General features: G+C 41.7%; 1 protein-coding gene and 2 pseudogenes across 1 annotated transcript; 2 read left to right on the top strand and 1 right to left on the bottom strand.

Annotated features, from left to right (window-relative positions):
- Window positions 1–18,092: 18,092 nt before the first annotated feature.
- LOC122086906 (uncharacterized mitochondrial protein AtMg00810-like) lies at window positions 18,093–21,545 on the bottom strand. The gene is made up of 3 exons (XM_042655819.1): window positions 21,007–21,545; window positions 19,829–19,916; window positions 18,093–18,275 (listed from the first exon to the last, which is right to left on the bottom strand). The coding sequence occupies exons 1-3, from the start codon at window positions 21,543–21,545 to the stop codon at window positions 18,093–18,095; spliced, it is 810 nt and encodes a 269-aa protein (XP_042511753.1).
- Window positions 21,546–28,626: 7,081 nt separating this feature from the next.
- On the top strand, window positions 28,627–87,759 carry LOC122086905 (annotated as a pseudogene).
- Window positions 46,927–47,044, top strand: LOC122087785 (annotated as a pseudogene).
- Window positions 87,760–109,620: the final 21,861 nt, after the last annotated feature.

The raw sequence follows: 109,620 nt of genomic DNA, 5'->3' as shown, positions 1-109,620 counted from the left end.
TTCACGATTTTGCTTGCTTCTAATTTGATGTGGAAATCCCCTCCATGCCCTTAGTGCTTTAAGTGAGTGAAAAGCAGAAAATCTTCAACAAAATTCTCTAAAAAAAACAACCATGAGATTCGAACTTGAGACCTTTTGGTGAGCAAGGGAATTTTGTACACCATAGCTCACCAACTACGCTAGGTAGTTGTTGTTACCAAAAACGAATCTTCAATCACTTAAGGATGTGGTCCATCGATCCTTGTTGGCATTTGGAATATTCCTTGTACCTCTGGGACAAATGCAAATGGGCTGGTTCTACATCTCAGTTCAGTTCTAATCCATTATTCTTTTTCTTGCCCGAAAAGAATAATCATTTGTACGGGTGACCAAACGAATGTGTACTTTTAATTGAACACATCCATCTTGTTCAGAATTTCGTCCTCTTCACAACCAAGAAAAGAAATATGACCTCTTTAAATGTAAAATTGAAGATATAGCGTCCGATAGTCCTTAAGGCCTTGAAAATATAAAACCTGCAAAAAGAGAGTAAAACCCAAGGTAGCTCCATAAATATATAAAATGCATATTTTACTACCTAGATTTCACACATAAATGTGCTCATCACAAACACCAAACCCAAAACCAGACCAAACCTTAGACCAGACCAGACCAAACCCAACCCTAAACAGACCAAACCCTAAACCAAATCAAACCCTAAACCAAACCAAACCCTGAACCAGACCAAACCCTAAACCAAACCAACCTTAAATCAAACCCAGAACTAGACCAAACCCTAAACCAAACAAACCCTGAACCAAACCAATCGTTGAACCAAACCAACCTTAAACCAAACCCAAATCTAGACCAAACCTTGAACCAGACCAAACCCTAAACCAAACCAAACCCTGAACCAGACCAAACCCTGAACCAAACCAAACCCTGAACCAAACCAGACCAAACCAAACCCTAAACTAGACCAAACCCTAAACCATACCAAACCCTAAACTAGACCAAACCCTGAACCACACCAAACCCTGAATAAGACCAAACCCTAAACCAGACCAAACCAAACCCTAAACCAGACCAAACCCTAAGCCAAACCAGACCCTGAACCAAACCAAACCCTAAACCAAACCAAACCCTAAACCGGATCAAACTCTAAACTAGACCAAACCCTGAACCAAACCAAACCCTAAACCAGACCAAAACACTAAACCTAATCCAAACCAAAACTCTAAACCCTAATCCAAACCAAAAACCCTAATCTAAACCAAACCCTAAGCCCTAATCCAAACCAAAAACCCTAATCTAAACCAAACCCTAAACCCTAATCTAAACCAAAACCTAAATCCAAATCTAAACCAAACCCTGAACCCTCATCTAAACCAAACCCTAAACCCTAATCTAAACCAAACCCTAGACCCTAACTTAAACCAAACCCTAAACCCTAACTTAAACCAAACCTTAAAACAGACCTTAAACCCTAATTTAAACCAAACCGTAAACCCGACCAAAACCCTAACCTAACCCTAAACCCGAACCCAAAACTAAATCAAACCTTAAACATAAACCAAACACTAAACTTAAACCAAACCTTAAAATTAAACCAAACCCTAAACTTAAACCGGACCAGACCTGTAATACCCTACTTCCTAAACCCGATCTGATTACACGGTTGACCCGGTTTAATCATGCAGGACCCGAACCGGAGAGAGTTAGAGCGGGTTCCTTATGGACTATGATGGCAAGGGTGACCTTAAACACCGGCTGGCCCGACAAGTCCGAGCCAGTGCCAGAAGAGACGGGTGTACCCAAGCCATATACATGCACCTATCATAAGGCCATGTACGGATAAAACAAGTATGTAGCCGTATATTAAGGCGCATACGTATATTACATCGTATGCCAAGAGTGAGATTCGTGCCGAGGGTCGAATTCTGTTAAAATCCTAAGTTTTGGCCCTCAGGTGGGTAGACAGGTGGGCGCATCCACCCACCTGAGTGACCCACCCATGTGAATTACTAAGTTATTTAAGAAGTATATATAGCATTTATGATCTTCTTTTGTTTTCTCATTTATGACACTCGGACGTTGGTGAGAAGAGTAAAGAGGAGAGAGAAAAGAAAGGAAAGAAGAGGAGAAGAGAAGGAAGAGGAAGAAGAGATGGATGTCAACGGCGCCGAGGCTTGATCTTCCCATTCCGACGCCGGAAGAGTGATCTCCAACACTAGATCTACGTTTAGAGGTGAGCAAAGGTTGGGTTCCTTAAACTTTCACCATAGCCAAGTAAAACCCTTGATTTGGGTAGGGTTTCTTGAGATCTTGTAAATCCCCCTTGAAATTATGAATCTAAGGTTTAATAGATGATTTTGTGTTGATCTTGAAGGACTTGAAGAAGTATTTATAAGGTTGGAGAAGCATTGTGGATTTGAAGTGATTTTGGGGTTTTGAAGGTGTTCTTAAGCAAAGAAGGTAAGATGGCTTCCCATTCCTTAAATCTAACCTAAATCTAGGTTAGAACCATCTTATGAGACCTTGAATGAGTGAAGAATGGGTTTGGAAAAGCCCCATTTGAATCCCTAAACGTTGGGGAAAGTTTGGAAAGAAACAGCAGTTTCCCGCCAAGATCGGTGGGCCAGACCGGTGGGCCACTTGGCCCGCCTGTGGGCACCCGCCTGAGAGGGCAGGGCCCTCAGGCCCAATCTGTGGGCCAGACCAGTGGGACGACCGGGGGGCCACCCTGCCCGCCGGTCTTAGCAGGACCTTCGGGCCCTACCGATGGGTCAGACCGACAGGCCGATCAGTGGTTCTGACCGGTGGGTCAGACAAGTGGGCTGTCTGACCCACCCGAGAGGCTCCGAATGTGATTTTTACGTCCGATTGGACCCAAATCGGACGTGTGACCTTCTTTTAGGATTCTAAACATGATCTTGTCATTTGATCGTGTTAACCTGGATCCCAAAATGGTGAAATACTAACCCCGCTCACTCATGATAGGTTCACCAAATCCCACGCTTCTCGCACCGAATCGCACCCGTACCGAACGTGAGTCCTTGTACACTACAGGTAAGTGGGGAGAGGATGTTTGGCCTTGTTTCAAGGCATTGTTTGGCATTCATTTAATTGTATCTAGTCTAGTCATGCCATCATGAAAATGCTATGTAGACTAGTCATCCTCACATGGTTATGCATGGGTGCTGTGTTTATTTTCTAAATGCCAAGTGATAATACGCTTCTATGATGAATGTTGACATCATTGTGCATGATGCATTAATAGACTAGATGCCATAGTCGGCTTGGAAACGAGTGCATTGGTGGCCCGTGGTATGGGACACGGTGGCACTATGCAATCGTACTATTGTCATATAAGAGCATGCAGTTTAGGATTATCACCTTCCCGTGCTACGACCCTTCCCAATAGGGGTTAAGGTGTTGGGTTACCATTTGGGGGGAAACAGTGGTCGCGGTTGTCGGGTCATTGTGTCGGTTAGACATTACGCCCAGCTGGTCATTAGGATAGTCGGCAACCCCGGTGGTATATTCAAGAGGGCCAATCGTACTGCTTTTAAATTACTAGAGTCAGCACCTTTAATTTCTGTCATTTATTTTATGTTGAGAGACGGTGGTCGGTATGTTTTATTTTTTTGAGTACTCACGGTGGGCCTTCTCCGACAGCCCTATGGGCCTATCGCGGGATGGAGTTCGCGGCTCGTACCCGGAGTATAAGTGCATTGTGGCTGTAGTAGCACTAAACCAAAGACTTAGTAATGTTGCTTAGGTGGATGTGATTTAAAATGTATTACATAGCATGTAGTGCGTATAGTTGTGATTTGTTGTGTGGACTGCTGTGTGGTCCATCTTTCCACTTACTAAGCTAGTGAGCTCATCCTACGTGTGCACCTCTTTTAGATGATTTTACAAATCATCAACCAGATGAGCACGGGGCGGGTCCCACAGTTGAGTTCCCTGAAGAGGACTGGTGGGCCCCTGAGGAGTTGGAGAACGGCACTGATTGCTCGTGCGAGAGTTATGCTGCGGGACCGCAGTTCTGATGCCGAGTTGAGCTCCACTTTTGATACCGAGCCGAGCTCTACCTTGTGAAGCCGAGCTGGGCTCAACCTTTGATACCGAGCTGAGCTCTAGGCTTTGATACCGAGCCGAGCTGTATACTCTGATTTTTGATGATTTCTTTTATGTACTTGATACATGAATTGTACTCTCATTGTGTAAATATCATGCCTTCGGGCCCACATGTATTTAACTATTGTATCACAATTCGGGTATCAAGTATTATGGGAATATTCACAGGTAAACCAAGTCTTCCGCTGAACTGATAAGCTCTTTCTTAGTTGTGTGTATGCTGTGGTGGAATACTGTATCAGATGATCCTGGTAGATTTGGTTAACCGGTGTTAACCCAGTCACTGGCCCGATTCTGTGTGAACGGGGTGTGATAACGGTGGTATCAGAGCGTGATGCTCTGCTCCGCTCACAGCATACCATTAGAATCCTGTAGAATCTATAATAGGAAAATGGGATTAGGTTAATGTAAAAGCTTTAAAGAGTTAAAAGCCAAAGAAAGAAAGGAATAAAGATGGTTGCATTCATGGCATGCGTGAGAGTAGATAAAAGGTAAATTAATTGGTGTCATAACCTATCGAGTACAAGTTTGACGAAATTTCGGCAGCATAATGGCGTAAAATGAGATTTCCAAAAATTTTCACATAAACACCTGATAAACAACAGATATATATATAATATAACAATGATAAAAAAAAAAATTACAAAGACACCACAACTAAACTACACAAGTCATCACACATACGAATTCACCACAAACCACTATCAAAATACATTATCCCACAAATAAGTCCAGTTACAGAGCAAGTACAAAGAATGAGAAAAGAAAGGAAAAATACAATAGGATAGACAACATGGAACAGATGAGAAGCTGGTGTGGACGAGCTAAGTCCTCACTGATCATCGTCATCGTCTATGATTACTACGTTCGCCGGAGGTCTAGAGTAGACGTTGAGGCGATGGTCGTAGTAGTCAAACCTCGAGTTCACCAGCTGTACCTCCCTCTGAATTCGGCCAAAATCTACTGAGATGGCATTGGCCGTGGTGTCCAAGTCCTGGCCCAGTCTGAGGAAGGAATCCTCCAAGGTAGCCTGCCTCTCTAGGATGCGTTCCTCCCTGGAAGCACTCTCGTCTAGCCTTCTTAGCAGCTGATCTTGGCCATCCTTCAAAGCCCTCATGGTGGACATCATGCCCTCAAAATCATATGCACCACTCTCAGGTGGTGGGGCTCTATCTTGTGGGGCTGCAGCTCTGGTGAAGCTAGGATCAGTACCTCTCGACTCCTGAGGCACCTCCTCAGGGATGTCCTCATCCACCAAATCATCCTCCTCATCCTGAGGAACATAGTCCTCATCCTCCTCACTGGACTTCTCCTCCATGGGAACATCCTCCATAGGGGCAGCTCTCCTATCCCTACCTCTCTGAGTTCCTGCTCTCTGAGGTGTATCCATAAGGGTGTGGAGACCCATCCTCAAGAGGTTACCCCTATCGAACTTGTCCGCCAGAGTCTTCCCCTCCTCGCCACTCAGGTCCACTCCGAAGAACTCGAAGATCCTAGTGAGGATCCTGCCATATGGGAGTCCTCCATCCTCGGGGTGAGAAGTGTGGTGCTCCATGGTCTTGAGGATGACATAGGGTAAGCACAAGTGCTCGTCACCTCCCTCTAAAGCCTTATAGATGCAGAAGGCTAAAAAGGCTGCCATGAAGCCCACCTGGTTCCGGTGACCTCCTCTGGGGAGCAAGTTGAACTGGACCAGTCGGGCAAATACTCGAACCTCCGAGAAAAAGGATGTCTCAGACTCCGGATGGGCACTGCTGCCACAGATGGTCTCGTAGATGTAGTCTAGTGTCTCCAAACTCATGAATGGGCCCAGGGGCTTACTCCTGGGAGGATTGTAGTAACGGTGCCCGGCTACAGAGATGCCCAAAATGCTGGCCAAGGTGTCCACGGTCAGCTGGATGTCCACCCCCTTCACCATGCTGACTATAGCATACTCCCCGTACCGATAGGAAACCTCTAGGTTACAATAGAATCTATGAATCAGCTGCTCGTAGCACGGACGGTCTACCTGAAGGATGGACTGCCAGCCCAGTGCTGTAAACCTCTCCCGGAGCTGAACCTTGTGGAAGTCATCGACTACCACTGTCTTCTCCATCATTACCGACCTCTTCAGGAAGGCCGGCCAATTGGATGCTTCCTCTGAACTGTGGAAGAGCTCTCATCGTAGTCAGAATGATCAAACCGGGTAGGTCCGGGTCTCCCTATGCAGGGGGCTGGAGAACTAGTCCCCACACTCTTTCGCTTAGAAGCGGTGGTCTTATGTCGAGTGCCAGAGGATGCGGGCTCCTTGCCTATGCGAGATGACATCCTGGCAAGAAAAGAGGAAAGCAGGGTGAGTAAAGAAAAAAGAGAATAACAAAGCGAATAAAAAGAGGGGTGAGCAATAAGAGGAAGCCACAAAACTCAATTTTCATAAAACAGAAAAGTGACAAGATAGAGAGTAGGGCAAAACAGTAAGGTAACAAGAGGCATATAAGGCATGACAATTAAGGAAGGAGAAAACCTCAATTCTCAAGGTGAAAGTCCAAGCTAAGAGAAAGTGCAAAAGACTCACAACAGAGAAAGCATGAAGCTTCCATGTTCATGGATGAAATGTCGTCAATCTACCAATTAGAATATGCAAAAACATCTACTACTATGCTATTGAGGTCCACAAATACTAAAGAATGTAAAGAAAATCAAAGAAAACCTAACACAAAAGATGGATTTTCATAGGAAGAAATGGGTTTTCACACATAAGGTACTTTCTATGATCTCTATAGTATATTAAGTACAAATCAAGCATAATGCATCGCAATTGAGTCATTAATTGGGGAAAAAGAGCAAGAAATGAATAAATCCCCAAATTTGAGAAAAACTAGGGCACGATTGGGGTTTTTCTCAAAATGGAGAAGTAAATCCTAGAAACTAGAAATAAATCACATAGAGAACATCAAAATCACATGAAATCACTATTCTATGGAAAGAATCATGGAAAGGAAGTGAGAATTAAGACAACTCATGAGTTTCAACCCCAAAATGCAAGTTCTGAGAAGAAAAGAGGAAGAAACTTACTTGGAAGTGGAGGAGTTGAATCTTCTCAAAAAGCACTGGGTTGTTGAGTGGGATCGCGAGTGGAAGCATCAAGGAGACCTCCAAGTTCGCCCGAGGAAGAGAGAGGAAATGAAGGAAATAAGGGAAAACAGAGCTTAAAAGGCCCTGTTAGAGTTTTTCACTCGGTCAGGACCGGCGGGCCACCCTACCCACCGGTGTTAGCCCGTCGGTTGAAGTTTTGGATCGACAGGCGAATCGGCGGGCCAACCTGCCCGCCGGTGTCACCCGCCGATTAAGTAAAAACTTGGAAAAAAAATGGAATTTTTATTGTTATTATGGTTATTATTAATATACTTATTATGATTATTGTTATTATTCTTATAATGATATGTTATGGTCAAGTGGGACCATTGTTATACTTGTTGGAGCACTAACCCTGTATTTTTGGAATCAAGTTGCAGTTAGTTGCAAACTATCATACACTATGATACCCTACGTGTTGGCATATAATTATGTGCTGATGTCAATTCTATGGTGTTTAACCAATGTGATGTATGATATGTTCCAGGTGCAGGGATACGATGGTACGTACTAGATCCAGTAGCCATGCCCGAGGTACCCCGCGTGGTCCTCGTCCGGTCGATAGACCACCGAATCCCAGGAGGTCCCGCTCTGTGGGGCAAACCTCACTTCCACCACCTCCAGAGACCCTTGGTCAGGGTGGGGCATATGGGGACCCACCTATGACTACACTCCCGGACCCTCCACCGGTTATTACTCCGGGGGATGTTGCTACCATAATTTAGCAGTCACAACAAGTTTTCCAGCAACAAATGCTTCAGCAACAGCAAGCATTTATGACTGCTATTCAGCAACGATTGGACCTTTCTCAATCAGGTCAACCTCCCCGGATACTTACTCCACAGGACCCGCCTATAGGGTCTGGTACCGGGCCACAAGTGGGAGGTACACCTCCAATTCCACCATTCAGTATTCCTCAGTATGGGGTGCCCCCTCCATACTCTTACTATCTGGCTTATGCTCCTAACTTCCCACCGACGAATAATACGTCAAAGGTAGTGGAGTCATTCAAGAGGAACTTACCACCTGTATTCTCTAAGGTAGGGAGTGATCCTCTGGAGCTGGACCAGTGGATCCAGGAACTAGAGAAAATATTTGAGGTGATTGAGTGCACAGACGCACAGAAACTCATTTGTGCAGGGTTGCAACTCAAGAAGGAGGCCAACTCTTGGTGGCAAGCCTCTAAAGCCCATATTGTTGGCTGCCCATCCAGAACCCACATGAGAACAGTTCAAGGAGTTGTTCTTGAACAATCATTACCCACGTAGCTTCAGAGACCACAAGGAGACTGAGTTTATGGCTTTAACTCAAGGAGGTAAGACTATCCTTGAGTATCAATAGCAATTTGAGAGCTTGTTCCATTTTGCCCCTAAGCATATGAGGACAGCTGAAGAGTAGGCTGCGAGATTTCTAAAGGGCCTAAAGGCATCCATTGGGTCTGTACTGGAGGTCTTGGATTTAACCGACTATGGTCAAATTGTGCAGAAGGCCAAGACCATGGAGGATAAGCAGAAGGGAGAAAAATCCCTCACACCTGGACTATGGAAGAGAACGAACCCATTTCCGGATATGGGAAACTCCTCCAAGGCATACCGCGGATCGTATAGTTCTGGGCCTATGTATAGGTAGCCCTATAGGCCATTTGGCTACCCTCCTAGACCAGTTGGTGGTTTGGGCTCTACATCCTTCCGCCCAAACACTAGTACGGTACCTACAGTTCTAAGGCCACACCGACCTCCATCTTCAATTGGTCAAGTACAGAGGGGCCCCGCCCCAGTTCTGACATCTCAGATTCGTTGCTTTAACTGCCATTCATATGGGCACTATACGAAAGACTGTCGGGTCAGACTAGCCTTGCTCTCCAGTCAGCCCTCGGCGTACGAACCTCCCTTAACTCGGGGAAGCAATTGCAGGGGAGGATGTATGGTCTATCAGCCTGAGGAAGCTGAGGCCAGTACAGAAGTAGTAACAGGTGCATTTTAAATTTAGAATTTCCTTATGTTAAATATTGATGACCTGCTGAAATTATATGCATTGTTACACTAGGTGTCCTATCCATATCAGGCATACGAGCTTACGTTTTATTCGATTTAGGAGCTACTCATTCATTTGCATCTAAGAGATTTACAGAGAAACTTGGGATGCCACCCAGGATCCTAGATCATGGAATGATTGTTAGTATGCCTACTGGTAAAGTTACACAGTTGAAGGAGGTGTATGGGCCGTGCCCAGTGGAAATTAGTGGAAAGAACTTTGATGCACAACTCATTAAGTTCAATATGCAGAATTTTGATGTTATATTGGGTATGGATTGGTTATCGGCTCATCGAGCTAATGTGATGTGTGCTGATAAGCTGATTAGGGTGACAGATGACGAAGGGAGAGAATTGGTATACCGAGCGGATAAAACGAAACGGGTGAGGAAGGTCATTGTCTCCGCCCTTCAAGTGGTAAAATTGTTGGAGAGTGGATGTCAGGGCTACTTAGCATCGGTACTTGATGTTGATGCAAGGATTACACCTCTAGAAGAGGTAAAGGTGGTTAAAGAGTTTCCTGACGTCTTCCTAGATGATCTGATGCATTTACCACCTGATAGAGAGTTGGAGTTTACCATAGATTTGACTCCTGGAGCAGCTCCAGTATCTAAGGCTCCGTACAGGATGGCACCAGCTGAATTGAAGGAGTTGCAAATGCAGTTGCAGGAATTATTGGAAAAGGGGTTTATTCGCCCAAGTGTTTCACCTTGGGGTGCCCCAGTATTGTTTGTCAAGAAGAAGGATAGCAACTTGCGTATGTGCATCGATTACTGGGAATTAAATAAGCTAACCATTAAGAACCGGTATTCGTTGCCACACATTGATGATTTATTTGACCAGTTGCAGGATGCCAAAGTATTTTTAAAGATAGACCTTCGATCAGGCTATTATCAGCTCAAGATAAAGAGCAGCGACATACCCAAGACAGCATTTAGGACTCGGTATGGTCACTATGAGTTCCTAGTGTTATCTTTTGGGTTAACCAATGCACCGGTAGAATTCATGGATTTAATGAATCGAGTATTTCACGATGTCCTCGATAAATGGGTAATTATTTTTATTGATGACATCTTGATCTACTCCAGGATAGAAGAGGAGCACACTCAACACTTGAGAATGGTGTTACATAGGTTGAGAGAACAACGATTGTTTACCAAATACAACAAGTGTGAATTTTGGCTTGAGCAAGTTGGATTCCTGGTGCACGTAGTGTCTAAGGCCGGAATCGAGGTAGATCCTTATAAGGTGAAAGCAGTAGTAGAATGGGAAATCCCCAAGAATGTCACTGAAATTAAAAGCTTCTTGGGTTTGGCTGGATACTACCGATGCTTCATTGAGAATTTTGCCCGAATCTCAACACCAATGACTAAATTAACCCAAAAGAGTGTGAAATTCGACTAGGTAGAGGAATGTGAGAAGAGTTTCTAGGAATTGAAGAAGAGGTTGGTGTCGGCCCCTGTGTTGACCATCCCTGAAGGCACAGGTGGAATGACAGTCTACACTGATGCTTCCAAAGTTGGTTTGGGTTGCGTTCTCATGCAACGCGGTAAAGTCATAGCTTATGCATCCCGACAACTAAAGGAGTATGAGAAGAACTACCCCACTCATGACTTAGAACTAGCCGCAGTCATTTTTGCCCTTAAGATTTGGCGACATTATTTGTATGGGGAGAAGTGTGAGATATATAGTGATCACAAAAGCCTTAAGTACTTTTTCACCCAGAAGGATTTGAACATGAGGCAGAGGAGATGGCTTGAGCTCATGAAGGATTATAACTGCGACATTCAGTATCATCCCGGCAAAGCTAATGTAGTAGCAGATGCATTGAGTCAGAAGGCACAGACTGTGTCACTCTCATGCTTATCAATCAGCCCACCACTCATACAAGAGGCGACGCTAATGGATGAAGCTCTCTTATATGAAGGAGCAACCTCAGAATTAGAACGTCAACTAGAAAACCTTAAATGGTTGACTGTATCCTTGACGGCTCTACAGGTGCATCCGGCTATTAGGCAAGAGGTAATAATGAAACAACCTTTGGATCCTGAATTGCAGCAGATCAGAGTTAAGGTTCAAGATCAAACAATGAACGACTCAGATTTTGTTTTAGCCGGTGATGGGGCATTGATGTTTCGAGGCAGATTGTGTGTACCCGATGATTTGGATATACAAGACAAGATAGTGCGACAGGCACATAGCTCCGAGTACTCACTCCACCCAGGAAGTACAAAGATGTACAAAGACCTCAAACAAAATTACTGGTGGCCAAGCATGAAAGTCACAATAGCTCTGTATGTGGCGACTTGTCTCATATGCCAAAAAGTAAAAGCTGCAAGGCATCGACCTTATGGTACTCTTCAGCCACTCACAGTACCAGAATGGAAGTGGGAAAGGATTACAATGGACTTCGTCACAGGATTACCATGTACACCTAAGGGGATGGACGCAATATGGGTGATCGTTGATCGGCTTACTAAGACTGCTCATTTCATTCCCATCAAGACCAAGTTCTCTATGGCCAAACTAGCACAACTTTATATGGACAACATAGTGCGCTTACACGGAGTGCCAGTGAGCATTGTATCAGATAGGGACCCGAGGTTCACTTTCAGATTTTGGAAAAGCTTCCAGCATGCCTTGGGATCACAGTTGAATTTGAGTACTGCTTTCCACCCACAGACTGATGGTCAGTCAAAGCGAACCATACAGATATTAGAAGACATGCTCAGGGCATGTACAATGGAAATGTGTGGTAGTTGGGAAGAATATATACCCCTTATGGAGTTTGCCTATAACAACAGTTACCAAACTACAATTGGGATGGCTCCGTATGAGGCGTTATATGGCAGGAAGTGTAGAACTCCTTTGTATTGGGATGAGGTAGGTGAACGTCGAATGTTAGGACCTGAGATGATACAGATGACTTGTGACAAAGTCGACGTTATTCGAGAACGGATTAAAGCAGCTCAGTCTCGTCAAAAGAGCTATACAGACACCCGCAAAAAAGATATTGAACCATACAGATTAGAAGACATGCTCAGGGCATGTACAATGGAAATGTGTGGTAGTTGGGAAGAATATATACCCCTTATGGAGTTTGCCTATAACAACAGTTACCAAGCTACAATTGGGATGGCTCCGTATGAGGCGTTATATCGTAGGAAGTGCAGAACTCCTTTGTATTGGGATGAGGTAGGTGAACGTCGAATGTTAGGACCTGAGATGATACAGATGACTTGTGACAAAGTCGACGTTATTCGAGAACGGATTAAAGCAGCTCAGTCTCGTCAAAAGAGCTATGCAGACACCCGCAGAAAAGATATTGAATTTCAGCCAGGAGAAAAAGGTATTTCTCAAGATCTCTCCTACTAAAGGGTTGCAAAGGTTTCACAGAAAGGGGAAGTTGAGCCCAAGATACATTGGACCATTTGAGATCTTAGCCCGAGTTGGCTCAGTAGCCTACATGCTTGCTCTGCCACCTTCGCTCGAGGATGTTTATAATGTATTTTATGTATCCATGCTGAAGCGATACGTTCATGATCCCTCTCATGTATTACCCGTGGAACCAGAATACCTAGAAGCTGACATAACCTATACAGAGCAGCCGACTGAAATTTTGGACCGAAAGGTGAAGACCCTTCGCAACCGCTCCATTTCCTATGTAAAGGTGCGATGGGCTAATCATTCACTTGAAGAAGCATCTTGGGAGAAAGAGGATGAAATCCAAGCCAAGTACCCTCATCTCTTTGAACAACTAGGTACCCTAATTTCGAGGACTAAATTTTTAGAAAGGGGGGGTAAATGTAATACCTTACTTCCTAAACCCGGTCTGATTACACGGCTGACCCAGTTTAACCATGCAGGACCCGACCGGAGAGAGTTAGAGCGGGTTCCTTATGGACTATGATGGCAAGGGTGACCTTAAACATCGACTGGCCCGACAAGTCCGAGCCAGTGCCAGAAGAGACAGGTATACCCAAGCCGTGTACATGCACCTATCATAAGGCCATATATGGATAAAACAGGTATATAGCCGTATATTAAGGCTCATACGTATATTACATCGTATGCCAAGAGTGAGATTCGTGCCGAGGGCCGAATTCTGTTAAAATCCCAAGTTTTGGCCCTCAGGTGGGCTGACAGGTGGGCGCATCCACCCACCTGAGTGACCCACCCATGTGACTTACTTAGTTATTTAAGAAGTATATATAGCATTTATGATCTTCTTTTNGACCTTAAACACCGGCTGGCCTGACAAGTCCAAGCCAGTGCTAGAAGAGACGGGTGTACCCAAGCCGTGTACATGCACCTATCATAAGGCCATGTACGGATGAAGTAGGTATGTAGTCGTATATTAAGGCGCATACGTATATTACATCATATGCCAAGAGTGAGATTCGTGCCGAGGGCCGAATTCTGTCAAAATCCCAAGTTTTGGCCCTCAGGTGGGCGGACAGGTGGGCGCATCCACCCACCTGAGTGACCCACCCATGTGAATTACTTAGTTATTTAAGAAGTATATATAGCATTTATGATTTTCTTTTCTTTTCTCATTTATGACACTCAGACGTCGGTGAGAAGAGTAAAGAGGAGAGAGAAAAGAAAGGAAAGAAGAGGAGAAGAGAAGGAAGAGGAAGAAGAGATGGATTTCAATGGCGCCGAGGCTTGATCTTCCCATTCCGACGCCGGAAGAGTGATCTCCAACACTAGATCTACGTTTAGAGGTGAGCAAAGGCTAGGTTCTTAAACTTTCACCATACCCAAGTAAAACCCTTGATTTGGGTAGGGTTTCTTGAGATGATGAATCTAAGGTTTAATAGATGATTTATGTGTTGATCTTGAAGGATTTGAAGAAGTATTTATAAGGTTGGAGAAGCATTGTGGATTTGAAGTGATTTTGGGGTTTTGAAGGTGTTCTTGAGCAAAGAAGGTAAGATGGCTCCCCATTCCTTAAATCTAACCTAGATCTAGGTTAGAACCATCTTATGAGACCTTGAATGAGTGAAGAATGGGTTTGAAAAAGCCCCATTTGAATCCCCAAAGGTTGGGGGAAGTTTGGGAAGAAACAGTAGTTTCCTGCCAAGACCGGTGGGCCAGACCGGTGGGCCACCTGGCCCGCCTGTGGGCACCCGCCTGAGAGGGCAGGGCCTTCGGGCCCAACTGGTTGGCCAAACCGGTGGGCCGATCGGGGGGCACCCTGCCCGTCGGTCTTAGCAGGGCCCTCGGGCCCAACCGGCAGGCTGACCTACCTGTCGATCCAGACCGGTGGGTCTGACTGGTGGGTCAGACAGGTGGGCTGTCCGACGACCCGAGAGGCTCTGAATGTGATTTTTACGTCCGATTGGACCCAAATTGGACGTGTGACCTTCTTTTAGGATTTAAACATGATCTTGTCATTGGATCATGTTAATCTTGATCCCAAAGTGGCGAAATACTAACCCCGCTCACTTATATTAGGTTCACCAAAGCGTACGCTTCTCGCACCGGATCTCACCCGTACCGAGCGTGAGTCCTTGTACACTACAGGTAAGTGGAGAGAGGACGTTTGGCCTTGTTTCAAGGCATTGTTTGGCATTCATTTAATCGTATCTAGTCTAGCCATGTCATCATGAAAATGCTATGTAGATTAGTCATCCTCACATGGTTATGAATGGGTGTTGTGTTTATTTTCTAAATGCCAAATGATAATATGCTTCTGTGATGAATGTGGACATCATTATGCATGATGCATAAATAGACTAGATGCCGTAGTCGGCTTGGAAACGAGTGCATTGGTGGCCCGTGGTATGGGATGCGGTGGCACTTTGCAATCGTACTATTGTCATATAGGAGCATGCGGTTTAGGATTATCATCTACCCGTGCTACGACCCTTCCCAGTAGGGGTTAAGGTGTTGGGTTACCATTTGGGTGGAAGCAGTGGTCGCCGTTGTCGGGTCACTGTGGCGGTTAGACATTACGCCCTGTTGGTCAATAGGATAGTCGGCAACCCCAGTGGTATATTCAAGAGGGCCAATCGTACTGCTTTTAAATTGCTGGAGTCAGCACCTTTAATTTTTGTCATTTATTTTATGTTGAGAGCCGGTGGTCGGCATGTTTTATTTTTCCAAGTACTCACGGTGGGCCTTCTCTGACAGCCCTATGGGCGTATCGCGGGATGGAGGTCGCGGCTCGTACCCAGAGTATACGCGCACTGTGGTTGTAGTAGCACTAAACCAAAGACTTAGTAATGTTGCTTAGGTGGATGTGATTTAAAATGTATTGCATAGCATATAGTGCATATGGTTGTGATCGTTGTGTGGACTGCTGTGTGGTCTATCTTTCCACTTACTGAGCTAGTGAGCTCATCCCACGTGTGCACCTCTTTTAGATGATTTTGTAGGTCATCTATCTGAAGAGCACGGGGTGGGTCCCACAGTTGAGTTCCCTGAAGAGGACTGGTGGGCCCCTGAGGAGTTAGAGCACGGCACTGATTGCTCGTGCGAGAGTTGTGCTGTGGGACCGTAGTTCTGATACCGAGCCGAGCTCCACTTTTGATGCCGAGCTGAGCTCTACCTTATGATGCCGAGCTGGGCTCAACCTTTGATACCGAGCTGAGCTCTAAGCTTTGATACCAAGCCGAGTTGTATACTCTGATTTTTGATGATTTCTTTTATGTACTTGATATGTGAATTGTACTCTTATTGTGTAAATATCATGCCTTCGGGCCCACATGTATTTAACTATTGTATCACAATTCGGGTATCAAGTATTATGGGAATATTCACAGGTAAACCAAGTCTTCTGCTGAACTGATGAGCTCTTTCTTAGTTGTGTGTATGCCATGGTGGAGTACTGTATCAGATGATCCTGGCAGGTTTGGGTTAACCGGTGTTAACCCAGTCACTGGCCCGATTCTGTGTGAACCGGGTGTGACATATAACATACCCTAGTTTCCCCCTACTCTGCAAGGAAAGCTTCACAGAATGAGCCCAATCCAAATGGTTAGTGTTGTCCAACTTCACAATAGAGATCTGAGTATGTGGGTTATCAAAAACCATAGGAGTAGAAGGAGCACCATATACTGGCCGAAACATCGCTAAAGAGAGCTCCAAGTCCACTATCTTCAGACATGTTGTGGATGAGGAGTCACAAACACAATGGGGAGTACACACTCTACCCAATTTTCCTTTTCCTTAACCAAATTAAAACAATTCCAGCAGCCAAACCAAGAAAACGCTTTAAAAAAAGGATTCACACCATCTACCTTCTTCAAGGGGTAGGGTCATACATAACATCCACATAATAGCAGCCAAATAGCAGTCAGAAGCATCACAACCATATTTCAGACTAAAAAAGGGTAAAAAAATAGAGCTGGCAGTACCCTGTGAGCATAAAAAAATTGAGTTGTACAGCCTCAACTCAAGAAGGCTTGTAGCGAGACTTAGAGGGGCGAGAATAAACCCTAGGGCAATCCAAATGGGCCTGGTTTCAGCTCCAAAGCTGACCAGATGAGAGAGAAAAAGGAAAAAAGGTCCTGGGCTGGCGGTACCCTTACCTAGGCCTGGTTTTGTATTTTACAACCTTCAAATGTCTCTTTCTTCAAATGAAAAAAACCCTTTTGGTGTCCCGATGGTCTGCTTGCATGCCTCTCAAAAGGTTTCTACAAGCTTCTCACATAGAAGTCCCTTTCCTTGGAACCCCTTTGTAATCTAGGGTTCTAAAGAGAAGAGAAGAAGGGAGGAGACTAGTAGCTCGACTCGCAAACCAACCTTAGGTCCTCTGATTCCAAGTTAGAATATGTAGATGAGGAAGAATGAGATGAGAGTTGAAAATGAAGAAGAAGAAGAAGAAGAGAAAGAGGCGATGGTATGTTTGAATCATGTGTGTTGTGAGTAAAGTCTCACAAACACCCACATATTATTTCACTACTATATTGAGAAGTTATTACACATACCACCCTAAGGAGGGAAATTATATATACCTCCCTAAGGAGGAAAAGGAAAATAAAACATGATAAATAACATGACAAATTACTAAACTACCCTTACAGAAATATAACTAATATCTCTAACAATAAGTCCATCATGCTGGTTTAAGGAGCCCTAAACTTGATAGTCCGATACTGTGTCGAGTATTCCCCCGTCCCTCCAGGGTTTGGAAGGGCCTAGTTCTCTTGACTCTGATAGGGATCTGTGCACAACTTTAAGCAGTTGAGCAGAATGTTTCTGGAGAGTTTCATGGGGAGAAGGATGCGCCAGAAGACCTCAAAAAACTTGATAGCCATGAAGCAGTGTCCCGGCGAGACCTTGTAGCAGTTTGTACACCGTTTTAACCTAGGGAAACTGGAAATGAAGGACCTAGACCCAACCGTGGAGCTGATGGCGCTATAAAACGGCATCCAGGATGAAAAGTTGAAGTTCTCCTTCTCACAGGAGAATCCTAAGACACTCTCTGAACTACAAGAGAAGGTTCAGAAGTACATTAATGTTGAAGAAATAATGGATGACCACATAAATTCTACAAATGAGAAAAAGGAGGCTCATGGGGGAGATAAGGGACTGGATGACCGTGCAAAATGCCAAAGGGGGAAGACCAAAACGCTCTTAGAAGAGAGTATAGTGGATACACCCGCTCACCTAGCGCAGGTCACAGATCCTCATGCAAATCAATGCGGATGAGGGAGACTGCCTTAAAGGGCCCGAAGAGGTTAAGGACCCCTAGAGTTTCGTGACCACAATGAATACTGTGACTACCATCGGGATCATGGTCACACCACAGACAATTTTTAGGAACTACAACAGGCTATTGAGGATCTCATAAAAAAGGGCATCTCTAGAGATTTATAGATTGAAGAGGAGGATGCGCAGGCCATAATCAGCTAAGAGATCACAATCATTTTTGTTGAGCAGACGAACAAAGGAGGGACCTACCAAGGAGAGACCCCACACGATGGGGAGCAAGGGACAAGAGAACACCACCATCGAATCAAGGTGGACAACCAATAGGAGGTCAAGGAAACTCCCCTGTATTCAACTTTCACCGAAAACAGTGAAGAGCACTAAACACCCCATGTAAATGATCCCAAGGAGGTAAGAAGAGTCCAACTCAGAACCACACGCTTCTTGAGGCGAAGGTCCCTTTCCAACTCGGCTACCCCTTGGTGTTTCTTGAAAACATTTTAAATGATTATATATTCCTACCATGCCATGTTCATAGCCATCTTTTGATGTTTAATGAAAGAAGATCACGTTCGATGATGACAATCTGGTGGGGGTAGATTTTCCCTATGACGATGCGGTGGTGATCGCGTTGCAAGTAGGGGGTTTCTCTATAGAGAAGATCCTGGTGGACAACGGTAGTTCGACGGACATCTTATTCTGGTTGACCTTCAGGAAGATGGAGATAGAAGAAGAGAAGCTGAAGCCCGTCAACACCCCATTGTATGGGTTCTCCAACATACCTGTGGCCCCTAAGGGAATGATTGAGTTACAAATAAGAGTGGGGAAATGAGAAAAAAGAAGAGCAGACATGGTGAATTTCTTAGTAGTGGACACCCCATCTGCGTACAATGCGATCCTAGGAAGATCGGGGTTGAACAGCCTCCAAGTAGTCGTGTCCACCTACCACCTCAAAATGAAATTTCTAACTGACCATGGAATAGGTGAGTGCAGAGGGAACCAAGAGGAGTACCGACGATGTTACATTAACACCCTTAAGGGAAAGAGCAGGAAAAAAGAAATGCTATCGGTGGAGGTGGATGACCACAGGGAAGAAGTTGTTACAGGAAGAGGAGAAGCGGTTGAAAACTTAATCCAAGTAGACCTGGTGGAGTGAACAGAGAGTAAGGAAACAACAAGTATAAAATAGCAAAGGCAAAAACACGAGCGACACCAATAGAGCTCACCAGGACTCAAGCCATACTCCCTGAGAACCTTATCGTTAGAGGTTTCAAAGTTGACCACCACACAAATGGGAACTTTCAACAGCCTATGGGTCTCGACATCCTCAGCCCCCATCTACAGAGCCACGTTGCCTCAGCTTGTGTTCCCACTAACCACGAGGTCGGGAACTTGAACGACCTTAAGTCTTTAGCAAAAACAAACCCATTTTTCCACCTATGGATTGAACTAGGTATGCTATCTAGGACTAGGTCGTGTCTATCCCTACACTTGAAGTGAAACCAACCAGGACAGTTATGGTCAGTAATCAAGACGTAGACGTTCACGAACATGAGCAGGATGGGGCCCTAAGTATTCAGAAACACCTAATGATGAAGCCTTAGGAAAACCTTAAAGGCATTGGGCACAAGTTGCACCTGAACAACTCTGTAATGCCAAAGCACCGACTCTATAAAATTATAGATAAGAAAACGGAGCCCACTGATGAGCATATACTCATAAAAATAGGCCTCCCCCTCCCTACCGTTGTTGGCCCTTTCACCAGCCTTAGGAAACCTAAGAGACAGACTCAGGGATATGATAAATCTCCCTAAATCTCTTTAACTCTCGCACAGTCAAAAGTGAGGCAAGTTGATCGACGGGGAGCCTAGATTTGGGTGTATCTTAGACCACTTTACCTTCCGTCTCATGAGGGGAGACTTCTGAATTACCCTTTTACCATTTCCTGAAGTGGGACCACGCAGGGACGTAACTGGGTTGATGTTCCTACATTAACACCAGAATGGTCATCAGAGTCAGGGGAAGTGGATTTAGACACTATGACCTCAATGGGGAGGAACAAACAAAAAGGGGAGCGGGGGTTAATTTACTAACTCGAGAATTGAACGAAGATGAGAAGATGAGAAGATGAGAAGATGAGAAAGTATCAACAACCCACACTGGCAGGCACTCAAACTCTCATTGTAAAAATAGCAGACACTAGAAGGAAGCAGAAAAATGGGTAGGAAAGCAACAAACTTGAATACCTCCACTGTGCCCTCACGACGGTTTATATACAAGGAAGTAACCCAAGAACCGTAAAAAACAGAGTGAAATCGACACGTCAAACTAAGAGGAACTCAACAAGTAGATAATTGAGCAACCAAACCTTCGAGCTCCCAATATAAAAGCGAGTCAACCCAACCCTCGTCAAATGTAATCACGGCCCCCATGTCATGATAGGACAGTTCGAAACCCTAGGTACAACGCGATAGAGGGGAACATTAACTTCGCTATCCCAAAGGGCAAAAAAAGGGGGGAAGGTTGATTTAACATATTTTATATTCCCTTAACCTTTTTTCCAAAAAGCTCAAGGGAGTGGGGGGCACCTGATATACCGTAAATGGCTAGCCAATAGAAGGGGGCCAGTACGCCACATATACCAAAGGAACCTACCAGACGAACAGAGGAGTAGATAGACACGTGAATAGGCACGTGCCATGATCATAAGCCCAAAACCCCACACCAGTAGGGGAGGGAGACGACCAGACGAATAGATGAGTAGATGGACACGTAAGTAGGCACGTGCCATAACCATAAGTCCAAGGCCCCATATGAGTAGGGGATGAAGATGACCATATGATCAGAAGAATAGGTTTACATACAAACAGATGTACAGATTCATGTATCGCCAGTGTTGATAGAGATGAGTTAGAATATAAGGATAGAGAGAAAGTAAGGGAACAAGAGAGTGGAAGGTTGGAGAAAAAGATAAAGAAGAAGAAGAAGAGAAGATAATGGTGGAATGTTGTGTGTAGAGAAAACATTCTCTACCACATATATTACTTCACGGATTATAAGCAATGCTTATAACTACCTTGTTATCACAATAGAGTCACATAGGCCCTTCAATGTCAATGCCTCTAACTCTTGAACCACCCATCTCAACCATATAAGTTCACACACAACTTGAGCCATTGCCCTAAATTCTGCCTCTGCACTTGACCTAGCCACAACAGGTTGTTTTTTACTTCTCCATGTAACCAAATTGCTACCCACAAATGTGCAATAGCCTGATGTAGACCGTCTATCAAAGACGGAACCAGCCCAATCAGCATCAGTGTAGCCTTTTATCCTCAAATGATTGTTCCTAGAATACAATAGTCCTTTCCCTTGAGAGGACTTCAAGTATCTGAGGATACAGTACATGGCATCCAAATGCCCACTCTTAAGAGCATGCATAAACTGGCTCACTACTCCTACTGCATAGGTAATGTCTGGGCGAGTCAAAGACAGATAGATAAGCTTGCCCACTAGTCTCTGGTATTTTTCTTCATCAACAAGGGAAGGACCACAATCTTCTCCCAGTCTATGATTATGCTCAATAGGAGAATTTACAGGTTTGCAGCCTAACATCCTTGTTTCTTTCTATAGATCCAATATAAACTTTCTCTGACATATGTTTATCCCCTTCTTACTTGGCACTTCAATGCCCAATAAATACTTCAAGTGTCCAAGGTCTTTGATTTCAAACTATTTGGCGAAGTCTTTAGCCTAACTATCTCAACTATGTCATCTCCAGTCACTACAATATCATCAACATAGACAATTAGTGCAGTAATAGTTCCATTACCCTATTAGGTAAATAAGGTGTGGTCAGCTTGACTTTGAGAATATCCATTCTTCAAAATAGCTTGCCTGAACCTCTCAAACCAGGCCTTTGGACTGTTTGAGACCATACAAAGCCTTCTTAAGAAGACATACTTTCCCTTCATTTGATGTTACACTTCCTCCTCTAAGTTACCATAGAGAAAGGAATTCTTCACATCTAATTGATATATGGGCCACTCTTTATTTGCTACCAAAGACAAGAGAACCCTTATAGAATTTTTCTTAGCCATAGGAGCAAATCTCTCTTGACAGTCAATTCCATACACTTGATTGTACCCTTTGGTCACCAACCTTGCCTTGTACCTCTCAATAGTACCATTTGATTTGTACCAAATTGTGTAAATCCATCGGCATCAAACTGGAACTCTCCCCCTGGGGAGATCACCCAATTTCCAGGTATAGTTCTTCTCAAGGGCCATCATTTCTTCAGACGTGGCTTGCTTCCATTTTGGGTCAGACAAGGCCTGCTTCCATTTTGGGTCAGACAAGGCCTCAGTGATATTCTTAGGAATGGAGATAGAGGAAAGGGCAACAAAAAAAGCAACATTGTAGGAGACAGAGCATCATAGGAAACAAACTGGATAATATGATTAGTACAAACTCTCTTTCCCTTTCAAACAACAATAGGAAGGTCCAACTCAGAATATAGAGGATGAATGTTACCTGAATTGAGGAAGGTAATCTCATGATGTGGATCTAAAGCGGACTCTTGGCAGGTCTTCTTTTCCCTTCTTTTGTACACAATCAGTTCTTTCTCTTCACCAGACCTAACACTTGAATTATCACAAGTGTCAACAATGTCCACCTCTTTATGTTTCCCAATATCAAACTGAAATGGGGCAATAAGAATAGGCAAGGGTGTGAGAAAAGGAATGACATTAGTAGCCTCCTCAATCCTACTATCCTCCCCTTGAAGAGGATGCTGAGAATGAGCAAAAAAGGGAACAGACTAAAGAAAGGTGACATCCCTGGAAAGAAGCCAGCGGTGGGAAGAGGGATGGTAGCATTATAACCTTTGGTAGAGGGGGAATACCCAAGAAAGATGCATTTGAGGGCCTTGGGATCAAGTTTAGTCCGAACAAACTTGTGGACATGAACATAACAGACACACCCAAACACTTTGGGGGGAAGAGAAAAAGCAGGAGCTTGAGGAGACAAGGTTTCCAAAGTGGATTTGGAACCAAGGAGTTTAGAGGGCATGCGGGTAATGAGGAAAGAGGCGGTAAGAAGAGCTTTAGACCAAAAAGTCTTAGGAACATTCATGCCAAAGAGGAGACTTCGAGAGACTTCCAATAGGTGGCGATTTTTCCTCTCAGCCACTCCATTCTGTTGGGGTGTGTCAACATAAGCAATATGATGGATAATACTATGGTCGGCGAAAAGGTCTGGAGTCCACCATACATATACTCACCCCCTTTATCTGAACGAACAATTTGAATACGAGTTGAAAATTGAGTAAGAATTGGCTGATAGAAAATTTTTAAGATATCATAAACATCACTCTTATGTTTCATCAAAAAAGTTTAAGTAGACCTTGAATAATCATTAGCAAAGGACACAAAATAACGATAACCCAATAACGAAGTAGAAGGAGAGAATGACAGATTTATTACTATGGTAAGGATAAGAAGAATGACATATTTAGTAAACACACAAGGTTCACATTGAAACACATGGGAAGAAGGAATAGAAGAAAACAAGTGGCGGCAATTTTTGTCTCATAACACTAAAAGAGGGGTGACCCAAATGTTGATGCCATAACATCACAGAGTTTAAAGTACTGTTGTCATTATGCCCACACACGTAGGACTGAGCAATATGTAAAGGAGAAGTTCCTGGATCAAGAAGGTAGAGCCCATTTTCCATACGTCCACTGCCAATTGTCCTTTTTGTCACCAAATCCTAAAAAACACTGTGAGATGGAAAAAAAGTAACATAACAATTCAAGGATTTGGTTAGTTGGCTCACACATAAAAGATTAAGATTAAAATTTGGAACATGCAGAACGGAGTCCAAAGAAATAGAGGGGGTAACAGGTACGTGGCCCTTACCAGAAATAGAGGAAAGGGAGCCATCGGCAACCTTAACCTTATCCTTACCAGAATAAATATTGTAGGTGTCAAAACAATGAGATATACCAATCATATGGTCAGTGGCTTCAGAGTTAATGACCCAAGAAGAGGCACTGTAAGAGGCAGATGTAGAGACTTATAAGGTGGTGGCTGAAGGAGCTGGTACTGTATGTGTAGAAGAACAATTAGCCAAGTATGACATAACCCTACGAACAGCTGCAATGTCATCCTGAGTTAGACTGTAGTCCCATAGGTTCAGCCTCAGTCATTATAGTATTAGCTCTAACTCCCCCTCTTCTGCTACCATACATAATAGGGGGATAGCCATAAAGGTCCCAACACTTGTCTCCAGTGTGCCCAAATTTTCCATAGTAGACACACCTAAATCCATCCCTGTCATTCTCTAGAGGTGGCCCTTTGCTTCTTCCTCTAATCTCTGACATAATGTAAGAAAACAAGTGGGGAAACACACACAAGATGGGGAGTATGCACTTTACCCAAAAAAGAAAAAACTTCCCGGCACTCAAGAACAATTCCAGCAGGTAAAAGAGAGCATATACTTCAAATAGATCCAACAAAAACACAATCTTCAGGGAGTCATCTTCTCAATGCAACACATGAGACTCAAACAACATACCTCACCAACCTAAATCAGCCAGAAGCATCACATACACAATTTTGAGAGCAAAAACAAGGTGAAAACAGGGCTGGCTGTACCTTAAAAACAAGGGAGAAGAGAGTTGTGGCTCAACACCTCTTCTCTTCAAGAACCGAGACCGTAAGGGTTTGAAAGAGGGGCCTAGGGCAACACAAAAGAGGCTTATCCCATCCTTAGCGGCAATTGGATGAGAGAGAGAGCCATTCCAAAGCAGGGTTGGCGAAAATGGCTTGAACTTATCCGACTCCTTTTTTTAGCTTAAAACTCCAATATCTTCACATGGGGCCTCCTCTATTTGACTACGATCTTCATCCAAGGTCATCTAAAGAAAAAGGATGAGTTTTTTACATAGTATTCTCTTCCTTGGAACCCCTTTGTAACCTAAGGTTCTAAAGAGAAGAAATGGGGACTAGGAGTAGATAACATGACTCTCAAACCTAAACTTAGGCTTTGATACCAAGTTAGAATACGAGGATCGAGAGAAAGTAATGGGCACAGAAGAGTGGAAGGTTGGCGAAGAAGAGGAAGGAGAAGAAGATGAAGAAGAAGAGATAAAAGTGGAATTTTGTGTGTAGAGAAAATATTCTCTACCACATATATTACTTCATTAACAATATAAAAGGAATTACATACACCTCCTTAGGGAGGTAAAAGGGAAAAAAAAGAAAATACAATAAGAGACAACAATTTAACAAACTTGTTCCTAAAGTACCCCTTATTTCACAAACTCTAACATTTTATCTGTAATGTTCTGCTTCGTATGTTCTTTGCCTCTTTTGTCCACTAGGTCCCTCTTGTATCTCCTTCCCTTGCTTCTCTATCTTAGTAAATGACAGGCCTATCGGTTACTTCCCCTCGGGGCATAGTATCCGTCAAGGATGCCCCCTCTCTCCTCTTCTCTTCTCCTTTTCCCTGGAAGTCCTTTCTCGTTCCATCTAATTTGTCACTGGCCTACATCACAACTCCCCCATTCCCAAATGCAAATCCCTTCATCTTTCCTATTTGGCTTTTATCGATGACATCATGATCTTTTCCAAGGCTGATCCCCTCTCCATCACTATTATGACCATTCACCACTCCTTCGAAACTCTTTCAGGTCTCAGTATCAACCTTCTCAAATCTAATCTCTTCTTCCCCGGTGTCTCCCGTGATGCTCAAGGCATCCTTCTTAGAATCACTGGATTTTCTTTGGGATCCTTACCTATCAAATACCTTGGTTTCCCTCTCATTTCCTTTAAGCTTTCCATCCCATCATTGCTCACCTTTGCTTGATCTTCTCTGAAAAAAACTCCAACTTTGGAAAGGTAAACTCCTCTCTTTTGCTGGTCATCTTACCCTAATCAGGTTGGTCCTCTAGTCCATGTCCCTCTATTGGAGGGCTCTGATTCCTCCAAGTTCCTCCGTCCCCTTAGGTGGAAGAAGGTCTGCCTTCCCAAAGCAGAAGGAGGCTTAGGGATTAAAAGAATTAAAGAGGTCAATCTGTGGGAGTCCTCAAGCTCATCTGGAAAATTATGTCTAAGCAAAAAAGAATTTGGATTGACTGAATCCTCTCCGGTTTGCTCAAGCACAACTCTCTTTGGACTGCCCCTTCCATTATTGATGCCTCCTTGATCTAGAGAAAGGTCCTTTGTCATAGGCCCATTGCCCTCAATGTCATTTCCTTTTCCATCGGCAATGGCCAGACCACCTCTCTTTGGAAGGACCCCTGGCATCTTTTGGGTATCCTGTCACATCTGATCTCTCCTAGGAATATCAACTCTTCCGATCTCCCCGCTAATGTATTTGTCTCTCTTATCCTTTCTCCCAATGGCCTGTTCCCCCCTCTCCCCCCCTCTCCTTAACCTTTGGGCCTCCCTTCCTCCTCTCCCCCTGGCCATAGAGGAAGGGAGGATAAATGCATATAGCTTCCCTCTTCCAACGGGATCTTCTTCTCTGTCTTTACTTGGTCCTTTATTAGATCCCCCACCCCTATGGTCCCATGACATAATTCGGTCTAGTTTAAAGGCCATATTCCCCGCCATAGCTTTACTCTATGGCATTGTCTGCTCAACTGTCTCTCCACCCAAACCTTCCTCATTCACCGCCATATCCCCGCAACCCTTCTTGTTGTCTTTGCCCCCAAGGTATAGAGGACATCCCCTACCTTTTCTTCTGCTGCCCCATCTCCTCTTTTGTCTTGAAATCCGTTCTTTCTAGGTGCTGGCCAGCAAGAAGATTCATTCTCCCTTTTAATAGGGAATGGAACTAGATTGATATGACCTTTTCTGGTCCTTCCCTTGGCAAGTTGGCTTTTTGTGCAACCATTATTCATCTCTGGATTAAGCAAAACATCTGTAGATGGACTTCTAACTCTCGTTCTCCAGACAAGATTTGGAAAGCCATCTACTTTGATGTTACTTTCAAAATTCAATCCCTTCATACTCATTCTGTTCCCAATTCCCTTAGAAACACTCATATCATTGCTTCATATGGAACCTATGGGTCGATCTTATCCCATTCCTTAATGGCTATTATCCTCCCCTTACCTTGATGTTCCCCTTGGGACTTGATGTATTGTCTTTGTTCTTTATTTTGATGGTTCCCCCTAGGTTGACTTCTCCCTGTTGGCTTAAGCCTTCCCCCTCTCTCCCCCTTGTATATTTTTCTCCTCTTGGTAATGAATTATTTATTCATCTTAAAAAAAAAAAGGTGTCTGGGATAAATTTGTTAAGGAGAGGGGGGTTAGAGGGGAGGGAAGGGGGGACAGAAAATATTGGTGAAGTATGACACAACTTCAGCTTTGATGGCAATAGGGTCAAGGAGGAGATTCCCGTCAATTGCTATAAGCTGAGGAATGGTGTTAGCATCAGTCCTAGATTTCAATGATTGGTGAAAGTAAGAGCAATTATAATCTCCCTGGTCTAACCATTTGATGCGGGATTTCTGCTTAAGGAAGCTTTTCTCTTGGGTTAGAAGAGAAGGGAGCTCAAGGGAGGTTTCTTTCTCATCAAGGGCCAAGGAGTGGTTGAAGATGTCACCTTGTAGACGAGATTGAAGAGAATCAAGTTAGGATCTTCAAGTGGAGACTCTAGAGTTGATTCCAAAGGTGGAGACTTTGTAGTTTTTTAGGGCAATCTTCACATTCTTGAGCTTATATGCAAAGGTACTGAAAGGGGAAGTATATGATTGAGAAGGGAGCTCCCAACCATTTTTGACAACATGGCGGAAACCAATGTGGGGTGGCCACACGTCAAAAAACTTGAAAGGTTCGGGGCTGAAAGAGATAAAGGGATTGAAAAACAAAGAAATAGGGCAGTGATCAGAGATGCTAGGGAGGTCAAATATGGCATGGGAGGACAGGTAAGAGGAGAGCCAAACTTCATTAACTAAAACTCTATCTAACTTACAACCAATACGATTTGCATCTACCCTATTATTATTCCAGGAGAGTTTGGTGTCAGACCAATGAAAATATTGAAGGTAGAGTCCTCAATGCAAGAATTGAAGGCATCCACAGAAGAGTGGTCGATAGAGGAGCCTCCTTGCTTCTCACGGGCATATCTGACAGCATTGAAGTCTCCTCCCCAGCCCCAAGGGAGAGAATTGACTTAAGAGGAAAGGGCCCTGAGGTCCTCCAACTCATCCAATAGGGGTAATCTATCAAAGGCACGATTAAGCCCATAAATAGCAGAGAAGAAGAGGGGTCAATTACTAGAGGAAACAAAGATGGAAAGGTGGATGAATTGGGATGCAAAAGAGATTTCAGTAAATTGAATCTTAGAGCTATTCAAGAGGACCTAGATTCGTCTATTGGGATTGTGAGTAGTTAGAGAGGAACCAGGAAGGGGCAATGCAGTGAAAAATACAAGAGAAATTAGCTTCGGGAACCCTACTCTCAAGAAGACAGCAGTGAATGGATTTCAGATTCTTGGCAAGGAAGTCGAGACCCCGCACATTCCAAATGGACTAATAATTCATGAGGGAGGGGTATGGGGCCATCTCAACCTCAGAGGAACTAGGGTTGGCACGACAAAGACGGGAGGGTTGACTACGATGACATCTACAATATTCCTTAAGGAAGAGACCAAGGGTGAAAGGGGGGATTAATGTGGAAGAGATGGATTGGGTTACCATAGAGACAGACATGTCCAGAGCTAAAGAGGTCATTGTGGACAATATGGCAACGGAGCTGGTTGGGGCGCAAAGAGGTTCTAGCAGTCAACTAATCAAAACGGAGCAGTGGAAAAGCAGTGGATGGCGTTGGAGGGCCCTAATGATAACGAGTGGTCACAGCTAGAGGGGCAGGTATGGTGTTTGCAAAGGAAAGGAGGGGCTGCAATAAGACCTATAGGTTCTGGGAGAGTGCAGCATGGGAGATTCTCTCAGATATCCTAAAAGAGGAAACCAAAAGGGGTGCGAGAGGCGTGAGAGGCACTGACAAAGTCGAGACTTTTGGAGAAGACGTGATAGGTCCTGCCTATGCTAGGGGAGCATAGCGAGCGTTGAAGCAGTAAAGGCACTAAAAATGAATAAGGTGATGATGTGGCATTATCCTGACTAGGCCTGGCAGGCCTAGCAGGAGAGAGGACAGTGAGAGATACAGAGGGCACAGAGCAGCTAACATGCAGAGTCGTCGAAGCTTGGTCTCCAACATAGCTAAGGGTTTCAGAGAGCATTACAAGAGGCGGGCGCTTTTGAGAAGCCACAGAGGGAGGAGACAAGGTTTTCAAAGGAGTTACGGAACCGAGAAGTTTTGTGGGCATGTGGTTAATTAAAAGGCATAAGTAAGAAGAGCATTAGACCAAAAAGTTTTAGGAACATGCATGTTAAAGTGAAGACTCCTACTGACTTCCAACGAGTGTCGATTTTTCCTCTTAGCCACCCCATCCTATTGGGATGTGTCAACACAAGCCAACTGATGGATAATGCCATTGTCAGTAAAAAAAAATTCTTGAAGACCACCACACATGTACTCCCCTCTTTATCAGAATAGACAATTTTAATTCTAGTTTCAAATTAAGTATGGATTGTCTGATAAATTTTTTTGAAGGCATCATAAACATCACTCTTTGCTTTATCAAAATAGTCCAAGTGCTACGAGAAAAATCATTAACGAATGAAACAATGTAACGATAGCCAAATAGGAAGGTAGTAGGAAAGGGTCCCCAAACATCAGTATGCACAATATAAAATGGAACATCAGATCTATTACTAGGATAAGGATAAGAGGATCGACAATGTTTGGCAAATATATATGGTTCACAAGTAAAGACATGGGAAGAAGAAAACGAAGTAAATAAATGAGGTAGTTGTCTTCTTATAACAACAAAAGAGGGATGGCCCAAACGTTTATGCGAAAGCATCACGTAACCCATAGAACTATTGTCATTGCGTCCACACACATAACACTAAGTTGTGCGCAAAATAGGTGGTTGAGGTTCAAGTAGATAGAGCCCTTTCCTCACATCCACTGTCGATGATCCTCTTTGTCACCAAATCCTGAAATAGATAATGAGAGGGATAGAAAGTGATATAACAATTCAAGGATTCGGTTAAATGACTTATAGATAGAAGGTTAAATGTCAGAACTTGGAACATGGAGAATAGATTCAAGGGAAACAAAAAAGGTAACAGGAACCCTGCCCTTACCATAAATGGAGGAAAAGGAACTATAAATCGCCTTAACCTTATCTTTATCAGAACACATAGAATATGAATCAACACACTGAGACATGCCAATCATATGATGATCTATGGCGCCAGAGTCAATAACCCAAATAGGAGCAGTGGAAAGAGCCAAGGTGGAGACTTGTAAGGCAGAAGTCGAAGTGTCTGAAAATAAGGATGTAGATGAAGTACTTCCCAACTAGACATAACCTTGTGAAATGATGCAATTTCCTCCTTGGTAAGAGAGTTTTTCTCTGCCTGTATGCTAAGTGGAGGCCCCGTAGTATCAGTCTGCATAAAGTGTGCCCTAGCCCCCCCCCTTTATGGCCACCATATATACTATTAGATCCACCACGTGTACCAAGAGGATGGCCATGAAGTATCCAACCCCTCTTTTTATTGTGCCCAGATTTTCCACAATTATCACAATGGAATCTATCCATATTATCTCCACGAGGTTGCCCCTGGCCTTTGCCGCCACCATTCCAATCTCTATGAGAGCGAGAGGAAAGAATTGACTGCTCAAGAGAGGATGCAAGTTCCATGGCCACTCACTGAATATCCTCACTTTACACTGAGCTACACACCTCATCAAGGATGTAAGGGGAGACCGTCCCAAGATTTGTTTTCGAATTGGATTATACTCCAAATTCAAACCACCAAGTAAGATAAGAACACCCTCATCTTCAAATGTTGGTAAACCTTAGCTTCATCTTCTGGATTGGACAGTTGAAAATCCCTATAGTGATCATATTCTTCCCACAGACCACTAACAGTGTTGTAATACTCAAAAATAGTCTTATCTCCTTGCTTCATTGTAATGACCTTCTTGAGGAGTTGATAGGCCTTAGGCAAGTCACCCACTCCGTAAAAAGTTCGGAAAAACTATCTTAAATGTCCTTAGTAGTTTCTACCCTCATAAACCTCCTTCCAATCTTAAGTTTTATAGTGAATATCAGCCAAGTCATAAACAGTGGAGTTCTTAGTCTCCCATTTCGGATACAATGGAGCACTTGTGTTAGGAGCTCGAATGGTTCTTGTAACATACCTAGCTTCCCCCTACTCCACAAAGAAAGCTTCACAGAGTGAGCCCAGTCCAAATAGTTGGTGTTGTCTAGCTTCACAATAGAAATCTAAGTATTTAGATTCTCAAAAGCCATACGGTTAGGAGGAGCATTACTTGATTTCCCTTACTCCGCAAGGAAAACTTCACATAGTGAGCCTAGTCCAAATAGTTGGTGTTGTCCAACTTTACAATAGAAATTTGAGTATTTAGGTTCTCAAAAAACATATGAGAAGGAAAAGTACTACTTGATGCACTAGCTGAAACTTCTCCAAGTCCGTTGTCTACAAACATATTGTAGAGGAGGAACCACACATGAGATGGGGAGTACACACTCTACCCAAATCTTCCTTCCCAATACTCAGAGATAAACCCAACAAAGGGGTGAACAAACAACTCCAAAAAAATTCCAAATCAAATGCACTTTTGAGGAGAAAAGGTATACAGAAGAACTATCATATAAGACAATAAGTGGGGGAATCCGCTCTTCCACATCCCTAGGGAGGTAAAGATAAAAAAGAACAATTACAAAATAAGACAATAAGTGGGATAACTAGTTCTCAAAATACCTTTAATACACAAGCTCTAACAAACATAAGGTGAGAGCATGCCTAGCCTTCGAAAAATGCTTGACCACTGTGGTTGAATCAACTTGGAGTCGGGCTTTGTCAATCCCACATTTAAATCCTTGGTTATAAGAGAGTAAAGTGCATAGAAACTATCCATGATCAAATGCAGCCTGAGCTTCATAATCCCACTTATAGATACTTGTGAAAACACCCTTGCATACACTAAGTAAAGAACAACCATAAATTTCAAACCAATAGGATTCAACCCAAAACCTTCTAACCGTAGACTCATAAAAATTAATTTTGAGCATTAGGGCTTTAGAATCTCCATTAAAGTGTCACACTCTCCTCTCCTCAAACTGGCTTCTCTACCCTTTTTTTTGGATTGACATTCAATAATGTCATTTTTTCATGAAAATGGCAGCATATGGTTATAAAGCATAATATGCTAACTTGTCAAAATAAAACATTTAATTTTACAATGTTATACCATGATGATATGTCATATGGGACATTTCAACCCAAAATTGACCACAAAATGCTCCCATATAAAAACAGTGTTTTTTTACGTATTGTACACCCAATTCTTCCAAGGGTGATTGGTGGGACCAAAAAACTATATCATATGGTCTCATGTCTGGATTTTGGTTATGGAAAATTCCTTTCTGAAAATCACGAAAAATATAAGATAGTGATGCACATTACATGAATGCTAGTGCAGAGTAATGATGTTAGATATATTAGTTATGTTTCACTAACAAATGACTGAGAACAAGTTCTGGGTGGAAGCTTGGTTTTTTAAGGCATAGATACAGAGCTATGTTTTAGTGGTGGTCAAGGATTGCTATTTTCTACTTTACCTGTTTCCGTGGTCCATAACATGGAATTAGTAGATTGATGTGGTCTTTCAAATGTAGTTGTGTGATTCACTATCTTAAAGTGTATCTGGATGTAACTTTTAGAAGATGGAATTCTGTGTTTTTCCATGTTATCTGGTTATGGCAAGGGTAGTGTGGAATTTCCCACTTAAAATAGAAGCATGGCAGATGGGTGTGGCCTGATTTTCCATGTTACCTAAAGTGTCTTATGGATAGGTGATGGGTGAGAATGCATCAGTTGAACCTCCCTTTCTTTTCTTTTTTCTTCCTAATTCAGGTTTACATGAAAATAATTTTTTAAGTTGAAAAGTTCCTGCGTTACATTCTCAAAATGTTCAATGATTATTTTCTTTAAAATTAATTAGCTTTTCTGTTAATGGATAACCTAACTATTGATTAGTTTTCTTTTAAAAACTTCTGGCAAAGAAAACATGAAAATTTTCCTAATTTCCAAGCATAGAAGATATGATGAAATTGCTTTTGTTATGATTTATGAATGATATTTTTCAGGATTATGTTTGGTTCTTATTATCATGTTCTTCATCCTGTTTCAGGAACATCATGGGGCTACCTCATACTCCTCTATGTTTTTGTTCAAGTCTCACGGGCCATTGTTGTCGGAGTATTATATCCTTTTCTGCGATATTTTGGATATGGTTTGGATTGGAAGGATGCAACTATTCTTATATGGTCTGGTCTGCGAGGCGCAGTGGCGTTATCCCTATCGCTGTCAGTTACGGAAAGTTTTTTTTTATTTATTTTTTGGGTAAATTGCATGTCGGGTTCTGATGCTTCAGATATCTATGATGAGGTCCCTTACATTTGAAAAATTATAGTCAAGTAGTTAAGGTTCTATTGATTGAGTTAAACCAGAGCAAAAGGAGAGGAAGTGAGGAGAACATGAAGAAGAAGAAGAAGAGAGGAGAGAAGAGCTCAGGAGAAATGGGTTAGAGTCATTGACCTCTCCCAACTCTATGATATTGATTCTAAGTTCAGAAGTTACCAGTATACCCTTACTACAAACATGTACTCCCATATTACCCATAATAATCTTCCCATTATACCATTGCAACAGTATTCCAACACTCTCCCTCAAGTGGGGAGTAGATATCATGCATGCTCAGCTTTCTCAAATGGGTATGGAACAGCGGATTGTCTCTTTGGTTAGCACATCAGCCACTTGATCTCCCGTCTTCGTATAGTGAGTGGAGATACACTTGAAATCAATTTTCTCCATTATGAAGTCATGCTCAACTTTAATATGTTTTGTTTGATTATGCTGCATAGGATTGTAGGCAATGCTGATTGCAACCTTATTATGACAGTATAGTCTCATGGAGTCATTAACTTCAAATCCCAGTTCTTGAACTAACTTTTTGAACTGTAGGAGTTCACAAATTCCATGTGCCATGGTTCTAAAATATGTTTTAGCACTTGATCTAGCAATAGTTGGCTGCTTTTCACTTCTCCTAGTAACCAGGTTTCCACCTACGAAGGAGCAGTACCCTGACGTATCAATTGGGACCAACAGCCCCTTCTTTTACAAGCCCGATCTACATCAAGTTGTGTTTTTGTAACTTTCAACAGTACCCCTTAAATTTTGTAACTATCTCTAACTGAGTGGCCTGGAACATAGACGAACCCAAACATCAGGGATTCCTGTTTTTGAAACTTGAGGGATCCTGATCCTAGATACTCCAAATTGTCAGGAGGCCCAGCTATAATTTACCCTTTATTAACACCAGCTTTTATGCCTATGTAGTAGAACTAGCAAAAGTAATGTCTTAAAAGTTTGTAGATGAATGCCTACATGAACTGGTTTGACTAGTCAGTGCTTCTTGATTACTTAGAAATTTTTTTGTTCTTTTCTTCAGATGTGTATCTCATGGTGAATATAATTTTAACCTCTTCTGGACGTGAAAAATTGCTTGAAATATTTTATTGCTAATCAACCTATAACTTGTAAGTCCAGGCTAATGATTCTGTCTCGATGTCTCTTTCTGTCCCCCAATACTTCCAATTTTAGTAAAGGGACCTGCTATGGTCTTTCTAGTTTCTCTTGGTATATCCAACTATGGACATGCTCTGGATTCTTTTTCTTGTCCATGAAAAACTTGGTTTGGTGTCATGGTAGCATGATTTTCAGGATTGGTATCATTTGGATTTTCTGATCCATACCAATCTGGATTGGTGTCCCCCTTGACTGATTTAGGTCACTACTGATCATTAAATTGAGGCATAGTCGTGAATAAGGGTTCTGGGAGGATAATATGAATAGGATATCTTGAATGAGTCCTTTCTTCCATAAAAAAAAAAAATGCTATTTACTTTCTTACTGCACTTCTAGACAATGCTCATGCTGATACTGTCAATTGTGCTCCAGAACAATGACGTTTCAATGTCTGTTACACCTGTCAAACCTGAAGGTTTATTCATGAATTTGATTGTGTGCAGTTTTTCATGTTGCTAGGGTTAGAATTTGGAGACTATTTGTTTGTTGTCACTTTTATATATTATTTATAAGATTATGTAATTTTAAATATGTTTTGCGATCTAGTAAAAAAAAAAGGTATTTCAGTGTTTCTTTGATAAAAATCGCAAAATGAAAAGAGTAATATGGGTTTAATCCAGTCCTTTATGAGGGGATGCCAACTCTACCTTATGCTCTCAATTTTGCGTAGCAATACAAGTTTACAACTTTGACAGAAAAAGGTAATGCACGCTTGAAAATAGAGATTCTATATGTTGGGAATGAGTAACATTTTCAGTTTTTATCCCTAAAAATAGAGGGGACAGAACTTCCATTGTGCATAAGTATTTATGCTCATTACTTGTCTCCACAATCTCGAGGATCACTGGCATTTTTCCAAAGCCTTTTAGATAGCATTGCAGAATCCATGTCTTCACATCTTCCCACTCCTAACCTATTCAATCTCTTTCGTTTGCATATATGTTCCCACTCAAGTAAGTGTAACTAAGATGAGTCATCCATTTATTCCAAAGGAACTCCTTTAAAGTTTTGACTGGACAAATGAGAAGTATATCTGGGAATGGTGAATAAAGAAAAGGAATATAATTACACGAGAAAAGTGAAAGTGAAGGTTAGGGAGCTTCAACCCTGGAATGGATCTTTCGAGGTTTTATTACTAAGTATAGTTGTTACAAAGTGAGAACACAAGCACTGTTGCATATATAAGCACTAAGCAGCGATTGCTTGCTGTCTCCTTAGCGAGTGGTCCAAACAGTTGACGAAATGGGAATAAGTTCAGTCCTTTTCTCAATGGGATTGTTGTTATAGTGTCTAGGTATAATGCATCTAGTACATTCTCTGTGTAGATGTAGGACATGGATTGTGGTTCACACTCATCCTTATCTAACACCCATATATGTAACCCTCCTCATATTATAAATAAAGCTGGCCTCTGTCATATCTGATAAGCCAATCAATTCTCTCAATCCCTTCTTCTCAACTATTGTCCATCCCCTCCATAACTGGATCCAAACTCTATATTTGCAGGAGGCATCCAATATATATTGAGTGCAACGTGCCTCCCCCCTCTCATCCCCCCCGCCACCACCCCCCCCCCCACAAAAAAAAAAAAAAAACCACTAGTGAATTCAGGTCTACATATTTGGGACCTCCCCGTTCCAAATAGCTCCTTAGGCGAAGTTCAATCTGTCTCCACACAGCCTTGAAACATTTAATATATGGTGTGTTTTCAAAACTAAAGCAAATATATACTTTCCAATCAATGAGATTTATGCCCATCAGTGAAATTAGAAAACTCCTACTGCCTTACTCTCCCTCTAACTCTTGCACTTTTTTTATGAGATCCTTGCAGTTTTTATGGTAATCACAAACGAACCTAGTAGATTCACTCCGGCCTCACTTTGATCGGGTATTTCTGGACTTTCCCAGTTCTGGTATCATAAAATGGGCCATATAGCCCCCTGTTAGCAGCTATTCGCATCACTCGTTACATCTGCAAATTAAGGAAATTGAAAATTCTTTAACATGTACCTTTTGAACATTAACAGCCCAAGGATGCCAAAGCATTATGTTCCCCTTGATCCCCTATTAATGGGAGAAAATGCCTTTCAAGGCCACATTCCCCATCATAGCTTCATTGCATGGAGATCCCTTCTCATTGCCTCCCCACTCAGTCTTTCCTTAACCACAGGCATATCCAAGTCCCTCCCTACTGCTGCTTTTGCTGAAATGGTACTGAAGATGTTGATCATCTCTTCTTCTCCTGCCCCTTCTTTTCTATTGGAAAAAGGTCATTAGAAGCTATTGTCCTGCTAGATCTTCCCTTCTGTAGAGAGTGGATTTTGATGGACATGACCTTTGGAGGATCTTCTACTTGTGACATTGTTAGGAAACTTACCTTCTATGCTACTATCAGCCACATTTGGATGGAGTGGAATCTTTGTAGATGGACAGCCAAATCTAGATTCTTCAACATGATTTGGAAAGTGATATACTTTGATGTTAACTCCAAGCTTAACTCCCTTCCCACCATAGAGCTAAAGATTCCCCAAAAAACAGGCTTATTGTTGTCCCTTGGGGTCTTCCTTCTACCATCATCCTCTCGCCTTCCCCCCCCCCCCCTGAGAGCCTCTCCCCTCAGGCTTCTTTGTCCCTTGTGTTGGCTCTACCTTACCTTTTTTTTTTTTTTTTTTTAGTGTTTGTCTTGTTTCCCCTCCCCTTGGGCTTGTTCCCCTACTTTAGTTGGCCGATGGCCCCCTCTCTTTTCCCCTTTGCATTGCAATTTTTTTTTCTTAATGCATTATTTATTCATCTGGAAAAAAAATTATAAATATATATAGCTGAAAGTGAAAAGATAAATCATTCAAATAATCTTGACCATCTGATGTAACAAACACTCTATCCCAATTGATCAAATTTGGATCAGTTGATGCTCTGAAGTGGGTGACTTTATATGCGAAAGAACTATGAAAGATAAAGTAATGAATGAATGAATTAGAGTTGATTTGGGAGTTTCCCCAATCAATGAAAAGCTCCGAGAAAGCCATTTGAGGTGGTATGGTCATGTTCAACGGAGGACTGATGGAAGATCCAGATCATTGAGCCAAGTGTTCCATATAGCATGCCTCAGTTAAAGATGGGCATTTCTTATATGCCTACCTTTTTGGTACACAGTCCCATTCATCAGTTCCTAGATCCTATATGATAATTTCTTGTCTCATTTTCTGAAATGTGGGCAATCTAATTAATATAATTATTGTGTTGCTTTTCATGCAAAAACTTGTTTACATTCTAACTAGTCTATCACTTTCTCATGGTTCCAGTGTTCCAGTGACAACTCATCTTTTCTTGATCAAAGCACAGGATTTCAGTTTTTTTTTTCCATGGAAAATGTCATGTATAATTCCTCAGCAATAAATCGACCCAGATTTTCAATTTAGGAACGGAAATTTCCCTTTCGCCGCAATTTGTTTTCTTCACTGGTGGCTCTGTGTTCTTGACGCTTATTATAACTGGATCAACAGCACAACTTATTTTGCATCTTTCGGATTTGGATAAGCTATCAGCAGCAAAGGTGAGGTTTTATATATGTGGAGGAATTTTTTTTGTTTGATCGTATCACATGAGGTGTTATCTTTTTGTATTATACGACCACAGTAATTATCAGTAATGATGATTACATAAGTCTCTGGATATCACATTAAAAAAAAAAAAAAAAAAAAAAAAAAAAAAAAATCTCAGGATGATGCCCATAGGCTACTTGAGTAATAGAGAATATTGTATCAAGTGGATGAATTTGGATGCTGGACTTTTTAATTATGACTACCATTTTCAATTCTCTAGACTTGCAGCTTGCAACCCATATTCTTTCAAATATGATAAGACAGTGAATACTCAGAATCTGGCAGCAATCTAGAACAGAATAAAAAATCAAAAAGCCTGAACACTTACGTAACCATTCGCACAGCTGGAAAGGTCGCAATGATTGATTCAAAAGAGGAGAGGTGAAAGTAAGAGCTGAGAAGAGAAGAAGAGAAGAAGATAAGATGACAGGAAGACAAGAGAAGAGAGAACATTAGAGGAAGACAAGGGAAGAAGAGAAAAGAGACTGTAAAATCGTGTGTAGGAGAGTGTGGATCGTGTGGACTCTTCCCACCTATATTGCTTTACTAACATGATAAAAGGAATTACATACATCTCCCTAGCGATGTAAAAGGTAAAAAGGGAAAATAAAATATAAGACAACAAGATAATAAACTAGTTCTCAAAGTACCCCTATTACATAAACTCTAACACTCCCCCTTCAAGCTAGAGAATAAATATCATTCATTTCCAAGCACAAAAGGTTACTGAACTGGTGAGAGATGAGCCCTTTGGTGAAGATGTCTCTGCCAATTGATCACATGTGTTCACAAAAGAAGGACAAATGTAACCAAAGTCTATCTTCTCCTTGATGAAATGTTGGTCTACTTCAATATGCTTTGTTGATCATGTTATACGGGATTGTGAGCAATACTTATATGGCCTTATTATCACAATAGGGCTGCATAGGTCCCTTAGAATGAAATCCCAACTCCTGGACTAACAACCTCAACCATAGGAGTGAGGGTGTTTATCGGCTCAGTTCCGGTGTAGATAATTCGATTTGGTTCTTAGGTAAAACCAAAACCGAATCATTTAATAAATAGTTTCATATATTGAAACCGAAACCATTTATATGTTGGAGTTTATGTAATAGGGGAAGTTTAGGAACTGTACTTATGTTATGATTCCTAATGTAATTTCCCTAAAGTTCTAGTTGAACTTAATATATGCGGGAAAGAGCCAAAATGCTCCCCACGTTTTGCTCCCATTTCATTTCCTCTTCTCTCATCTTCTCTCCTTCTTCCTTTCTCTCTGTTATCTTCTTCCATCATCTTTAATCCTAGCAGTCCTTATTTCTAACTTGGTATCAAAGCTTGTACAAGGGTTTGAAAGTCAATTAAGCATCCTTGTTTCATTCTTTAAGTCTCTCTTGGAACCCTAAAGGTAGATGTAATACCCTCTAACTTGACTTGTATACCTTTACCTATGGACAGGTAAGAGTACAAGACAGGGAAGGCCAATGTTAGCCTGATTGGCAGCAGTGAAATGCTAGAAGAGGAGATGTGATCCCACTTGCTCCTATTCAGCTTGTCAATATTGCAAGAGGAACCACCAGGAAGTGTGGGCAGACAGGTAATTTTCAACCAATAAAGGGGTTGGGTACGAAAGGAGGAGTAACAGATCATAGGGGACTGAAAATGGCCAAACCAGCGGGTATCAACCGGCCAGCCGATTTTGCCTGGCAGAATGCATTTTTCTAATTTTACACTGTGAGCCCCACATCCATACTATACAAATTCCCATTTTGCCCCTATATAAGGAAGCCTAATGAGGTATGGAATTGCATAGTATAACATTAGTAACTTAATGGGAGAATTAATTTATTAATTTAATCAATTCTAATTAAATAAGTGATATATATATAACATCTATAAGGGCCAAGGGTCTGTTTGGGATCCCTTATATACATGTCTTGGGGAAAATTTCTCACCCTAACCATGAGCTGCTGTAGCAAGAAGAAAAGAAAAGAAAAGAGCAAAAGAAGGAAGAGGAAGAAGAGAAGGAGATAAGGAACTCACCTCCCTTAGGCAACTTCTGGACCAAGCCCATATCCAAGTGAGTACATCTACTACTGAATTATGATTAGAAAGATGGTTTTGTACAAGTGGGATAGTTGAGGTTAGGGTTTTGCCAACTGGGAACTGCCAGGGAAACCCTGTACAGAGAATTGTTGCCCAGTGAGAAAAAACCCCATCTCAAGGAAAGTTCCAGGATATAATTTATTGGAAATTAGTCCCTGCAAACCTTGGAATTTAGGGTTTCTATAAATTTGGTGGTAATAGAGAAAATCTAGAATGGAAGTAGGATCAATTAAATAAAATATGATACACATATTAGGTTAGAATTTGTATAATTGTTGAAATTGAGAAATTTAACAGATTTTAATTAAATTCATTGTAAAATTCTATTACAAACTAAATTGAGCTGAAAATTTTATGTAAGAGAATGAAAATGAATGTATTCAACTTAATTCACTGGCCGAATTGAGAATACATGGCCCAATTTAGCTTCGCAGCAGGCTAAGAAGCAGAGAGCAGTATGGCACAATCAAATTCTATAAAGTTAAGGGTAACCAGTGGGTCACGACCGGCCAGCCGGTTGTTACCCAGATAACCCACTGGTTAGGGTTCCAGAAGCCAAAAAGGTTGTGCATTAGGTCAGCAAACCTTTGGATATATTTGGGGACTATATATATAAAATATGTGGAAAGTATGACTCATGACCATAGGGTTCAATGCTTGGAATTGCATATGGCCATGAGGACTCCAGGTATGGGTGGAACCCCTCTACCCAGAGGAGAATCTGTCAGTAATTCCCTATACCCAATTCCATTACAGAGAAGGTTTGGAATAAGAATACATACATGGGAAGAATAGACAAAAGACCTCTATAGGTTGGGAAAGGGAAAACCATACTTAAAGAAAGTGGGTGGAATGTAAGGTTTTGTTATGTACCTAATGATTCAAATATCTTTTGAAATAGGGAATAAAAGTGACAATGTGGAAATTTTCCTGAACCCAAGAAGTGAACCTACCGGAATTGAATACCAAGGTGAGTGGGTGCCTTGATTTGTTTTATGGAGTGTTTATTAAACTATAGCCTTGCCTGTACCTCATGCATTTGACGTGTGCATCTAATCATTATTATTATTGTTGGTACTAATTTGTGGATAGGAAACTGGAGCAAGTAAGACAGGTAATATAGGACATTGATGAGTACCCGGTATTTATTGTGTTAATGTGAATGATAGATGATGACTGTGCATCATATAGAAATCATGGGTTAGGTTATTACCACCGAGTTCTACAACCCCTTGTCAGTAGGGGGATAGGTACTAATTAATCTCGAACCGTGACTACCTGATCAGCAGTACACTTCCGTGGTATGACATACTATACCCAGAGACGGATAGCAACAAGGTACGATGTACTGTATACTTGATTGCTCAGGATTACTAACCTAGGGATTAGCTGGGGGACCAAGGTTACTTTCTGGGTCTGGCTGACCACTGTCTGCAATGAGCTTGTATTCCTAAGGCCTAACGTACGGGGTAGGGAATACCACCTACGTTGCGTAACACTATATCACTTATTTCAAACTTAGTAAGGGAATAAGAAGTAGTGTAATGTTAAATGAATCCATGAGCATCATATAAGGTGTGGAGCATGCATTGCATCATTTGTATTATGTGTGCTTGCTTGCCCTCACCTTCTCACTGAGCATGATGTGTTCACCCCTCTTATTTACTTCTCTAGATGACGAGACCAATGTTTTACCGATTTCTGGCTCTGCTTATGAGACAGTAGCCAAGGATCACTTGGCCTATTTTTCAGAGGATGAGGCCGACAATGGACCCGACTATGGATGCGATGGCTATGCTTATGGAGGCCAGTACTTATGAAGAGTAGACAGTCTGTTCTGATATATCTTTTTATGTATATATCTGTTTTGATATATCTTTTTATGTATATACTTCTGTTGGAGAGCACTCTGATGTATATAGTTACTCTTGAGATGTTGTGATTTTGTGTAAATATTCTTTTGGAAATGTATATATAACTTTATCTGGATAACTGTAATATAATGTATCACTTAGTGACACTAAAAAATGATGTAATATATCTTTGATGGACAGTTTATATCATAATGAACCCTGATTTATAGTTGTGTTGTGGTGTTATGAGCTTCCCTAAGTCTAGATCCTTGGAAAATAGGCTAATTGGATATGGTGAGGTGTCTAGTGCCGCGTATCTTTGCCTAACCGGTGGCAGGGTGTGACAATAGAGGGGTCCATTAGAGGCTAGACTAGCTAAGATGAGTATACAAGAAGACCTAATTGAGTTCTATAATACACTTGAAGACACTTGAAGAGAGCTTGAAGGACACCAAGGACCATTCGAATTCCAAACCGAGAAGGAGAGCTCTTCTCTGGATTACCACCAGCTAGAGCTTCCATTTTCTCTTTATGTCTCCTCAGACATTGGTGTGTGATGTGACCTATTTGGAAAAAATCTCCCAAGGGTCTTATATGACCCCTCCAAACCTCAGTAGCTGAGTAATTGAGTTGTAGGAGCACAACTCCATCTCTCATTTGCTGTCAAGTATCGATTTTTCCCTGATTTGGCTTGTTCTTGGCCTAAAATAGCTAGTAGTGTAGTTATTGGCTCCATTTGTTGGATTTGTTCTACACTATGATGCTTGTATATGAGTTTTGGATGAAGCCCTATAGTTAGAGGTGGGCTCTATTGTAATACCCTAAATTTGGAACCCCTCAATTCCAGAGGTGGAATTCAGTTGATAAGGGTAAGATGTAAAGGTAGAATTAAAGGTTCTATGTAAACAGCCATACAGCTGTGTACATCTGTGTAGATCAGGAAACATTAAAGGGAGAATGTTAGGGAATAGGTGTGAATGGTCTACAGGTGTGGGGAACTATCCCACATAGGGTGGACTACCCTAGGTAGAAGGTAAGACAGATGGGAAGCCAACAGAGGACAACCAGTGGGTTGGTATCTAACTGGTTGGCATCTAACCAACCGGCCAGCCGATTGCAGTGGCAAATGCCCAGAAAACTGCATTTTTCCTTATGGGCCCCACTTCTTTGTAGGGTTATTCTACCCATTTCTACCATGAATAGGAGCATGTCTAAAGGTTCTAATGCACGTAGTTTCATATCAAACACTAAATCCTATAGGAAGTTATTTAAGTTTTTATACTTGTAAAAAATGGGTTTTTATAAAAATGCTTTTGCCAAACAGACACTAATTTCTGTTTAGTAATATAAAGAAGGAAGGTCAGCCTCCTCCTTTCTTTCTTTGTTGCTGAGTGCTGAGAACAAAAAAGAAACAGAGAGAGAAGAAGTAGAAAAAGAAGAAGGGAAGAAAAAGGGAGAGGAGAGCTGTAGCTGGGTTGTTGCCAGGAGGCTGTGGCCCTCCCCTAAAGTTGCTGGAGATGCTGGCGGTGTTGTTGTTTCTACTGCCAAGTATATCCAAGTGCTGCCAAGGTGCACCCACAGCTGGGAAATGCATCCGAAGTTGCACAGTTGCTGATGAACTTGCCTGGACACCCCAGGAACTCTGGGAAGGTAAAACCCTAACCCAACCTAGTAGATTGTGTCACACCCTGCCTCCAATAGGCTAAGGCATGCGGCACTGGACACCTCACCGTATCCAGTCAGCCTGTTTCTCTAGGATCTAGACTAGGGCAGATCATAACACCACAATTACACTACGAAAGATCAAAGTTTATATACATATGCACAGTCCAACAAAAAATATCTTGCATAAGCTCCAGTGCCAACTAAGTGATAAGATATATTTACAATTATCCAAATGAGAGTTACATACCTTACAAAAAGAGAATATTCACAGTTTACAGTATCTCAATAGTAGACTACATACATCAGAGTGTGCATCAACAGGAATATGTACACAAAAAGACATAGGAATAGTCCATCCTAATCCTCAGAAGAACTGGCCTCCATCGGCATAGTCATCGCATTCGCAGTCGATCCCATGGTCGATTCCATCTTCTTGAAGATTGGCCAACTTATCCATGGCCACTGCCTCATAATCAGTGCAGGAAGTTGGCAAAATACTGGGTTCAACCTTGACATCTAAAAGGAGTAAATAGAAGGGGTGACCACTGGTAATGCTCAGTGAGGGGTGAGGGAGAATAAGCACACATCCATATACAATGCATGCTCCACACATAGAGAATGATGCTTATGCATGCTTCATACATAAAGAATGATGTTAATGAGTCCATTTAATTAACTATACAAAATTCCTAATCCATTACTAGGTCTCATCACCTATGGGTATAAGTGCTACCAACGTAAGTGGCATACCCTACCATGTACGTTGGGCCTCAGGTATACAAGCTACGTCACAGGCAAGAGCCAGCCAGTGCCTGTACGGGTCCCGGGCCACACCAACTAACCCCTAAAAGGTAATCTCGTATTGTAAATATATTCATAGGCATACAGTACGTCGTATCTTATCTCACCTCCATAACTGATACCACACATCTCATCAGAAGTGCATTGCTGATCAGGCAACCACATAATTCGGGATTAGTCCGTACCTAACCCCCTACGGAAAAGGGGTGTAGCACTTGGAGTTGTGATACCTAACTAGCATTCTAAATGATGCTCATCCAAACATTGCAATCACACATTCAAACATGAGAACCTGCACATGACCCATCTCACCTGTCTTACTTTTCTCATTTCCATTCCATCCCATTCCATCGCAATAGTGCCATTTTTAAATATAAATAAATACAAATGCACATGCATAAGCAATTTAATGCATGAACAACATTAAACAAACACACCAAAAGAATGGGGGGTTGAGAAGGGCACCCATTCACCTTGGTATTCAATTTTTGCAAGTTCACTTCTTGGATTCAAGAAAATTGCCACACTGTCATTTATGTTTCCTATTCAACAGATATTTAAATCATTAGGTATATCATAAATTCCTACATTTTACCCACTTGCTTTAAGTATAGCATTCCCATACCCAACCTATAGAGGTCTTTGTCTGTTCTTTCCTATATACATATTGATTCCTTGATTTCTTAAACCTTTCCTATAGTAGAATTAGATATAGAGAAACACTAATATATCCTCATTGGATGAAGGGTTTTCATCCATACTTACAGTCTTTGAGGTCATATGAAATTCTAAACATTGGACCCTACAGTCATAGGCTATGTTTCTCATTAATTCTTATATATACAAATTCAAACTTAAAGCTAAAGGTCTAGTAACCTATTACATAGCCCATCTAGCTTTTGGAACCCTAATTTGTGGGTTACCTGGGTCAAAACCAGCTGGCTGGTCGGGACCTGTCGGTTCCTCCTTTTATTCTGTAGAATCTGATTCTGCATTTTCCATACTCTGTACCATGGTTGCTATAGTACCCGAATTGCATCAATTTTTCATTCTGAATTTTCAATACTTATCTTAGGTCAGTAAGGAAAATGTTAAATGCCAAGTTGACCCAATTTTAGGTTTCAATTTATTACACTCAAAACTGATATAGTCCAATTCTACAGGAATAGTTTAGGAATTTAAAGAGATCTACAGAATTAGGGTATTTCTCATGCCTTGGCCATCAATTTGAGATGAACATTTATAAGTACTAACCTAACCTAATTAATTCAGTCCCTATTTTATAATTCCAGCTTGAATAAAATTATGTTCTTAGGGTTTTGGCACAATTTTCACCAAATCAACCCTATTCCAGCTCTTATTACACAATCCCTACTAAAAAAGGAGGAGTCCTAGTTTCTAGGGTTTAGCAGGGATAGGGTTTTTACCAATTGGGTCCCCAATAGCCCACAAAAATCAGGGCTTTTTTTTTTTACTAGGCAGCTATTCTGCTCACAGGGATTCCCTGGCAGTAAACAATTAGGTAAAACCCTAATCCTAACTACCCAATCTACATGAAATTACCTAATTAATCCTGTTGCAATAGTAAGTTCATTTACCTGGGTGCAGAGTTGATCTAGGAGCAGCCTGAGGTGAGTGAGTTCCCTCCTCACTTCTCTTTCTTCCTCTTCTTCCTTCTTTTTCCTTCTTCTTCTCCTTTCTTTCTTTTTCTCCTTACTATTACAGTAGCCATGATTTTTATGAAATCTCAGCCCATTATAACCCTTATATAGGGTAGCCCAAACAGGCTGGGCCCTAAATGTACATTTATGTGTATATATATATATACCTAATAAATCTAGATTTTACTTAAACAATTAAATTATTTCCCCTATTAGTTATTGACACTAAAATATACATTTCATACCTTATTTGAGCTTATTCACATAGGGGCAAAATGGAGATTTGCAGACTAAGGGTGTGGGCCCCACAGCACAAAAACCAAAAAATTACATATAATAATTAATTTAATTAATATGTAATTAAATTTTTTAATTTAATTTCTCTTTTTTTTGTATAAAATATGTATTTTAACCCTCAATTAGGTCTCTTTCCATAGGGGCAAAATGGGAATTTGCACAGCAAAGGTGGGCCCCATAGTGCAAAAATCCAAAAATTACATTCTGCTAGGCAAAATTGGCTGGCCGGTTTTGGACCTACCAGTTTGGGTGCGATCATACTAGCATTAATGCACCAAATCCCATAAAACTCCATAGTTAAGCGTGCTTGGGTGAGAGTAGTATTAGGATGCGTGACCAACTAGGAAGTCCTCATGTCGCACCTTTTTTTTTTTTCTTACTGTATTTAGTCTTGTAATTAAACTTACCTCTTTGTCCACACCTCCTAATGAGTTCCTCAATGATGTTGGCAAGCTGAACAGGAGTAGGTGGGGTCACTTTTGCCTTCTTGGCACTCTAGAGCTGCCAACCATGCCAGCATTGGCTTTCTCTGCTCTTTCTTCTTTCCTGTCCGCAAGTAGGGGTATAAATATCAGATTAGGGTGTTACAGATTGAGCTAGGGTAGTAATCGGCCAAGAGTGGGGATGGTTTAAAATTAAAATTGGAAGTGGGGAATTGCCTGTGGGAACCCAATACAGTCTCCCACAGTAAAAACCCTAATTTATGGACCCCAATTGGAACCCAATTAACTGTAAGGTTGTTCCCGAAACCCTAAACCATGGGGCTTTTCCCAATTGGATTAAATTGTCTATAATTGGGTGTGGGATAAACTTCCACACAATCCCAATTTTGCCCAGGGATAGGAAGAAAATTTAGTTGGTACACCCAGGGAGTAAATTGGGTGAACTGAGACCTATCCAGGGAGTAAATTGGATAAACCGAGACCTAATTGACTCCATAAGATACCTTAGAGACCCAAATTGAATTAGGAAATTAGTTTCTAAGGTGTAGGAAATTTAAATGAAGTGGGTATAGTGTAATGTAAATGTTGGAACTACCTGGCACAACTCTGCCAAAGGAGGTAGGGCTGGTAAGTTGCAAAATGGCCTATTCTGCCAAGGGAATCGGCTAACAAGTTTGGCCCTACCAGAATAGGGTTGTTAATGTTATTTTGACACTGAATGGCCCGTGAACTGTGTGTACGTAATTAGACCTGCCCAGAAATAGTTAAGTAATATAAAGGCATGATTCATTACCCAAATAGAGGAGTTAGGTTGCAAAATTTCAATATTGCCCCTACCTATGCTTGGGACCCTATCCAAGTACATATATGAGCCAAGGGCAATACAGACATATCCAGTAGGGCAATCATGAGTTAGAAACCTGTAGGTTTATTCCAGTAGACTAAGGGATAAGCAATGGCTATATGGGTTGAATAAATGACCTACACAGACATTGGGAGCTGGACTGGAATACTAGTCTAATCAGCTGGGAGGAATACTGACCTGAAGTCAGTGTACTTCTTGTTAGCAGAGTAGGGGTTCTGGTATAGGAATCTAACTGAGATTTGAGAGCAAGATTAGTAAATGATTATAAAAATATAAAATTTAACTTAGTATGAATTGGTTACTTAGGAACCTGGAATGTACCTAGTGAGGATACGGGTGATCGGGAATTCAGCGAAAGAACACCAGATTTGGGAAATCAAGTGAGTGGGTGTTTGATTTATTTTACGGAGTGTTTTGATATATTCAGTTATACATATCATGTGTTATGGAATTATTTTATATAAAATTATATATTTCCATGTTGCATGATTTTACCAACTTTGATGTGATCGAGGTTTTATGGATGGATAGTATGTTAGCTATGAGGTGATGGATGTAAGGTTGACAGTCTGAGCCACGGTATGGCCAAGGTTCTTTTTGGTACCGTGGGCTTAAAGGTCAGTCTTACTGCTATAGCCACAGATGTATGATTAATGATATGGATGCTATGGATGCATATAGATGCACGTGGTTAGGATCACATCCTAGTACTATTACCCCTTTCCAATAGGGGTAAGGTATTAGCTAATCCCACTTGATGGTATGTCGCAGAGGGCTACCACGCCCATATACGATGTGCTGCATCTTTAAAGGGCACAGTGTGATACGACGTACTGTACGCATGACTGTCGGAACCTCTAAAAGCTACATCGGTGGGTCGAGTAGTACCAACCCTAGTTCGATTGTCTTTGATAATCCTAACACCCAGATTTCTCTTGTGAAGTTCGATAGTGCAAAGTAGAGGGTGGTTAGGGTATATTACTAGGCCTATCAAGGCTCCCGCTGTAGCAAACCCAGGGTACCAAAAATGAAAAATTACAAACTCCACTATCATGACTTGGCTACTTTTCTCTATGAAACCTGAGATAGGCACCCAGGGCACACAGTGCCGGAATTCCTCCTTCGGCCTCCCCGTGCCCCTCATAATCCACATCCATATTCTCACATTTCTACATCTCATCACATTCTCAATTTCCACATACTCACACACACATGCTCCATTTCAAATAACACATGTATAATCATGATCCCAATGCACAATATGTATGACAACTGTACAAGAATGAAATTAAAGACATAAACATTCCATAAATTAAGCCAAAACACCCACTCACCTAAGTTGATCTCGAACTTAGGAAATTAAACAATCTTGTATCACCTCGTATCCTCCCGCTTAGGTTAGGTTAACCTAATGAAAAACATGCATAAATATTATATCATATTCCGTTAAAACCCCTAAACAAAAATCTTATAAAGATCCCCAATTGGAGCCCAAGTCATAAGTCAAACTAACTATGACCGGATGATGGTTCTGATCGGCTGGTGTCAACCGGATGATGAATCCAAAAGTGCCGAGACCAGAGTAAAATTAACCGGATGATGCCGCCGACTAATGGGTTTAGATCAACTGGTTGGGTTAGCTGGTTGGCCCAAAACTGAGATTTTCTTCCCATTTGTTTTCCCAATCGTGGCCCCTCTTTCCTACGGTCATCCTACTTCTTTTAAGGTATAAAACCTTAGTTTCTATGCTGAGGGATTTCGACTCTCACCCCTTCTTGGTTCAACTTGATGTTTTCCACAACTTAGGTTACTCCTCTCTATGGCTCATATACCCACATTCTAGGATGAACCTAGTTGGGTCACGTGGGCATAAGTTCCATCCTTCCCAAGGTCCTCACTTAGTGTACAAGGTATAGAGGGTCCTTTCCTTATCTTAGGTTATGATTCTATAGAGGGAAAAAGGGGAGAAAACACTTGTACAAGGGAGGGAGAACCTACCTTGGCAACGGGGAAGAACGGTCTTCACAAGGAATGCTTGGAGGAGCTCCTTCCTCAACTCTATCTTCCTTCTTCTCCTTCTCCTTCTCCTTCCTCTTCTTCTTTTCTCTTCTCCTTTACTTGCGCAATGCACAAATGAGCAATGAAAGGGTTGTTGGGCTTTAAATAGGCTAATAAATGACTACAAAATATTTGACTAAAAATAGATTTTGGCCCAAAGGGGTTAATTGCTTATGGAATAGTGTGGATCCACCTCCACGGGGCATATGTCCATTAATACATCAATAGGTAGGTTGGGACACCCATTGGAGAGTTTCTGGGCATATTGGTAGATAGTCATGGGCCTCACCTCTAAATAACCTTATTTGGGCAGTATTTACTGTCTCCGAGGGTGCAACTGGTCAACCGGTTAGACCATCCAGTTTCCCTAAAAATGCCATTTTGGCTGGGCTATTCTTCCAACCTTAACCCCACTAGCCCGAGGACTTATGTGAGAGTTTTATAGCCTTAATATGGGCTTGCCAAACATGTTATAGAGAATGTCACAAATGTTGGAATTGTTACCCGGGTCTCATTGGAGGTTTGAATCCCTTCCAATGTTGCAAGCACAACCAACAATGACACGAGGGATCATTCTTTCCCTCCTAGCTATAGATTCTTGCTAGCCATAAGCTATTAGTGTTAATTAGATCTAGCTCATCATCTGTCATTATAAAACAGGGAGTTAGGTTCAGGCCCGACTGTAACACAAACAGCCAAAATGAGGACGGAACAGATGATACTCCAACAGGAAGAGAAGAAACCCATGCTAAACCCGTCAGGCCCAGGAGCTTTGTTGGCTTTGTTTGAGAGGGTGGCAACAATGATCTCATCATCAGAAAGGAGAATTGGAGAGGGGGCACTTGGGGGGATAGATTTATTGAGAAGATCATCTGAGAGGGGATTATATAATTCAAAATTTTTTTTGGGTGAATAAATAAATTCATTACCAAAGGAAGAAAGGGATCCTATGGCGCAATGGTTAAGTTGCACTACTGTAACATGTTGGTCATCGGTTCGTTCAAACCTTGGAAACAACCTATCCTGCAAAGCAAGGGGTAAGCCTGCGTACATTTGTCCCTCATAGACCATACAGTAGTTGGAGCCTTGTGCACTGGGTTGCTCTTTTACCAAACGAAGAAGGGGGGGAATATATAGCTTCAAGGGGAAAAGGAGAGAAGAATGAAAAGAACAAAGGCCTAGGGAGGCTGACAGTACCAACTAACCCAGGGGGGGGGAGAGATCCCAGAAAACAAAATGAGCCGTTTCCTTGGGGAGGATCATCTTAAGCTTAGAGTTAACATCAAAATAGATGACATTCTAAATCTTGTCAAAAGAGCAGGAGTTTGGAGTCCATTTATGAAGATTTTGCTACATCCAAATATGGTTGATAGTGGCCCAAAAGGCAAGCTTGCCAGTTCTGGATCTCACAAGTTTTACCATCAATTAGACTCTCTCCCATTTTATAACAATAGGTACATTAAATTCTAAATGTAAAATGTTTGTGTTATATCTTACAACTTTATCAGGGGTTCTCACTTTCATATTCTCGGCATATTTCACAAGATGATTTTTCTAAAAAAAATTAATTAGTTATCAATTTGTATTTATCTGCATATAATGGCAGAGGCACATATTGGACTATACAAGGTATGAGATGATGAACAAAGCACTAGAGGCTTTTGGCGGTCTTGGGGATGATGAAGAACTAGGACCAGCTGACTGGTCTACAGTGAAAAGATATATTGCATGCTTAAGAGACCTAGAAGGGGACAAGTGCACCCTCAAGATGCATCTGAAAGTGATCAAAATTTGGAACATATGAATCTAAAAGATATAAGAGTACACCTTTTAAATGGTCTAAATTCTTTTGCATTTTAATTTTGATACATGTTACAATGAGGCACATCACAAGCCAAACACAATGATAATGGTGTTTAACACAATTCTGTTGACTGTAGTATTTGTAGATCCTGTCTCTATTGACTTCTTTTCTTTATTCTAAGATAGAAGTTGACATGGTGAAAATAGTTGTCAAAGCAACCTAGCTGACAAGGCGGGCCTCAAGGCGTATGGTGACTGGGCACCTTATGTGTCAAGGCACCCAAACCTAAAGACCAACTTTTGGGCCCCCCAAATATTAAAAATGTAAAGCATTTCTCATTTCCAGGATTACGGTGGTTGGCTATCGACTTCGCTCAATGACACCCTTGATTATTAATCATTAATAATTTGCATTTGCATGTGAATGTTTAACTTCATTTCTCTACATAAGAGTCACACAATAGTTGTCAAGGCGTCGCCTAGGAATCTAGGAAGCTTTTGACCGGCGCCTTGGTCGCCTAGGTGCCTTGTCAATGTCGCCTTGAAATTCCCCTCCCCCTCAACCACCTCAGTTCGCCTCGGGCGCTATGACAACTATGGTATTATATGTTTCTCATTTGTTTTAGACATGATAAATAGAGGGTGGACCTCGGTGCAATGGTAAGGTTACTTCATTGCTAGTGGTCGCAGGTTCGGATTGGAAAGCAGCCTCTCTCTGCGTAGCGGGGATAAGACTGGGTACATTATGACCCACCCCAGACCCTACAGTGGCAGGAGCCTCGTTCACTGAGTATGCCCTGTATTTTTTTTATCTGAACATAAATATTTTTTTTTTTTAAGGACACTTTTGTTTCCATATTTCCTGTTCTATTCTGTAGATCCTAATTTCTCTCTCCGTAATCCACATTTACTTGTGGAAGTTAATGGTTAAGCCTTATACTTCTTGTGGACTGGACATGATTGTTTTCTGCTACTCGGTTGATGATCTTATACTCAACGTTGGGCACATCAACAATTTAACGTTAATTTGTTAACAATGAAGTTATTTTTCATTTCCTAATTTAAAACTCATAACAGGTGTTCAAGCTGCCTACTGGGGGATGCTTGATGAGGGAAGAATAACCCAAGCTACAGAAAATCTTTTGATGCAATCAGTTGATGAAGCAATTGATTTAGTATCCCATGAACCCTTATGTGATTGGAGGGGCTTTAAAGCTCACGTTCATTTCCCAAATTATTATAGGTTCCTCGAGATAAGCACTTGTCCTCAAAAGTTGGGTTACATATTTCGCAGTAGACCGGTTAGAATCTGCATGTTGCATTTGCGCTGCATTTATCCGTGCCCACATAATTGCAAGGAGGCAACTCCATGAGTTTATTGGTAGGAACCTTCGTTTCAAACTGGAAACTCTGTTTGTATATTTGCTTCAGATTGTGACATTATTTTAGTAAACTCCTTGCATTACATCCTAGACTCAATAAAAAATTGAAAAAGAAAAAGTTGAATTTATCTGTCCCAAATTTATGAAGTTACAAAGTTTCATTCTGTTGTATTGAATCAAGTGTGACTCTAGTTTTTGATTTTGTACTCACTAGCCAGGTCGTCCCTCTGCTATGTCTACCCCATCCTCTAGACACCTTTGGAAGACAGGGAGTGTGACAACATACATGCTTCCTCAGTCCTTTTCATCAATTGCAGGATTTGGTGTCCCGAAATTGACTTGGCTTTCCCAAAAGGCCGCATCTTGTCAAGCCCGGCTCTTCAGTTTTTTTGATTTTGTACTCACTAGTTTAAGGCTTGAAGGCACTTCCCTTGCTTGTTTTCTGGAATGAAATGTGGCCACCTCATATACCACATGGCAGGGGTTGTGTCAGGTGATAAAAATTCATATACCACTTGTTTGCATGTGGGAGTGCATGCATAACTATGTGCACGTGCAGCTACTGGCTAGAATACATTTTCCCATAGACAATTCAATACATTTTTCTATATATACTCTCTTTTTTTATTTTTTTTTTGCTGAGAAAAAATAGAATACAACATGTTTGCATGAGAATTTGTATCTGCAGTTGGTATTTGTATTTTTCCGACTGCAACTAATATTTTGAGTTTTCTTATGTTTAATCTACCTGCCTTAGTAGGTGAAAAGGAAGTTACGTCTATAGTCATTAAAGAAAGTGTGGATGAAGGACAGGAAGCAAGACAATTCTTACAAGATGTTCGTGTTGCATTTCCCCAGGTTTGCACGTATTAAGAACTTAATGAATTATTTTTTTGTACGAAAAAAGAATTTAATAGACTCAAATGAATGATATTTTTTTTTGGGGGAGTGGGGGGGAAGTAATTTAATTTTATCTAAAATATAGCTTACGTCAAGGGCATGGTTCAAGAACTCGGAAATCTCGGCCAAAATCTTGGACGTTTCGGTTGTTTCGGTTAACAGAGGAAGGAAGCCACATGATTGGTAATACAGCGGAGATCCGTCCACAGAGACCATCTCTTAGAAGGACAATTGGAGGCATAAAAAATGGTAAGAAGTAAACTTGCGTTTCCCCAGTGATCAGAGATATTGAGGTGGAGGGACTGAGTGTGGAGGAGAGCAAGGAAACAAAAAGTTTACTAGGATCCCATAAAAACCTGATATGACCATTAGAATAATAGGAATAGTTAGCCAAGAAGGACCAGCTTAGTGCAATAGTCACAGAAATATGAGCCGAGTTGGGCTCTTTGACTCAAGTTTCGATGAAGAATAGAAATTCAGATGAAGAAACTTGATCATGGGGCAAACAGTAGATTACTTAGAAGTTTATTCAGACCCTTAGTGTTCCATAGAACTCCTTGATTTAGGAGGAAAGGTTGGGATTGTGCAATAAGAGCTCTTTAGATGAGCTACAGTGACGTCTATTATAGGCCCTGGTTTGTGGGGTAGGAACTTGGGGATTGGTATTGAAGACGGGAGGACCATGGCCAAGAGCTAGGAGGGAGACCGAGGCAGACCAAGGGAGAAGGTGGTGGAGGATGAGTTATGGTACGATGGAGAGGTTCAATCTCAACCAGGGAGGCGGGTGATAGCAAAGACGTGATAAGTTGGGTCGGGCTACTAGGATCCACTTGACTAGGAGAAGATGGGCAACTGGAGATGGGCTTTGGTAAGTGGATGGAGTGGAAAGTAACAGTTGGTCTAGGTTGGGTTTCATTTGATGGGCCAAAGGGGGTAAAAGTGGAAGTGGCATTGGGCCTAGGAGAGGACGGGGAAAAGGGTAATAACGGTATAAGAACATCTGTAGAGATATGGATAATGGCCATAAGACCCTTCTGAAGACTGAGCCGGTAAAGTCGAATGGATAAATGTGTTTTTGCAATCAGTGGGATAATCTATATCATTTGAGGGATGCAGGCTAGGGTTGCAACTGGAGGACAGAAGTGACGAAGTAGATCGAAAAGCAGTAGCAACTCTAGAACAGTCAACAGAGGAGGGGCTCATGAGAGAGAGATCTCATGGAGCCTCCAACGGTACAGTGATCATGAGCGAAGACCTCAGGCTCTGGGATTTGGTCAACATCATTGTCAGATACCAGAGAGGCAAATCGGTTGTTACCCAGGTTTAGACCAATAGTAAGTTCCCAGGATTAGTAAGCACGGTCCCCCTATAGTCAAAAAGTTGCCCCCCCTCTTGGACGACGATTCTTGTGCCGGCGAGAGTGGTTCTTCCACTAATTAGGGAGCGAGGTACATGAAGGTCTGTCTGTAGTTCATAGGACGTAGGCGGAGGCGGCTATGGAGTGGCATGGAGGTCAGATATGGAAGGTGATTGTGATCAGTGGGTGGAAGAGGTTCATCAAAGGGGGTTTTGAGGGAGTAGTGGCCAGAATCATGGCAAAAGACGTGGCAGACCATATAGATGAGGGGAGAGGATTAGTAATAGGGACTTCGATGCGGATTCGTTCATAAGCTAGACAGTATTGCCTCTTCATACGAGCATCCGAGAAGAGAGGAGTTCACAACACAGAGCCTACTTGTTGTAATAATTAGTTTTAGGGAAGTTGTCAGATTCCAAACAGGTCTTTAGGTCTTTTTGGGGTTTAATGGTCCTTGTAATATTCTAGAACTTTCTCTCCGTTGTTATAAATAAAGTGGACTGGTGTTAAGTTAGACACAAGTCATTACCCTTTCCAACATGGTATCAAAGCCTTTAGATTCAAAACCTTAAGGGTTCCCTTTCCCCTCCATCTCTTTCTCTTTCTTAATTTTCTCTCTCCTTGCGCCTCCATCTCTCTCTCTCTCGGCTTTCCCTTCCAGTGCCTCCCTCCTTGCTCCATTCTCAGTAGTAGTTTCTTAAATCACCAAGAGAGCCACTAGCTTCTCTATCCTTTTCTCTAGGGTCTCAGATTCCCTTCTCCAAGGATTTGAGAGACTAGTTCCTCGCCCTTCATCAATTTTTCAGTTTTTTTCCCTTGATCAAATTTATTTTTTATGCCAGGGTACTTTTTCCCTGTTTGATGCATCAATCGTCTTGATGTTGGTTGCGGTTGGTGCTACTGATCCTTGTAGTGGTATGTACTGGCCACTTTACCATCTCAAGACTCCATTCCAAAGTTATCTCCAAAATTAATTTGCTAGGGTTTTCACCCTTAATCGATTTTTAGGCTTTTCAATGTTTTTTCCTATTTTTTAGTGCTTTTTCTATCTAAGGCTGGTGCCTCTGTCTTAGTACAACCCTCTTGATTTGCAACCATATCTATCAGCTTTTCGTCTTGATGGTACAAACTACCTTATGTGGTCATGCTCGATCTGTATCTCTATGAAGTCCCATGGCTATTATGAGTACCTCATTGGAACCTCTAAGCATCCGACCATAGGTGTTAAGATTCACAAGTGGAAGTATGCCAACTCTCTTATTATAGCTTTCCTTGTCAACTCTATACCAACACAACTTTACTTTCACATGGCTGTCTCATTTTTTTACTCTACTGCAAAGATATGAAAGTCTATTTATGAGATTTACTCCTAAGCAAGGAATGATGCTCCAGAAGGTTTGTGACCTGAGGCAAAGATGGCTCACACTATCACAATACTACTATAAGTTGCGCGCACTGTGGAATGAGCTAGTCTTCTATGAGGAGTGTACTCCCTCCACTCCTACTAATGTCACTAGATTTAAAAAACGAAAGGATAAGATCCAAGTCTATGACTTCTTGGTAGGGCTGAACGTAGAGTTTGATCAGCAATGGTCCCAGATTCTAAGTTATACTCCCTATCCTATTTTGGATCAGGCTTATGTTGTGTTCCAACTAAGGATAACCACTGTTCCACTATGCTCCCATAGCCTATTGCCTCTCCTAACGAGAGATTTGCACTTATTTTGGCACTCAGTCCCTCAGCGTAGCCCCACACTCTGGTAGCTCCTCTACTAAAGTTCCAATGAAGTGTGATCACTGTGGCAAGGATCATCACACAAAGGAGTACTCTTGGAAGCTTTATGGCCATCCTGCTGATACATTTGGCAAAGGGTGAGGAAAGGGTTGTGGCGGTAATCCTGTTTAGGCCAACGATGTGAGACCTAAGAATATGGTAAGTACCAAACCCTCCTGGGAGATCAGAGAGGTGTCCCCACCAAGAATACAGCTAGTTCTAGAGTGTTTGGGAGATTAGTGAGGGTGTGCAAACTTTAGTCTCACATCGCTTAGAGAGAGATTACTGATCTAGCTGATAACCTCTAGCCTCTTTAACATGGCACAACGCGTTTAAAGCTTTGAGGCCCATAGGCCAAAGAGGACAATATTATGCCAAGGTTAATGGGACTGAGGTATTATAGATGGTATCATAGCAGACCCCGATAATGTGTGGGGCACTGTGCTGAAAGGGGGAAACATTACGACACCTAAGAATACGGAAAGTACCAGACCCTCCTAAGAGATCGATGAGGTGTCCCCACCTAGAATACGGCTAATACCAAGGTGTTTGGGAGATCAGTGAGGGTGTGCAAACTTTAATCCCACATCACCTAAGGAGAGATTGTTGAGCTAGTTAATAACCTCTAGCCGCCTTAACATGACACAACACATTTTAAAGCCTTAAGCCTTGAGGCCCATGGGCCAAAGAGGACAATATTGTGCCAAGGTTAATAGGGTCGGGACATTATAAACTAAACTTTAGGGAAATTACATTAGACCTCTCTAGGGAGGTGAAAGGAAAAAAATAAAATACAGCTTAGGACAACATAATATAAGAACACCAACACTCCCCCATAAGCTGGAGAATAAATTTCATACATTCCCAGCTTGCATAAGAGGGTACTGAACTAGTGAGGAATAACTCCTTTGGTGAAGATGTCTGCTAATTGATCACCTGTCCTCACAAAAGGTGTGCAGATGTTGCCAGAATCAATCTTCACTTTGATGAAATACTGATTTACTTCAATGTGCTTTGTTTAATCACATTGCACTGAGTAATGGGCAATGTTTATAGCTACTTTGTTGTCACAGTAGAGTCGCATAGGTTCTTTAGTGTTATACCCCAACTCAAGAACCAATCGACGTAGCTAAGTGAGTTCACAAACTGCATGAGTCAGTGCCCTGTACTCAGCCTCTGCACTAGATCTAGCTACAACGAACTGTTTCTTGCTTCTCCATATGACCAAGTAATCACCCACAAATGTGCAACAACCAGATGTTGATATTCTATCAGAAATGGATCCAACCCAATCAACATCGAAATAACCTTCTATCCTTAAGTGATTATTCTTGGCATGCAAAAGTCTTTTTCTTGGAGAGGATTTCAAGTACCTGAGGATGCGGTACACAACATCCAAGTGCCCACTGGGTGCATACATAAACTGGCTCACTACTCCCACTGCATAAGAAATGTTTGGGCGACTTAGAGACAGATAAATCAGCTTCCCCACTAGCCTCTGGCATTTGACACTCTATCAACAGGGGAAGGGCCATTATCTTCTCTTAGCTTATGATTCTGCTTAATATGAGAACTTGCTGGTTTACAACCAGCATTCATGTTTCTTTCAACAGGTCTAGCATAAATTTTCTTTGGCATACGTTGATTCCCTTTTTAGACCTTGACACTTTAATACCCAAAAAATATTTCAAGTGTCCTAGATCCTTGATCTCAAATTGTTTAGCCAAGTAAGCTTTCAGTTTAATTATCTCCTCATTGTCATCTCCAATTACTATAATATCATCAACATACACAATCAATGCTGTGATGGTGCCATTACCTCTTCGAGTAAATAATGTGTGGTCTGATTGACTCTGGGAATATCCATTTTTTAGAATTGCCTGTCTGAACCTCTCAAACCAAGCCTTTAAAGACTGTTTTAGACTATAAAGTACACACCTTACCATCAACTGTCGGAAACTTAAAGCCAAGAGGGGGCTGCATATATACTTCCTCTTCTAAATCTCCATGGAGGAAGGCATTCTTCACATCTAACTGATATAAGGGCCAATTTCTATTTACTTCCATAGATAAAAGGACTCTTATTGAGTTATTTTTTGCCACAACAGCAAAGGTCTCCTAATAATCAATTCTGTACACCTAACTGGACCCTTTGACCACCTATCTTGCCTTATACCTCTCAATAACACCATCTAATCGGTACTTGATTGTATAAACCCATCTATATCCAACTGGAATTCTTCCCTTGGGAAGGTCAGTTCTTCTCAAGTGCCATCATTTCCTCTAACATGGCTTGTTTCCACTTAAGGTCTGACATAGCCTCAATAACAGTTTTAAGGGATGGAATCAGAAGAAAGAGCAGTCAGAAAATCTCAACACCTGTAGGAGAGAGAGCATCATAGGAACAAACTGGGCTTTGGGATTAATACAAGCTCTCTTACCCTTACGAATAACTTATAGTCGCAGACAGCAGAATTAGACCACTACACATCCAACACCTACCATACCTCGCCGGTTATCTCCTCTCGAGCTTATTTTGTCCCCCTAGACCCAGGTATTCTCTTTCCCCGATTGTTGGTGTCCCAATTGGTAGTGTTAATCCGTTTCTTGTGTTTCCTATTACTGTTTATAAAGGCATTAGATCTTGCACTTCACATCCTAATGCTTAAATTGTTTCGTATGACTCACTTGCTCAATCCTACTATAGTTTTGTGTCTTCTCTATCTGCTGTTTCTATTCTCCATATCTGGTAGGAAGCGAGTGCAGACTCATAATGGCATGTAGTTATGGTTGAGGAGATGTAGGCTCTAAAAAAGAATTACACATGGGATCTAATGTGTCTTCCCTCACAAAAGAAGATAATTAGTTGTGTGTCTTCATAGTGAAACAGAAGGCTGATAATATAGTGGATCGTACAAGGCCAGGCTTGTTGCTAAAGGCTTCACTTAGACTTATAGGATTGACTACTTGGAGACGTTTGCTCTAATTGTTAAGATGAACACAATCAGTACTATCTTATCTTATGTCGTCAACTTAGATTGGGATCTACAACAACTGAGTGTGAAGAATGCTTTCCTTCATGAGGAACTTGAGGAGGAAGTGTATGTGGACATTCTTCCTAGATTCACTTGCTCTAAAACCCAATGGAAGGTGTGTAAGTTTAAACATGCAACATATTGGCTGAAGCGATCCCCTTGTGCTTGGTTTGAGCATTTTCACAAGGCTATAATTCCTACAAGCTATTCTCAAAGCAATATCGACCACACTCTGTTTATCAAGAGATTTGGTGGGAAGAAAGCTATCTTTTTTTTTTTTGGGTGAATAAATAATTCATTACTAAAAAGAAGAAGTAAATTACATGCAACCCCTAAGTAGGGGGGAGAGAGAGAACGGAAAAAACCTAATCTTAAAGAGGAGGGGCAGTCATGATCATAGAGCTAGGAAGCTCCCAGGAAGCAACAATATGAAAATTTTGTAGGGAGGGGTTACAAGTAGTAGAAACACAAGAAATCTTAGCTTTAACATCAAAGAAAATGGAGCCCCAAATCTTTCCAAGAGTCTGAGAGTTAGAGGTCCATTTCCTATGAATCTCTCCATCTAGATTTGATTTATGGTTGCACGGAAGACAAGCTTTCCCATAATATCACAAATAGTCTTTCTCTGAAACTTCATATCCATCCAAAACCACTCCCTCTGAAAAGTAAGAATTCTCCTATTTGTCAGCCAACATTAGGCTAGAGCCTCTTTCCAGATAAAGGGGAAACAGTGCATGCAGAGAAGAGATGATCAATGTCCTCCAGTTTATTACCACAAAGAAAGCACAATATGGCTACTGTAATGCCTCTCTAAATGAGGAATTCTTACGTAGGCATGAAATTTGGGAAGACTCTCCAAGCCGTGAAGCTTTGACGAGGAATATGATGCTTGAACCGAATAAGTTTATGCCCAGGGGAGGAGTGCCTATGATTCCTGACAAAATCCCAAATAGCCTTAGCACTAAAGAGCCCTAATAGGGAAAGGCATTTAGAGAATAGTATTATGTCTTTGCTGCTGAGATTTAGGGATGACCGACAAAGAATTCTATATATCGGCAAGCTGGATCGAGGACTAGACGGGGGGGTCTAATTACCAGAGGATAAGATGTCAGTCGCAAGTGTATGCTTAGGCAAACCCAAACTATAGATGGCTCTGGAACTTATGGCTTGGGAAAGAACTCCTTTAGGATGCCAAGGGTTAAGCCAAAGATAAGTAGAGGCCCCATCACCAATCTGAGAAGAGATAACTTAGGATATCTATGGGCACAAAGAGATAATCTTCCTCCACCATTAGAAGGGATTTTCCCTATCCATAAAGTATCTGACCGGAGAAGTCTCGAGTGGACCCAATCAACTTATATACTTTTCTTTTTTTTTTACTAGCTTCCAAACTAGTTTGATAATACCAACTGTATTGAACTCCTTAATGCCTCTCAATCCTAAACCCCCTTGGCCCCTTCAGCTTTAGGGAGACAGACAACAGCCCAACTTATAGGTCGGAGAAATCTAAAGCATTCACTTCCTTTCCAAAGGTAAGAGGCAAAAATGCATTCAAGCTTAGAGATGGTGAAATTTGGCAACCCATAAGTAATGGAACAGTAGATGTAAGAGGCTTGGAGGACCGATTGAATGAACTCTAATCATCCTGCAATGGATATGAGTTTTCTTTCCCGAAGTTGGTGGCGCTTTCTGATGAGGTCAAGAATAGAGGTACAATGAGGAGCGGAGAACCTAGCTGGGATTAGAGGCAGCCCAAGATACTTGACCGAAAGGTGACCCAGGGCAAAAAATGTCTTCTCAAGCAAATAAGCCTTGGTAGAATTAGAGACACCAGCCACGAAGATGAGAGATGTACCAGGGTATGATACGGATCCTAGACAGAGAAACAAATTGGTTCAAGCATTGCATAATGGATTCTAGGGATGTAGTATCAGATTTGGAGAAGATCATCAAGTCATTTGCAAATGCAAGGTGAGTAAGCTTGATAGCCTTACACTTTGGAGTGGCTGATATGAGATGTTGATCAGTGGAAACTTGCAAACTTCTAGAGAGGACTTCCATGGCCAAATAAAATAATACCCACTGAAGAGGAGAAGTATCATGTCAGACTACCATTAACCAAGACCGAGAAACAAGGAGAAGCAATGTAGTGGTAAATCCAATTAGTGAACACTGGCGGGAATCCCATCTTGTTCAGAACTAAGACAATGAAATCCCATCTCAACGAATCAAAATTCTTATGGATGTCAATCTTCATAAGAGCAGCAAGGGAGTGAGATTTTCTATCAAATCCTTTAACAAATCTCATGGCAGAGGAGGATGTTGTTACCTATGCTTCTCCTTGGAGTGAATGTTGATTGGTTGTTGCCGACAAGGGAGTCAATCACAATGTTGGCAAGAATCTTGGCTATGAATTTGTATAGAAGGTTACATAAGGAGATCGGTCTGAACTCATTTATGCATCAACTCCCTCTTCTTAGAGATGAGACAAAGGAAGGTGTGACTAATCCCTTTGATCTGACTTGGGTTAAAGAAGAAACTTTTGATTGATTTATTCAAGTCCTCTTTGATGTTATCGCAAGAAGAAGAAAAGAATCCCATATTGAAACAAGTACCTGCGAATTTAGGAGTGAGAAGAGAAGAAAAGAAGAAAAGGCCGTCTGTACAACTAGACTAGATTCGCCCTTCTGGTTTTAATTACTCTAATTGTATACCCATCACATAGATACTCTTTTTCAAATTCTCACATGCTTTTACTATGTTGCAATGACATGTTAAGATAATTATGTTCTTTGTTTTTAGTAAGCATGGGCGAATTTTATTATATGAACATTAACAGGTTTTGCGTGTCGTGAAAACAAGGCAAGTGATGCATTCGATTCTTTAGCATTTGAATGATTACATCCACAATCTTGAGAAGATTGGATTGTTGGAAAAGAAAGAGATGCTTCATCTTCATGATGCTGTTTAGGTAACTCAGTGCTCAATTTCTTACATTTTCAATTGTATACCTCTACTTCTACAATTCATACTGATATTCTTCATAAACCCTCTTACCAGACTAACTTAAAGAAACTTCTAAGAAAACCTCCATGGTTGACGATGCCAAAAATAAGCGATTTGTCTGCAATGCATCCTTTGTTTGGAGCTCTTCCTCCTGTGGCTCGTGAACCTCTTCTTGGTTCTACCAAAGACAATGAAATTACGTGGTGTTGCTCTTTACAAAGAGGGATCCAAGACAAATGGGATATGGCTTATATCAATTGGGGTGGTCAAGGTAATAAAATCCTTATTATGAGTCGCATCACATCAGTTGTCTGGTTAACCATGCTTGCTTGTGAATATGTTCAAAACTAACGACTTTCTCTTGTACATTTTTACATTTTTTTCCGGCAGTGGGAAAGTAAGAGTTTGAGAAACAAACACTCACTGCATCCAACATTTTCACATGAAAGTATTTTGGGCCTGTATGAGGTCCTAGTTAGGAAGCCTTACATCTGTGACATGATCACAGATTCTGTTGTGCACTGTTTTTTTATTGAAACAGAAAAGATACATTCCCTTCTGTAGAATATTTCCTGTGGCAGGTAATTCTAACTGCATATCATGCGTAGTAATTTCAGTATTATATTTGTTTTGGCTTCATATGGTTTAATGAACCATTGAAATGGTTATATTTCTAGGTTGTTTTATAAAGAACCATACTGGGGGACTTTACACAAGTAGCAGTTTCCTAATCTATATATGACAACTTTCTTTGCAGGAAAGTGCAATTGACTTAGCCAAACTCTTACTTCCTCAGATATTTGAGAAAATGCCAATGCAAGAATTGAGGTTGCAGAGAGATCAATGATGAACATATATACATACACAAGGGGAGAAACTGTAGAAGTACCAAACCATTCAATTGCTTTACCATTGGAAGGATTCATAAAAAAACCAAAACGTCCAGGAACTGATTACAACTCCAGCAGCACTTTTGCCATCATATGGAGACCTGAGCTTTACCAATCAGGAAACAATAGGTAATGATTCTACAAGAATCATTTTAGTATCTTATTGGTCATGCTTGTCCTATTACCTGTGCTAAAAAGCCTACCTGAACAATATTAACCAGCAACATTACGGGGAGGGAGAAACTAACGGTTAGAGACTCTAGTAACCCTAGCCGTGAGTACTATGTCCGACCATCCTTCGATGGCCTTAACTGCTGGTACCTTCCCCTTTGAGCACCTCAGCCCCCAACACTCCTCTCTCAACCATGAACCTACTCACCCTTCCACCTCCTCTCCGCCTCCATCTGGTCCTAAACCATGGAACTTTCTTTTCAGCCCAGCCCACTTCCCCTCCAAAGATGGACTCTTCCTCCATTTTATACCTCCTACTCTCATCGACAACCAGAAAGTTGGCCTTTGGCCCTCTGGTATTTTGGAACCTGAAATCTCCAAATGGAGAAACTGCTTGGTGGGCCATTTCCTATTCAGCAGCCCCCCCCTCCCCATTGTTAAAGGCTCTCTTACCAAACAATAGCGCCCTAATGGAGTAATGGCTACATACCTGCTAGACAATGGAATATTTTTATTTTTCTTGGAGGAAGAAGACAAGCTTCCGGCAATGAGGGTCATGGAAAGTTGGGAAGAAACCAACTTGGTCCTCCATCAATGGACCAATTTACCTAGCTAAGCAAAGTGGATCTCAGTACCATCCCTTTGTGGGTTGCTCTCCCCAACCTTCCTCACACTACCGGTGCCAAAAAGGATTGAGTATTATTGGATCGGTGATCAGTACCCCCCTTTTCACGGATAAAAGAACAAAGAGGATGGATCGACTAGATTTCGCCAAAATCTGCGTTGAAGTGTAGGCTGAAGCTCTCATTCCTTCCACAATGACAGTTATGAATGAAGAAGGGTTCTCCTTTAAACAAAACATACACTTCAACCGGATTACTCCATAGTGTTTTGTTTGTAAAGTCTTCGGGCAACATACGAAGGATTGATCAAATTAGGATGTTGGTCCTTCAACCATCATTGATGGCTTACCTTCATCCTCAGAAGCCATTCCTGTTAGCACCTAGTCTGGCAGAGCCTTATGCCCCTCTCCTCGCAATTTTTGTGGCAGCTTTAGTTGATCTAAACCCTATCCGTGGCCAACGATGGAGCATAAACCTTCAAAGATCCCCCGAATCTCACTAGAATCTCAGGTTGGCGCAGAGCGAAGAGGACTCCTTGAATAAAACATCGGTCCCTCACTTTTTTTTAACTGGACAAAATAGGTTCGAGGTCCTTCACTATCCTAACTTGCATATGGAAGACGTTAGCCCTCATGGATCCCTTACTGCACCCCTACGACCTCAGACGTCCACATATCATAGGCTACAACCCCCTTTTGGTCGAATGACAAGCTCCCTACCTCGTCTACGCCTACGACTCACCTGCTTCACCCCATCCCTTCCCTTTTGGTTTGATCCCTTTGAATAGAGAAAGTCAAGTCCTTATCCACCTCCCCCCATCTTGCCACTTCCCCCATTGATGGGGCCCACCAACCACTTGCTCGAAGTATCCAAACCCCTTCTCCTCCTTGTGGCCCTACCCCCTCTATAGACGAAGGACATCCCTCTCTTACCCCTCCTAGCTTGACCCACCCCTTCACCACTTTACCACTATCAACCCAGCCCAGCTCCCCTCCTCTCGAGCCAACCCCCCTCTTGACCACTATCAACCTTACCCTTGGCCAAGGTTCATCTCTTGACCCAGACCAGCAATTACCCCCTTCTACCCAGTCCCATCACAATGAGGCTATTAACCCTCTAAACCCCATCACCATGTTGACCCATACCCTTGACCCAATAGGTCTCTCGAAGGCTTGTCCTTCACCCATCAATTTTGCCTCTGCTCAAAACCAGGCTTCACCTGATGTCCCTCTTCACCCCTTGGACCCTCTATCCCATCAACCCCCTCTTCGTACCCCATTCTCCCACTCTGATACTGGAGATGCCACAAAATCCATCCCTCCTCCCGTAATAATCATGTTGTGCTTAGACTCGTTGACTTATTTTTGCCCCCTAATTCCTATCAATAACTTTATAGGCTATGTGGAATGTCCATTGCCTGAATTTGCTAGCAAAATAAGATGATGTTGCTCTCGTATCAAATCCTCGTATGTTGGTCTTCGTTGCCTCCTTGAAACCAATGTCCCTGAATCAAATGCCTCTCGAACATCCAAAATTTGCCCACTTGGTATCTCCTTTCCAATTACCTACATTGACCAAATGGCCGCATCCAGATCTTATGGAACTCATCCAAGATTCAGGTTGCTACCCCTTTTCTTTGTCCCAATGAAACCATCTGAACATCATTAGCTCCAACATCTCCACCTTAACCTTCTTAGTTATTTATGGTCCCAACCGTGCTACTGAATGGATCCCCATTTAGGATGATTTGTGTGTTAATACATCCCAGGTTGGCCCTCTTCCATATGGCCTTAAAGGTGACTTCAATATGGTCAGAGTTGCTCAAGAGAAACAAGGCGATTCCCCCATTGATCCTGTTAGAGAAAACACCAAGAAAAATACAATAATAAATAAACAATAGATCTGCACAACACAGAGATTTAAAGAGGTTCACACACCGGTGTGGTGTGCTACGTCATCGAGCGAAGAAGAAGACGTTTTACTATGCAGAAGAGAGATTACACCCAAGCAGCGGTGAGAAAACTTGCCCTGAAACCCTAGCCCAAAATCCCCCCCCCAAAATACAATGACTTTCTTAACAAAACAACAATACATTATATACTCCAAGTCGCAGGTCGACCCATCAGGTTATGGTCGATCCGGTCAAACCCCTCTGCTTCCATCACAAATCTTAGAAAACTTCTCGTTTGAGTTAGCATTAAAATATATTGGAGCAGGTTAATCTTTAAAACGGGTCAATAATTCGAGACAAACTTAACAGATTCGTCTATAACTAAAGCTTTCAATGACTACCTAAGCATGAATGATTTGAGATGTTCCAACATCAAATATACTTGGCACAACAAAAGAAGTGGTGTGAGCAGGATTGCTTGCAAACTTGACAAGGTTTTAGTTAATGAAGTTTGGTTAGCCTCCTTCCCTTCCTCCATGTCACTTTCGACCTTCCTAGCATTTCTAACCATAGCTGAACTTCCCTTCTTATTCAACCACACATATACTTTGGTCCTAAACAATTCAAATACTTTGACATGTGATCTCAACGTCTGGACTTTCACTCCATTTTTGGATCAGTGTGGGACATGCCTATCTAATTCTTCTCCCTCCTTATTGCTTTTGCCAGAAAACTAAAAAATGTCAAAAGTGCCCTCAAGTTTTGAAACCTCTCATCCTTCAGCGACATCTCCCCCCGTGTCATTTTTAGTTGAGACAACTTGGTAGTCATTCAATCTAGGCTACAATCTGATATTCATGACTCCCTCCTTGCTAATGAAGAAAATGTTGCCTCCCTCGCTTTTCTCTCTGCTTGCTTTGGAAGAGAGTTTCCTCAAGCAAAAGTCCCACATCAAATGATTATAGCTTGGTGATTCCAACTCTACCTACTTTATTTTTAAGGGGGGTGAGCAAATAAATTTATTAACAAGGAGAAAGAATATACAAAGGAGAAGCGGGGGTGATGCAGATGCACGATGGACTTAAAAAAATATATCTTTCGATTTGATTTTCTTTTGTTTTAGAAATAATTTCTTTTAAATTAGCTAGCTTCTAATTTTAGAATAGTTTCCTTTCAAGTAGTTCCATTAATTGTTTGATTTTTTTTTCCTTTATATTAGACATGTAAACAATGGAGAAGTTCAGTTTTAGATTTTGAAGAATAGAAATTTTGATTAAGAGTTTGGGTATGAGAACCATGGCTGTCGATTCCCCTTTCTTCTTTCTCTGAATTTTTCCCATCTCTTCTCTTCCATTCTTTTACTTCCCCTTTATTTCTTCTCCTTCTTTTTTTTAAGTTCTGGTTTTTCTTCTGTACCCTGTTTCTGGCGATCGTTGTTGTCTCCTTAAAGCTAATCGATCTCCCTCATGCATTGGTTTTTTGGATTGAGATTTTGAGTGAAGGTAACTCTTTCCTAGGCGATACAAATCCTAGGTCATCTCTTTCGAGGCTTGGTTTTGTTGTGAAGAAACTCAACCCAGAATCAGATATGAATTTACTATCGCCAGATCTAGTTGCAGGTGCTTCCCACGTCACTCCAGCCTGCTGATCTGAGCAGCCCCCTGGTGAGTTTGGTACGCCTTCTCCTTAGGAGTCTATATTTGAAGTCCCAAGATCAACCGACCAGATTTGAAGGAGTTCTCTACGTTGAAGGCTTTCTGGCTACCGCTTCTAAACTCCATCGTGAGGAAGAAGAAAGGTCTTTATTTTCAAAATATAACTTCTGCTTATTACAGATAAGTCCTTTCAAGTTTTAAGTTTGTTATTAAAGGCATCCTCTCTTTTCTAGTTTGCAAAGCAACCCTTCATTCTTGGTTTTATTTCAATTTAACCCCACTACTATTTTAATTCCAGAATTGCTCCTTTCTCTTTGAAGTTAATTCCTTTTAAGTCCTTAGTCACTTATTTCAATCTATAAAGCTCCAAATCTTATCAGAAATTACATTATTGCCCCTGGTTTGCCTAGAGTGAACTATTTGGTTCTTTAGTGGGCTCTAAGCGATCCGACTCTCTCGGATCCACATCAAGTGGTATCAGAGCAAAATTTCTTACACTTCCCTAACCATGACAGGTAACGTTACCAATGCTGAGTTGAACAAATTGTATCGCGAGTTAGTCGAGAACCAACAGAATACTGATGCTAGGCTTGAGAGGACTGAAGCCAAGTTTGACAAGTTTATGGAAGAGATGACTGCCTTTATGAAGAGGTCCGACAAGCGAGTTGAAGAAGGATCCTCTACATTACCTTCTCAGCTCAACACTTTACGAATCGAATATACACCTTAGAGATAGCAACTTGATCCAGTTGTTCCACAGGATGTTACCCGATAATTTTCTGACAGAGATTATGGCATCAAAGTTGAGGGTCCCGAGTTCAGTGGTGAAAAGGGACTTGAGGAATTTCTTGACTGGCTTACTAAAGTGGAGAGAATTTTTACATATAAGTCTCTTCCAGACGTGAAGAAGTGTGAACTTATCATCACCAAGTTTATTGGGTATGTATGTTCATGGTGGGATGATGTACTACATACAAGGTTTGTCAGAAGACTTGGACCCGTTACCAATTGGGAGGTCATGAAGCAAATCCTGACTGAAAAAATTGTTCCTCTTAATTATGAAAAGGTAATGTTCCATAAATTACTTAACTTGCAACAAGAGAACAAAGATGTGGATTCTTACACCCTCGAATTCCACAAACTGTCTTCAAGGTGTCGACTTCAGGAAACAGACCAGCAATGGGTGATGCGATATATTAGTGGGTTAAGTACTAAGATTCGACTTGAGTTAGCTAACACTGATTTCAGATCTGTTGATGTGGTAGCAGCTCATGCCAAGACAGTTGAAGAGAAGTCCATTTATTGGAAGGGTATGCTCAAAACTTCTTCAGTTTATAGACCTCCACCACACATGGAGGAAAAGAAGCCTGAAGCTCGCAGAGTTGAAGAGAAAAGGTCAGAGTTCAACAAGGATAGTGTTGGGGTGAAGAATATTATATGCCATAGTTGTGGCGAGAAGGGTCACTATTCCAACAAGTGTCCCAACAGGACTCGTTCTATGAACGTAACAGAGAAACAGCCGACAGAGAAGAGTGAAGATGAATCTCATTTATATCCTTATCCCCTCGAGGACGATGATATTGTCGATGATGAAGATGAGGATGTAGAAGCTCATTCAGCTAGCCTTTCATCTTTTTCGAATAGACTAGTTGATAAGGGTCCTCTCTTCAGACAGAAGGGTACTTTCCTGCATGGCTTTGACCATACTGATGTTCATGCAGTTGTTGATACTAGGGCAGAAGCAAATTTTATATCTGTTGAATTTGTTTGAGCACATAATCTTCCACAGAAGCAGCTTTTCAAGAAGATTCACATGCGAGGTTTTGGACCCACAGCTCGAGAAGAGGCCACTGCAATTGTTCGAGTACACTTATAGTTTGGGTCACTACAGTACCATGCGACTTGCTTGGTCACCCCATTGGCACACTGCGACATTCTTCTAGGGCAACCTTGGCAGCAACATGCAGGCATTCTCTACAATGGCGCATGAAACACCATCAAGGTGAAGCAAGGAGGTCGTATGTACTTAATGAGGCCATATGCATTATCCGACATGCCACGTCGTCGACTGACTCCTACTCCAGTGACATGTCAGCCTACTCTCCCTCCTCTTGGAGTTATGTTTCCATCTTCTGTTTCGAAATATGTGCCACCTCATCGGCGAGCGATTTACAAGGGAATCTTGGGAGCACAACCTAACTCGATGGAGTCGAGTTCTTTTATACTTAGAAAAAACAAATATCTTTCAATTTGATTTTCTTTTGTTTTAGAAATAATTTCTTTTAAATTAGCTAGCTTCTAATTTTAGAATAGTTTCCTTTCAAGTAGTTCCATTAATTGTTTGATTTTTTTTTCCTTTATATTAGATATGTAAACAATGGAGAAGTTCAGTTTTAGATTTTGAAGAATAGAAATTTTGATTAAGAGTTTGGGTATGAGAACCATGGCTGTCGATTCCCCTTTCTTCTTTCTCTGAATTTTTCCCATCTCTTCTCTTCCATTCTTTTACTTCCCCTTTATTTCTTCTCCTTCTTTTTTTTAAGTTCTGGTTTTTCTTCTGTACCCTGTTTCTGGCGATCGTTGCTGTCTCCTTGAAGCTGATCGATCTCCCTCATGCATTGGTTTTTTGGATTGAGATTTTGAGTGAAGGTAACTCTTTCCTAGGCGATACAAATCCTAGGTCATCTCTTTCGAGGCTTGGTTTTGTTGTGAAGAAACTCAACCCAGAATTTACCATTGCCAGATCCAGTTGCAGGTGCTTCCCACGTCGCTTCAGCCTACTGATCTGAGTAGCCCCCTAGTGAGTTTGGTATGCCTTCTCCTTAGGAGTCTACACTTGAAGTCCCAAGATCAACCGACCAGATTTGAAGGAGTTCTCTACGTTGAAGGCTTGCTGGCTACCGCTTCTGAACTCCATCGTGAGGAAGAAGAAAGGTCTTTATTTTCAAAATATAACTTCTGCTTATTACATATAAGTCCTTTCATGTTTTAAGTTCGTTATTAATGACATTCTCTCTTTCCTAGTTTGCAAAGTAACCCTTCATTCTTGGTTTTATTTCAATTTAACCCCACTATTATTTTAATTCCAGAATTGCTCCTTTCTCTTTGAATTAATTCCTTTTAAGTCCTTAGTCACTTATTTCAATCTATAAAGCTCCTAAATCTTATTAGAAATTACATTATTGCCCCTGATTTGCCTAAAGTGAACTATTTGGTTCTTTAGTGAGCTCTAAGCGATCCGACTCTCTCAAATCCGCATCAGGGGGGAGCCAAAAGGATCAAGCCCTCAAAGGAGGGGACAACAATAAGGGGCCAAAAGCCCCACTAAAAGAAGGGATATATCATTGGGGGAGATATGGTGGAGGGAAGACCCTAGGAAGCAATAATCAGAATGTTCCTTAGGGTGTCACTAACTGGGCGGTGGCAGAGGCAACTAAGCTTGGAGGACATATCATAGTAAATGGCTTTCCAAATCCTATAGTAAGATCGGGAGTTGGAAGTCCATCTACGAAGATTGCACTCCATCTAAATGTGGCTATCGAGGCACCGAAAACAAGCTTTCCAACCGTGTCGCAAATAGAAGACCTCCAAACGTCATGCCTATCCAAATTCATTCCCTATAAAAGGGGAGGATGGGTCGGTGGGAAGGCCAGCAGAAGCTAAGGACTTTCTTCCAGACAGAGGAAGAAAGCCATAACCAACTGCATAATTCCATTCCCATGTTCATTACTAGAGGTGGCACCATCCTTTATAACCCGGATGCCATCAAAGTTGAAGCCTTTTAATTACTTTTTTAAGCTCTTTCTGCCCCCTACATCCTACTCCAACTCTCCCTTCCCATGGATTGCTTAACAAATTCATCCCTTCTCAACTTCTTCCGTCCCCCAAGCCATACCCTCTGATGAGGAAATCACTGCCGTTGTACTCTCTTACAAGGCCAATAAAGCCCCCAGTCTGGATGGCTTCAGTATGGGTTTTTTCTCCTCCTATTAGAATATTATCAAGACTGGCCTTATAGAATCCATTAGAAGCTTCTTCTTTGACCCTTCTCAAATCAAAGGGATAAACCATACCTTTCTTTGCCCCCATTCCCAAGAAAGAGGTGCCTCCACTATGTTCGACTTTAGGCTTCTTTCTTTATGCAACCTTATATTAATCAAATTCTTTGCTAAAATCCTAGCCAGCAGGATTCAATTAGTAGCAGACTCCCTTGCCAATGCTAACCAGTCGGCTTTTATAGCACAAAGAATTATCACTAATAACTTCTTTGCCATGAGATTGTTAGAATTTTCAACAAGATATCCCACTCCCCTGCTGCCCTCCTCAAGATTGATATCCACAAAGCTTCCAACTCTACCAAATGGCACTTCATCTCTAAGGTCCTTCATGGTATGGCCATCCCCTAGTCTTTATTCATTAGATCCACTCCTACATTTCCTCCCTCCGCTTCTCCATCCTTGTCAATGACAGCCAAGCATGCTACTTTTCCTCCTCGGTTGGTATTAGGCAAGGCTTCCCTCGCCCTAAAAGTTCTTTCTGGGTCCATCCAATCTTCCATAGGTCTCCACCTCATCTCCTCCTTCCTAAGTGCAAAGCCTTTAACCTTACTCACCTTTCTTTTATTAATGACCTAATGATTCTCTCCAAGGGATCTGTTTTTGCATCTTGTCCATGCACTTCTCAGTCCTTATTAATGGCAGTTCAGTTGGGGTTCTTCCCTTCTTCTGTGGGCATCCATCAAGGTTGTCCCCTTTCCCCCTCCTCTTCACCCTCGCCCTTGAAGTTCTCTCTAGAGTCCAGATCCATCCAATCCTCTACTGACCTTCACCTCATCTCCCCCATCCCCAAATGCAAAGCCCTTATCACCTTGCTTTTGCTATTGATCTCATAATCTTCTCTAAGGCTGACCACTATCCATTCAGACCATCATTTGCTCCCTATCTATTTGAAATATCATGTCCTCCCTCCACATTTTTTTAATCTCTATATGGCCTTCCCATAAATCTCCTCAAATCCCATTTTTCCTCGTTGGTGTCTCTGATTCCTCTAAAGCCCATCTCCTCTAGTTAACTGGTTTCACTCTTGGTTCATTTTCAGTCAGATACGTGGACTTACCTCTTATTACTATTAGGCTTTCTGCTCATCATTGCTTCCCTATGTTTGATCAAATCAAGAAGAGGCTCCAACTCTGGAAGGAGCTCCTCTCCAATATGCACTGTCTAGTCCTTATCAGATCTGTGCTCTAAACCTATTACTTATATTGGATCAGCATATTTCATCTGCCTAAGTCTGTCATCAAGGTTGTTGAATCCTTGATGTGCTTCTTTCTCTAGAAAGGTCTAGATACCCTCTCACTTTCTTCATTCCATCCGTTGGGCCTCCTTCTACCTCCCCCAAACAGGAAGGAGGTCTAAGCTTATGCAGAATCAAAAGTGTTTACAAAGAGGGCCTTCTAAAGCTGATCTGGAAAATTATTTCCAAGAAAACAACATATGGGTTTCTTGGGTCTATTCGTCTCTCTCCTAAGGAAAGATTCATTCTGGACCACCTTCCCCTCCTCCAGCTCCTCCTAGGTTTGGCATCAACTCCTCAATTCCTGATCTTTAGCTATTCATGTCACTTCCTCCTCCATTAGAAATGGATCTTCCACCCTTCTCTAGGTTGACAATTAGCACCCTACTGGAGTTCTCCTTTCTGTCATAGGTCATAGATCCATTTACTCTTCCGGTTTGGCTCGTGACCTTCTTATTGAATCCATCATCTCTAACGGTGTTTAGTCACCTCCCCCCCCCCATTTTTTTATCTTCTTCCTCTAGTCCTTCCTTCCCCCTCTTCCCCCTTCCGTTACTTCTGTGGATATGGTCACTTGGTCTCATTCCCTCTCTGGTCCCTTCAGCTCCCATTTTTCTTAGGATCTGATTTGTGCTAGAGGCACTCGTGTCCTTAGGTGTAAGATCATCTAGTTTTCTGTTCACATTCCCCATCATGCTTTTACTATCTGGAGAGCTCTCTACAGCTTCCTTCTAACTTTATCCTTCCTCATTCATCGTTATATTCAGGTTTCCCCCGCCCCTACAATTTTTGCGGCTCAATGGAATACCTCTCTTATAGCTATGACTCTCCATTGGTACATGGCAATTTATTTACTCTCAAACCCTTCCTGACTTACCACTCTAGCAATCACACTGTTAAAATACACCATATGAAAATACAGATAAAATCTCAAGGAAAGGACCAATACCACTTTCTCAATCACCACACACAGATGCATCATCACTAATATCCACTTGCACGTTCACTTAACATACTTAAACACAATTAGATCACCATATATCAACATATATCAATGCAAAGAACTATAATACAACATTTCACATTCAATGACTAACATTCCACATAAAACATTAAGCCAAACTAATAGGAATTAGGGTTTGGAGTGATCTATTCTAGGAATAAAATAGGTGGCTAGAATAGACCACCAATGGGGTCAATCTCCTCTTTATATAAGAGGAATCAATGCTCAAAATCTGATCCAAAACTGATGGTTCAGTTGGCCTGTAGATACATAGGATGGAGAACAAGATGGCACAAGAACCATGATCAGAAAATTAATGGTGGACAGATTTGATACTTAGTTGGAATCTTGAGATACCTCTTTTGCTTTCTCTCTCTCTCTCTCTCTCTCTCTCTCTCTCTCTTACAACTATCTTTTCTCCTCCTTTTTCTCTCTCTCCTCTCTCACAACTCTCTTTCTCCTTTTCTCTAACTCTCTCGGTCTCTCTCTCTCCCACATGATTCCCTTCTCTTTCTTTTCCTTAATTTTATTTCTCTTTCCTATTTTTCCTCTATTAGGACTCTTCTCCCCCCTCCCACGATATTTTTAATTGGTGTGGGGACCACAAGAAATTTAAAACCAAAATATAGATAAAATATGTAATTAAAAGAATTATTTCCCCTAATTTGAACTTACAAGTTTGAACCTAAGACCCCTTATTATACGAAGTACTAACCTGTAGGCTAACCCATTAAGTCATTAATTAAAGCTAAATTTAAAGATTTAAATAGACTTCAAAAAACAACATAAAAAAATTACCTATTCTAAGGTTCCAAATTTGGGTGCATTACATGGACTCTTCCACGTTCCTCCATCCCATCCACTGGTCTTCTGTCTACCTCCTTATGTAGGAAGGTGGCCTAAGGTTGAGGAAAATCCAAAAGGTTAATTCTATTAGTATCCTTAAGCTCATTTGAAAGCTTGTCTCCAAGTAAAACAACATCTAAATTTCCTAGGTCTACTCTACTCTCCTCCCGAAAGACTCTCTGGATCATTTCCCCCCTTGGATGCCTTCTAGGTTAGGCGTAAGATCCTTTAAGTCAGACCTATGGCTTTTGGGGCCATTCACTCCTTTATATGGCTCTTCTACCTCCCCATGGCTTGGCAACTCAAACCTTCTGGTGATCTTTTCTCTGTTGTCGGTGCTAGATTGTTTGCTCCTTCGGATTGGTCAGAGACTCACTAGTTGCCTCTATCATTTCTAACAACAGCTGGCCCCCCTTCCCCATTTTCCCTCCCCCTCTCCGACAATTGGTCCTCCTTGCCACCCTTCCACTAGCCATCATGGTAGAGGGGATAAAGTTATTTGGTCCCCCTCCACTTTAAGTGTCTTCAGCTCCTCTGAGGCTTGGGATTTGATTAAAATGTGCAGCCCTTTAGCTCCTTGGCACAAAATTGTTTGGTTCAAAGGTCATACTCCTCACCACAGTATCACATCTTGGATCTCATTCCAAATGTCTCTCTACCTAAATCTTCTTTATCTACTTTCACATCCGTGTCCCCGCAGCTTGTTGCCTTTGTTGGATGGGATTGAAGACACCGACCATCTCTTTTTCAGCTGCCCTTATTCTTCTACCATTTGGAAGAGTATCCTCAGTAGTTGTTGGCCTGCAAGAGATTCATCCTCCCTATTCAAAGATAGTGGTTATGGGTTTATTGAATTACAGGGATCTCTATCTACAACACCACCAGAAAACTCGCCTTTTGTGCTGCCATCAACCATATTTATATGGAATATAATCTTCAAAGATAGCTTCTAGCTCCATATCCTTCGTTAAGATTTGGAATGCCATCTTCTTTGATGTTAGTTCTAAGTTAAGCATGCTCCCCACTCCCACCCTGTAAGGGATTCCCCAAGGAACAAGCTCATCGTTTGTCCTTGGGTCTTCCCCCCTCCATTTTTTAGATTCTTTTAAGGGGCGTCGTTGCCTTGTTTGTAGCTTTTGTGACTTTGTTTAGCCCTCTGGGCCCTGTTTATTCCTCCCCCTCTACTTTTTAATAATGAATTTTTTATTCAAAAAAAAAAAGCAATATGATCAGTATACCCAGGATTATGCAAATCAGAATCGGAGATTGAATTGGCCAATTTGACTAATCTAATTTCGATTTTTGAAATAATGAATGTCCCCTGTATGGTAGAACTGGAACTTAAACACCAAACCCACACATAATAAACACCACCATGAATAGTTAACTATCACCACAGTTATTGAATTGCACCACCACTACAACTCTAACACTCTCCCTCAAGCTGGAGCACAAACATCACCAATGCCCAGCTCGTAACAACCATGAAGCAAAGCCGAACGAAACAACGACTTAGTGAACATATAACCAAGCTAACCCAGAACCAACAAATGGTATAGCAATCAACTTTTTCATCATAGCATCTCTCATGAAATGACATTCAACCTCGATGTGCTCAGTACGCTTATGAGAAACATGGTTTTTCACTATGTAAATGGCTATCTGGTTATCATAAAACATATCAATAGGCTTAGTAATAGGAAACCTAAGCTCTTAAAGAAAAGACTACCCACATTAACTCAGCTGCAATACGAGCCATAACTCTGTACTCAACATCAACACTAGATCTTGTCGTTGTGATCTATTTCTTACTTCTCCATGTCACAAGATTTCCACGAATAAGTACACTAGCTAGTATTGGATCTCCTATCACCTTCCAAGTCAGCGTTAGAGTATCCAATGTCTTCAGCATTTCTATTAGGTTTGTATATGAGACCCTTTTCTGGAGAACTTCTAGATGCCACAAAACTCAAAAAGCTACCTCCTAATGAGCCATTTTAGGCGTTTTCATAAACTGGCTTACAACTCTTATTATATAAAATATTTATATATAGCGCCTGGTCACTGTAAAATAAATAAGTTTACTAACACCAAAACAATATTAACTAGCAACAATACTCTTATGCAGGTCCCCTTGTGCTGGTTAGATTAGTGCTCTAATATATGTATCTTTATTGGTCTGGGATCTTCTCCCTTCTTATGTTAGAATATATGTAAGAGGGGTACATTAGGAACTATCTTATATTAATTTGTCCTTTCATGTAATTTCTTTTATTTCTCTTTCACCTCCCTTAGGGAGGAATATGTAATTTCCTAAAGTATTATTTGAATCTAATATAAGTGAGGTGAGAAGAGAACTCACTCACGTTTTCTCCCTTTTCTATTTCCCTTTTCTCTCAATGTCTCTCCTTCTCCCTACCGCTCTTCTCTTCATCTTGTTCCTCTCTAACCCTAATATCCTAACTTCTAACTTGGTATTAAAGCTAAAGGGGTTTCAGAGTCGACTAAGGTTCCTCTTACTCATTCTTTAAGTTTCTATTAGACCCTTTTTTTGCTTTATAAGGTTCAATAGAGGCTATACTATGTAAAGAGATTCAAAAAGAAGACTTGATGGTGTTCTAGAAGCAAGTTGAAGGTTCTTGGAGAGTGATTGAAGGTCTACAAGGGTTGTTTGAAGTCCACACAGAGGATAAAAGCCATTCCCAGCCTTACCACCAACCTGGGAATCGATATCTTTTTTCTCTCTCCTCAAATTTCGGTTGAGCTTGTCGCTAGGCTGGATAAAGTCGCCCAAGGCCCTCCATTGACCCCATTAAACATTGGTGTCTACGTTAGAGAGTTGTAGGAGCACAACTCATTCTCCTCTAGGCTGTGAGGTTTGTTTTTCAGTCACTGTGAACCTTTTTTTGTTTATAATAGTAAGAACTATGTGATTTGGTTGCTTATGATGGATGTACTTGGCTCTATAATGTTTTCTTATACTTTTGGGATGAAGCTTCATAGTCAGAAGTGAGTTTTATTGATGTTCTATCAAGATTTCATGCTCCATTTGCCTGTTGGAATTTTTTTCCTGGGTTTTGAGAAGAAAATATCTAGGACTTGTGTATCCCCTTTGGTTTGGATCTCCATTGATGTTGTTTGAGGAGTATCCTTACATTATGTCTGATCTCACAGAACCTCTAGAAGCTACATCTGATGGGTCGAGCAGTACCAACCCCAGTTCGATTATCTTTGACAATCCTAACACCTTGTGAAGTTGAATAGTACCAACTACTTGGATTGGTCACCCTCTGTGAAGTTGTCCCTACGGAGTAGAGGGAAGCTAGGATATATTACTGGGGCTATCAAGGCTCCCGCTATTGCAGACCCAGGGTACTAGAAATGGGAGACTACAAACTCTATTGTTATAATTTGGCTACTCATTTCCATAAAACCCAAGATAGGTCAAAGATTTATAAGGAAGGAAACTACCAAGGATATTTAGGATAGTGTCTTTAGGACCTATAACAGGGTAGGTGGCTCTGTGAAGGTCTACCAACTTCTTCAGCAAGCTCTCTCCATAAAGCAGGAGACTAAGTCCATTTCTAACTACTATAATACTGTTATAGGACTCTGGAAGGAGTATGATCATTACCGAGATCTTCATTTGACCAATCCTAATGATGAAGCCAAGGTCTATAGATCTCTTGAAAAAGAGCATGTATTGATTCTTCTAGGTGGGCTGAATTCAGAATATAAGCAGATCTGGATACAGGTTTTGGGCTGGTCACCCCTACCTACACTTGATGAGGTGTGTAGGTGCCTCCTGAGTGAGGAAACTAAGAGAGATGCCATGGATTCTACACCTTCACTTGAGTGCTCTGCCCTTTCCTCCACTACTCACAAAGAATGGCATGGAGGGGGCCAAGGTCAAGGGCCATCCCGTAGAGATGACAGGGATAGATGATAGTGTGATCATTGTGGGAAACCTAGCCACACTCAAGAGAGGTTTTGGGTCCTTCATGGCCGTCCTAGTACATGTGGATCTATTGGCACACATAGTAGCTATAGAGGAGGGGCTATAGCTCATGCTACTATGACGGAGACTGATACTAGAGGCCCCGCACAGACAGATATCAGCTCCTTCTCTAGGGATGATGTTGTAGTGCTTTGCCGGTTCATATCTCAGCGTGATAGCCCATCTACCTCACAGGATGCCTCAGCTTCTACTATACATGTCACCACCTCTGGACCTTCCACAACTCCGTCGTGGGTCATCGACTCTTGTGCCACTGACCACATGATTGGGACGTCCGATTACTATGACTCCTACTCTATTTGCTCTAGTAAGGATAAGGTCTAGGTAGTTAATGGTACTTTCTCCTCTATCTTTAGTAAAGGAAATATTCCCATTACCTCTTCTATTTCACTAGCTTCTGTTCTTCATGTCCCTAACTTTACCTTGAACCGGCTGTCTGTGAGCACTTTAACTAAAACCTTGAATTGTTGAGTCACTTTTTTTTCCTTCTCATTGATTTTTTTAGGATTTAGAGATGAATAGGATTATTGGCAATGGACGTGAGGAGGGCAGCCTATACCATATTGAGCCACAGTTACCTTTTTTTCCTACACCACAGTCCTATGCATGTGGACATAGTAATGATAGTTTTATAGACTCTGTGATGCTTTGGCATCAACATTTGGGACATCCATTATTTGTTGTTATAAGGAAATAGTTACCTCATTTGTTTACATCTTTTTCTTTTGTTCATGTATTTCATTGTGAACCTTATACTTTTACTAAACATTGCCGCTCATCTTATCCCTATCATAGTAATAAATCTGTTTGTTCCTTTTCATATTGTGCATACTGATGTTTGGGGACCTTGTCCCACTACCTCCCTGTTTGGCAATCGTTATTTTGTTTCTTTTATGGATGATTTTTCTCATTGTACTTGGACCATTCTTATGAAGCATAACAATAATGTTTATGATGCCTTCAAAAACTTCTATTAAATGGTCCATACCCAATTTGAAAATAGGATCAAAATTATTCGGTCTGATAAAGGGGGGAGTACATGTATGGTGGTCTATAAGACTTTTACTAACAATGGTATTATCCATTAGCTTGCTTATGTTGATACACCCCAATAGAATGCGGTAACTGAGAGGAAAAATCTCCATTTGATAGAAGCTGATAGAAGTCTTTTATTTGGTATGCATGTTCCTAAAACCTTTTGGTCTGAAGCTGTTCTTGCTGTGGCTTTTCTCATCAATCGTATGCCTGCCAAAATTCTTAGGTCTCAAAATCCAATTGCACTCTTTTCTCCTCAGTCTTCTGCTTTCACTCTTCCTCCCAAGGTGTTTGGTTGTGTTTGTTGACCATACCAAACTTGATCCCAAGGCTCTAAAATGCCTCTTCCTAGGGTATTCTTCCACCACCAAAGGCTACAAGTGTTATCACCCTTCATCTCGCAGGCAATTTCTTTCCAAAGGTGTCACCTTTCTTGAGTCTATCACTTACTTTGCACCTTATCATCATCCTCTTTAGGGGGAGAATGGAAATGAAAGTGAAAATGCTGCTGATGCATTTTCATTTATTACCCCATTGCCTCTTACTCCCTTTTCTTTTAATATTGGTAAAAATAAAGAGGTGGATGATGTTGCTACTGTGGATGAGCCTAATACAGAGAAGGCACCTATTATTGTGTACACAAGAAGAAAGAAGACCTGCCAAGAGTCCTCTTTGAATCCACATCCTGAGCTTCCCCTTCCTCAGTCAAGTAACATCTCCTCTTCTCATTTGGATCTTCTTATTGCTGTTCGTAAGGGTAAGAGAGCTTATACTAATCCTATAGCCCAGTTTGTTTTCTATAATGCTCTCTCTCCTACATGTGTTGCTTTTATAGCTGGTCTTTCTTCTGCTTCCATTCCCAATACTATTACTGAGGCTTTGTCAGGCCCTAAGTGGAAACAAACCATGTCAGAGGAAATTATGGCTCTTTTGAAGAACTACACCTAGAAACTGGTTGACCTTCCTAGGGGGAGAATCCTAGTTATATGCAGATGGGTCTATACGATCAAGTACCGATCAAATGGTACTATTGAGAGGTACAAGACAATATTGGTGGCCAAAGGATACAGTCAGGTGTATGGAATTGATTATTAAGAGACCTTTGCTCCTATGGCAAAAAATAACTCTATAAAAGTTCTTTTATCTGTAGTAGGAAATAGAGACTGGCCCTTATATCAGTTAGATGTGAAGAATGCCTTCCTTTATAGAGATTTAAAGGAGGAAGTGTATATGCAGCCCCCCTCCTATCTTCAAGTTTTCGACAGCCGATGGTAAGGTGTGTCTCCTAAAGAAGGCACTTCATGGTCTAAAGTAGTTGCCAAAGGCTTGGTTTGAGAGGTTTAGATAGGCTATTCTGAAAAATGGATATTCCCAAAGTCAATTAGACTACACATTATTTACCCGGAGAGGTAATGACACTATTACAACACTGCTTGTGTATGTTGATGATATTGTGGTAGCTAGAGACGACAATGAGGAGATAACTAGGCTAAAAGCCTATTTGGATAAACAGTTTGAGATCAAGGATCTAGGACACTTAAAATATTTCTTGGGTATTGAAGTGTTAAGGTCTAAGAAGGGAATCAATGTATGCTAGAGAAAATTTGTTCTAAATCTGTTGAAGGAAATAGGAATGTTGGACTGTAAACCGGCAAGTTCTCCTATTGAGTAGAATCATAAGCTTGGAGGGGATTGTGGCCCTTCCCCTGTTGATGCAGGGAAATACCAAAGGCTAATGGGAAAGCTGATTTATCTGTCTTTGACTCGCCCAAACATTTCTTATGCAGTGGGAGTAGTGAGCCAGTTTATGCATGCACGCAAGAGTGGGCACTTGGATGTTGTGTACTGTATCCTCATATACTTGAAGTCCTCTCCAAGAAAAGGACTTTTGTATTTCAAGAACAATCAGTTGAGGATAAAAGGTTATTCCAATGCTGATTAGGCTAAATCCATTATCAATAGGAGATCTACATCTGGTTATTGCACATTCGTGGGTGGTAACCTAGTCACATGGAGAAGCAAGAAATAGCCGATTATGGCTAGATCTAATGCAAAGGCTGAGTATAGAGCAATGGCTCATGCTGTTTGTGAGCTCACTTGGCTACGTCAGCTAGTTCTCAAGTTACGGTATGACACTGATGGACCTATGAGACTCTATTGTGACAACAAAGCAACAATAATCATTGCTCACAACCCAGTGTAACATGATAGTACAAAGCGTATTGAAGTAGACTGGCATTTTATCAAAGAGAAGATTGATTAAAATAATATCTGCACACCCTTTGTGAGGACAGGTGACCAACTGGCAGACATCTTCACCAAAGGACTCATTCCTCACCAGTTCAGTACCCTCTTATGCAAGCTGAGAATATATGACATTTATTCTCCAGCTTAAGGGGGAGTGTTAGAATATATGTATTAGGGGTACATTAGGAACTGTCTTATGTTAAGTTGTCCTTTTATGTAATTTCTTTTATTTCTCTTTCACCTCCCTTAAGGAGGAATATATGATTTCCTAAAGCATTGTTTGAATCTAATATAGGTGAGGTGAGAAGAGAACTCACTCAGGTTTTCTGCCTTTTCGATTTCCCTCTTCTCTCAACGTCTCTGCTTCTTCTCCCTACCTCTCTTCTCTTCATCTTCTTCCTCTATAACCAATATCCTAACTTCTAGCCATCTCCACCTCCAAGGCAATTGAATCTATGATTTATGCTTTCCTCTAGAAAGGAGCTGGGCAAACAAAATTCCTCCAACCGAACAGTTGGGTTAATGTTTGCCTCCACAAATCTGAAGGAAGCCTAGGTCTCTGAAGAGTTAAGGACAATATTATTGTGGGCATCCTTAAACTCATCTAGAAGACCTCTTCAAAGCACAACAACATCTAGGTTTCCTGGGTGTACTCCACTCTCCACAAAAAATACTCCATCTGGTCTGCCCCCTCCCACAGATGCCTTCGGGATTTGGAGAAAGATTCTTGCCCTCAGGATTTCAGCTATCTCCTCTTCTATTCGGAATAGATCCTCTACCTCTTGGCAAAGGTTAGCTCTATCATTCGGGATGGGGCTTGGATCCCTTATCCTTCCAACTTCCCCCTCATCGAGGTCATTTGGGCAAATCTTCACCACCTTTCCCCCATTTATAAGGACAAAATATCCTAGACTACCTCTCCCTCTGACATCTTCTCTTCCTTCTCTGCTTGAAACCTCATCCGCCCCTTTGCCCATCTCGTGCCTTGTCACAAGATCATTTGGTTCAAAGGTCATATTCCCCATCATAGCTTCACTGCTTGGAGTGTGACCTCTAATTGCCTCCCCACCCAATCCTTCCTCATTCATCGCCATATTATTGTCTCCTCGGCATTCTGCCTTTGCTGGAATGGTTCTGAAGATAGAGATCATCTATTCTTCTCCTACTTCTTTGTTGCCATCTAGAAAAAAGTCCTCTCCCATTGTTGGCCCACCAGAAGATCCATCCTCCCCTTCAACAAAGAATGGATCTAGGTTAACATGACCTTCTCAGACCCCTTTATTTATGACACCACGGGTAAGCTTGCTTTTTATGCCACCATCACCCACCTTTGGATGGAGTGTAACCTTCGTAGATGGATGACTCTCGCTCCTATGATCAGATTTGGACTGCCCTTTATTTTGATGTTACCTCCAAACTTGCCTCCACCCTTTCTAAGCTTGTCATGAACACCCCAAGGAATAGGCTCATTGTTGTTGCCTGGGGTATCCCCTCTGTTTTATCCTCTCCCCCCCCCCAATGACGACTTGTATCCCCCTTAGCCCCTCCTTCCTGGGGCCCTTTGAGTTTCGACAGTTTGTTTGTTTGCTTGCTTTTGTTGTGTAGCCTTTGATCGGCTTTGTTTCCCCCCTTATAATATATTCTTCTCTTTAATGCATTTATTATTCATCCAAAAAAAAAAACTGTCACCACAGATACTATACAGCACCACCACTACAACTTCAACAACCTGGATAGTTGACATGTTTGCTTAATAAAACATTGACTCTTAAGAATGGTATTTGATATGATGCCTACTTAAAAAAAGATTTTTTTTTTTTAATATATTTTCAGTCACAAGTGATAACACATCTGTTATGAAGGTAAAATAATACCATTCGACTTACTGTTTGGAAAAATGAATAAGACCAAACATTCTCACAATTCAAGACAATTGAGGAATTCGTTTATGTAAGACAGCATTTTTTGATACCGTTCAAAAGGGATTATTCATATACATACAGGAATTGTGTAGATCAAGCTCGATCAGGCCAATAGGAGGCTAGTAGCCCAATGAATCTATTTTTTATCTCAACATTCTTGATAAAAAATGAACACTATAAAATTATTTTATGATACTTCAATTAGAAAATTAGGGGTTCTATATTTTTCTATGTTAAAGAATGTTTTAAAGAAACATTGACATACCTCAAGACTTGTTTTTATTTTTTAAACTGTCGGTGTTGCAGAGCTTAGTGTAGGAATAAGAAACATGCCCCTATTTGAGCCCCGTGGTTTAAGTTATAACCAGCACACTTAAGCCCACACTTAGGCTCATATTCTGGTCATCACTTGAGCCTATCATAGGACATCGGTTGCACTAGTTTTGAGGCCCATATTCTGTCTCCTAATGGCTAATAGGCCATCAGTTGGTGTAGTTGGTGCATCATATCTTGTGGTCCCATATTGGGAATATCTATTTATATATAGTTTCTATTTTCAGTGTTATTCTTTTCTTCTTTGGTTTAAGTCATTAGAACTTTCTATTTTTTATTGTAGGCTACTTGGTAGCCAAAGGCTCCTATTTTATTTGATTGTAGGCTACTTGGTAGTGAAGGTTTCTATTTTTTACAATATTTCTATTCAACTTACTAAATAGAAGAAGAAAGGAGACCCCTACCATGATTTTGGCAAACAAAGTGAGTCTTCTTCAATTAAGCAACAGCTCCTATGGTGAAGTAGCAGCAACCAAGGTGGTGAATCCTTGGAATGGTGGGTGGTGAAGCTTAACCTGGGTCCCTAGGCTGAGTTTGCTTGTTACTCTTTATCCCCTCTATTCCCTTCTATTCTCATTGCTCATTGTTCTGCACATGTTTATCTCTAGTTCCCAGTTTACTGTACGGTACTAATCTATTCTGGTGTCTTCAGTCCAGCCAATCCAACCATTGAGTTGGATTATATTCTGTCCTCCCTACATTTGACCAGAATTTGAGGGCCATCTAACATTGGATTATATACTATTGGTCTTAATATTTACAAAATCTGGTTTGTACTGGAGTTGGAGGGATTGAACACCATATTGAGAGGTATATTTGACCCTAATTTAATCCCCCATCCAACTGTAAGATTCTGAGATTTCTGAAAACTTCTAATGTTCTGTCCTTTCGTTTCTTAAACTTGAATTGCTGTGTTTCTGTCCTGTGGTGATTGTGTTCTCTAAATCTTACTTCGCCTACTCTAGAACACATCAGTGGGGATTGAAACTTTTACTTCTGGTAGACCGACCACATCAATACTCACCGAGATGGATCTTGGGCTTAGTAGGCATTCACTGTCATGGGCTCAGAGAGTAGGCCATTGGCATGGCTACATGGGTGAAGGACCAAATCTAGAGACAATATGCCATGGGCTGCATGGACCCCATGCATTGAAAGAGCACTAGTACATAAAAATCAATTGCATGGGGTCAGTCAAAGCCTGCAACTGACCTCTAGAAAAAAGACACTTGAGTCCAAACCTTAATCAAATTAGATACCTTATTAGAAATGCCAATCAAGAAAAAACAATCAAATTTCAAAAAAGTGGAATGTAATCCAATTGAAAGGGAAGAAAAGACATGGAACCTTATCAAGATTCAGTCAAGGGAAAGAAAGGATCTGACCTCCAAAACTATAATAGGGCTGTTTCAAAAGACTCTGGATACAGAGACCTCCAAGATCCACACTGCATCTCAGATGCTTGAACATTTGAGGTTTATGGCACACATCCACTCTCTCCATCAGCTACAGCCTGTTCATGGAGGGATTCCTTCCATGACCTCATCTTTTCTGATTGAATTAATGGTACCCCCAGGCTCGCCCATAAGCCAAAACCTTGCACTAAACAATTGACTAACAGAAACTCTGGCATGGATTTGAGTGGTGAATATGATAATGTCCCTTCTTACTGACCAAGTCTCTGCCCAATTAATGTAATACATGTTTCTTATAAAACACAATATATTTTACCAATGATAATCATCTCAGATTACTCAAAAGATATGATTGATCTTGATTTTTCTTCTTTGCTTCCTTTCTAACCACTGTTCTTGCTTATCTTTCTGTTGGTTCTGATTAACTTTTCAGACCAACTTACTGCGACATCCATTCTCTTATGATTATTGGTTGGCCCAGGTGTGAAGGCAACAAGTTACTGTCAACAAGGATCCCGGTATCAGGTTAAGAAAAAAGCAAGGGTAATTCTTTTTGTATTGCAGCATTTGAGGCTGACAATGGGCTTCTCAAAAGGCCAGCTTCATTGGTCCCGCATTCAATCGATCCACAAAGATGCCCCAGTAGAGAGTATGGCCATTTAATGAGTTGACCTGAGAATTTCTACAAGCCAAAACAACACCATCAACACCCTGATGGAGCTGATCAGGAAGTAAACAATCTGTCAGCAAAAGCAATGCAACTGAGCATTTATGGTAGCATGGTTTGTTTACTTGTCAATGCACCTTTTGCTTTAATTTGCAGCCATTAGTGGTATTTTCTTAACCTTGCTTGAATTATTAGGTGGGTGCGACACATAGGCGGACTCGAAGCTTTCCAAGCACCTCTCAAACTAAGTCATACACATAGCAAGTCAATCCAAGAGTTCCTTCAATGGGAGTACTTGGCTGTCGACTAGTTTCTACTACTGTGAACAATGGAAAACAGGGCCAAATCCAAGTACCCTGATTCCAAATGGAAGAACCAAAAAAACTCATGTAGTTGATAGTTCCAATAATGGATCAGGTAGTGACGATGGATTCTTTGTGAGAATTGATTCCCCAAGTGCAATATCTTTCGCGATTGAATTTTTTCTATCTTCAAGGGTAACGCTCTTGTTTCGTTTGTATCATTGTAAAATATCTGATCAGTGCTGTTCTCTCTTTTTCTCTGTTATTTCTAAACAATAATGGTTAAATAAATGAATTATCATTATATCTGATTGAACATATCTGCTTACCTCCCCATAGTATGAGCAAATGATGAAAATAAAGTCCTTGAATTATCAGCAGGTAGAGCATTGGAACTTAAATCTCCACAGAATTAGTTTTGTTTTTTTTAGGGGGTGGGGTGAGATGAAGTTGTTTGTGGGTTGTGCTGTTCTTCTTGGTGTTTTGAAAGAGGATGGGGGAGTTGGCCAATCCTTCCGACTCAAGCTAATGCTAATCCAAAGGTATGTAAGATGATGCACGGCTAGGATCCTTGCCCAGATGTGGGCCCCACCCTGGAGCAGAGGAGGACTGAAGATATACTGGAGGCTTACTATCAGATACAAGTGTTCCAATTTCTTCTTTCAATGTCTAGTGAGTTTTAATGTCAAGTTTGCATCAGTGCCTCCATGGGAAGAACAAACCCCCCAAGACCCTATCACATTAGTATCAATTACCGCTCCTCCCTTATCTGAGCAACCAACCCGATCATCTATACTACCTTACCGCGGTAAGATTTGCTTAAGGGTCTTTCTAGAACAAAATCAAATTTGTAGAAGAAATGACTTTGCCTCGGTTATATTTGAAACATAGCTTTTTTTATTTTTTGGGTAAACTAGATCGGAGATTAATGAAGAAGCTAAAGGATAAAAGTAGAAATAACCTTTTAAGCATACATTGCTCATAAATGATTGAACACAGCCACTAATTACCTGTTTCAGCAAGTCACGGCATTGTGAAGGAGGTTCCTCCAGTTTGCCGCAACTTGTAGCCTGTTTTGGCTGTGAAATTTGTAAGATTTCCTATTAGGTGGGCTAGCATAGTCAAAGATTTGTTTCCAAAATCGATTTAGTGGTGTTGACTAAAGATGGAGTAAGCAGAAAGAATCCAATATTATTGGTAAGTGATCTCTATGGAGATATTGGATTCTATTAGCACACCTTAATGGTATGAAATATTTATTACTATGTGTGGACCTAAGGTATTGTTTCCTTAATGGGGAGGAAACCCTAATTTTATTGCAGGGTTGGTCCCTACCCTCACCCCTATATATAGTTATCACTGACCCATAAGTGAAGCTAACAATCAAAAAGCATAAAGGAAAGAGGGTAGACCAGACCAACATTGATCGTGTTGTACAAGGAGCATACAAGAAGACATTGAGGAGTTCTTATTCTTCAACCATGGATTCAGGTATACCTAAAACATGTATTTTATAGTGTTTGTCGTGCATGCTTATCGATCTTCATGAATCATTCCGTATCTGTTTTCTATCAATGGTATCAGAGCCTCGTTCATGAAAAATCGATCGGCTGTACCACCAGTAATAAACATCAATTTTTTCTCCTCGAGTCGTTTTGGTTTTGAAGAAACAAGAAAAGTAATATATTATTACTAAAGGACAAAACTTACAAAGTTTTATTTAAAAAAAAAAAATTTGACAAAAGCAATCGTGTTGCTTTTTACGGTTTGATTTAAAAAAAAAAAAAAAGGTTGACAAAAGTAAGCGTGTTGCTTTTATTGTGTATTGTTTTTAAAAAAAAAAAAAGTGACAAAAGCACCGTGTTGTTTTTACGTTTGATTTAAAAAAAAAAAAAAAAAAAAAGTTTGACAAAAACTACCATGTTACTTTTGTTTAAAAAAAAAAAGTGGCAAAAGCAAGTACGGTAGATGCTTTTTACTTTTTTGGTTGTTTTAAAAAAAAAAAAAAAAGACAAAATGTAAAAGGTAAGTACGGTTTTATTTGAAACCGTGTTTTGGTTGTTTTAAAATAAAATAAAATAAAATAACATAGAAATGTGTCATGAGTTTTAATTGGTTGACTCATAACAGAATCATAAAGCATAATTATTTACAGATTTACTTTTTGTGACATTTGGTTTAGTTACTAGCACATTAAATGTATAATTTTGTTATTTCATATTAATTCTTGTGCTATTTGATTCAGTCACTATAGGGAATTATTATGCAACCCATGATGTTGTTCTGATCTGTCATAATAGGAAAACTTATGATTTTATATATTAAAATTTTATGTGCTTTTGTTTTTCATATTATTATTCAGTAATTCTTTGATGGAAAATTATTAAAAATATAATGGGCATACAGTTACAATCCAGGTCTATAGAGTTTTCGTAACTTTAGAGATTAGACTTCTAAAGATGCAAAATCACTATAGATCATCCATATGGATTGCAGTCAAGAAAGCCATATGGCGAACGATGTGCTCTTGCCAACACAGGTGAGTCTTCGTTTGGTCGGTTTTGCTTGATGGTGTGAGGGTGACGTTTTGAGCTTCACTATTTTGGAGGTTCTTGTCTTGCCACCACAGGTGACGGAATCTACAATATGGTGTTATTTTTTGGCGTCTCGCCTTACATGTGAAAGATTTCACTGCATGTTGGGTGATCTTGCCACCACAGGTGTAACCCCAATGATGCTGGATCTTTTCCCAATTTATGTTTTTCATACAATTGTTAAAATTGGTATTGGGATAAATCTTATTAATAAGCCCTAATTAGTCAGTTTTCATTATATTATTGGGATCAAGGATTAAAGTATTGGTATCGATCGTCGTATCGGTCGACCAAAATTAAGATACGTATCGGAGGGTATCGTATCGTATCGGAGATACACTAAGATACACTAAAGATACACACATAAATGGATAGAAAACATTTTTTTAAATACTTTTGCATAAAGAATTTGTTAAAAAAAGCTATTGATAACATGTATTATGCATAAACACTAAATTGAGGGTATCATACTAAGAATTCAAGGTCTATAGTTGTCCCATAAATGTAAAATCCTTATTCCCAACCTTGATTTCCACTTTAGTTAGAGAGAAATATGACTGACAGCAACTTTGGAACAAAAACCCTTCAAAAAATCGTTTTTTCTGAAAAATTACCCATATTGGCCATTATATGACCGTAGCACCGATACGTATCGATACTCACCGATACGTACCGATATATATATAACGATACTCACCGATACGTGCTGATATATACCGATACGTACCGATCGATACATACCGATACTCACCGATACGTACCAATACATACCGAAACGTACATTTTACCTCAATTTTATATTTTTCATAGAGTCGTATCGAGGAATGTCGTATCGTATCGATGTGTATTAGTGGTGTATTGATGCATATCGGTATGTATTGTAGGATATATATCGATACGAAATGATTTAAAAAATTCAATGTATCGTATCGATGTGTATCGTATCGGCTGACTAAATTTAAGATACGTATCGGAAGGTATCGTATCGGTATCGGAGATACTTAAAACCATGATTGGGATGTTGATATGCTTTTGGTTATTGCATATTGTATGTTTTGGTAAAATTTTGGTACTTATTATTGCCAGCTATGACTTCCCAATTATCTTCCATCAAAGTCCTGAATGATTCCAATTTTGAGGAGTGGATAGACTCTCTTACTGTGTCTCTTGCAATCATGAGACTCGATTATGCCCTGAGAACTGATAAACCCTCCTGAGCCCACAACTGAGAGTGATGCTACTGCAAAAGCACTTTATGAAAAGTGGGAGGAGTCCAACAGATTGTGCCTGATTGTTATGAAGCATACTATGGACAAGACCATTAAGAAAAGTGTGCCTTCGAAAGAAAATGCTAAGGATTTTCTTGCAACCGTTAATACAAAGTTTACCAAATTTGATAAGGCTGAGAAGGGAACATATTTAGAGTGGTTCTCATCCACTCGATATGATGGCACAAGTGGAGTACATGATCACATTATGAAAATGACCAATTATGCTGCCACATTGGGCGAGATGGAAGTGAAGATATCTGATTCTTTCCTTGTGTGGCAAATTATGCAATCACTTCCATCATCGTTTGATACTCTTAAGACCTCCTATAATGCACAAAAATTGGAGTGGAATCTTGAGGACATGACTTCCATATTGGTACAGGAAGAGGAAAGAAAGAAGAAGGAAAAATTTAACTCTACTTATTTTGTTTCCAATAATGGGGGTAAGAAGAAATTCAAGAAAAATTGGAAAAGCAACAAGCAAGAAAAATCAAGAAAAATAGAACAGAAAATCGATCAGAATCTGAAACCAAAGACTAAGACTTTTAAGGGAAAGTGTTTCTTCTGCAAAAAGGATGGACATATGAAGACATATTGCTATGGCTATAAGAAATGGCTTGAAAAGAAAGGTACATCTTTAGCTCTAGTGTGTCTTGAATCCAATCTTGTAGATGTTTCTCCTGATTCGTGGTGGATTGATACTGGAGCAACAATTCATATCACTAATTGTTTGCAGGAATTAAAAAGCAGGAGGAAACCAAGTGAGGGAGAGATGAAAATTTACATGGGAAATGGAGAGAAGACCAAAGTTGAATTTATAGGAGTAGTTAGATTACTTTTATCCACTGGTTTTGTTTTGAATTTGAATGATGTGGTTTATGTACCATTGTTTAGACGAAAACTTGTTTCGGTATCTAAACTTGACAGTTGTGGTTACAATTTTAATATTGGTAATGGAAAACTTACTCTCTATTCTGGTTCTCTTATGGTTGGATCTGCCTTGTTATATGATGGTCTTTATAAATTTGATTTGGATATTAGTTCTTCCAAATATGCCAGTAGTTCTTCTGTTATAAATTATGTGGTTACAAATCCTAAACGTGCTAGATTGGATGAAAATTCTTCTATGTTGTGGCATAAACGTTTAGGACATATTTCTAAACAGAGGATAGAACGATTGATTAAGGATGGAACACTTCCTCAATTGGATTTTTTAGATTTTGGAATTTGTATTGATTGCATTAAGGGGAAACACACTAGAGCTAAAAAGAAAGGTGCAACCAGGAAGGATGAAGCATTAGAGCTGATTCATACTGACATTTGTGGTCCATTCACTCCTACTACCATGGGTGGATACAGATATTATAATACCCTGCTTCTTAAACCTGATCTGATTTCGCGGTTGACCCGGTTAAACCATGCAGGAACTGAACCAGAGGGAGTTAGAGCGGGTTCCTTATGGGCTATGATGGCAAGGGTGACCTTAAACACCGGCTGGCCTGACAAGTCCAAGCCAGTGCCAGAAGAGACGGGAGTGCCCAAGCCATGTACATGCACCTACTATAAGGCCATGTACGGATAAAGCAGGTATTGTAGCCATATATTAATGTATATACGTATACTACATCGTATGCCAGGAGTGGGGTTGGCGCCGAGGCCCGAACTCTGTCAAAATCCCAAGTTTTGGCCCTCAGGTGGGCGGACAGGTGGGTGCACCCACCCACCTGAGTGACCCATCCATGTGCACTGTTCACTTATTTAGGAATTATATATATAGCTTTATGATTTTCTTTTCTTTCCATTTATGACACCCGTACGTTGGTGAGGATAGTAAAGAGGAGAGAGAAAAGAAAGGGAAGAAGAAGGGAAGAGAAGGAAGAGGAAGAAGAGAAGGATTTTAGCGGCGCCGAAGCTTGATCTTCCCATTCCGACGCCGGAAGAGTGATCTTCAACTCTAGATCTACATTTGGAGGTAAGTAAAGTCGAGTTCTTTGAACATTCACCATACCCAAGCTTAAACCCTTGATTCGAGTAGGGTTTCTTGAGATCTTGTAAATCCCCTTTGAAATGATGAATCTAAGGTTTAATAAATGATTTGTGTGTTGATCTTGAAGGATTTGAAGAGATATTGACAAGATGGAAGAAGCATTGTGGGTTTAAAGTGATTTGGAGGGTTTGAAGTTGATCTTGAGCAAAGAAGGTACGATGGTTTCCCATCACTTGAATCTAACCTAGATCTAGGTTAGAACCATCTTATAAGACCTTGAAGGTGTGAAGAATGAGTTGGGAAAAGCCCCATTTGAATCCCCAAAGAATGAAGGAAGTTGGGAAGAAACGGCTATTTTTCTGCCAAGACCGGTGGGTGGAACCGGTGGGCCCCTACCTGCCTGTGGGCACCCACTTGAGAGGGCAGGGGCCTTCGGGCACAACCGGCGGGCCCAACCAGCGGGCCAACCGACGGGCCACCCTACCCGCCGGTCCTAGCAGGGGTCCCTGGCCCAACTGGTGGGCCAGATCGACGGGCCCTACCAGCGGGCCCCTACCCGAGGTCCAAACCGGTGGGCAGGACCGGTGGGCCAGACAGCCCACCTGTCTGACCCACCCGTGTGGCCCCGAAGGTGATCCTTATGTCCGATTGAACCCAAATCGGACGTGTGACCTTCTTTTAACGTTCTAAACATGATTTTGTCATCGAATCTCATTAATTTTAATTCCAAATGGTAAAGTACTAACCCCGCTCAATTATGTTAGGTTCACCAAATCCTACCCGATTCGCACCGGATCTCTCCCGTACCGAACGGGAATTCTTGTATACTACAGGTAAGTGGGGAGAGGACGTTTGGTCTTGTTTCAAGGCATTGTTTGGCATTCATTTAATAATATCTAGTCTAGTCATGCCATCATGAATATGCTATGTAGATTAGTCATTCCTCACATTGTTATGCATATGTGCTATGTTTACTTTCTAAATTCCAATTGAATGAAATGTTATCTATTCAATGTGGAAATCATGGTGCATAATGCATTGATAGACTAGATGCCGTAGTCGGCTTGGAAACGAGTGCATTGGTGGCCCGTGGAATGGGACATGGAGGCACCATGCAATCGTACTATTGTCATATAGGAGCATGCGGTATTAGGATTTTCACCATCCCGTGCTACGACCCTTCCCAACAGGGGTTAAGGTGTTGGGTTATCATTTGGGGGGAAGCAGTGGTCACGGTCGTCGGGTCACTGTGGCGGTTAGACATAACGCCCGACGAGTCATGTAGGACAGTCGGCAACCCCGGTGGTACATTCAAGAGGGCCAATCGTACTGCTTTTAAATTACTGGAGTCAGCACCTTTATTTTCATTCATTTACTTTCTGTTGAGAGCCGGTGGACGGCATTGTCTTTACTTTTCCGAGTACTCACGGTGGGCCTTCTCCGACAGCCCTATGGGCGTATCGCGGGATGGAGTTCGCGGCTCGTACCCGGAGTATACGCGCACTGTGGCTGTAGTAGCACTAAAACGAAGACTTAGTAATGTTGCTTAGGTGGATGTGATTTAAAATGTATAGCATGGCATGTAGTGCATATGATTGTGTTTTGATGTGTGGACTGCTGTGTGGTCCATCTTACCACTTACTGAGCTAGTGAGCTCATCCCACGTGTACACCCCTTTTTAGATGATTTTGCAGGTCATACATCTGAGGACCATGGGGTGGGTCCCACAGTCGAGTTTCCTGAAGAGGACTGGTGGACCCCTGAGGAGTTAGAGCACGGCGCTAACTGCTCGTGCGAGAGTTGTGCTACGGGACCGTAGTTCTGAGGCCGAGCTGAGCTCCACTTTTGAGGCCGAGCTGAGCTCTACCATGTGATGCCGAGCTGGACTCAACCCTTGATGCCGAGCTGAGCTCTAGCCTTTAATACCGAGCCGAGCTGTGTACTTTGATTTTTTTTTTATGATTTCCTTTATGTACTTGATATGTGAATTGTGCTTTTATTATGTAAATATCATGCCTTCGGGCCCACATGTATATAACTATTGTATCACAATTCGGGTATCAAGTATTATGGGAATATTCACAGGTAAAACTTAGTCTTCCGCTGATCTGATGAGCTTGTATTAGTTGTGTGTATGCTGTGGTGGAATACAGTATCTGATGATCCTGGCAGGTTTGGGTTAACCGGTGTTAACCCGGTCACTGGCCCGGTTCTGTGAGAACGGGGTGTGACAAACGGTGGTATCAGAGCGTGATGCTCTGCTCCATTCACAGCATACCATTAGAATCCCGTAGACTCTATAATAGGGAAATGGGGTTGGGTTAATGTAAAAGCTTTAAAGAGTAAAAGCCAAAGAATGAAGTATTAAAAAGAGTTGCATTATATGTTGCATTCATGGCATACGTGAGTGTAGATAAAAGGTAATTAAGTTGGTGATATAACCTATCGCGTACTAGTTGACGAAATTTCGGCAGCATAACGGCGTAAAATGGGATTTCCAAAAAATTTTACACACAACACCTGATAAACAACATATTCAATACGACAAAGATAAAAGCAACAAGAACCATCACAACCAAACTACATAAGAACTCAACAAATAAATGCACCACAGACAAAAAAATCACTATCAAAAGATATTATTCCATAAATGAGTCCAGTTACAGTACAAATACAAGGGATGAGAAGAAATGAAATATACAACAAGGTCTACAAAAAGGGAAAACAGATAAACAGCTGGTGTGGGCGAGCTAAACCCTCACTGGTCATCGTCATCATCAGCGATGATTACCACGTTCGCCGGAGGTCTAGAGTTGATGTCGAGGCGGTGGTCGTAATAGTCAAACCTCGCGTTCACTAGCCGTACTGGCCTCCGTAGTCGACCAAAATCTGCGGACATGGCGTTAGCTGTGGTGCTCAAGTCCTGGCCTAGCTGGAGAAAGGAGTTCTCCAAAGTAGCCTGCCTCTGCAGGATGTGTTCCTCCCTGGAGGCACTCTCGTCCAGCCGTCTCAGTAACTGAACTTGGCCATCCTGTAAGGCCCGCATGGTGGACATCATGCCCTCAAAGTCGTATGCACCACCCTCGGGTGGTGGGGCTCTATGTGGTGAGGCTGTAGCTCTGGAGGAACTGGGACCAGGGCCTCTCGACTCCTGAGGCGCCTCCTCAGGGACGCCATCACCCACCAGATCATCCCCCTCATCCTGAGGAACGTAGTCCTCATCCTCCTCGCTGGACTCCTCCTCCATGTGGACATCCTCCATAGGGGCAGCCCTCCTACCCCTACCTCTCTGAGCTCCTGCTCTCGGGGTTGTATCCATGAGGGTATGGAGACCCATCCTCAGGAGGTTACTCCTGTCGAACCTATCAGCTGGAGTCTTCCCCTCCTCGCCGCTCAAGTCCACCCTGAAGAACTCGAAGATCCTAGTGAGGATCCTGCCATAGGGGAATCCTCCATCCTCAGGGTGGGAACTGTAGTGCTCCATCGTCCTGAGAATGATGTATGGGAGGCATAAGTGCTCTCCGCCTCCCTCTGCGGCCGTATAGATGCAGAACGCGATGAAAGCCGCCATGAAACCCACCTGATTCTGATGACCTCCTCTGGGGAGCAGGTTGAACTGGACCAACCGGGCAAATAGGCGAACCTCGGGGTAGAACGACATCTCAGACTCTGGACGGGTGCTGCTACCGCAGATAGTCTCGTAAATGAAGTCCGACGTCTCCAAACTCATGAATGGTCCCAGAGGCTTACTCCTGGGAGGACTGTAGTATCGATGCCCAGCTACCGATATGCCCAAGATGCTGGCCAAGGTACCCACCGTCAACTGGATGTCTACCCCGTTCACCAAGCTGCTTATGGTGAACTCCCCGTATGGATAAGATACCTCCAAGTTGTAGTAGAACTGGCGAACTAGCTGCTCATAGCATGGTCGGTCTACATGAAGGATAGAATCCCAGCCCAATGCTGAGAACCTCTCCTGAAGCCAAGCCTTGTGGAAGTCGTCAACTATCACGGTCTTCTCCATCATCACTGACCTCTTCAGGAAAATAGGCCAGTTGGCTGCTGCCTCTGCACTAAGGAAGTGCTCCTCATCATAGTCTGTAGGGTCATACCGGGCAGGTCCAGGTCTCCCTGTGCAGGGTGCTGAATAGCTAGTCTCCGCACTCTTCCGCTTAGAAGCGGTAGTCTTACGTCGTACGCCAGAGGAAGATGGTCCCTTGCCGGTGCGAGATGACATCCTGGCAAGAAGAAAAGAAAATAGGGTGAGTAAAGAAAAGGAAAATGACAACAGAAAAAGAGGGGAAACCCAAAACCCAAATTCTTGCAAAATGGAGAAGGCGACAAGCAAAGAACCTATGGACATGATGCACGGTAGGTGACAACGCAGAGAAACATGCCAAAACAGTAAAATGACAGCAAAGAGCATAAATAACATGAGGGGATTCGATTCCAATGCGCAAATTCGAACATAATGGAGAACAACCAGAAACCATAGGACTAAGATGAAATGCCATGGTAGCGGGATCATGAAAGTGCAAAAACAAAACATACCCAAATAGACTATGAAGTTCCATGAATACAAGTACGTGATGAAGGTCAAGGAAACCAATACAAAAAGAGGGGTTTTTCATGGGAATACATGGGGATTCCAAGCACAATGGACAACTCATGAAATCTATAGCATATCAAGCACAAAACAAGTGAAATGCATCACAAATGAATCATCAATTAGAGAAAAGGAGCGAGAATTGAAGAAATCCCCAAATTTGGAAACCTAGGGCACGAATTGGGGTTTTCCTCCAAATGAAGGGATAAAATCCTAATAAACTACAAACGACCACAGTAGAAACATCACAATCACATGGCAATACTATTCTATGGAGAAAAATATGGAAAGAAAACCTAAAGTAAAGCTTACACATGCATTTCTACCCCAAGTGGAAATTCTGGAAAAGAGGAGCAGAAGGAACTTACTTGAAGGAGGGAGAGTTAAACCTTCTCAAAAGCGCCGAGTTGATGAGTAGACTCGCGAGTAGAAGCGCCGAGGAGACCTCCAAGATCACCCAAGGAAGAGAGGAAGAAAGAGTAAGGAGTTAGGGAAGAGACAAGACTGAACAGGGTCTGTAGGGCCCTGTTCGTGTTTTTACACGGGCAGGACCGGCGGGTCTGATCGGCGGGCCCCTACCCGCCGGTGCAGCCCACCGGTTGTGAAAATTTAGAAAATTTTGAAATTTTTTTTTCTCCTCCTAGCATGACTATATTGATTCTTATATTTTTATTATTCCTATATTAATGTGTTATGGTCAAGTGGGACCATTGACACACCTGTTGGGGCATTGGCCCTGTATCTTGGGATTAAGTTGCGGTAAATTACAGGCTATCATACACTACAACACCTTATGTGATGGCATATAATTGTGTGCCAAAATCAATTATGTAGTGTTTAACCAATATGGTGTGTGATATGTTCCACGTAAAGGGATACGATGGTACGTACTAGGTCCGGTAGTAATGCCCGAGGTACCTCGTGGGGTCCTCGTCCGGTCGGTCGACCACAAAATTCCAGGAGGTCCTGCTCTGTGGGGCAGACCTCACCTCCACTACCTCCAGAGATCCTTGGTCAGGGTGGGGCATATGGGGACCCACCTATGACTACACTCCCGGACCCTCCACCGGTTATTACACCAGGAGATATTGCTACTATAATTCAGCAGTCACAACAGGATTTCCAGCAACAGCAAGCATTTATGACTTCCATTCAGCAACAGTTAGGATTTTCTCAACCGGGTCAACCTCCCCAGATACTCACTCCACAGGACCCACCTATAGGGTCGGGAACGGGACCACAAGTGGGAGGTACACCTCCAATTCCACTAATTGGTGTTCCTCAGTACGGGATACCTCCTCCATACTCCTGCTATCCTGCTTATGCTCCTCACTTCCCGTCGACGAATAATACGTCAAAGGTAGTGGAGTCATTCAAGAGGAACTTGCCACCTGTATTCTCTAAGGTGGGGAGTGACCCTCTGGAACCGGACCAATGGATCCAAGAATTAGAGAAGATATTTGAGGTGCTTGAGTGCACAGACGCACAGAAACTCATTTGTACTGGGTTGCAACTTAAAAAGGAGGAAAATTCTTGGTGGCAAGCCTCCAAGCCCATATTGTTGGCTGCCCATCCAGAACCCACTTGGGAGCAGTTCAAGGAGTTGTTCTTGGACAACCACTATCCTCGCAGCTTCAGAGACCGCAAGGAGACTGAGTTTATGGCCTTAACTCAAGGAGGTAAGACTGTCCTTGAGTACCAACAACAATTCGAGAGTTTGTTCCATTTTGCCCCAGAGCATATAAGGACAACTGAAGAGAAGGCAGCAAGGTTCCTAAAAAGCCTAAAAGCATCTATTGGGTCTGTACTTGAGGTCTTGGATTTGACCGAATATGGCCAGATTGTGCAGAAGGCCAAGACCAGGAGGATAAACAAAAGGGAGAACAGTCCCTCACCCCTGGACTGTGGAAAAGAACAAACCCATTTTCGGATATGGGAAATTCCTCCAAAGCATACCACGGATCTTACAGTTCTGGGCCTATGTATAGGCAGCCCTATAGGCCATCTGGCTACCCTCCTAGACTAGTTGGTGGTTCGGGTTCCACCTCTTTTCGCCCGAACACTAGTGCGGCACCTACAGCTCCAAGGCCACCTCGACCTCCATCTGCAACTGGTCAAGTGCAGAGGGTCCCGGCCCCGGTTCCAACGTCTCAGATTCATTGCTTCAACTGCCATTCGTATGGGCATTATGCGAAAGACTGTCGGGCCAGACCAGCCTTGCCCTCCAGTCAGCCCTCTGCGTACCGACCTCCCTTAACTCGGGGAAATCAACCGCAGGGAAGGATGTATGCTCTGTCAGCTGAGGAAGCTGAGGCCAGTACAGAAGTAGTGGCAGGTACATTTTAAATTAAGAAATTCATTATGATTAATATTGATGACCTGCTGAAATTATATGCATTGTTACACTAGGTATCCTACCCATATCAGGCATACCACCCTATGTTTTATTCGATTCAGGAGCTACTCATTCATTCGCATCTAAGAGATTCGCAGAGAAACTTGGGATGTCACCCAGGGTCCTAGATCATGGAATGATTGTTAGTATGCCTACGGGTAAAGTTATACAGTTGAAGGAAGTATATGGGCCGTGCCCGATGGAAATTAGTGGGAAGAACTTTGATGCACAACTCATTAAGTTTAATATGTAGAATTTTGATGTTATACTAGGAATGGATTGGTTGTCGGCTCATCGAGCTAATGTGCTGTGTGCTGAAAAGCTGATTAGGGTGACAGATGACAAAGGGAAAGAATTGGTATACCAAGCAGATAAAATGAAACGGGTGAGGAAGGTCCTTGTCTCTGCTCTTCAAGCGGTAAAGTTGCTAGAAAGTGGATGTCAAGGTTACTTAGCATCGGTACTTGATGTTGATGCAAGGATTACACCGTTAGAAGAGGTAAAGGTGGTTAAAGAGTTTCCCGACATTTTCCCAGATGATCTGATGCATTTACCACCTGATAGAGAATTAGAGTTTGCCATAGATTTGACTCCTGGAGCAGCTCCAGTATCTAAGGCTCCATACAGGATGGCACCAGCTGAATTGAAGGAGTTGCAGATGCAGTTGCAGGAACTATTAGAAAAGGGGTTTATTCGCCCAAGTGTTTCACCTTGGGGTGCCCCAGTGTTATTTGTCAAGAAGAAAGATGGCAGTTTGCGTATGTGCATCGATTACCGGGAATTAAATAAGCTAACCATTAAGAACCGGTATCCATTGCCACGCATTGATGATTTATTTGATCAGTTGCAGGGAGCCAGAGTATTCTCAAAGATAGACCTTCGGTCCGGCTATTATCAGCTCAAGATAAAGAGCAGTGATATACCCAAAACAGCATTTAGGACTCGATACGGTCACTATGAGTTCCTAGTGTTATCCTTCGGGTTAACCAATGCACCGACGGCATTCATGGATCTAATGAATCGAGTATTTCAGGATGTGCTCGACAAATGGGTAATTGTTTTTATGGACGATATCTTGATCTACTCCCAGACCGAAGAGGAGCACACACAACACTTGAGAATGGTGCTACAGAGGTTGAGAGATCAACAGTTGTTTCCCAAGTACAGCAAGTGTGAATTCTGGCTTGAACAAGTTGGATTCCTGGGGCACGTAGTGTCTAAAGCCGGAATCGAAGTAGATCCTGCTAAGGTGAAAGCAGTAGTGGAATGGGAAAGCCCCAAGAATGTTACTGAAATTAGAAGCTTCTTGGGTTTGGCTGGATACTACCGACGTTTCATCGAGAATTTTGCTCGGATCTCAGCACCAATGACCAAGTTGACTAAAAAGGGTGTGAAATTCGACTGGGCAGAGGAATGTGAGAAGAGCTTCCAGGAATTGAAAGAAAGGTTGGTGACTGCCCTTGTGCTGACTATTCCTGAAGGCACAGGTGGAATGACAGTCTATACCGATGCTTCCAAAGTTGGTTTGGGTTGTGTTCTCATGCAACGCGGTAAGGTAATAGCGTATGCGTCCCGATAACTAAAGGGGTATGAGAAGAATTACCCCACTCATGACTTAGAACTGGCTGTAGTCATTTTTTCTCTTAAGATCTGGCGACATTATTTGTATGGGGAGAAGTGTGAGATATACAGTGATCACAAAAGCCTGAAGTACTTCTTCACCCAGAAGGATTTGAACATGAGACAGAGAAGATGGCTTGAACTCATGAAGGATTATGACTGCGACATTCAGTATCATCCCGGCAAGGCTAATGTAGTGGCAGATGCATTGAGTCGAAAGACACAGACTGTGTCGCTCTCATACTTAGCAGTCAGCCCACCACTCGTGCAAGAGGCGATGCTAATGGATGAAACCCTCTTATATGAAGGGGCAACCTTAGAGCTTGAACCTCAACCAGAAAACCTTAAATGGTTGACTGTATCCTTGACGGCTCTACAAGTGCATCCGACAATTAGGCAAGAGGTGATAATGAAGCAACCTTTGGATCCTGAATTGCAGCGGATCAGAGTTAAGGTTCAAGATCAAACAATGAACGACCCAGATTTTGCTTTAGCCAGTGATGGGGCATTCATGTTTTGAGACAGATTGTGTGTACCCGATGATTTGGATATACAAGACAAGATAGTGCGAGAAGCACATAGCTCCGAGTACTCACTTCACCCAGGAAGTACCAAAATGTACAAAGACCTCAAACAAAGTTATTGGTGGCCAAACATGAAAGTCACTATAGCTTTGTATTTGGCGACTTGTCTTACCTGCCAGAAAGTGAAAGCTGAAAGGCATCGACCTTATGGTACCCTTCAGCCACTCCCAGTACCAGAATGGAAGTGGGAAAGGATTACAATGGACTTCGTCACCGGACTACCAAGTACACCTAAGGGAATGGATGCGATATGGGTGATCGTGGATCGGCTTACCAAGACTGCTCATTTCATTCCTATCAAGACCAAGTTCTCCATGACCAAACTAGCACAACTTTACATGGACAACATAGTGCACTTACATGGAGTGCCAGTGAGCATTGTTTCAGATAGGGACCCAAGGTTCACTTCCAGATTTTGGAAAAGCTTACAGCGTGCCTTGGGATCACAACTGAATTTGAGTACAGCTTTTCACCCACAGACGGATGGTCAGTCGGAGCGAACCATACAGATATTAGAAGACATGCTCAGGGCATGTGCAATGGAGATGAGTGGCAGTTGGGAAGAATATATACCTCTTATCGAGTTTGCATATAACAACAGTTACCAAGCTACAATTGGGATGGCTCCGTATGAGGCGTTATATGGCAGAAAGTGCAGAACTCCTTTGTATTGGGATGAGGTAGGTGAACGTCGAATGTTAGAACCTGAGATGATACAAATGACTTGTGACAAAGTCGACGTTATTAGAGAACGGATTAAAGCAGCTCAGTCCCGTCAAAAGAGCTATGCAGACACCCGCAGAAAAGATATTGAATTTCAGCCAGGAGAAAAGGTATTTCTCAAGATCTCTCCTACTAAAGGGTTGCAAAGGTTTCATAGAAAGGGGAAGTTGAGCCCAAGATACATTGGACCATTTGAGATCTTATCCCGGGTTGGCTCAGTAGCCTACATGCTTGCTCTGCCACCTTCACTTGGGGATGTTCACAATGTATTCCATGTATCCATGCTGAAGAGATACGTGCATGATTCATCTCATGTACTACCCATGGAGCCAGAATACCTTGAAGTTGACATGACCTATACAAAGCAGCTAGCTGAAATTTTGGACCGGAAGGTGAAAACCCTTCGCAACCGCTCCATTTCCTATGTAAAGGTGCGATGGGCTGATCATTCACTTGAAAAAGCATCTTGGGAGGTAGAGGATGAAACGTAAGCCAAGTACCCTCATCTTTTTTATCAACCAGGTACGCAATTTCGAGGATGAAATTTTTTAGAAGGGGGGGTAATGTAATACCCTGCTTCTTAAACCCGGTCTGATTTCGTGGTTGACCCGGTTAAACCATGCAGGAACCGAACCAGAGGGAGTTAGAGCGGGTTCCTTATGGGCTATGATGGCAAGGGTGACCTTAAACACCGGCTGGCCCGATAAGTCCAAGCCAGTGCCAGAAGAGACGGGAGTGTCCAAGCCGTGTACATGCACCTACTATAAGGCCATGTACGGATAAAGCAGGTATTGTAGTCGTATATTAATGTATATACGTATATTACATCGTATGCCAGGGGTGGAGTTCGCGTCGAGGCTCGAACTCTGTCAAAATCCTAAGTTTTGACCCTCAGGTGGGCGGACAGGTGGGTGCACCCACCCACCTGAGTGACCCATCCATGTGCACTGTTCACTTATTTAGGAATTATATATATAGCTTTATGATTTTCTTTTCTTTTCATTTATGACACCCGTACGTTGGTGAGGATAGTAAAGAGGAGAGAGAAAAGAAAGGGAAGAAGAAGGGAAGAGAAGGAAGAGGAAGAAGAGAAGGATTTTAGCGGCGTCGAAGCTTGATCTTCCCATTCCGACGCCGGAAGAGTGATCTTCAACTCTAGATCTACATTTGGAGGTAAGTAAAGTCGAGTTCTTTGAACATTCACCATACCCAAGCTTAAACCCTTGATTCGAGTAGGGTTTCTTGAGATCTTGTAAATCCCCTTTGAAATGATGAATCTAAGGTTTAATAAATGATTTGTGTGTTGATCTTGAAGGATTTGAAGAGGTATTGACAAGATGGAAGAATCATTGTGGGTTTGAAGTGATTTGGAGGGTTTGAAGTTGATCTTGAGCAAAGAAGGTACGATGGTTTCCCATCACTTGAATCTAACCTAGATCTAGGTTAGAACCATCCTATAAGACCTTGAAGGTGTGAAGAATGAGTTGGGAAAAGCCCCATTTGAATCCCCAAAGAATGGAGGAAGTTGGGAAGAAACGGCTGTTTTTCTGCCAAGACCGGTGGGTGGAACCGGTGGGCCCCTACCTGCCTGTGGGCACCCACCTGAGAGGGCAGGGGCCTTCGGGCACAACCGGCGGGCCCAACCAGCGGGCCAACCGACGGGCCACCCTACCCGCCGGTCCTAGCAGGGGTCCCTGGCCCAACTGGTGGGCCAGATCGACGGGCCCTACCAGCGGGCCCCTACCCGAGGTCCAAACCGGTGGGCAGGACCGGTGGGCCAGACAGCCCACCTGTCTGACCCACCCGTGTGGCCCCGAAGGTGATCCTTATGTCCGATTGAACCCAAATCGGACGTGTGACCTTCTTTTAACGTTCTAAACATGATTTTGTCATCGAATCTCATTAATTTTAATTCCAAATGGTAAAGTACTAACCCCGCTCAATTATGTTAGGTTCACCAAATCCTACCCGATTCGCACCGGATCTCTCCCGTACCGAACGGGAATTCTTGTATACTACAGGTAAGTGGGGAAAGGACGTTTGGCCTTGTTTCAAGGCATTGTTTGGCATTCATTTAATAATATCTAGTCTAGTCATGCCATCATGAATATGCTATGTAGATTAGTCATTCCTCACATTGTTATGCATATGTGCTATGTTTACTTTCTAAATTCCAATTGAATGAAATGTTATCTATTCAATGTGGAAATCATGGTGCATAATGCATTGATAGACTAGATGCCGTAGTCGGCTTGGAAACGAGTGCATTGGTGGCCCGTGGAATGGGACATGGAGGCACCATGCAATCGTACTATTGTCATATAGGAGCATGCAGTATTAGGATTTTCACCATCCCGTGCTACGACCCTTCCCAACAGGGGTTAAGGTGTTGGGTTATCATTTGGGGGGAAGCAGTGGTCGCGGTCGTCGGGTCACTGTGGCGGTTAGATATAATGCCCGGCGGGTTATGTAGGACAGCCGGCAACCCCGGTGGTATATTCAAGAGGGTCAATCGTACTGCTTTTAAATTACTGGAGTCAGCACCTTTATTTTCAGTCATTTACATTTCTATTGAGAGCCGGTGGACGGCATTGTCTTTACTTTTTTGAGTACTCACGGTGGGCCTTCTCCAACAGCCCTATGGGGGTATCGCGGGAGGGAGTTTGCGGCTCTTACCCGGAGTATACGCGCACTGTGGCTGTAGTAGCACTAAAACCGAAGACTTAGTAATGTTGCTTAGGCGGATGTGATTTAAAATGTATAGCATGGCATGTAGTGCATATGATGTGTTTTGCTGTGTGGACTGCTGTGTGGTCCATCTTACCACTTACTGAGCTAGTGAGCTCATCCCATGTGTACACCCCCTTTTTAGATGATTTTGCAGGTCATACATCTGAGGAGCATGGGGTGGGTCCCACAGTCGAGTTTCCTGAAGAGGACTGGTGGACCCCCAAGGAGTTAGAGCACGGCACCGACTGCTCGTGCGAGAGTTATGCTGTGGGACCACAGTTTTGAGGCCTTGCTGAGCTCCACTTTTGAGGCCGAGCTGAGCTCTACCATGTGATGCCGAGCTGGGCTCAACCCTTGATGCCGAGCTGAGCTCTAGCCTTTGTTGCCGAGCCGAGCTGTGTACTTTATTTATTTTGATGATTTCCTTTACATACTTGATATATGAATTGTACTTTTATTGTATAAATATCATGCCTTCGGGCCCACATGTATATAATTATTGTATCACAATTCGGGATATCAAGTGTTATGGGATTATTCACAGGTAAAACTTAGTCTTCCGCTGATCTGATGATCTTATATTAGTTGTGTGTATGCTGTGGTGGAATACAGTATCTGATGATCCTGGCAGGTTTGGGTTAACCGGTATTAACTCGGTCACTGGCCCGGTTCTGTGAGAACGGGGTGTGACAGATATTTTATTACTTTCATAGATGATTTTTCCCGTTTTGGTTTTATTTACCTTATTCAAGAAAAATCTAAATCCTTAAATGCTTTCAAAGTTTTTAAAGCAGAGGTAGAACTTAAAAGGAAAAAAGAAGATAAAAAGTGTGAGATCTGATCGAGGTGGAGAGTTTTATGGTAGATATGATGAAACTGGGCGTAACCCTAGACCATTTGCCAGATTCTTACAAGAATATGGTATTGACGCTTAGTACACTATGCCTGGTTCACCTGAGCAGAATGGGGTGGCTGAAAGGAGAAACCGTACCCTTATGGATATGGTGAGAAGCATGATAAGTAATTCAACTTTACCTGATTTCTTTTGGGGTGATGCTTTGAAAATAGCAGTGTATATTTTGAATAAAGTGCCTAGCAAGTCTGTTCTCAAAACTCCCTATGAATTGTGGACTGGTAAGAAGTCAAATTTATCTCATTTTCATATATAGGGATGTGCTGCAGAGGTGAGACCTTACAATCCTCAGATGAGGAAGCTTGATCCAAGGACCATTAGTGGTCATTTTATCGGTTATTCTGAAAGATCAAGAGGATATAGATTCTATTGTCCTACACATTTTACTAGAGTAGTGGAATCAAATCGGGCAGTTTTCTTTGAGGATGATTTAGATTTTCAGTCTGCTCAACCACGTAACTTTGTTTTTGAGGAGGAACGTGTTCTTGTACCTATGCCTGTGACATTACCGTCTACTGTATTACAGCCTCACATTGAACAAGAGAATGTCCCCACTCACGAACCTATGCAACCTATAGTGGTTGAGCCTGTACCCCCTGTTGTTGATGAGATTCAGGACCATATTGTTGCTGATGTTCCCTTGAGGAAATTAGAGAGAACTCATAGGCCTGCCATATCTGATGACTTTGTTGTTTATTTACAAGAACATGAGTTTGATATTACTTTGGATTCAGATCCAATCAGTTTTGACCAGGCTGCCAATGATCCCAATTCATCAATGTGGATGTTTTCCATGCAAGATGAATTGAATTCTATGTCTATTAATGATGTTTGGAATTTGGTTGAATTACCAAAAGGATGCAGATCGATTGGTTGTAAATGGATTTTTAAGACCAAACGGAACTCTAAAGGTGAAATTGAGCGTTACAAGGCCAGACTTGTAGCAAAAGGATTTAGCCAGAGAGAGGGCATAGATTACAAGGAAACATTCTCACCAGTCTCGACAAAAGATTCTTTCAGAATCATCATGGCTTTAGTTGCACATTTTGATTTGGAACTTCATCAGATGGATGTCAAAACAACTTTCCTAAATGGAGATCTTGAAGAGGATGTTTACATGCAACAACCCCTTGGCTTCAGGCAAGCTGATACAGAGCACTTTGTGTGCAAACTTAAGAAATCTATTTATGGTTTGAAACAAGCATCTAGACAATGGTATCTTAAGTTCGATGAAGTTATCACTTCTTGTGGTTTCAAAGAAAATCTTGTTGACCAGTGTATTTATCTAAAGATCAGTGGGAGTAAGTTCATTTTCTTTGTGCTTTATGTTGATGATATTCTTCTTGCCAGCAATAATGTTGATCTTTTGCATGAGACAAAACGATTATTATCAAATCACTTTGATATGAAGGATCTTGGTGAGGCCTCTTATGTTTTGGGCATTGAGATTCATCGTGATAGGTCTTGTGGCGTTCTTGGTTTGTCTCAGAAAGGTTACATTGAGAGGATATTAAAAAGGTTTAATATGTTAGCATGTTCCCCTAGTAAGGCTCCAGTTGTAAAAGGGGACAAATTTGGCAAGTCTCAATGTCCACAGACAGAATTGGAGTGCAATCAGATGAAGAACATACCTTATACATCTGCTGTTGGTAGTTTGATGTATGCTCAAGTTTGTACACGGCCTAACATTGCCTATGTTGTTAGTGTACTTGGGAGATATTTAAGCAACCCTGGTGAAGCGCATTAGGTAGCTGCTAAGAAAGTCATGAGATATTTGCAGGGCACTAAGGATTTTATGCTTACTTATAGAAAAACCGATTCACTTGATGTAGTTGGTTACACTGACGCAGATTTTGCTGGATGCCTAGATGACCTCAAGTCTACTTCTGGATATGTTTTTGTGATGGCAGGTGGGGCTATATCTTGGAAGAGTGTCAAGCAGACACTCACTGCATCTTCTACTATGCAAGCTGAGTATGTGGCGTGTTATGAAGCCACTATTCAAGCTTTATGATTAAGGAATTTTATCTCAGGGCTACAGATTATTGACTCTATATCTAAACCATTGAGGATGTTCTGTGACAACTCCGCTGCGGTACGTTTCTCTCATAACAGTAAAAGTACTTCACGCTCTAAACACATTGACATTAAGTATTTTTTGGTCAGAGAGAAAGTTCAAGAGTCACAGTTTACAATGGAGCAGATTGCTACAGAAAACATGATTGCAGATCCTCTTACTAAGGGCTTGACTCCAAAAGTTTTTCAAGAGCATGTCACTAATATGAGACTTGTTAGTTCTTTTGATGCATTTTATTAGTGGGAGTTTTGCTCAATATGTTTGCATTTAACTTTCAGTTTTATTGCATTATTATTGTTCTCAAGAATATATAAATATATATATATGCATTTTTATGGCCATTTGTTTATGTGTATACACTTATCTATTTGCCTCCTACAGAAAATTGAGGTTATATGTGGTATATTTACCTCATTCAGTAACTGAGGTTCCAGTCAATACACATACATCCAATGGCTAGTAAAGCCTCGTTTGATTGAGGTCTAGTGCTAGTGTTGTGGGACATCCG

Source organism: Macadamia integrifolia, chromosome 8 (genome assembly GCF_013358625.1).
Source record: "Macadamia integrifolia cultivar HAES 741 chromosome 8, SCU_Mint_v3, whole genome shotgun sequence".
NCBI classification, from domain to species: Eukaryota; Viridiplantae; Streptophyta; class Magnoliopsida; order Proteales; family Proteaceae; genus Macadamia; species Macadamia integrifolia.
This window is presented reverse-complemented; position numbering and strand designations above follow the sequence as displayed.

Coding starts and splice junctions, on each gene's coding strand:
- LOC122086906 (XM_042655819.1), bottom strand. CDS start 21,545: ATGTTAGGCTGCAAACCTGTAAATTCTCCTATTGAGCATAATCATAGA. Junction 19,917..21,006: donor GACTCTATTGTGATAACAAG/GTAGTTATAAGC, acceptor GTGTTAATGTAG/GAACATCAACCCAGTTACGT. Junction 18,276..19,828: donor CTCCCCTCATGAGACGGAAG/GTAAAGTGGTCT, acceptor AGTTGAATACAG/GGGAGTTTCCTTGACCTCCT.